Raw genomic sequence first — 128,790 nt, 5'->3', positions numbered from 1 at the left:
ACACACACGTGTACACACACACACACGTGTACACACACACACACACACACACGTGTACACACACACACACACGTGTACACACACACACACACACGTGTACACACACACACACGTGTACACACACACACACACACACGTGTACACACACACACACACACGTGTACACACACACACACACACACGTGTACACACACACACACACACGTGTACACACACACACGTGTACACACACACACACACGTGTACACACACACACGTGTACACACACACACCGTGTACACACACACACACGTGTACACACACACACGTGTACACACACACACACGTGTACACACACACACGTGTACACACACACACGTGTACACACACACGTGTACACACACACACACACGTGTACACACACACACACGTGTATACACACACACACACGTGTATACCACACACACACGTGTATACACACACAAATGTGTATACACACACACACACGTGTATACACACACACGTGTATACACACACGTGTATACACACACACGTGTACACACACACACACGTGTATACACACACACGTGTATACACACACACACGTGTATACACACACACACGTGTATACACACACACACACGTGTATACACACACACACACGTGTATACACACACACACACGTGTATACACACACACACGTGTATACACACACACACACGTGTATACACACACACACGTGTATACACACACACACGTGTATACACACACACACGTGTATACACACACACACGTGTATACACACACACACGTACACATACACAATGTATACAAACAAACATGTATACACACACACACACAAACATGTATACACACATGTATACACACACGTGTGTATATATACACACACACACGTATACACACACATACACTATCCCCAGCACCACCACATCAGCACACCGGTATCCATGCCCCCCCCCCCCCCCCCCCCAGCACACTGGCATTCTCGGCTCCCCACCATTCCCAGCCCCCATCAACACCATCAGCACCCACACATTGGCACCTTCGCACCTCCCCATCGGCACACCCACATCCGCACCCCCACATCAGCAACAAACCCTCCCAAATCAGCACACCGATACAATCACCATCAGTACAGCCACAGCAGCAGTACCACCGCACACTGCCATGGGCCGCGTGGACCACTCCCCACCCAAATGCCACCCCCACACCACAAACATCCCGGGCAACGCCGGGGCTCTCAGCTAGTGTATATATATATATATATATATATATATATATATATATATATATATATATATATTGCAATGTGTTAGGCTATGGAGCATACTACTGGAGCAGGGGTGCTCAACTCCACTCCTCAGCCCCACCCCCCCCCCACCTGCCCCCTCAACAGTCAGGTTTTTTGGATATACCTGCTTCAGCACAGGTGGCTCAATCAGTCCCAGCTTCAGTGGTTCAAACAGTCCCAACTTAAGCACAAGTGGCTCGATCAGTCCCTGCTTCCGCACAGGTGACTCAATTAGAGGCTCACGCTTTGACTGTGCCTCTGATTGTCCCACCTGTGCTGAAGCAGGGATATCCTGAAAACCTGACCTGTTGGGGGGGTCGGGGGGGGGGGGGGCTTGAGGACTGGAGTTGAGCACCCCTGCCCTAGAGTACAGTATGCATTTAGAGTGCTGAGTAAGCATTGACATTATTATTGACTCTCTTATACTTCCCATTGCTCCTGCAATGCAAGAACTCAGGTTAACCTGTCTCCCTCACTAAAATCTCCCAGGGTGCATTGCTCCTTTAAACATTTCACGCTGGTTAGAGGTAACACTTATGTAATTACTGCCTTGGTGTTATTTTCCTGATGTATCTCCCACAAAGAGAGAATGCATTTGTATCTACTTATAACAAGGCGTCTTTTCATCAAGCTCAGGTTTTCTATGCCTGCAAAGCATTTATAATGTCCTATTCTGTATATTAGCTTCCGTGTCACATTAAACAAACCTCTTAGTTGGTTGCTTACATTTCACGCAGATCTATAAAATTGATGCCAACTCAGACATGACTGATTCATTCTCTAATAAAAAAGGAACAAATGACAGAGACAAAGAATTTGATATATCTCATTATTATATGTGTGCCTTAACGCCTCTCTAACTAGGGTGACCAGATTTTGAAAATGAAAAACCGGGACACATTTTTTTTTTTTACATAACAGTTTATTTATTGTAGTACACTTATACTTTACTACCATTAGTCCTTGTTACATAGTTACGTGTGTGTGTGGTGTGTGTGTGGTGTGTGTGTGTGTGTGTGTGTGTGTGTGTGTGTGTGTGTGTGTGTGTGTGTGTGTGTGTGTGTGTGTGTGTGTGTGTGGTGTGTGATGACCTGACTAATCAACAAAACAAAAAAGCCAGATGTGAATGATTCTGAACCCATTAACCAGTGTTAGGATGCCCCCTCTTCATAATTTCTAAAGCAGCAATCCCACCTGGGATCTTACCTGATCCGCAGTCCCTCAAGGTACTATACTGGAGGGGAGGTGTTTCCTACCTGTCTTCCGATGTCTCCCGTGTGAAACTTGAGTCAGATCTGGAAGAAAGCAGGATAGGTTACTTCGGTGTAGGTATACGGCAGTTAAGATAAGACAGAGGGTGAGGGAGACAGGGAGGGTGAGGGAGACAGGGAGGGTGAGGGAGACAGGGAGGGTGAGGGAGACAGGGAGGGTGAGGGAGACAGGGAGGGTGAGGGAAACACACTCACAGATACACCCACTGATATACACCCACAGATACACCCACTGATATACACCCACAGATATACACACACAGATATACACACACACAGATATACACACACACAGATATACACACACACCCACAGATATACACCCACACCCACAGATATACACCCACACACACCCGCAGATACACACACACACCCACCCACAGATACACCCACACCTCCACCCACAGATACACACACACCCTCACCCACAGATACACACACACCCCCACCCACAGATACACACACACCCCCACCCACAGATACACACATACCCCCACACACAGATACACCCACACACCCACAGATACACCCACACCCACACCCACAGATACACCCACAGATACACCTACACACACACAGACACACACAGATACACACACCCCACAGATACACACACACTCACAGATACACACACACACACACACACACACACCGATACACACCCACAGATTCACACCCACACACCCACAGATACACACCCACCCACTGACACACACACACACCCACTGACACCCACACCCACTGACACACCCACACCCACTGACACACACACACACACACACACACTGACACCCACCCACCCACTGACACCCACACACACACCCACTGACACACACACCCACTGACACACACACCCACCCACTGACACACACACCCACCCACTGACACCCACACACCCACCCACTGACACACACACACACCCACTGACACCCACACCCACCCACTGACACACACACCCACCCACTGACACACACACACACACCCACTGACACACACACCCACCCACTGACGCACCCACACACCCACCCACTGACACACACAGCCACCCACTGACACACACACCCACCCACTGACACACACACCCACCCACTGACACACACACACTGATACACCCAGCCACTGATACACCACACACCCACTGACACCCACACACCCACTGACACCCACACACTGATACACCCACCCACCCACCAACTGATACACACCCACACGCTGATACAAACAAACACACACACTGATACAAACACACACACTGACACACACACACGCACACGCTGATACAAACACACACTGATACAAACACACACACACGCTGACTGACACACACTGATACACACACACACCTATACACACACACACACACAGATACACTCCGCCTCCCCCTGCACCGGCCGCCAGCGACGGAAGTCACTGCTCACCGAGCCCGTAGACAGGACGGGGGGAGAACCCGCGGACCGGACAGGGGGAGAACCCACCCGCCAGACCTGGCTCAGCTCTCTCCCACCTATCGGGGATAAGGCCGCGCGCCTGGGCAGAAGCAGGGAGTTCCCCAGCAGCAACCTCGCACTGTCCCCATGCGCACGCGAGGGAGGGAAAGTGCGCGCGCGAGGGAGGGAAAGTGCGCGTGCGAGGGAGGGAAAGTGCGCACGCCTCCAGCCATCCACGCTCCGCCATCCCTGCTCCCTCCCCCGCGCCTATCTCGGGCAGCAGCAGTCACAGGGAACGGAGGCAGAGGGGGGGAAAGCGCCAAACAGCCAACGGCTGTCCCTGCTCCCTGCCCACACGGGCTGCGGGGATCGTGGGAGGAAGCGGAGAAAGCCCCGCCCCCGGCATCCTCCATCCAATCACCTGCAGCCCAGCATATTAGAAGCCCAACCCCCTGAAATTCAAAAAAATACTCACCGGCCGGGCTACTGCATCCTTGCCGCCACCGCGCACCGCATCTACAGTACAAAACAAATGGGACCAGGGAGAAATACCGGGACATTGCCAGGACGGACTGGCAGCCGGGACAGCACAGAAAAAAACGGTACTGTCCCGGCAAAACCGGGATGCCTGGTCACCCTATCTCTAACTCATATAGTGTATCTCATTATTATATGTGTGCCTTTACGCCTCTCTAAGGCTGAGTCCATGGCCAGCGCTTAGGCGCTGACACGTGCCGAGGCGCGCTGATGCTTGTCAGTGAGAGCGGCTTTAGAAGGGGCTCGTGCACTCTTCCGCAGGCGTGCGGAGGCGTGCCACTTAAAATGTGTTTCGTTTTGGCGCTCACGGAAGCGCAGGGCCGGTCACGTGAGCGGTTCGCCCAATGAGGGCGAACCAGCTCCGTAACGTCACTGGCCCGCCCCCCAGACACGCCCCCGGATGGCGTGAGAACTAAGGCCAGGGAAAGCACCCGCTTTCCCTCAGCGCGCCTCCGCACGGCTGCAGTTACCATGGACTCAGCCTAACTCACACATCTCATTATTATATGTGTAACCCCCCATTACCCGGCTCTAAAGGCATTCACATCAGAGTGACTATACACATAGGCAGTTCTCGGGCGTTTGCAGGGTGCTGAGCAGGTGTAGGCTGGGCGTGGATGCATGGCTGCCCACAGGGGGGGGTCTGCCGGGGCTGGTGTCCCGGGCCCGCCGGCAGTTAAGTAAAAGTTGCGTGCCAAAATGTTTTTGTCCATGGTAGGTGTGCTATGGGTTGGCCCTGCTCTTTTCATTTGTCCTGGGCCCCATGATTTCTGTTGGCGGCCCTGCGTGGGTGCTTGAATACATCCGGAAACTGTTGTAAACAAAAAGGTGCTTTATTTCCGAGCTATTTTGGCAGCTCTCACTCCCACGCTGGGCAGGTGCTTAACTTGTTACCCATAGTAAAGGATACATTGGCAGTCTCTTGCATATGGTTTGCAATGCTCCACCACTTGCTGAGTGGGCCGTTAAGATATACACTTCGGTTCTCCTGAATTAGCAACCCGCTATTGTGTATGGCCTACTTCCTCCATACCTCATATGACCAGGAATACGCAGGGCACCTTCCGGTTGGGACGGTCCAAACATACTCTGGAGTTACTATGCCGAGAACATGTTGCTTCCTTGTCAATAGCGAAAACAGTTGAGGGTCTTTTCTACTGATACGTTTTCTAACTAAAAACAAACGGTAACAGGACATCGATTAAAGCTGCAGACCACGCGATATCCTACATGTGGGTTTCTTTTTTTAAATAAATCAGTTCTGTACTATGAGAAAATACTAATAGCATTTTTTTAAAAACACTTGTGACATTTGTAATGTATTATAATGCAACATGCATTTTTTTTGTTTCTACAGCAACCATTTACAAAGTCACATCCCCTTCCTCTTCTGAAACAGGCTCTGGCACACCCCCTTTTGAGCCCTGCCCTCTCTCTAGCAGTGCACCAATTGTATCTAGTGACCGCCTGGTCACATGATCTTCCCCGTAGAACTTTGCATCTTTGGCCCTCTTCTGCTGCACTGACGGCCATTTACTGAACCCCTGTGCCGAATCTTCGCTGATCGATCACAGGAGAACGGATCAATCAGCAACTTACTAATTACTTATAGTTGTGTGGATTGTATTCATGCACATATTAAAGAGATTTTTTTTAAACGACAGCTTGAACTGCTGCTTTAATACACTTGACTATACTATTTACAAGACTCGCAGTGAGGACCCCCAGTCAGAACTCTGAAGAATCTACTTCTAGAACGTAGGGTGGAGCTACTGTATATATACACCTTCTATACTCCCTACAGTAACATCACTGGTCATGACATACAGGGGAGGGGTAATACCAGAGTGAGCCCACCCAGTTTACCAGTTAAGGCTGTTAACCTCTTATATAACTAGTAGTCCCAGAAGAGGGGCTACATATGTGACTTAATGCCTCTCTAACTCATACATCTCATTATTATATATGTGCCTTAACTCCTCTCTAACTCATATATCCCCTTATTATATACTGTATATGTGACTTAACGCCTTTCTGACTCATACATCTCATGATTATATATGTGCCTTAACGCCTCTCTGACTCATACATCTCATGATTATATATATGTGCCTTAACGCCTCTCTGGCTCATACATCGCATGATTATATATGTGCCTGTATGCCTTTCTAACTCCTGTTGATATGTAACTCCCCAAATCGCAATCTAATGTAAATGGTACAAAATAGGTGCACAGTACTAATTGCAGCTAATAGGTGAAAATTGCTATTTGCACCCATTGATACATTGATCACATTAAATTAATTGTTCGATCTGTGCTTTATGGTGGATATATGGAGATATTCTGTTTCAAATAGAATTGTGATTCTCTGTTATGTTGTGTTATCTGTTGGAACAATGTCACGTGCCACATCTCCACATCAACCATTCAACTTTTTGGGATGCTCATTGGGTCTGTCATAAAGTACCGTCAATCACAGACAATGTGCTGTATTGAACAAGCTGAACAATGTATTAAAAGATTGCTTGGAATGTCATCAAAATGTATTTCACAAACTTGCTGATATAAATCGTGATGTTCTAATCCAGTAGTGGCCAACTCCAGTCTTCAAGGGCCACCAACAGGTCAGGTGTTCAGGGTATCCCTGCTTCAGCACAGGTGGCTCAATCAGTGGCTCAGTGAAAGACTGAGCTAGGGATACGCCTTAAAACCTGACCTGTTGGTGGCCCTTGAGGACTGGAGCTGGCCACTCCTGTTCTAAGCCACAGTGCAAATTGAACCATGCCTCCTCCTCTCTCCAGTACAGTACAGTATGTGCATTTGAGAAGAGATTGCGGTGCTGGCAATATAGTGTAAAGCACATGCCTAAGAAACACCAGGGGTTCTTCAATACAACACAGATTCCTTCTCTACAATAAGACAAAGTATATCAGATTCCCTTTCTGGGCTTAGTATAGTCATCTCTTTAATATTATGATCATTTTTGCCAACCCTCTGCAAGGAACAGTGAGCCTGCTGCTGTGATTGTTATAACATCCCACTTTCTGGGTATTGATTTCTCTTCTCCTGATTTATACTTCATGAAAAGAACTGGGAGCTGGTGGTCTCTATAGAGAAGCGTTTGGAAACCTTTCTCTTTAGCATGCAACAACCTTTGTTTTATTTCAAGAGAGCCAAGTTGGATTATAAATTCCTTTGTAAATGTGTATGGTGATATTTGCTCCGGTAAGTGACATGATCATATATAACTGTCCTTCCTTTGAGTTGTCAGAGAGAACACTTACATTCTGTCTGCGTCTGTGTTATTGTGTTCTTGTGTTATTGCAGTAAAATATCGCTCATTTTTTATTTTATTTTTATACTTCTCAGTAATTTAATTATTCTGGGTTTTTTTCCCCCTATAAATTTCCATTTAGGAAATGATTTGTTTAACCGGTCTTTGTGATTTATTGCTGAACAATTTTCCATTGTGATAGTCAATTGGAAAAACAAATGTTGTACAGATAGAAACAGTATCATCCTTCGTTGACCTTATTGCGAATGTGTAATGCAAGGATATCTAATAATTTGTCATTAGTTAACGTACTGATTTTCCATGTGTTTTAAAGTCAATATTAATGCTAATAGTCAAATGTGCAATACTTTTTTTTTTATCAAGCACAATTTCTCATTCTTTTATAAAGTTATTCCAAGATTACCTAAGGACGTTGTGGGGAAAATATAGGACTTTTATTTTTAATGGAACACACTTATTAATTAAAAATGATTTCCAACTCCCCCAAAATATTTTATAACTCGTCTACATATTTTGCTTTAAAAAAAAGACAAAAGAACTTGTATTTGAGAAAGTAGTACATTCTAGCGTTTTATTCTTTTTATAATGTTATGCATTGTGTCTAATACACAAAATGTCACTTAGGAATCAAATTGCTTTTGTTTCCAAAAGAAACAAAGATATTGGACTGTGGTATTTCTCAGTCAGGCTTCTTGCATACAGCAATATATTGTGTTATACAGGAGTAATCTATCTATACTGTATATAAAGATCTGCAGTCTCAGCATAAAAGTTTGATGTACTATTTAATGCAATAGTCCCAGGATTGCAGCAGCATAAACACCAATATTGTTTTTAATCTCAAAATACCTCATTCTAATAAATATCTTTATTAACTTCATCATAATCTAAGTGGTTATTTCAATTATTCCTCTGACAAGGAGCTGCAGTGTGGCTCACTGACTCTGATTCTGAAAAGGGCAAATCTTAAATAATGTTAATTTGCCTTACTGCACACAGCCTTCTTTTTGATTACAATACATTGCATTAAACCCACCAAACATCTGTCTTCAAATGTGTCCCCTTCAGAGATGATCTGTTGTGGGGAAGGGAAGAAATGCGTCAGACACATATGGAATGCACTATAAACTCTCGATATGACAACGGTGAGATTCCTGTATGTTGCAGTCTAGTAAATATACGCCTGCAGCTTCACTTCTTAATATCTGTCTGTGCTACCGCGTTTGTTGCTATCAAAGGTTTTCCAAGAGGACTGCAAATATGTACAAATACTGCAGGCATTTATTTGTTAACGTGCAATACAAAGCAGATTGTTGCTGCAAATTGTGGAATCAGTTTCATATATAATCAGATATTTAAGTGTTTTTGGCCCAGTTTTGCAAAGACATTTGGAATATTTATTTGATCGATCCTTAAAAAAGACCTGCTATATTGTTGTTTAATATCATTTGGGGTGTTTAATTATGGGGTGTATATTATCTGGTAGAAACGACATGTTCTGACAGTGCCAAAAAGCTCTGTTCCCAAACTTTGCAGTTAATAATAATAATAGCATGTTCTTGTATAGCGCTGCTAGTTTTACATAGTGCTTTACAGAGACATTTTTGCAGGCACAGGTCCCTGCCCTGTGGAGCTTACAATCTATGTTTTTGGTGCCTGAGGCACAGGGAGATAAAGTGACTTGCCCAAGGTAACAAGGAGCCAACACGGGAATTGAACCAGGTTCCTGCTTCAAACTCTCGGTGCCAGTCAGTGTCTTTATTCACTGAGCCACTCCCTCTCCAGTTCGTGGAAGCTGATCAAAGTTCCTTGTTGACATGTAAAGACTTTCTAAATGATATGATCTATTATTTACAATAGCTTAATTGTATACATTTATTGTTCAACCTTTTCGAGAGCATTAAAGGGCTTAATCTTACAGATAATATATTTATACTGGAAGCATTACTAATTCATACCCAGCAAGTTTCTTGGTAATCACCCGGAGACTCAGGGCCTGAGTATTACTAAATAATCCTCAGCATCTGAAAGGGATCTAAGAAGAATTCATTTGCTTTGAACATATTTTGAACTGAGAGATTTACATTGAGTCTTAATGCAGTAAAAAGAGATATATCACATCACCAGAGCCCCAAAAATGCCCGGAACACTTAAAAGACTGATGTTTATGTACAGTACTATTACTCAGGGGCATTTTGCAGCGACCAAATGACTGCCGCCACTTTGCCGCAGACTGACGCTCCGCGCAGCCGATCCGCCACTGGAACCTACGCTGCAGGCCACTTCTAAGGTAAGTTTTTATTACTGCTTAAGGTAGGGGGTTAATTTCAGGGTTTAAGCAGTTAGGGTAAGGAGTTAATTTAAGAGTTTTAGCAGTTAGGGTAGGGGGTAATTTAAGGGTTTTAGCAGTTAGGGCAGGGGGGTAATTTAAGGGTTTTAGTAGTTAGGGTAGGGGGTAATTTAAGGGTTTTAGCAGTTAGGGCAGGTGGGTAATTTAAGGGTTTTAGCAGTTAGGGTAAGGGGTTAATTTAAGGGTTTTAGCAGTTAGGGTAGGGGGGTAATTTAAGGGTTTTAGCAGTTAGGGCAGGGGGGTAATTTAAGGGTTTTAGCAGTTGGGGCAGGGGGGTAATTTAAGGGTTTTAGCAGTTGGAGTAGGGGGTTTTAGGGTAAGGGCGTTTTAGTTTAGGGGGTTTACTTACCATAGCAGCGGAGAGAGTTGCGTTGAAGCGCTGGCCGTCATTCAAATCACGGTGATACGGCCGTGACCAAATGTCCTACGTTGCTCAGGGGGGCTCAACTCCAGTCCTCAAGCCCCTCCCTCCCACCCCCCAACAGGTCAGGTTTTCAGGATATCCCAGGATCATCACAGGTGGCTCAATCAGTCACTGCTTCAGCACAGCTCAATCAGAGGCTCAGTCTTTGACTGTGCTTAAGCTTGGATATCCTGAAAACCTGACCTGTTGGGGGGTGGGGGAGGCTTGAGGACTGGATATTTTTTTTAGTGGGAATTTCAAAGAAAAAGAACAGGTTTTAATAAACTGGGTGAAATTTTGGGCTCATAAACTAAAAATGTGTGAATGTTTTAGAACCAATACCCAAACACCCAGTGAAAGTGCCCACCCTAAATATTAACTATGAAATATTATATATGTGCATTGGTAAAATATGGACTGACGTATTATTAAGATATTGCTGTGCTTTTTCGGGTATGATTCATTCGCAAACCAATTTAAATGCATGCTCTAGATGAGAGTATTTGAGCCTTGTCATTAAATAGAATTCATTAGTATCAGAAAATGATTAATCATTCTAAGGGATAAGGATCATTTCATTTTTTTCCCCCACACTGAAAAAGTGTCTCTGTGTAACAGTGAATATGTGAGTGAAGGATGGTGTTTCTTTTTAATTAGATGACAAATGTATACTTTGTACTTTTTGGAAGCCAAAAAAAAGATTAGTATCTTTAAAAAAAAAACGGCAAATTTGACATATTACTTAACTACATGAGTATAAAATCTAGTAATGTACAGAGCAGTTACAGTATATTATGCTGCACAGATACCGTCAGTGAACCAGAAGGGTATTGTGTTACTTCTTTGATTAAATGTTTTATAATATAATCTAGCACAAAACATGCACTTATCGATACACATCAATAGTCCATTAGTGTAATGCTGTTATTACCAGTTTATGGAGGGCAATATGCAGCTTCAAAACATAAGTATAGGATGATTCATAATGAGTTTCAGAATCCTTAACTGCTAGAACCTTTTTGTCCTGGAAAGGCCACAAAGACACGGCAGGGATGTCACTTTCTGTACCTTAGCGTGGGGGGGAGGGGTATCGCTGTCACTCACTGCAGGAGTTTCCAAAGTTGCTTCCCACAATGCTAGTAATCCACAGTAGCACGGCATTGTGGGGCGTGACTTTGGAAGCTCCCGCAGTGAGTGACAGCTATACCCCGCATGCTGTCTGCACACACTGAGGTGCAGTTTGGGGCCTTCTTAAGGGGTTGTTTCCTCCCCCATGTGCTCAGGACACTATGCTGCCTCGGATCAGTCAAACTCAGGCAATCAGATATTTTTAATGACGAGTTTGCAGAACTGATATTTTTTAGCAGCAGGAGTACAATCTATGAAAGGTTTGGATCTGCTGGTCTAAGAGAAGTGTAGGTTCATTGACAGTTTGGCGAACTTTGATAGTTCATCATACAAACAGGAGCTGCCAAAGATATCCACAAACTTTTTTTAAATGTATTTGTCTTTGAGCTTCTATTTTTGAAGGTCACAGGCCCGACCTTGGCTACACTTTTCTACCTATTACTTTTTCCATGTTTCCAATACACAAACACAGCGTATATTTTTTTTATACTTTATTGCCTGGTATGCAAGGCCATCAAAACGTCAACTCATTGTACTGAATTATAGAGCAATTTCAAATAGGATATTAAATATCACCATGCGGCTTGATATCACTCAGGAGGTCAAGATCTCGAAGCAGCTTCACACGTTGCTCCATGTTTTCCTACAAGTGGCAATTCATTGAATTGAGCCTCCTGTTCTGAAGCAGGGACTGATTGAGCCACCTGTGCTGAAGCTGAGGTTTGGAGTTGAGTACCCCTGGGTTAAGTCATAGCTGAATTTGGCATTACTCACATCCAGACCCTGAAATAGGGTTTTTACAGGGTTCTAACACCACAGTTGGGTATGATTTAACTAACAAAGCGTTACACTCCTTGCCTCCCTTGTTTAAGTTTAGTTAACCACCTATTCAGGGTCCAGGTGAGAGTGATACCTCCTTTCGGGAAGATATGCTTATCGCCATGTCATTTAAACTTACCGCTAAGCAGTGCTAACTTAACAGTCATTTTTGGTTGATAAACTACTTCCACCTGTAAAATGAGTCTATCCTCCCTGTAAGATCCTATCAGTCTGATAACATTAGGGTAAATACTATTTTATGATGTGGATCAATGTTGTTCATTAAAGTCCTGGACTCAATAAATGAGATCAGTTACAGATATGTCCATATTTGTATTCCACATACAAGCTCTCAGTGCACATCATTCTCACAGAGGCTATGGATCATGTTTAGTACTAGTCTAAAGTATGTATTCATTTAGTTCAACTTTAAAGGAGCAGTCCCGCCTATGACCCTTATGTTATCTTCACATGGGTGGGAAGCAGGGGGTCCGTAAACCTGGAGTGCTCTATTTCAGCTCCGGGACCCTCTGACTTTTGAGTTACGTATCACCAAAGGCGCATCTGGCTACTCCCTGATGTTTAAATCCCAGTGTCACGCGGGCAATAGGGAGCTACGGATGATGTTGCAGCTTCCTATTGGCCCGGGTACCATGGGAGATTTAAACCTCCATTTTGTTTCCCCTGCAGGGGATGCAACCTGCAGTCACTTCCCCGGTACGTATCTTGTGAAACAGTGGGTCCCTGGAGATAAAACGAATGGTGTTAAGCTCCAGAGACCATGCATGTAAAAATAAAACAAGCTAGGGGAACTGCTCCTTTAAAGTAGAAAAAGTCAGTAAGGTGTAGTGCAGGGGTGGCAAACACCAGGGGTGGCAAACACCAGGGGTGGCAAACACCAGCCCTCAAGGGCCAACAACAGGTCAGGTGTTAAGGATATCCCTGCTTCTGAAACAGGTGGTTCAATGAGCCACCTGTGCTGAAGAAGGGACATCCTGGTAATCTGACCAGTTGTGGCCCTTGAGGACTGGAGTTGACCACCATTGGTGTTGTGTGCCCTTCAGATCAATGTGTCTTGAGGTACACCACGTAATGGGGAAACATACAGCACTAATTATTTAAACGAGGCCTTTCAGCTGCTACAGAGGTTCATATAAAGTAGATGGAACATTTTCATCATGTGAAAATAGGTAGATACCCACCTATGCTGTATTTGAAGGCATGACATGAAGGCCGGACACTCGCATTATAATCAGTGGGGGGTAGATATTTTAAACCAGTGGCTACAAACAGATGTTGAATTTTACTTGAATCAGTGTTCAAGAAATAGGCAAAGAAGGATGGAGGGTCGTGTTAGTCCTTTCCTCCATGTAGTAACACAGGAGGGAGAGGGAGGAGGGGTATGATACCCTGTATTGGATCAACAAGTAGTTGATCTGTTACACACTTTCACACCGCACAAAGTCCTTGATCGGGTATATGTTCAATAAATAGGGGATCTGTCCAGATATTACAACCCAAAATAAAAAACTATTGGTAAAAGGCTTCCCGGTTTAGATTTCTGCGGCCATACTATCACCATCTTGGCATTATTAATGTCACGGGAGAAATAATCATCATCAGTGGTCCATGAAGTTCTTACCACACCGCTGTGTAAAGATCAAGCACTACCGACAGCTAAACCTTCATTAAATCAATAGGGAATCTCCACAGAATTTCCATCTCTGATCAGAAACAAACATTCTATATATCAGTTTGTGATTGAAAGATCTTAAAGGAGCAGTTCCGCTTTCTCGATTTATTTTTAACCCCTTCTTTGTTACATGTACTGTCTATGAAGCAGGGCGTCCCTGGAACAAAAAGTAGCGCTGGTTCCCGTCCGTTCAGGGGAAACAAAATGGAGGTTTATATCTCCTGCGTCACAGGGGCCAACAGGAAGTCGCAACATCATCTGTTGACCATGTGTCCCCCCCCCCCCCCGAGCTCAAATGAACCCAGTTGTCGGGTTTACCTGTTTCCCGTCAATTAAAAGAAAAGGGCAGAAGACGAACTGCGGCTTTCATTGTTCTAGCTTATGTTTACCTTGATCTCCTGCTCGTCCCCATGGCAGTGGTCACCAATGAGTTAAGTTCCACCCTCCTGCTGAGACGGGACAGAAATCTCTAGACGTGGGAGGACCAGAAATAGTCCCTCCTTTCTTCCCCAGGTAATCCCAGTTCAAAAGCTGAAATATAGAAGTAGAAACATTAATATAATTTTAGACATAACTTTGGGGGGGGGGGGGTTGGCGAGCACTGCCATGGATGGGCTCTCCAGGAAAAGATTATGGTAAATTGGGGGTATCAATTTTCAGGTAAAATAGATTTGAGTTGGCTTGTAAACGAGGCTATTCCAGGTCCGGGCTTAGCCTTGGCAGGGCCCAACCCTGCACCGTGGCAGCGGGCGACCCCCGGTAGAAATAGGTAAGGGTACTTCCCTGTCGGCCTGGGCGATTCCTTTCTGTGCGGTCCTCCCCCTGCAACGTCACGGCGGCATGTGATGTTCCGTCAAGTGATGTCACGTTGTCAGGGCAAAGTGTCATCATGAGGATTCATTTGCGTCGTGCTGCCCTGACATCGTGATGCTGCAGGAGGAGGGCCGTTTCCTCTCTCTCTTGCCTTGAGGTTCGTACCGGGTCCCAGTGCTCCCACCTCTGGTCGGGCAGAAGTTAGATCCTGGTGCAGACAGGAGGAGGAGGCGTGGGACCCCCCCCCCCCAAGGACGCGGGGGCCCCCCCCCCCCAAGGATGCGGGGGCCCAAGGCAGCGCCATGCTCACCTGCTGTAAGGCCGAACGCCTCAAACCTAGTGTGTTATCTGTCAGAAGAAAATCATTGCATTATCACAATATACAGGAAACAGTGTCACGTATGGATTTCTGGGGGCGGGGGAGGGAGAGGGGGTTAATTATTGTAGTTAGATTGGTGGTTGAATTTAGTTAAATGCTTAATGCAATATCCCTTTTCTAAGAAGGAAGAAATACTTTTTCCCGGAGCACTTACATGTTTTTTTCCAGTTTTCCGGTGTTTTCATTTCAAGTCACAATAGACGAGAGTGCCCAAAAATAGGAAATTAAACCCCATTGTTATGTACTGTTATCTTAGCACAGAATGACGAGGACGGTGATTATCTATCTCCTGAGGCTCTCAAGACATGAGCATTACAAAACCACTACTTTATCTCATTTTAAACAAAGGATTTATTTGTTGGTTTCAGTGCAATTGAATAACTGCTATATTTAAACACAGCTTGGTTTTCCACTACATACATACACGTGCACATAAATATATATACACACACATATATACAATTACATATATATACACACACACACATATATATATATATATATATATATATATATATATATATATATATATATATATATATATATATATACACATATACATACATACACATATATACATATACAGACACATATATACACATATACAAATGTAAGTCATACAACTGCATCTTTAGTAAAGCACTTGTTATATTTGCAAGTTCAATTTGTGCATCTCGTTGAGTCCACAGCATTTTACTCTACGGAAAACAAGGCTCTATAGAAGGGTGGGCAACTCCAGTCTTCAGGGGCCACCAGCATGTCCTGTTTTCAGGATATTCTTGCTTCAGCACAGGGGGCTCAATCAGTCGTGGAAACGGCATTTACTCGCAAGTGAGAATCTTCACAGACGCACCCGCGTTCCAATAAACCCGCCTCTATGTTAAAAAAATGTGTTTGCTTATAAAAGGTTCCATTACGCAAAATGTTACAATCGGGAAAAAAAAATTGGACATTCGTTTGAAAATGTGCAAATATTAGCGAATTATTTCTAATATTTTAACTTTGTCGAAAACACATACACAAAAAAAATTCCTGTGAAAAAGAGAAATGGTGGAATTCTACACTTTCGTGCTGATTTTGAATGGAAAAAAAAAACCACACTGGCGGATAATCAAGATTGACCAAACTTTGGCGAAATCTTTGCGGGCCGAACTTTGAGATGTTTGCCTATAACTACCGTTCACATAACCTGTCCTGTCTAATATATTTTCTTTTCAGACCTGTGGAAAATCCCTGATCACTTTGGACACTCCGCAGGCTAATTCACAAATTAATTTGGACAGATTCCAAGCTCATTATTTGTCAATTATACTAATCATGCTATTTTTATCACAGATTCTACTAACAATGTTGAACTTTTTTCACATTGGTAATCTTTATGTCACTGCATACGTTCTACCAGCGGCGAAATGTTAGATGACATTTAAATGTTTTAGACACAGCTTTTTCCAGAGACCCAATATCAAGTGTGTGGCAGATAATTATATTGCAAATGAATTTCTCCATGTCAACTCAAATTGCCCAAACTAATTTTGAGACAATGTTAGCAAATTAAGATTTTCAATGTACTCTACTGCTGATTTATCTATTAAATTCTAATTTGAAGGGCATGGGCAGTTAAACATATGCACACGTAACTTTTAGAGAGGATCTTCAAGTGATCTACAAGGTTTCCATCAGAGAAGGTCTTAAAGGAACAATTCCTCCTCCCTTACTTATTACCCCCTTTTTTACACAGGGTGGGAGTCTGGGGGTCCAATGGAGCGGAACCACGTTATTTCAACTCCAGGCACGCCGCCGTTCTCAAGATACATACTAAAGTTGTTACCGGTGTCTCTGCCCCTCCTGGGGAAACAAGATGGCCGTGTAAATCTTTGTCACGCAGGCCAATAGGAAGCCGCCATGTCATCCGTTGTGGCTTACTTTTGGACAGCCATTTAAACTCCCCGGTAGGAACTAGGAAGTGATACTGATAACTACACTGGTAAATAGCTGGGGTACTGGACGACCCCCTGGTTTCCATCCTGAAAGAAGGGTGGTTAGGCAGGGGAAACTGCTCATAGTGAACTATGAATTATTCAGGGATAATTTGTTGCATGTGTTTTATCAAACATCTTAACATCTCCTCTACTGAAGTTACTACGTTTCCATGAGATGGTCACATGATTTTGGGGGGATTACTCCCACTGTTCTGTAATCTATTTCAGTAAAAGGGTGCAATGGGAGAGACAACTTTGCAAAGATAAATTGCATCATATTTGTTTTGTCTCCACTACAGTCAGCATACTGAGGTGGGTTTTCATCAATTGTACCTGTTAAAAGTGACAAAATAATAAGATATATTACATGAAGCAGCATTCATTTCATTCTAACGTCTTTTTAATACAGAATATTAATATGACCAATTGTGGAGCCTTATATGTACTGCAATCACTCAGATAAGGACATGGAGAAATGACAGTTATTGTAGAATGCATTAAATCCAGAGCCTGCACTATTACAGAGGAATTTTCAGAAGAACTAGGATGGGATTATAGGAGCAAGTGTTTACATGTAATCTTTCTTGGTTGAGTCCTTGATATTCAAAAACACGAGGAGAATGAGGAGAATGAGTGGCCTGCTGAATTTAACATAGGTTGAACTTGATGGACATATGTCTTTTTTCATCTACTGTGTTACTATGTTACTCTGTAACTGTGTTACTGTGCAACTGTGTTAGTGTGTTACACTGTAACCGTGTAACTGTGTTACTGTATTAGTGTGTTACACTGTAACTGTGTTAGTGTGATACACTATAACTGTGTTACACTATAACTGTGTAACTGTGTTAGTGTGTTACACTGTAACTGTGTTAGTGTGTTACACTGTAACTGTTACACTGTAACTGTGTAACTGTGTAACTGTGTTACTATGTAACTCTGTAACTGTGTTAGTGTGATACACTATAACTGTGTTACACTATAACTGTGTTAGTGTGTTACACTGTAACTGTGTTACACTGTAACTGTGTAACTGTGTTACTGTGTAACTCTGTAACTATAACAGTTCTGTAGTTCAGTTCCTTCTGAATTTGGGCAAGTCACTGTGGCACATTGAGGGATGTAATTACTACTCTGTACTACTCCTCCTCCTGCTGCTGGCAGGCACTGCACAGTGTACACAGCTGTATTCACTTGAATGAGCCATAAAGTGTGTAACTGCACCAGAATGGGTCTTGTGCTTAGCAAATATTACCCACAATGCCAAAGCTGAAGGAGGGGAATCTGGTTTGGATCCAGGGTCAGCTCCTGGTGATCTTGGGCAACTTACTTTCCCAGTGCCTCAGATACAAACAATGAGATTGGAAGCTCCTGTAGGGCTTTGCGGGCAGTGACTCATTGTACCTGCAAAAACTATGTACAGCACTACATACACTGTCAGCGCTGCATCTGGAAAAAGCATAATATATTAAAGTGTAAACATAGGATGTAACTCTTCAGATCCGTGATCTTAGTATGTGTACAAAGCAGCACCATATAATAAGCCCCTTATCCTATAAACCTTACAATCTAATTTGGTGGGAGATGAAGTGATTTGGCCAGGCTCCCAAGGAGCTGACCTGCGGGATTTGAACCTGCTCCGTGGCATTTTCCCCCCGAGTCAGACGCTCCTAGGCTCACTAACTTGCTTACCTATTTATTTGCATTGCCAGCCTTGTTAAATAAAACTATTCTATGTTCCAACAGCTTTTTGCAATCTTTGCATTTGCAACATGTGGCGGTTACTCTGGAGATCTGAAAGTCAGCGTGAGCTGTGCCAACAAAACAGAAAGCGACCTCAGCATTGAAATTGCCATTGCTTACCCATTCAGGTAACACACTTACATTATTTCCATTGGTTTGGGGATGTGCAAACGGTGCAGGACCCGGTTCGCATTTTTTGAGGTGTCTGAAATTTCGGGAAAATTTGGCGGAGAAGCAGTGAATTAAAAAAGGGCGTGAAATGTCACAATTTTCTGCAAATATTTAGTTCATTTTATTCATATATTTTTTTTCAATAGATTACATGACACATGGTGGCAGTACATTGATGATGTAACCCTGCACATCAGGATCATGTAATTATTTTGCGGTGTACTCTGCCATTTTTATGTGAAAGGTAAAACTGCCAATTTTGCACAGCTTCGCAGACAGTTTGCACATCTCTCATTTCGATATTCTTGTCCTAAAATATTATGTGGAGGGCTGTAATTCTGTATGTGTCAATCCTTACACTATATCAGGGTTTCTCAGCCGTCTCAGGAACACGCCAAACGGGCCATGTTTAGGGGATTACCAACTAATTTCCATGCTCTATGATTAAGGACCACGCAGGTCCGAAACGCGTCAGAGTGTGTCCCCCATACCATATGTTTTTTCAATAAAATTTCATTTTTTAATCTACACCTTGCTGGTCTCTCATCTCTACAAGCTGTGCACCGCTGAAATCTTCGGATCTCTCCCACTGTTAATTTCCATATAAGAGACTTGCAAACATGTGCTTAGAGTTTAATTGATCCTACTATCTGGTCTAGCTGGGGTGTCCAGAGGAGATCGGTGAGAAACCCTAAATATTTCCTTCTTTATTGCAGCTGATGGTACATTGCATTGTAGGCTTGGACTATAGGGAAGTGGTTTGCGAATCTGGTTACTCCAGAAAGAACCTTTATCTGATGGTACCAGAGCTTGGGTAATAAATGTACACATTATGTATTCTGTATGTTCGGTTTGCATAAGGCTTTGGATATTCTAAGACACCCGGAATGCTTTTATTTAAGTGTATGTATGTATGTCTTTATTTATATAGCGCCATTAATGTACATAGCGCTTCACAGTAGTAATACACGTGACAATCATATAAATAAGAAATAATGCAAATAACAGATCAGGGGAAGAAGTGCTTCAGACATAAAAGTAATATTTAGGAAAAGGAGTCCCTGCTCCGAAGAGCTTATAATCTAATTCTATATTTCTAATTCTAATTCTGCAATCTATATGCAGAAAATGACTCATACGGTCAAATATTTTCTCAAACTATCCTCGAGTAGATAAGACAGGTGGTTGCAAATATGAACGGTTTTACTATTTTTGGAAATACGCTATGTACATTAATGGCGCTATATAAATAAAGACATACAATACAATACAAAATAGAAATATGGTGTATCTATTACTTTTGCTCCGTATGTGATTTTTTACTTTTTAACAAGACAAATACAACCTTGTAACAATTAGTAAGTACATAGGCAGCAAGGAAGGGCGGATGTAAATACAGAGTTTATGATTGGGTGCTTGATGAAGAATTTCTATAATTGGTGCATTTCTCATTTCATGAGCCTTTCAAAATCTTGCTCTAACAGGAACAGGCCGCCACGGACGTCCCAGGATTTATTTATTTGGAGTAAATATCATTAATTTAAAGGCAGTTTCAACACTTGTGTGATCAGTCAATTTCTAAACGTCAACTGCAAAGAATCCAGAATGGTTCTATTAATATGTTTTCCAGATCCATCAAATCTTATTTAATTAGGTCCTTTGGGGTTTAGCTTGTCTTAGGGTCGGCTAGAATAAAGGTGGCCTCCCTTAAGAGTTAAACTCTCCACTTACATTTACTGTACCAATAGATATTGCTCTATGCATTGTTGACGATAGCACCTAGCAGACAGAGATAATTTCTAGTTGTGGAGATAAAAAAACATATCTAGATCCCAACCAGCTTTATAGTAAAGAGTTACTGAACTGATTGTCTCAGACTGAGTGCTTGTGTACAGTAGCTACATTCTTAAATTGTTTCAGAGTATTCATTTTGTGTCTCTCCTCACCTGAATTTAAGAAAAGACCATTGACTTAAGAAACATGATAATGCCCTTACTTTACATGAATAAAATATTGAGTGGATATCCCTCCCACAAATGGTCTGGTTGGAGAGACTCAGAAAATAGGTTAAAACCACTGTATTAATGAGATCAATAAAATCATCAATACAGCTGAGAATAACTTTTGGAGAGGTACAGAGTGCTGGGAAATCTCACGTGAGAAAACCGAACAAGACAAGAATCTGCACACACTAAATTGTTTGCGACTGAGACATTTTCACCTAAACTGAATGACTATATTCTGCACTCAAATGTTACTTTGTAGTGGAAACTGTTCCCAAACAGGCATATATGACATCTGTGCAATTGCTCTCATGTGTAATATCTTTTTTGCTTCAATTTCTTTTTATGTATTGATAAGATGAGGTCTGAAAAATGAAGTGATCAGCAGTTATCATATAATTCATTTAAAATAAGTTGTATTTATTGAATGTCAGACCAGGAAGAACTTAAAAGTAAATGTAATTTTGACATATCATAGGAAAATGGTCATTCAACATGAGTGTCCTCCACTACATTTAAGCCTGCAAATTGCTGATAAAAAGAAAATTCTAATGTATTTTGTACAATGGAAAGAAAACATAAACCCATTATAAATGGCTGGGAAATTGAAGAGCGAGAACATTGTGTAACTTCTTGAGTGGCTAATATAAATGATGTGTTAAATTAGCTGCATTACTGCTTTTGCCACTATTTGAAAGCTAATGTATTACTAGGAAGCCACGATCCATTGACGAGCATTTGCATTATGCTTTTTATTGATAAAATAAATTAATTAATATAGACTTACCAGTCTCAGAAGAATGACGTTTAAATGTAAAGCACCCCCCCCCCCCCTGCTTGTTTGTCAATGCATAGATGGAGGTTACACTTACGCCCGTACTAACTTTTGGAAAATCATTTGAGAAGTGGCAAGAAATTAATTTACAGTAATGCTACCTCTTTGTAGATTATGTCAGGATATAGAGAGTTGCTGGCAGTACCCGAACCAACAGTTCTATTACTCAGGATGGGTACGTGAGGAACTGTAAGCATTATTTCTCTCCATTTCCTGTACAGGGTAGACCATGTTGATTCTGGAATGGGAAATGAGTACAGTTGTTTAAAGGAGCAATTCATGCACTTTAAAAAATATATATATTTAACATAGGTTTGAAGCAGGTGTTCTCTGGAGCTGAACTACATTAATTTCAGCTCTGGGGTTCCCCAACTTCTAGAGATTCTTACCTCCTAAGGGGGTGCCAGTACCTCGTCAACGTTTTACGCTCCCTCGTCACGTGGGCCAATAGGAAGCAGAACCTGATGATGTCACGGCGTCCTAGTGTCCTGCAGTGCGCGGGAACTTTGAAAAGCGGCCATTACAGGAACCCTGCTAGCCGAGCAGAGCGGCTACCAGCTCCCCCTGTGGAGGTAAGTATCTCTGGAAGCTGGGGGTCCCCGTAGCCCAAATTAATGGGGTTCAGCTCCGGAGACCCCCTGCATCAATACTATGTAAAAAAAAAGGTATTTTGAATACTTGCCACTGCAAGTACTTTTATTGCAAACACCTGTGACGAGACGTGCGTAATATACTGCTGCCATGATTATATTTATTAAAGCATACTGTATGTGAGCTTTTATCTCACAGCTACAGACGTAGCAGGCGTTATTGCGCCCGTTAGTGTGCGATTGTGCGTTACCGCGGTCGTGAGTTTTACCAGATGATTTGCATTATCAGGTGATTTTCAATGCAATTCAATGGAGCCATGAGTGGCCAAATCACGCAAGTGGCATTTCCCAAAAGCGCCAATTAACGACTTAACTTTATTTCATACACCGCTTTTCTCCCGATGGGAATCAATGTGCTTCACAATACAAGCAAGATAAGGACATCGCATCATTTATCCAAACACACAAATCAGAGAGCTGTGCAAAGAAATGATTATTAATGTGCAAATGGCTCACAGTTCATTTCATGAACATTTTGTGAATTTCTCAAGAAAATTGTATAGTTGTGAAAGTGTTCGCAAAGATTTACTTGCCAAAAAGTTTGCTATTTCACTGCCCAACTTTGCACTTTTTGCCCTATTTCTTTGAAGATGAGCATATACAATTGCTGCTAAAGCCAATTCTGTTGGCAGTGCTGGAGGAACCAAAGCGTTTTCTCTAACGCCCTATAACTGGTGGTTCCTGCCTGCCGGTTTAAGGAGCTCACAGTACTGTACAGAGGAGTGGGAGGAACAGTTGTGCAGTAATTAAAGCCCAGTTGTGGGCAAGTGCTAGGTGCCCTGGCATACTTAGAGGGGTAGATGCTATTCATCATGATTCTTCCCCTCACTGTCTCTGTGTGAAATTGGTCACTAATAATCATCACATCAGCCCCATGCTGATTGCTGAGGCAGGAACGGTGTAGTCATCGCTCATCACGTGTACTCCATACTGTGCACTTCCTTGCGCTTTATCTTGATGTATAGCTATGATTACAGACAGATACAGTTACATCGGGGATAATTGATGCCCACTTGCACAGCATGACACTTACACACACTTCTGTATCTGCCGGCAAACAGTTTCCTCTAGGCAATCCACTAGACTTCTATTCCAATCCATAGACACATCTGTATCACTCACTACCAACTCGATCTCTGAAAGGCTAATGGTGTATTTCTGTGTGTTTGTGCCCTAATTAGGAATACCCGTGTTGGTCCCTTTGCGATAGTGCAGAGTAAATGAGTACTTCAGTATTAGGTGACACCTTTTTTATTTGGACTAACAGTTGATATTATAAGACAAGCTTTGGAGAGCCCTCTCTCTTCCTCGGGTCAGTGATACTGATTTACAGAGATCCCAGGAGTTTAACAAAGATGAAAAAAAACCAAGATAACAATCTCCGGCAGATGATGTGGAGAAAGAATTGCAGAGGGAATAGTAACTAAACAGACTGTACTGGTTACTACTCCCCCTGCCATCCCTTCTCTACATCATTTGCCTTCGATTGTTATCTTGGTTTTTACATAACCTTGGAGCCTGCAATGGAGCTGCCATCGATCTCAGTGGGGGCAGAAGTGGCGGCGTATGCCCCCTCCCCCAGCCCATTTCAGTGGGGGCTCTGCTCAAGTAGAGGCTTCCTCCGCCCCCCATCCCAGTAAGGAGAAGGGGGGGGGCGAACCATCCATATTACACAGGGGGCAAGGCCCTCCACTTACCCCCCCAGCCGTGTGCGACCTGGCACCAGCGCTTCCAGGACCCAGAGGCATTGCAGCACCTCCGTCCGGCGGCAGCCAAGTCTCAAACTGCCTCCATCGCTCTTGCAGCCCTGGTGACAGCCGCGAGCTCTGCGCACGGGCCATTCCAGCACCTCCACTGCGTCAGTGCAGAGCTAGTCTGGCCCGTCAGCCCCCACGAACTGCTGAAGCTACAAACCCTGATAGCTCCAGACTGATAACTTTCCTGGTAGGGTGCAGACTGACTTGCTGCCCCTGCACAGGATCTACATATCCCACCCAAACACACAGGATGGAGAAGGTAGGGGGAGCCTGGCAGCCTGTTGCTGATGGGCTCGAGGCTTCTTCTGTATTAACCTCATGGAATCTCTGCAAGTCGGCATTGCTTGGCCTGAGGAATAGAGTAGAGCTCTCGAGAGCTTCTCCTTGTAATATCAACTATTAGTCCAAATTAAAAAGGTGTCACCTAATACTGAAGTACTCTTTACTCTGCCCTATATATGGTATTTACAACAAACATTTAAAAAAGGTTGCTAAAGAGGGCAATTTTCTCACAAGAATTTATGGGGCATAATTAGCTGCATGTAAAAATGTGATGCGAATCATGAGTGGCAGAAACACTGCAACAAAAGACAGGGGAGCCCAATGCTACGTCCAACTCACAAAACATATATGTTAGTAAGTATCAAGTTAAATATTTCAATAATAATATTTTCTTGGTCATTTAGTTAAACCCCTTGGCCAAAGCGTCATTAACCTGCATGCCAGTTTTGTAAATCTGTGTGAAAGTTTCACACATCTCCAGATATAATGAGCTGTAGTCTGGCACAAAAGGGACCTCGGAGATGTACAAAACCACTGGGTGGGAGCCACTGGCACAATTATCTTACCTTGTGCCGAGCTTTATTTCGTGTCGCCTGGAACTAAGCTGTCAAAACTACAAAGCGATTACATCAAACATATTTATTTATTTATAAAATGTGTTACCAGGAAGTGATACATTGAGAGTTACCTCTCGTTTTCAAGTGTGTCCTGGGCACAGAGTTATAACAATACTTGGTTACATTAAAAGAACAGGATTATACAGTCAGTTCACAGACATTTCATGGACAGATAGAGTTGGAAAATTGGGTACAAGGGATAAAAGGGCTGGAGAGTTTCATAAATGATCTCTGCCGGCTGTTTTTTAGATATTAGTCATGAGACCTGTTTTTCTGTTTATAACAGAAGCATGTAGAAGAAGTGGAGCATGGAAAACATTTACTGGACCACTGTTGATCATACAATGTGAAGAAGCTGCCATTGAACATTAGTTTCAAGTGGTAAATAGAGATGGGTGCATTTTGGGGGGCTAATTTGGATCGGCCCTGTCCCTTTGGGCCGCGGATTTCCGCGGATCAACTAAAAAAGGGCAATTCACGTTTTGTGGATTTTTTCATTATTATTACCAATACGCTCTGCGGATCCCGCAACTCGTGGGCGGGTTTGTAGAACCCAGTCCTCGAACTCAGCAATCCGTTGGCATTTTCTTAAGAATCCACCCACGGGTTGTATCCAAGGCGGTTTATGATGAATCCACGCGGATTAAAACCGTCCACGGATTTTACACAGCAGATTTTGGGAGGAAAACGCGAGAAAATCCAGAAAACTGATTGGTTCGCCCGTCTTTAGGGGTAAAGTACAAGTTGTTGATTCTTTTTCGCCTCATTTATCTCTCGGCAGCACATAAAGCAGGTTTACTATATAATGTTTAAAAACTTAATGATCAGATGACTCTTTATATAATCCAATTAAAAATAATGTACCAGAACATCTAAGTGGTCTGCTTAACAAGAGAGCTGTTTTGCAAGAAGCTGATAAATTGAGTTTTCACATTAATAATATATGCACACTCCCATTAGCATCTAGATACTGTATTTATTATTCCATTTATACTGCTATTATTATTCCTTTTATACTGCTGTTATTATTCCTTTTATACTGCTGTTATTATTCCTTTTATACCGCTGTTATTATTCCATTTATCTGGATTCTGACATTAAGAAAATGTTCATGAACTTTCACTTAAACTGTTGACATGCTATTCTCTATTTAAACATTATGCTTAAACAGGGCTTTTTTGGTCAAATAAATAAATGGTGTTGGTACTCAGAGCTGCAGAGAGTTTTCCTGGGGCCCCGGACTAGAATGTCCAATGGGCCGTGCCTCCACCCCCCCCCCCTCATGTTGTCAACCATGTGAGACCCCCCTCTATCTCTCACACCCCCACCTCTATTTCCCCTCCAACACCTCACCTCTCAAACCCCCCCACACCCGTCTATCTCCCGCCCCACACCCCCACCTCTCTCCCCCACTCACACCCCCAACTCTTTTTCTCGTCCCCCACCCACGCTCACAACACTCTCTCGACCCTCTTCTTTCCCGCTCATACCCCCATCTCTCTTTCCCCCCTCACACCCACACCTCTCAATACCCCACCCCTCTTCCCCCACCTATCTCTTCCCCTCACAAATCTCCCCCCACCTCTCTCCCACAACCCTAACTCTCTCTCCTCCACTTCTCTCTACCCCCTCACACCACCACCTCTCCACCCCCCACCCAAACTCCCACCCCTGTACTTTAAGAAAAACAGCAGTCTAATGCAAGGGTGCGCAAACTGGAGATTATCTGTGGGGGACCCGCGTGCTTCCCAAATGCACTTAAATTAAATGCCAGGGAAGCGGAGAAGGCCTCTGTAAACTTTACTTACCTTGGTTCAGGCGGCTTCTGGAGACGCATCGCCATGGCAAAGCGTGGGGTCATGTGAGGCTGCGTTGCCAAGTTATGGGGGCTGGGGGGCACGGAGAGGGGGACAGCTGGTTGGGGCGCCGGAGAAAAAGATTGCGCTCCCCTGGTCTAATGCATATTGTTTAGGAATTTTTAGGCACAATTTGTGTAATATTTACTGCAATCCATTGTGGATACTTCATATGTTGTGATGTATAATATTGGGCAAACATCCAAATTAAATATAAATAATAATCAGCTTTAAGGCAAAAAAAAAATGGCGTCTTTTTAATCCATGTACAAATATTACACTTTGTTGAAATGTTCTGCTTTCCAGTGTTTTGTATGAGAACCAGTTGAGTACCTTACAGTATATCCAAATCTCAGGAAGGATATTAAGATACTATACTTGAAAAAGCAACTGCATTATTTTCTTAATTGGGGTAATTGTCATTGGGTTAATAGCTGTTTATATACGTCCATCAATCGATGAACACATTGTTGGGGGGAAGTTTTTTGTGAAGCACCTTTGCTTTTAAATTTCTGAGCTTATTGAATTTCTACTAAAATAAATGCAAGAGGGTGATGCAGAACTCAGACTGATGCATGAAAAATTAATAACATCAATATTAAGAAGAACATTGTTCAAAGCAAGGTCTCCATTATCTGTTTATTTTTTATTTGTATTAAAAGCATCAATAAACCAAAGACAGAGAGGTCAGAGTCTGATATCAGATGAAGCAGCACAGAGCTGTTTTCTTCTCTATATTTTTCGATTGTAACTAATTGGAAGGGAGTTCAAGTATGTTTTAAAAGCAACTGCTGAAAATGCTCTGTACAGTATAAAGTATTTACAGTGGTGTAACTCATGTACAGATTTCCATGAGGGAGAAAAACTGATGTGTATAGTCAATGAATATCAGTCATTAGGGACTCCATGATATGGATATATCCTTTTTAGCCAATTTCCGTTTCTTATACCAGATAACGATTTGCACGAAAGTTACTGCCAGCTTAGATCTGATAGATTTCATCGATTTAAACCTGCCCCATTCACTGACGCAGACTTTGAGGCATCTTTTTTATAGTATTGCTCCAAGCTGATCCAAAATCCTCCCCCCAAAGTGACACAAACTGAAAATGTATTTAATTTTTGGTGAAATGCTACAATTTGTGACATACATCGCCCTTAGTTTCACAACTTCAGCAGTGAGTCCAAAGAAACAGCTCAGAATTCTCCGCAGGTGGTTTCACAAATATGCAATTTTCTTGAAAAATGCATAAAAATGCAGGCTTGAGCCCCTTAGGCGACGGGGTTTGAAGACGGCTTAAGCAGGTAAGTATGTCAGGAAGCCGGTCACTCCACTAGACAGGAGGGTCTGTTTCAGGCAATCGGCAGAGCTTGTTTATCCCAATTTGAGGCAAAGCTGTTTGATGCAACATTTACGTTGGCATTGTTTGGAGGCATTGCACGTAAGCGAATTAGTTTGTGCGACATAAAGAGGGGGGGGTGAGGCATGGCAGAAAGTGGGGTGCGAGGGCTGGGTCGGTTAGGCTCTTGGTGTGGCGGCCTAAAACTGATGAGCTAGGCTAGGGAGCTTTGGTTTCTCTAGGACGGTTGGGGGACTGTTCGATCTGCCTATCGCCCGGCTGTAACTCCCAGCATCGCCCGGCTGTAACTCCCAGCATCGCCCGGCTGTAACTCCCAGCATCGCCCGGCTGTAACTCCCAGCATCACCCGGCTGTAACTCCCAGCATCGCCCGGCTGTAACTCCCAGCATCGCCCGGCTGTAACTCCCAGCATCGCCCGGCAGTAACTCCCAGCATCGCCCGGCTGTAACTCCCAGCATCGCCCGGCTGTAACTCCCAGCATCGCCCGGCTGTAACTCCCAGCATCGCCCGGCTGTAACTCCCAGCATCGCCCGGCTGTAACTCCCAGCATCGCCCGGCTGTAACTCCCAGCATCGCCCGGCTGTAACTCCCAGCATCGCCCGGCTGTAACTCCCAGCATCGGCCGGCTGTAGCTCCCAGCATCGGCCGGCTGTAGCTCCCAGCATCGGCCGGCTGTAGCTCCCAGCATCGGCCGGCTGTAGCTCCCAGCATCGGCCGGCTGTAGCTCCCAGCATCGCCCGGCTGTAGCTCCCAGCATCGCCCGGCTGTAGCTCCCAGCATCGCCCGGCTGTAACTCCCAGCATCGCCCGGCTGTAACTCCCAGCATCGCCCGGCTGTAACTCCCAGCATCGCCCGGCTGTAACTCCCAGCATCGCCCGGCTGTAACTCCCAGCATCGCCCGGCTGTAACTCCCAGCATCGCCCGGCTGTAACTCCCAGCATCGCCCGGCTGTAACTCCCAGCATCGCCCGGCTGTAACTCCCAGCATCGCCCGGCTGTAACTCCCAGCATCGCCCGGCTGTAACTCCCAGCATCGCCCGGCTGTAACTCCCAGCATCGCCCGGCTGTAACTCCCAGCATCGCCCGGCTGTAACTCCCAGCATCGCCCGGCTGTAACTCCCAGCATCGCCCGGCTGTAACTCCTAGCAGCCCTATAATGGTCTCCTAGGGAATTATTGCTGAGCTTACAACTACTTTGTTCCAGATTGCAAGTTTTCTAACCCTGCAGCAAACTGCAAAGTGTTAGATGTGGACGCTACGGTACATATGTGCTCTCGTGACCACTTCTCTTTAACAATGAACCCATAATTGTGAAGATTTAAATATTCCCCGAGTACGAAAATGTCAATATCCTCCAATTAACAAGCCACCACGATGCAACCAACAGCACACGTGGCACAGAGCGCTGCTTTAGAAATCCTGATATTTTTTAAGGAGACGTGTTGGCTGTATACACTTTGGAATATTAGTTTTCATATACATACAGTTAGAATTACTATTAATAACAATGATTGCGCTATTATTGTTATTATACATTCTTTCCTCTAGTAATTAGACTGATCACAGTCCTAATCGACCTCACATTTCGATGTCAGGTTAAATAATGTACTTGTGTTTGGAAATGTGCAAATCTTCTGTGAATCAGGGGGAAATGTGTGGGGGGTTTTCCCCTGCGAAATACTTCACAAGCTGTCCCGTGCCTTCGTGTCCAATAAGAACATATGTAGTCATGAGGTTCGGCTTCCTATTGGCCAGCGTGACACGGGAGCTTTAAACTTTAAAGCCCAGCTAGCTCAGCCAGAGCAATGGGGGAGCATGGGATTAGAGAAGCATATATAATGACGATAAAATGTTGACAGTAGTTCCAAAGGTAAGGTGAGGTAGGGGGTAGGCTATATATACTAAGGTACTTACACGGCCATGTGTAAGCAGACACAATAAATGGTAGCTTTCTTAAGGCGAACTTCGCCTCTCCCAGCAATAGTGGATGAAGACTGGTAGGGTTATAGGGAATATATATATATCTGTACTCACACGGCCCAGTGTGAGCAGTTGCAGAGGGTTGGTTGCTTTGGGGTTAAATTTAACTCATCCACATCTGTTGGCCGCGCAATGGGGGCTGTCCTCAAACTTCAGGTCAGCATAGGAGTCAATCCCCAGTTCCAGGCGTCAGGCAGGGTCTCCCCCCAGGTGTTATGATGTGTGGGGGGGAGGGGGGTGGAAGCAAGTGAGGCACGATTTTAGTTGAGTGAATTCAGAAAATACATTTATTATTTAAAACAACAACGGGACTCACATACATAAAGGATGGACCCCTGGCCTCCTCACGCAGTCTAGGATCGGGTGTTAAGCAGCTGTTTGCGCCAGTCCCGCGTCCGGGATACAGGAAGAAAAAACTGTCCTGCTGGGCTGCAAAGGCTGCTCTGCGATCTGGCTACGGAAGCCTCCGTGGGTCAAATTCAGCTGATGATTAGAGCAACGCGTTTCGCCGACGCATCGGCTTCCTCAGGCTCAAATGATTCTTTGCAGCCCAGCAGGACAGTTTTTTCTTCCTGTATCCCGGACGCAGGACTGGCGCAAACAGCTGCTTAACACCCGATCCTGGACTGCGTGAGGAGGCCAGGGGTCCATCCTTTATGTATGTGAGTCCCGTTGTTGTTTTAAATAATAAATGTATTTTCTGAATTCACTCAACTAAAATCGTGCCTCACTTGCTTCCACCCCCCTCCCCCCCACACATCATAACACCTGGGGGGAGACCCTGCCTGACGCCTGGAACTGGGGATTGAGTCCTACGCTGACCTGAAGTTTGAGGACAGCCCCCATTGCGCGGCCAACAGATGTGGATGGGTTAAATTTAACCCCAAAGCAACCAACCCTCTGCAACTGCTCACACTGGGCCGTGTGAGTACAGATATATATATATATTCCCTATAACCCTACCAGTCTTCATCCACTATTGCTGGGAGAGGCGAAGTTCGCCTTAAGAAAGCTACCATTTATTGTGTCTGCTTACACATGGCCGTGTAAGTACCTTAGTATATATAGCCTACCCCCTACCTCACCTTACCTTTGGAACTACTGTCAACATTTTATCGTCATTATATATGCTTCTCTAATCCCATGCTCCCCCATTGCTTGTTTGTTTTCATGTCTCTTTAAGGGCTCTGGATTAACCCTTTTTTCTGGGGTTGAAGCAGAAGGGATTCTATAGTTGGCTCAGAGCATCTGCTAGAGAGCCATTGTTGATTTGACCGCTTCACTGTAAGCACACTTTTGTTTATAACTCGAGGTAAGCGCCTAGTTTTTTCTATACCGTTAGCTCAGCCAGAGCGGCTACCGGAACCTACTACAGAGCTAAGTATCTCCAGAAATGCTTCTCATGCTGAGCCTGTCCAATAGAGAGGGGCACATTTTATTTTTGGTAAATTTGGGTCCACCGCGGATTGGCTGGTTCCTTTGGTCCACAGATTTCAACCGATCAATCTCAAAAAGGGTGATTCGCATTTTGCGGCTTTTGTATTATTATTACCAATAAACGTCGCGGATTCTGCAACCTGTGGGCGGTTTTGTAGCATCCAATCCACGGATCCATTGGTGGACTCTTAAGAATCCGCCAAAGGATTGTATTCTACAAATCTGTCCGCGGATTCTATCCAATGGCGGTTTTTGATGAATCCGCCCAAATCTGTTTGCGGATGGATTTTTTGGGGGGGGGGGTGCCAAAAAAACCTGTGTAAACAGATTTGTGCGGATTCGCGCATCTCTACTGTATGACCCGTCTAAATATGGTCAAGACTCTTGCTAATTAGTGTATTTGTGGGCAAGTCATCAATTAACTCTTCATAAACAACTTTTCATGACGTGGGAGTCTTCTGTTGTAAAACAAAATGAACCATTATCTTTTGGATCTATTTCAGGTTGCACCAGGTAAATTTCGATGCGCCCACATGTGACGGAGGGAAGCGGCGAGAATCGCTCTCATTAATAGGAGACTTCTCATCGCCGGCTGAGTTCTTTGTCACAGTTGCTGTCTTCGCCTTCCTGTATTCCCTGGCAGCAACCGTTGTCTACATTTTCTTCCAGAATAAGTATCGGGAAAACAACAGGGGTCCTCTAATTGTAAGTCTTTTCTTTCAGTTGTATTAAACATTGATTTCGCGGAAATAATGTGGTAGTTGGGGTAGTTCAGTCCAGATATATACTGTATAAGAAAACATTTCTGTTGTATTTGATACCTTTATATCTGGGGTGGCCAACTCCAGTCCTCAAGGGCCACCAACAGGTCAGGTTGTCAGGATATCCCTGCTTCAGCACAGGGGGCTCAATCAATGGGTCAGTTGTTGACTGTGGCCAACTCCAGATCTCAAGGGCCATCAACAGGTCAGGGTTTACGGATATCCCTGCTTTAAAGTGGCAGTCCGTGCTGATTGCCGTTCTTTTTGCATTTTCCTTTTTTTTAACTTGCTTTAAGAGATTACTTCTTGCCTTTTCCAACGCTGTTTTAATCTTTAAAATCCGATTCTCTGTTCGGGAGATACAGTGTAAGCGTTGGAATTATTAAGTGTATTGGGGGTTAAAGGTTACCATATACGAAGCAAAGAAGTGTGGGGGGCTGTGTTGTTCCTTTCTTCCATGGAGTAACAAAGGAGGGAAAGGAAGTAGGGGGTATGATACCTTGTATTGTATCAAGAAGTCGTTGAAATGTTACAGGCTTTCCAACCTCATTCATCGATGAAGAACTCTGAGAGTTTCGAAACATTTCAACTACTTGTTGGTTCAATAAAAGGTACCATACCCCCTACTCCCTCTCCCTCCTTTCTTACCACATATAGATAATACAAATGTAGGACAATTGTGATTTTCCATCACTAAAAAACTTAACAAAACAAAAAATCCAGGGCCAAGAGACAGACGAGCCAACGAGTATTCTAAAACTTGCCTTAAACTTGCCAGGTACACGCTGGGTACATGCTGGGTACATTTCAGTGACATTTCTGCAGAGGCTAATGGCCCATCGGATTAACACAGCAGGGGTTCCTGGCAGTTTGAATGGGACTGCCAGGGTCCCCTGCTGTTAATCCGATGGGCCATTAATCTGTCTGCAGAAATGTGTGAAATGTTGCAGCATGTACCAAGCATGTACCTGGGTCTTTTTGGAGATTGCCCCAGGTTTGTTTTAGAATAATCGTTGGCACTACAGTACTAACATTGTATGAGTTAAACTCAAGTAGGCTTTCTGAGTGAATTGCTGCTTTAGACTCAATCCAGTGAAGGTTGCAGCAGTTTTTTGGAGTTTGTCATTGCAATGTCCTCTGTCCCTAGGCATATTTTTCTGTATCTTAATATGCAGAATATTGCATTCAAGTTATAAACAAACCGATGCCAATACTTTTCGAAGGAATTATAAAGTTGCAGACATGGGTCTCCCCTGGGCAAAATATATAGTGGTTACCAAGGGAACAGCCAGTTGATGTGACATTGGAATAAATCCTCTTTAGACATGACCTTTTCAAATTCACTTCCTCTTATTCTTTTTTTCTCTCTCTCATTTTAAAACCCAACAGTGAGAAAGACAAGATGTAGGTCACACACTTGGACACGTACCATAAAATCAGAGGCTGTTTATGTTAACTCATACAGCGAATGTGGGTCCCACAACTCTGTTGTTGAAGAGCCAAATATGAATTAAAATAATGGTAATATTAAAATGAAATCCACTCTACAGGAGGGCGGAACTGTCAAAATGTGTTCTCTGGAATATCCCGGGATTTCCCTTCAAAATCCGTTTCATTGGGTAAAATCCATCTGTTGATTGCGTATTAAACAATCCATGCAGATTCATCTGAATCCCCCATTGGATACAGCCCAGGTAGATTTTTAAGAATCCGCCCTCAGATTCCATATTGAATCCGAAAACCGAACTAGGATTGTTAAAAATATTCTCTCTCTTTCCCTCGATCTATCATTCGCTCTCTCCCTCGCGCTCTCTCATTCGCGCTCTCTCCCTTGCACTCTCTCTATCTCTCTCCTTGGATTTAATCTGAGTGCAGATTAATAACAATCTGACCGCAGATTATTAATCTGCCATGTGGATTGTCAGTGATAGAAAAAACAAAATCCGGAAAAGCAGATCCAAATCCGCAACAAAAAAATGCTACCCATCTCTAATCAACTCTCCATAAAATAGCATGTTATCAATTAAAACATTCTTTATTCAAAATAGATGTTCTTCCATATTTCTCCGCTTTTCTAAAGCATGAGTCAATAACATGTAAGTGACGCTCTCTAGTTATGGATTGCCTTGGCAGCATGTAAGGTGTAGAGGAGGGATTCTACTTTGGCTGGGAGTCCAGTACCTGACTGACTGTCAGAATCAGACATTTAAGTGGTAGAAGTCATACATCGGATAACCAGATACAATAAGGTGATGTTGGGTACGAAGTCAAAACTACCTGCATAAAGAATACTGTAAAAGCAAAAAAGCAACAACACCCAAGGGCTCATCTAGAGATCACTGTGGTTCCTCAAGTTTTTTCTTATGTCATTAACATCATTCGGTGACATCCCACTTATGATCACAATGAACTAATGACAGTGTCATGTATTGATTTAGCCCCTTGAGCGCCCGGTGAAGTAGCTACCATGTCACGAGGCCTGGCCCTCCAGGGGCCCCATCACACAGTACTTACTCCGTGGGCTGTTCGCTCGTTTCCCGTGGAGCGCTGAGCGCGTTCTCATCGGAACAGAACAGAAGAGGAGATTCCTCCACTTCCGTTCCCATCATCAGCCAGGTCGCAGTAATCATGTGATCACTCACGGTGATCGATTGCATGGACGCAACTGGCCAGAGGAGCGGTGGCACACTGGTGCCGCGACCCCTACAGTTCTCAAAGGGTTAAATCGGGGTTATTGATTCCATTGAAAAAGACATCAATGAGTATTTTAAAATATTTTTCTATGTAAACTTAAACCTGGGAACAGTTTGGTTTCCTCTAGCTTCGTCCTTTTGTGTAATGGTGTGTGTGCTGAGAAGTCCCTACCCACTATTACAGGAGTGGCCAACACCAGTCCTCAAGGGCCACCAACAGGTCAGGTTTTGAGGATATCCCTGCTTGAGCCACTTCTGCTGAAGAAGGGATATCCTCAACCCCTGACCTGTTGGTGGCCCTTGAGCACTGGAGTTGGCCACCACTGATCTAACCAGTCACTGTGGTTAAATCCATAGACATAAATTAAGACAGAAAGGTAGGTCAGCCAGATTTTTTACTTCTTGTCAAGACAACAGTGCCCCATTGTCCAGATACATGGTCATTCTTCTTACTTCTGAGCCTCATTGTCCAGGAGTGGCTATCTGTACATTATGTGAAAGCACAGTATATTGCCAATAGGGGTGAATGAACTATAAAATAAACCAATAACAATTCTACCTATTTTTTCGAATTGCAAGGGAACAATGATTTGCCTGTAATGTACAGTGGAATTAGGTCAGAAAGAGAAAGGTTAGTTGTATCTTGTAAAATGTGATGTTTTTCTGTACATATATCTGTCCATTAATCCAAAGTCACATTCATGTTGCCACTTTCACCGATCTGGAAACTGTAATTATAGCCCTTTATAATGAGACTTTATATGATAACATTCAAGTAAAATGTCCTTGTTCAAAATGTTAAGGAGATATTAAATGTTCAAAGGGAAAATGTATTTAAGAAGTCTGGAACACAGACTTTAATTAGCAAAAAGAAATCCCTACGGTAAGTATTATTCTATTGAGCAGTTACATTTGGTTTTGTGCTCTACTGCGCGTGTGTTATTTGCTTGGCTGATTGCTACAGTTAGTTATATCTATCATGTTTCTTGCAGCAAGTATCCTGTACTGTGCTGTATATGGCACCATATTAAAATGATAGCCAATAGAAAATCTTGGCTTGTGATGGCACAGGAGATTATACATTGTCACTTTTTCCATGTTTCATCTTCCTTTAACAGACATACATACTGTACATGTCAGCTTCCTACCATATGCAACGAATACGCAACAAGTATATACAGTACTGTATAGGACAACTTGCCCACGTTCCAATTCTAATATTTCTTTTAGACATTTTTCAAAATTTGAAAAAGCTCAAACTTTTAAGCCCAAAGAATTTGTGCAAAGATGTTTAGTTTGGGCTGAACATTGTGGAGAGAAAGAGGCAGAGACAGAGACAGACAGGCACAGAGACAGAGAGACAGAGAGAGAGAGAGACAGAGAGAAAGACAGAGAGAGAGAGAGACAGAGAGGGAGACTGTGAGAGATAGAGACAGAGAGGGAGACTGTGAGAGACAGAGACAGAGAGTGAGACTGTGAGAGACAGAGAGGGAGACTGTGAGAGACAGAGAGAGACAGAGAGGGAGACTGTGAGAGACAGAGACAGAGAGTGAGACTGTGAGAGACAGAGAGGGAGACTGTGAGAGACTGTGAGAGACAGAGAGGGAGACTGTGAGAGACTGTGAGAGACAGAGAGGGAGACTGTGAGAGACAGAGAGGGAGACTGTGAGAGACAGAGACAGAGAGGGAGACCGTGAGAGACAGAGAGGGAGACTGTGAGAGAGTGAGAAAGAGCGAGAGACAGAGAGAGAGTTTGCGAGAGAGAGAGACAGAGAGGGAGACTGTGAGAGAGTGAGAGAGCGAGAGACAGAGAGAGAGTTTGCGAGAGAGAGAGAGAGAGAGAGAGAGAGAACACTTGAGATACTGTACATAAGATATAAGCTAATTTGAAAATATCTTTGATATTTAAGTATCTCAGGTGTATTCACAGGTCTCCCACCATGTGGAGTATAGGTATCTCTATTTCTAGGTATATAAGTAAATGGGCCTCTACTAAATAGTGTAGATGGGTGAATGTGTTGAAATTCGATTTGCTGTTTTATTTTTTATGCAAAATGTTCTAATATTTTGAAACAATGTTAATTCAAATGTTCAAATATTCTCTAATTTTCCATATTTTTGAGCAATTTTTAAATACTCTCGAAGTTTCAATTACTTTTATTTCACACATTTTCAAATATTCTCTCATTTTCATTTTATTTGTCACATTTTAGAATATTTGCTATTTTTTGCATATTCTTATTAAAAAAAAAACTAAACTCCAAAAAATTGGCAAATATTAAAAAAAGTTATATAAAAAAACAAAAAAAATCCGTTTTCACAACGAATTTGAATGTTTACCCCGAAATGTTGCTTCACTCTACTAATTAGGTCTTACTCTCCCTTTCTCATTATTTTCCCGGAGTTAACAGAGCGTAGTGAATCTGGACCTTTGTATCCTGTATGATACACAGCTCTGTGCCGCCTGGTGAATTGTAACAAGTGAGAATAAATGTGTAAACTTTCCTGCAGGTTTTGTGTCTTTTTAAATAAAAAGTCAAATTAAAAAAAAAAACAGAAAAATAAAAATGACTTTAAAGTGGCAATCCAAGTGGCGATTGTTGTTATTTTTTTAACATAGGATTGAAGCAGAAGTTCTCCGGAGCTGAACCCCGTTCATTTCAGCTCCGTTGATCCCCTGCTTCCTGAGATACTTATGTAGCCCTGTGTGGTTTGGGCTATAGGTCTGCCCTCCTCCTGGCATAATACCTGGGTAAGGGCAGGTTTGCCAGGAGCAATCATGGGATTTCCCCACTTCATGCAGTGCAGTGAGTCAGTGAAGGCAGTGTCATCAGGCTCTGTGTCCAATTAGAGACACAGGGGCGGTGCCTGCTGGAGCTGCTTATTGTACTGCAACTTCCTATTTAGTCAGTCTGTCCCTACCGTGAGAGAGGCAAGGTTACCCAGACCAAGCTGTCAGGGCTCTGGCAGGCTTGAGGCCTCCCCCCAGGGAGTGTGGGTATACCCATACCTCCTATCCTACCAGAGGATAGGGGCAGAGCTAGAAGCCCTCTCGGTGCCCTTGGCTGGGAGTTGGGTTCAGGGACATCCTAAGAGAGAAGACCTGCTGTAATCTGTGCTGCTGAATAAGGAGACCAAATAAAGAGCTGCTGCATTTTACCTATACCTCCTGCCTGATATTGAAGTATATTGGGAGGAGGGGGAAGAGTTCTTTTGCAGATACTTAACCCCATACAACTGGGGGCTGCACAAGATGGAGGCAGGCGCTGCACCTGTAAGTAGAATTTGGGCACAACCCCAGAAGCCTGTCTTGTTCGTCCCCTATACCATCATGCGGTAGACTCAGGGCCCCTGTTACCAGACATGTAGCCAGAACAGTATTTCCCCTAGGAGACCCTATGTGAGATATGGGGGGGGTGGAAATGAGGTTTACACTTACCTCCGTAGGGGGCACCGGTGGATGGATTAGCAGGGTTCATGTAATGGCGGCGTTTAGTCGCACCCGCGCCCCGCGGGCCAATAGGGAGCCATGACATCATCAGATTCGACTTCCTATTAACCCACGTGACACAGGAGTTTTAAACTTGCAGGAGATACCGACACCCCCTACGGAGGTCTGAATCTCGGAAAGCAGGGGATCCCCGGAACCGAAATTAACGGGGTTCAGGTCCTGAGACCCCCTGCTTCAACTCCAATGTTAAAAATTTTTTTAAATTAAAGTCGCAAAAGAAATCGCCCGCTTGGATTACGCCTTTCAAAGGTATCGCAAGGAGCTCACTTTCAAAGTAGATCCTATTGGAACTGCACCTTTTTAAAGAAGTGAATAGCTTATCATCTGCCGTCTTTGTGTTCCGCATCACGCCGTGAAACAGAATTCATTGTGCCACTAATAAGGTGATTACAAAGGAACTCACTCCTGCATTGTCTTCACCCCAGTCAACGGAGGGTCTCATTTCATTACAGACACATGATGTCAGTAGCTTATAAAGAGCCCTGTACAGTCATTATGTGTGACGTCCAGTAGAAAGGTAATCAGTTTAATCATATGGTGAGAACAAACAATAAACAGTAGCCTGCTGAAACTTATAAATATATCATTGTTTGTTACATAAAAAATGTTAAAAAGAGTGTAGTTAAGAAGTCATCTCAATTGTATTTTACCAGTCCTATTACCCCAGTGAAAATAATATTGATACATCAGGTGATTCAATGTGTGCTGGTCTTTTTGCTAACACATGAATATTTCTGTACCCAATCTCCATAAATACGGAAGAAATAAATGTCCCAACTGCGCCTGGGATCCAGGCCCCCCACTGCATTTCTAAAAATAGACACTTAAAAATTCTCTTTTCTCGCGTTCCCAGCTGCGCACTCAGGAGCACATTACTATTTCAATATAAAACGGCAACAGAGACCATTTATCAAAACCGCCCCAAAAAGTGCTACAGGCACCAAATAACTGAATTACAGAAAGTGGTCGTGTTTAGGTAAAACACTGTGATATAACTGTTACAAGTGCAGCACTTCAGGACATGTAGATTGCTGTATGTTCAATGTGGGAGAACAGCCGAGCCCTTTTTGCCTTTGTTCTAGTTTCCAGGCAGATCTCCATTCTGGTTTTGTTTTTTTGGATGTTGCATATAATCGGCGTACTGTAGTTACCGGACAAGCGTGGCAGCATTTGAGTGTGAATGAAAAACCTGGATACAACTTTGATTCATCATTACCTTACGAACATCCACGAGTAGAGGCGGACGAATGTTTTTAAAATCACGGGTTTAGCTTTCGAATTTTCAAAAGAATGCAAAACAAAAAATGGTGAATATTTTGAAGGAACTGTCCGGGTCAAACGTTTAAGCAACATTGTCCAAATTTGATGTACAAACTATATTTGCTATGTTTTTTTTTTCACAGCAAAATTGACACTGTTTTTTTTTGTTTTTTTTTCTAAAAAAAAATCATTTTTTTTCAAATTTTTCAAATATTCTCTAATTATATTTTTTTTACATTTTTGAAATATTCTAATTTGGGAGGAAATGTTACATTTTTCTAATATGGATTAATTAAAAAAAACAAAACACTATGGCTGTTTTTTTAGAAATGTGCTGGTTTCATGAGTACTCAAAAAATGTGAAAATGATTTGTTTGTGCTTCTCTCCAGGATTTTATTGTGACCGTGGTCTTTTCGTTTATGTGGCTGGTAAGTTCTTCTTCGTGGGCAAAAGGACTTTCCGATGTGAAGATTGCCACTGATCCTGAAGAAGTGCTGCTGCTAATATCCGCGTGCAAACAGCGCGCGAATAAGTGTTTGCCTGTGCGAGGTCCGGTGATGTCAAGTCTTAATACCTCAGTGGTAAGTGGTTTTCAAACAGCAGATCTGGCTTGGGTACTGCAGGCTAGCTAAACTGATGTAATAGTGATTGCATAACAAATAAGACAAAGAGCACCACCTAAAATCGATAGTTACACCCAATTGGGCTAATATAGATAAGGTGCAGGGAAACAAGGAGTCCCCACCAACTCCAAAAGGGTAATATATTAGAAAAAATGGCAACCCCGCACTCAAAAAACACTTTCGGCAAAAATACTTCAAATAGTATATTTAACTAAAGCTCATGGAAATGAGTATAATAGTGAAATACTGTGCAATTAAAGCATACAGGTGACAGAGCAAAGACGCATGGTGTGATCATAAAAGACAAACGAACAGGGAAAGATAAGGGGGCAAATCTAAATGCAGTAGTCAAGCCAGACGTGCGGGGAACGCCATTGTTCTTGATATCTTCTGCCTGCAGCACTAGAGCTAAAGTATCAGCACAAACTCTTTTGATACAACAGGGGGGGGGGGGGGGGACTTTGTTTGATTGTTTTGTTGTTAGATCAATTTGATCTGATTGAGGGAAGTTCTACATGCTGTGCATGTGGGACTGGGCCAGAAGAAAGGGTTCATCACCCTGAACCGTTAACGTTACCCCACTTGACATGTTATTGAATATTTTTGTGTTATTTTTTCTTGAGATTTTTGTCTTCCCCCCCCCCCTATTTTTCCCTGTATATTTGTCCTTTATGATCACACCATGCTTGTTTGCTTTATCATCTGTATGCTTTAATTGCACAGTATTTAGCTTTTATACTCATTTCTTTGAGCATTAGTAAAATATACTATTTTAAGTATTTCTGACTAAATTGTTTTTTGAGTGCGGGGTTGCCATTTCTTCTGATGTAATAGTAATCCCATATACAGTCTTGGCCAGATCCATCAAAGACCCTGATGAGATGTTTAATTTAAGTTAAAACAGAGAAGACAGGAGAGGAAAAGAACCCTGTATATAAAAATATGATCGTTAAATCATACCTAACTATGGTCTTGCACTCATCCAGACCCTGTAACAGCCCAATATCGGGGTCTGGATGTGAGTAACGCCATCTTTAGCGCTGACCTAACTAACGTAACAATAAATCCCTGCGGTAACTATAACGGAGCGCTGTGGATATGCGCTGTTATAGGGAACGCCTCTTTGCATAACATTAGCACTAACGTTCTTTATAGTAACACAAGGGCTTATTATGGCTAAAAACTGCACTTAATGCAGCGTTATTGAGCTTTGAAGATCCGCGTTAGCATGAATCGAGACGTTAATTTAAGTTAATAACGGAGCTTTGTGGATGAAGATAGGACGATTTCAAGCCTGAATAATAATTACACTATATTGTCTATATACATATATATTCAGCATGTAACTAGTTAAAATAAGGAATATAGTATTGTTAGAAACAGTTAGTTAGTAAAACAATACAATAGAGATGGGTCTTAAAGATTAGGTAACAGACACAGAACAAGGGAGTTTTGTAAATCAAAGTGAATATTGCTAAATGATGAAACCTTGTTCTATCGTTGATGATTAACTAAGGAGATTTGGCTGACTGAGAAAAACAGGTGGTTGCTATGTTAAGGCTGGTTAAGATAAGTGTATAAAAGATTGTGCCTGGATGTATGGAATCCAGAATCATTTAACCAAGCTGCAGATTCTCCACTGTACAACCTCTATATGTATCCCTGAAAAACTGAACTGACGCTGTAAAGATGTGTTCTATTGGTCTCTAAATAAATTGAGAAAAGAACTAGATCGTGGACTATTTGATATATCCCTGAAAGGTGGGACATGTATTTGTACCCATCTAATGAAGCAAATGTTCAGTGGATCTGGGACTTAGAGCGGGTTTCACATGGGGACCGGGGTCTTAGACAATCAAAAAATGGTGATGTTAAGTAGACAACCATATATTATAATTCTTTTTTTAATATATACAGATCATTGGATTCTTGTAATTGATGATGGCAACAAATCCACAAGATAAAGATAGAGTAATACAAAGATAGAAGGAGTGGATATGGAAAAAGCAAATGAAGAAGCTCTCAAGATGTGTGTTTTTTAAATTCAAACAATACTTTATCATGGTTCAATTGCAGCAACACTGAACCTAGTCGAATAGTAGATTTGAGTCACAATATAATCCCAGCATAACAGATCTAGTGTTTGTTACCAAGACATATAAAGATAACAGGACTGGCCCAAGGGCGCAACCAGCTAACATTGGGATTCAGATTGGTTTCTCTTCATTAAGGCAATGAAATTACTGCATTATATGGAAAAACCCTGATGTTTTAGCCCATGTTTGGATGCTTAAATAAAAACTTCTGAAACTCAATAATGGGGTTCAAAGATGCATAAAAGAATGTACATGTTACACACAGGGCCGGATTAAGGGGCAGCCTGGCTGGTCACTCTCCCGGGGGCGCCAACTAAAAAGGGACATCGCAGGTCACCTCGCAGCCCTCTACCATCCTCAACCGCCCACACTGCTCGGATCTCCCCAGCCGCAGGGCACCGACGATCCGACACCTCCCGCGAGCGCACGCACAGGACACCCAGCTCGGCCGCCAGCAGCCAGGACACACCTCCAAACCCCCCGTGCATGGGCACGCTTACAAACGGCTTCGGAGTGGCAGACGCGCGGAGTGCCCCGCGGCTGGGGAGACCCGAGCAGCGAGAACGTTCAAAGATGACGGAAAGCGAGTTGTCCTGGTGGGCGAGCCCAAATTCCGGCACGCGGGCAAACAACATAAAATTGTTATACGGGGGGCGCCAAATTTGGCGTCCGCCCCGGGGTGCATTGTCCCAGCCCTTGTTACACATGGGTTGAGGCAGTTACAAACCAAAAGAATATATTTCCCTGACCTAGAAAATAAATACCTTTTGTGTTAGAGGAGCAGTACTAGTGTTACATGCAGATACGTCATATATTGTTGAGGTTCACTAATCAGAATCCCCACAGCAGTCATACCAGTATTGGAGTTTAATCTGCAAAGCATTTAAGATTACAGTCACAATTATTTGAATATAAATGCCAACCGTGTGACAGATGTCCCAAAGAGATGAATAATATATGAAGAAGTCATTGACATCTTCATTTGTCACTAAATTCAATTTGAACTTAAAAGTCGACACCCTGCTACCGTTCTCCATTGGAGGCAACTAAGCGCCAGGAAATTATTTAATTTTGAAGGGGATGTCATCTCATTAAGATGAAATAGTAGCAGAGTTTATGTGGGGGCTGATCTTGCCATGGGAGTGTGATTGTTATACAATACACATAAGTCAATGTTAGTGCAAATTACATCTGTACTAACCCCTAAAATTAAAAATAGCATTTCTGCAGTGAAAATCTACACTCCTTAAGAGTCAGTTAAAGGGACAGTCCCACATAGTAAAAAAGTTGAATTTATTTAACCTCATCCCACCCTGTCCTTATCAGAGCCAATAACGTTAAGGGGGCTCTGTCTGTACAAGCTGTACAGGCACAGTGACATTACACAAAAGGAAGCAGCCAGATGAAATCAAACCTCTCCCAAGTCTCACTTTTAAAATAAACAAAAAATACTTGTAGCTGTCAGATTTGGGGGGAAAGGGTACAAATTACCCAGATGAAACCCCTTGAACATGTCACTGGAATTAGTTCACTTTGGTCCCAGGAGGGATTGACCCTTTAAGTTGTCTATCTAAGAGTCACAAAGCCATTAGGACATTGATTTAAAGCTAGATTCGTGGCTGGATTCACTATCCGGTTAACTACAAAATAGGGGTTTGAACGGCCTTAGTGAATCTAGATATGAGTTGGATTTATTAAATACGATTTTTTTCAAGGATTCGATCATCTATATTGAATTTATAATAAGTAACTGTTGTTATACAAGCCTTATATTATAGATCACCTTGATCTCTGCTTCAAATGTGAGGAAGAAATAATTACAGTCTGTAGATTCTATTTCTGTTTTGTAAATGAAACTAATAAAGGGCTCTAATTATCTGCAGGGAATTCCGCTTTCTTCGGGTTCTAAATTAACTTTAACACACCTAAAAAAACAAACTTTAAAGCTGCAACCCCTCCCCCCACTCCCTGAATAAATTTGGCAATATATAGAAGATCAAGATATTTGTTCAACTATTCAACTTTTTCCTTATTAAAATCTAATATCACAAACGAAACAGAGTTCTCGCCCATCATTCCTGTCAAAGGGCGTTATTCTGAAGCGACTGTTTCACAGACACACATCCCCACTGAAATCAATGGGAATTTTCAGGTTCCAATATAGAATTAACCCCGAAACATCTGTGTTAAACTCATGCAATCTTTGTAAGCCAGAATTGCTGACCTGAGGAAGAGAGGACAACTCTCGAAAAGCTTGTCCTATGACATAAATTGTTAGTTCAAATAAAAAAAGGTATCGCCTAATACCGAAGTACTCATTTACTCTGCACTTTCACAACTGGACTAACGCGGCTATTTCTACTTAACCCCAAAATAGTCAAAAGCCTGAACGTTTATTTACTAGCAGATACAGTATCTCGGAAGTGCTACAACCTCACAAACATAGGACAGGATCACGCTAGAATGCCCAAGAGGGCTGAATAAAAGATTCCTTGTGAGTGTTGTAAGAGTGAATGCAGAGAGGTGCTTCATTAGGCCTCGGACATAGTCAGCGCTTATGCGCTGACCCGTGCTGAGGCGTGCTTATGCTCGGCACTGAGCCCCTGCAGCCGCAAAGAGAGCGGCTTTAGCAGGGGCTCGCTTACGCTTACGCAAGTGTGCGGAAGCGTAAGTCTTAGCAAAATTTAATATTTTCGCGCTCATGGGAGCGCAGGGCTGATCACGTGAGCGGTTCGCCCAATGAGGGCGAACCAGCTCCGTGACGTCGCTGGCCCACCCCCCGACACGCCCCCGGACGCCGCGCGGTCTAAGGCCAGGGAAAGCACCCGCTTTCCCTCAGCCTCCGCGCGCCTCAGCACGGCATCACTAACCATGGACGTAGCCTTATTCTTGTATGTTCCAAAAGGACAGGAAAGTGCCACGTACCTTCACCAAAAACAAGAACCTCAGACATATATTCATATTGTCATTTTATTTTGCCCGGTATCTTAAAGCCTAGTTCCTTCCTCCTGTGACCTGTCACACCAACTTCAACATCGTTTGATATGCAAATGGTGCCCCAGGTCAAACTGGACCGGATAAAGTGGCACAGCGCCTTCTTAAATGTCATGTTCCTCTCCCCAGAGGCCGACATACATGTCATAAATCCAAAGCTAAATAACAATCAGCATTCTTCATCCTACGCTATGTTCATCAGTGATTGATTTGTTTTTTCTTCTTCAGATTTCCCCAAATAGTCTATGTTAGCTGCTGTTCTTATTAGAATTATTACTGATTTCCTTATGTGCCCAGATACTCTGCAGAACAGTACACAGGGGGAGAGGACTGGAATATTGTAGCAATGTAACATCCAAAAGTACTACAATAACATTAATACAAACTGGTACAAGAGGTGCAGGAGTGTGTGCTTCAAACAGCAGGCAGTCAAACAGAAAGGTGTGGAAACACAATGGGAGTTATTCATTAATGTGCAACAGTGCCAAATATATAAATACAGGCATACCCCACATTAACGTACGCAATGGGACCAGAGCATGTATGTAAAGCGAAAATGTACTTAAAGTGAAGCACTCCCTTTTTTCCACTTATCCATGCATGTACTGTACTGCAATCATAATATATGTGGCATAACTGATGTAAATAATGCATTTGTAACAGGCTTGGTAGTCTCCCTGCTTGCGCACAGCTTCGGTGCAGGTAGGGAGTTCAACTTTGCTGTTCAGGACGTGCTGACAGGCGCATGCGTGAGCTGCTGTTTGACTATTGGGCGATATGTACTTACTCGCGAGTGTACTTAAAGTGAGTGTCCTTAAAGCGGGGTATGCCTGTATATATCATATACTGTACATATTACCTGCGCTCCTCCCTTTGTGGAGTATGCAGCTGGTATAACGATTGGCCTTACATTTATGAAAAACAAATTACAATTCCTGCGCTCCTACTAATTGGGCTACAATACACTAGTGACATGTTTACGTTTAGAACCTAAGTCTGTGTAACAGAGGAGTTATTCGGTTGCATCTTTTGATCAAAACATGATTCAAGCCGCCAACCTCGTCAAGGTAGATTCAGTTTAGCAGCTACCTACACGGAACATATGCAACTTCTTATTGTGCTGTGGAGACTAAACTTTGTGAAGTATGTGACAGTGCCCTGAAGGGGTTAAATAAATGAAGCATATGCTTATTTGTGATTTAGTGCAGTTAAAAGCCAAAGCCAGTAATAAAGTGTCCTTATTATAAAGGTAAATAGTGGATGTACAAATACCCCCACAGCCAGCGGGCCCGGGAAACTTGTCCCGGGTGGGTCCCCCTGTCGGCGGCCCTGAGCATCAGGCTCAGTGTCAGTGCTGTATGCACTTCTACTCCTCTCCTTTTAACCCAGGGGTGCACAACTCCAGTCCTCCATCCCCCCCAACAGGGCAGAGTTTCAGGATATCCCTGCTTCAGCACAGGTGGATGAATCAGAGGCTCAGTCTTTGGGATATTCTGAAAACCTAACCTGTGGGGGGCAGGGGGGGGGCTTGCAAACTGGAGTTGAGAACTCCTGTTCTAACATATTTCCTTTTGTGTAAATTTGCATGAAGGTTGGGTGACTGGTGTGCAAACCAATCTTGGGGTGTGTTAGGGGTCACACAATTGAACATCCTACAATGAACCGTGATTCTCAGTTTTCCAGAGGTACTGTGCCACCGAGGCTGACCTAGAAATACATTTTTTTAGTAGATAATATTGTCTGAGCAGGGTCTCTTTCTGTGCATTATGACATACTCTTTGTTCCCTTAAATACATTCTTAAGTAATTGTATTTATTTTGTCCCTAGGTCTTTGGATTCCTGAACTTTATTCTCTGGGCCGGAAATATTTGGTTTGTTTTTAAGGAGACAGGTTGGCATGCCTCTGGGCAGAGGTATCCTCCAGAGACAATGGAAAAGCAATCCAGCAGTGGTGCCCAGTCTTTAAATCAAGCCGGGTACAATCAAGACAACTACGGGCCTACTGCTGGATATAACCAACAGCCGGGAGGGTTTGGCCAGCAACCCAGCTTTGGCCAAACAGGTGGACTTGTCCAGCAACCCAGCTTTGGCCAAGCAGGTGGACTTGGCCAGCAAGCCAGCTTTGGCCAAGCAGGTGGACTTGCCCCGCAAAGCTATAACCAGGCTAGATTTAATCAAACTGGCCCAACATCTTTTGCCAATCAAATTTAACATGTAGAAAACCATGTTACATTCAATTGACTGCAGACAGCTTAACAGAGAGTTGTAGAGGCATAAATGTTTTTAATAAAAATGGTATTAAGAAAAGGAGTTAACAGGAGCCTGCTAAAATGATGGCACTTTTAAATATTGCTGAAAGATTAAGATTTACTGATAAGTAAAGTACACACGATCAAGGATAAAAAAAAATGTCGTAATTTAATTGTTTCTTGTGTGTTGAAATTGTAACCGCATTTTGTAATCCTAGAGATTTTAATGTACTGTACGATGACACAATGGATAGTACACATTTACAGGTGTTTTTCATGTGCAGAAAAGTGTTTTCTCTCTCTTTTCTTGAATTTTTCTGCATGCCTTGGCTATCACTGCAGGTGTGTGTTTGCTGTTGACCTTTCAGTTTAAATGCAGTTTTGTGCATGATCACACATCATAGCTAGTCGGTTATACACATCATAGTCTACAATGTTATACTAGATGGATTCGAGAATACACCGTTTCAATTGTATTGTACAGCATGTATGTTTCTAATCAAGTTCAAGTGTCTGTATCGGTCCTGGATATTTGGATTTGTGTAGGTTGCAATACAATGTATTAGTTTGCATTTAAAATGATTATGATATTGGTAACATAACCTTAAAATGATTTGTCAAAACCAGCACTGGGCAGAAAATATAATAAAATGTATTTCTTAATTAACTTAAAACATACGCTGTGTAGTATCCCAATGTTTAGATTGCCAGGGTACCTTCCTCAGAGGTCACATGGAGATGAACAAGAAATGCTGTGTGTGGGTTTTTGACACAACAAAGTCCCTCCATTTAAGAGGTTTTGAATCTTCAAAAATTGTAACAGTAATATCAATGAATAATTTCCATGTTGGTCCAGTAAAATGTATTTCCACCTTTCAAAGCTCCAATTTTAACCAATGTAAAATAATTTTGTATACTTTTTCTGAAATGTTGGGCAGAAACACAATTTATTGTGTCATGTTTTAGGGGCATTAATAGCTTGTACTTCAAATACTCAATTGCTACCTATTTATCACGCAATTTATAGTAATGATTTACGTATTTCGGGACGTGTGTATGTGAAATGAGGACCAAGTTACTGTGTTAGATGTTTACAACCTATATCTTATTTTACAGGGGACAAATACAGGTATAAATAGTGCAAAGCACGTAACCCTTTCAGTGTTGGTTAGATAGAAACTGTACAGATTTGTTCATTTCAATACTGTGCTGAGTATTCATATTTATGTTTAGTTAACTGATGTGACTAAATATTGTTGCCCAATTCCTGAATCAGTGTTGGCAGAATATACATACTTTCTATAGTACATATTATAATGTGTATGAGGAGCTGAAACATTACAATTGTAATGCTGTCACTTGAGGTAGACTAAAGATTTTAATTAGTCTAATTTTCTCAGCTACAGATCTGACTAAATACACATATCTCAAGTACAGTAGGTACTCAAGATTATAGAGAATTTAAGAAACTCAAGTTTTAAAAAGTCAAGTCAAAGGGATCTTATAATGGCTGTAATATAGTATCTTAACTTCTTTATTATAGTGAATTTACTATGTTGTATTATTGTATCCACTGAAATATTGAGATCATACAGTACAAGCACAAGAAGTGTATCCCTTGTATAATATAAATATTGTAAACAACTTCTGGCTACTAAGTGGAAAATCTCTATTGTGATTGCTATTAGATCCAAATAAAGTTATTACATATAATGCACAATTGCCTCTGCCCCTTTCTTTATTCTCCTGTTACTCACTGTTTAAAAGCTGATTGAATGTTAAGCAGCTATGTGTTCAGGTGTGTGTTATGCTATTCATCAAGTAACATCACACTGATCAAATTGGGATCATTTCAGTATAGAAAGAGAAAGCAAAAAGTACCAACTCAATCCTAAAAACTGAAGTCATGTTAATATGCAGTAGTTTTTAAATAATGATGTTTACTTCTAGATCTGGCTAAATAATACCAATAATCTTTAGTTGATTCTTTAAAATAGATGCTATTTAAGGCCGTGATTATACCAAAATCGTCCGGTGGCATTACATGGCGCGATGCCGCACGGCTCAAAAAGCAAAATGCAGTAATCCAATGGAAGCGAACATGCTGCTCGCGATGCGCACGCAGCGCCAAACTGCAAATCGGCAGACTGGAGAGCAGACAGGCGATTGTGTTTTCCAGGAGCGACGGACGCAGTCTTCACCAAGTGCCACTCCAACCCATGACACCTTCAATGCAGGAAGTTCCAAATGGCCCCATTAAGTAAAGGGCCATATTACCAAGCCATACTCGACAGTGTCTCATAGAGTAACATGGCTAGCTAAATTTGGCTCCAAATGGAAACACTCATATTACACCGCAGTTGATCTTGTTAATGTTCAGCACTTCCATGATGCTCCGTTACATAAGATTGTCTGTGTGCATCATTGAGAGGATCTCACCCTCCTCTACCTAATCAACAAATGCAGTTCTCTTTTGATCATTGCCTTTAGTACAATTTTAGCAACTAGCCAAACTGTGGGGCTATTTATAAAACCGGTCACAGGAAATATGGAGCTCCTGTGGAAGGTCAATGGGAGTTGATGGAGAGACATGTTGGGGTTACTCCTCTCCAAGCCTCCCATTATGGCAAGTAACAAGGTTTGGAGACACTTGAGAAATAGAATGGGATAGGACCGGTAACTCAGGAAGCAAGGGTTCCCCGAGGCTGAAATTAATGCGGTTCAGCTCCGGAGACCCCCTGCTTCAATAATGTATTATTAAAACAAATTAAAAGCTGTGTGATCTGGTGCTTCCGGAGATACCTCCATTGGGGGTGCCAGTAGCCACTCAGATAGCAGGGATCAACTAATGGCCGCTTTTCACAGCTCCCGCGCCCTGCTAGCCAATAGGAAGCCGTGACATCATCCAGTGCGGTTTCCTATTGGCCCACGTGAGGCAGGGGCTTTAAAAAGCAGAGATTTACCAGTACCCCCTTTGGAGGTCTGTATCTCAGGAAGCAGGGGGTCCCTGGAGCTGAAGTTAATGGGGTTCAGCTTCCGAGACTCCGTGCTTCAATCCTATTTGTAAAAAAAGACAAATTTGTCCCCCAAAAAATCACCCACTTGGATTACTGCTTTAATGTTGTTTTTGTAGGGGAGATTGTGGTTTGTGCTCCTGTGGAGTGCTGAATGCGATATGGCCAGAGCAGGAATGGAGGAGGAGGACTCTAAGGCAGAGGTGCGCAAACTAAGGTGCACACCCCCCCAAGGGGGGCGTGAGTTTTTCTGGTGGTGGAGAGAGCCGGCTACAGTGACCCTGCGGTTCCCCAAAGGCATTTAAATTAAATGCCGGGTGTGACGGTAGGGGCAGCCAGCCTCACATAATAAAGGTGAAGCCTTGTGTAATGGCCGCCTCTGTGAGGCTAATTTTGACCTGTACGCTATGTGTTTTGTGTAACCTCTTCCAGAAGAGAGCTATATCAGTATTTGATATCTGGAAGGGGGAAACTGTGTGTCTTTGGGAACTGGGATTGTAAAAAAGTACATTTATTCCCTGTGTTAGTGTTTTCCCCGCACAGTTAGTAAGCCAGCAATGTCCTTTGTGTTTCTAGTATTTCTCTGTGTGCAGAGACAGTAATTCACTTAGCTGGGCTGCATACGGACAATACTGGTTAGTGGCAGAGCTCAGGAGCACCTTGAGAACCGGGATAATGGTGAGTGGGGAAGGGCTATAACTCAGGTCTGGGAACTGGTTCTCGGCGGTGCAGATCCTCTGTTCGCCGAAACTCTGGGGTGCCTACCCTGCAGGGGGTATGGGGCTGGCCAGAGGAACAGTTGCCAGGTCTCAGCCTGGTTGGCACGATTCCCATTGGCCAGTTCGAATTTCCCGCTCGCCAGTTGCTCACTCCCCGATAGGGTGGTCCAGGGTCCTAGGCCATCCTCCGATTGGCTGCTCGGTAACGAACTGTGCTCTGATTGGTCGTGGCCTCTGCTCCAGCGAAAAGATAGGAGACCAAGGCCTATGTAAGGGGCAAGGCCGATCAGAGTACGAGTTGGTCCTGAAGCATGGACCGGAGACTGTGACGTCACAACTAGTGGGCTATTCAAAAGTGCTATTTGTCAAATAGCATGGAGAAGAAGCTGTTCAGAGCAAGCCTGCCGAAGCAGGCTCCTGCACCTGTTTGAGGCTATATCTTTCCCCCTCAGGCCCCAGTTGGTGAGTGTTACACTGTGATTGTGTTATTTGTGTTTGCTGGCGATAGTGATCCCGGTGTGAAAAGTTCTGGTCTCCCGTGATACCGGGGATCGCGCGAGGCCTCTGTAACTTTACTTACCTTAACTCTCCAGTGACGCTGTGGGGTCACGGGACATCACATTGCCATGGCAACATGACGTCACATGACCCTGCTGCGTCATTAGACGCCGGAGCCGAGCAGGGGAGGGGGTGGGGGGGAGGTGCAAGCAGGGGGGCGCAGGGAGAAGAGTTTTCGCACCCTTGTGCTAAAAAACAGTCACGGTGTCGCAATGTGTACGAGTGGCTACGCACGCAAAAGTTTAAAGAACATTTATTACTTTAAAAAAAAAAAAATACTATGTTACATTTTTACATAGGAACCAAAACTAAAAATATATATTCATGTAGTTAGCGAAAGATATATAATTGTTATGAGAAAGCGGTGTATAGTACTTTTGTGTGATATTTTGGGATATGAAGCATTGCTTATAATTTGCATGAGAAATAGAAGCAGGGATAAAACCTGCTTGATAAAAAATAAAAGATAAATCATTTTGACAGGAAATTGTATGCAGTGTTTCCTTTCAGTCCAGTTGCTAAAGTATAATTTTCGGATCCAGATGCACCATTGTGAAAATTAATTTACAAAGTACCGATGATACCGTATCAGGCTTCATATTTGAAATAAACAGGCGAAATTATTTTTAGCAACATTTTATGCTTTTGTTTGAGCTGTTTTAGCAAGTGGAGAAATTCTAAAATAGAAAATTATTTTATCTCTTTATGTTGCACGATATCCGCAATCTTTATTTTCTGAATGGATATTTTTAAACTACATTTCCACGACGCTTCCTTTTAAGCCACAACAACAAATAGTTATTTTCTGGTCAACAAATGTAACCGAAGGTATTGCTCCCGCGGGTAAAATACTGCGGAAGCCCCGCCCCCTTCTCGCACGCGGCTTATTGGAAACAATGTTAGCTTCTCCTACAGGTGCGTTCTGTATGTCCCACTGCAGTGCGCTAGAGCGGCTCAACTCCAGTCCTCAAGCCCCCACAACAGGTCAGGTATCCAGGATATCCCTGCTTCAGCACAGGTGGCTCAATAAGTCCCTGCTTCAGCACAGGAGGCTCCGTCGACTGACCCTCTGAGCCACCTGTTGTTGGCGGTATCTGTAAGTTGTTACATGATTGTGGACACAGAGCAAGCAAATTTGATTTTGCCGTCCGCAAGCGCGTCACGTGAGCGGTTCGCCCACATATCCTACATGTTTTTTTAATGATTATTAAATCAATTCTGTAATATGAGAAACTACTTGTAGCATTTTTTTAAACAACTCTGAATTACATTTTTTATGTATTATAATGTAACAAACATTTTTTGTTTCTATAGCAACCATTTACAAAGTGACATTCCATTCCTCTTCTGAAACAAGCTCTGGCACACCCCTTTTGAGCCCTACCCTCTCTCTAGCAGTGCACCAATTGTATCTAGTGACTGCCTGGTCACATGATCTTCCTAACAGAACTTTGCATCTTTGGTCCTCTTCTGCCGCACAGAGCAATTTAGTGAACCCCCGAGCCGAATCTTTGCCGATCGATCACAGGAGAACGGATCGGTTGGCAACCTAGCAAATTACTTATCATTGAGGTGATGATATTGATGCACATATTAAAAGGGGGAGTGGGGGGGCAGCTTGCACTGCTGATTTAAGGCCCACCTTAAAACACACCTCATTAAACAAAGCAGTTGAGTAACTCTTTTGACTCATACAGTACTATACATCTCGTATGCACCTACCATGACCCTTTGCATAGACACTTACTGCACCATAACGCCCTCCTACTGTCTCTGTAAGTTCTCTGTATTTACCACATAGATTGTAAGCTTTTCAGGGCAGGAACTCCTTTTTCCTGATGTGTAGCACTTGTTCCCATTATGTTATATTCTTATGTCGGGTGTATTACTGCTGTGAAGCGCAATGTACATGGATGGCACTATATAAATAAACATATACATACATTTTCTAGTGGATATGTTTTACACTCGGGATTAAATATTAAGAAAGGACATATGTGTCCTACTTGAATTATAGCCTCTCAAAAGTTGTGTTGGAAAATGTTATGCCAGGCAGAAGAAAACTGACAGATGTATCACCTGGGTTTTGGAATGTCTACAAGGCCATCAGCCCACAGCCCACAGCCCACAGCCCAGCAGCCCACAGCCCACAACCCACAGCCCAGCAGCGTACACAAGAGGTTTAGGCACAAGCTTTTCTCTTTGAAAATAAAAAGACGTATTGTTGATTTGAAAGCAGACCGGCACATACAGATACAACGCTCATTAAACTGCTGTCCTATTATAAACTGTTGTAAAAAGCTTGGAAATCTACTTCAAACAGATCTCAAATGATGGAAATTGAACCCGAATCTCTCTCATTGCTTCTGAAGGAATGACAGCACGAGCTTCGCAAGGAATGGGCGTTATGAGCCTTCTGTTTTAGTAAACAGATTTCGTTCTAAAAACGTACCACACTTACAATGATGATGAATTGTGTTCAAGGCTAGTGGTTGCCAATAACACTTGCGTTCCTGCTACAGGAGCAAATAAGTCTCTGTGTTTATTACTTTGCAGTAAAAGTTGTGTAATCATGTCAGCTTTTCATTATAAATTAATCTAAGTAAACAGAGGGAGTAACTATTTAATCCTTGCTACCTTTGCTTACTTTAAGTTGTTAGAAGCTACTGTCGTTGCCTAGCAAAAGTACACTACCAAGTCAACAGAAATACTATTAAAAAAAAAAGATGTGGATGTAAGTCTATTATGAAATACTTATTTACTACATCCAGGAACATACATTCCAACTAAAGAAGCTGCAGTCCTGTGTGCTGAAAATGCCTAAAAGGTAATGTAACAGTAACTTGTTATTGCTTTGAAAATATCTGGTTGAGGATTTGCCCTTACAAAACATTGTTAGAAACATTCTCTATCTTCTTGTGTTATTTTTTCGTCACGTGCATGGATAATTCAATGCTGTTTTCCCAACTGGAAACTCAGGAAGACTAATTTGACTTTGAATTAGCTATCCATAACATTGCAGTGCTTTATTTGATCTTACAGCAAACACGATCAAGATAGAAGATATATTCACTATCAAATTAAGATAAAGTCATCATTTGGGTCACTGTCACAGAATCAAAAGTTATAACATGTCCAGTAATGAGCAATTGTACTTAGTGTTATACTTATAATGTTCTTGCCTGCCTTTATCCACAAGGATCTACATTATACTTTGCTTTGTCTTATATATCTGAGATTTAAAACTTGATGAGCTGTACTTGGGAATCAAGTACAGGTCAGTAAGTGCACATCTTACTGTTGAATAAATTGAAAAGCGATGTACTTTTAAGACTCAGTAATCCAGGACAGGTACAATGATGTCTATATCATGGACTATTGAAGTACATGCATTTCATTTTAATTAAATGCGTCCTAAAAGTTATATTTGATTTGAGGAGTGATATAAAAGCTGCAGTTCCAAAATGCTTGTACCTTGCCTGCTATTCTACTATTCTTTTATTATCAGTCATATTTATGCTGCTGGTTTTCAAACAGCATACAGAGCAGTCTCAAAGCAATATCTTACATTTTTCTAAATATTTTCTGCTAATATTGTGTAATGAATCTAAAAAACTGAAATTTCACCCAATATGGAAAACAAATGGAATCCAGGATGACTGCAAACATTACAGGTTTTATCTATTCATAGTTTGTTCCAAAAGGGAAGACTCTAATATTAAATTATTATCAGAGCCACATGTATGTACAGTATAGTACAGTTATGACTAAAGAACCAGTTCAAATCCGTTTCCTGGAATTCCCCAGATTTTTTTAGACCAAATCCGCCCTTCCCACCAAAATCCGTTTGTGGATTAAGCACTAAAAAACCAGTCCAGATCAATCCTAATCCGCCATTGAATAAGAAGAAAGAGGAGAGAGAGGAGAGAGAGAGAGGAGAGAGAGAGAGAGGAGAGAGAGGAGAGAGAGAGAGGAGAGAGAGGAGAGAGAGATCCCCATATCCCCTCCCCTGCAGATGAATCCATGTCTTGATTCTTACAATCCAGCCACGGATTTCGGGTTGTTCTCTAAAATAAATAATATATCAGTTACGGCAGATTTGTCTTTTTGAGACAGATATGCGGGAATACGCGGACCAATGGAACCTGGCGTTCTGAGGTGGATCCAAATCCGCCCCCCAAAAATCAGCCATCTCCAACTATGGCGATACAGAGCAAGTGGATCTCCAGGCCAGGAATGGTCATTCTGAAATATATCTCAACAGCACAAGTCTCTTTACCAATGTATCACATGATATTTGTTAACATCTGAACATAAAATATATTGTAATGTTGTGAATATAGTTCAATTTTAATAACACAGTAATGTAGTAGGGGTCTCCGGAGCAGAACCGCATTAATTTCAGGTCCGCGGGGTGCCGGTATCTCCTATGCATTTAAATGTCCCAGTCACGTGACATCGGTCATTTAAATAAAGCATGGAGGATACTGGCACCCCATACCGGGGTCTGTAATTCGGTAACCATGGGGTCCCCGGACCTGAAATTAATGCGGTTCTGCTCCGGAGACACTTTGCTTCAATACTATGTGATTAAAATAAAATAAAAACAGCTTCATGCCATAGTGGCTATCCGCTAAGGGAATGAAGGGGGTTAACCCTGAGTACCTGGTTTGTTGGGGGTACAGGGAGTGGATAAAGGGAGTAGTTGCCCCAGGGTGGGTGATTAGGCTTGCCGGGAAGGTTGCGGGAGGAGTTAACCCCCTTCACTACCATAACGGTGGGAACAGAATGAATAGCCATATATGAGAAAGATAATTATACGCAAACACAACTTCCAAGCTACTTCTCATTTACACTGGGGTTTAACATCACGTTATTGTAAAATAATGTTGAGTTATCTTCCAATAAGGCTGCGGCCAGGCAGGAATGGGCGTGCTGGCGCTCGTGCGCTGCGCCCTGCTCATTGGGTGAACCACTCACGTGACGCGCTTGCGAGTAGCAAAATCAAATTTGCTTGCGCCCCGCTCGGCGCTTGCTCATGCTGGCCACACACATTGCCGCAATGTGTTTTCATCGCGGCCAGCATGAGCGTGAGCGCCGGCTCAGCGTCACCCTGGCCGAGGGCTTACATGACGGTTAAGTAGGTCTTGGAATTACTTAGATCCAGAGACCAAAATAGGGATTTTACTGGGGAGGAGATGGAAATAATGGCAGGAAATTCTGCTGGTATTTAAATCATGCCTAACTGTGGTATTACACCCATCCGGGCAGGGCCAAAGCCCTTCTTCAGGGTCGGAGAGGAGGAACGCCCAGTTTAGCTGTGACTTAAATAATATAACGTCAAATCCACGTATTAAGTAAAACAGACTATAGTGGATTGGCAATTTGCACCTTATTATCAGTAACGCCCGTTATAATATGCTTTATGCATGGAGGAGACATGACCTAACGTAATGTTATCTTCCTTTGTGGATACAGCATTATTACTAATATGAGATTAAGTGAGGGTAACGCCATGTTAAGTGGCTTAACGAAGATTCGAGCATCTGGCCCATTCTACACATTTTGCTATGAGCTACAAACAGCAGATCTCTCCCTTTATCTTTTTGCAGTGGCGCGATACCAATTTCGAAACAACTGTCTTCTATTAAAGGTAGACAATTATTTTAATAACCATTAGGGCAATGTGTAATAAGGTTTAGTTACATTTTTAGCGCATAGGTTCTACGGTGCATCTGAAAAAGAGACTTGTAAGGTCTCGGACCCTGGGTAGCTCTATCTCTCCAGAGAACTTTCATTACAAGGCAGCAGGAAGAGGGAGAGCTGTTGACATGTAAATCTGTAGGTTTTGTCCCTTTGGGCAGGTGGGGGGGGGGGGGTCCCAGTTACAAGTAGCGGCTATTTGCACAGGTACTGTAATTGCACTGTATTTAGCTTAGCAAACCTATTTAATGCGACAGGACGAGGGCAGATGGGTACGGGGGGGGGGGGGGAAGGAGGGATGGGAGAGGACAAGGGGAGGGGGAAGGGGGAGGGGTGAAGACCAATTTAGGAGAGGGTCATCCAATACTTGTATACCTCCAAACAGATTAACCCCTTACTCCACTCCAAGTGGTGAGATACTTGTAAACATACATGAACATACCTAAGATACCTCTCTCTATTTTACTCTCCCCTCCTCTCTCTGCCCCTCCTACTCCCTTTTAATTCTTCCCCTCTCACTCCCTTTTTTACCTCCCTTTCTCCCACCAAGTTTCTCCCTTCTCCCCCCCCACCTCCACTCTCCCCTCCTTCCCCCCCAACCACTCATCTTTTCTCTCTGCCCTCTTATTCCATTTTCTGTCTTCCCTCTCACTCTCTTTTCTCCCTCCCCTTCTCCCCCCCCCAGTCTCTCCCCCTTCTCCCCCTCCCCCCACACCACCCTCACCTTCTCTCTCTCTCTCTGACCCTCTTACTCCATTTTCTTTCTTCCCCTCCCACTCCTTTTCTCCCTCCCCTTCTTCTCTCCCACCTTCTCCCTCCCCACCAGTCTCTCCCCCCTTCCTCCCTCCCCACCAGTCTCTCCCCTTCTTCTCCCCTCCCCCCTCTGTCATCCTCTTCCCCCTTCCCCCACACTCTCCCCTTCTTAATTTCTTTCCCACACTCCCTGTCTACCCCTCTTCTTAGTAAAAGCACTAATTTAGTGTTAAGATGGAAGTGACTTACATTTCATTGCGTTATTTGACGATAATGCAGTGTTATCCTGAAATAACGCGATGTTAACCCTATTCTAATGCGCTCAATTTCCGGCCATTATTTTTACATATGATTGTTTTAGTGAATAAGTAACCGAGGGAAAATAATGCCCATTCCTGTTTTATGTAAAGTCACGTTATTTGCCCTAATTTACCAGCAATTAGTGAATCTTAGGCGTTAGTAGACACAACACAGCTAATTTATTGATGTTGGTGAATATTCCATGGGAAGCCTATCTTATTGTAAGAAAGAAATTTAGCATGAAAAGGTCAATTTGAAACTAGGCTATTTTGAAGATAAGATAAATTTACTTCATAAGAGAATCTTTGCGAAATATAATGAATTACTTCTACACTGTGCACAGAGCCCATAGGGATTCATAACACTGAGGCCTTTTCTCACACGAGAGATTCATTTCTGACACTTGCACACGTTCTTTTAAATAATTATTAGTTAAACTACAACTAGATTAATAACTTTATGAAACTGTCATTTGACATTGTCTTGAATCCAGCTCTGGGGAAAGGCTCCGAACTAGAGAAAGCTCTTGCCACGACGGTCCCTTGTTTATAATTCATATTCAGACAGTGATGGAAGAATTAGCAAAGCCGAAGCCAAAGATTTGCTGCAAACTCAGTTTCAGAACTTTATACAGGTACATAAAGCACATGACCTATATGTGACATGTCCAGGAGGATGATATTCAGGTGACTGTGTTTTTGCTCTTTAAAACACCAACGTGATCCTGTTTTCAAACTAGTATTTAATATGATAAGGAGTACGGATTGGAGCTAGACTTGTTACTGGTTTGGGTTCACACGTAGATCTTGATGGAATGAGCTGACATGACTCACTCCAGGGTTACAACCTAGCACAAATAAGACAAGTGTTTTGTTTTTTTTTGCACATGGATTAGTCATTTTAAGAGTGGAGTTAATAACGATCCCTTCAGGTATTATGTATAAGACGTGGGTAAAAGACTCTTCACCTTTAAAGTAGCAAAATGTGAAATCAAATGTCTTTAAAAAAAAAAAATGATTAGTAGTATTAAATAATAGTGACTGTTTTTTTGCTTTTGCTTTTTTTTATTCCACTTAATGCCATTTTGAATAAGTTTTAAAGCATCCTTTGATTTCTATAGCTTGTTTAAGCCCACCTCCCCCAGCAGTGCAAGATTTTTGCAACACTTTACTGTTTGTGATAATTTGTTGCAAATGTTCCCAGCAGTTTGAGCTGGAAACTGTAACAATAGAGCATGTTACTTTAGTAATATAAGGATACATTGTAGCTGCTGAGTTACACTGACGGAAGCAGCCATTATGTTAGGCACACAATCAGGATTTTGACAGGAGCACCAAACGATTGCCATCTTAGTTAAGAATGTAGAATTTATTGTACATTGTCACATGCTTTACATATACAAATAATTAATAAAGAGAAAAAATAGGTGGAAAGTAGTATTGCTGCTTTAAGAAATGTTCTATTCTAGCACTTTTGATTAAGTTTTTGATTAAGTTATATCATGTGCAATGACAAATACAAAACAAAGGTCAGACTGACCCATATACTTCCTTGGTCTTTTTCTAATATATCTTAATTTTTTGCACCACAGCATTATTGGGAGATGTACTATTATGTTCGATAAAGAAGTAGGTCAAAGTAACAAATGATATCCAGTGAATGGTCCAATCTCTTGTTGATAAGTACAGTAACTTCCCACAAAAAGGATTAGTTAATTAAACCTTGTCTTGATTTTGTAATGAAACATATGGTTTTTTTCTTGGCAGGGGACAAGAGACAAAACCCAAGTACAAGGAGTTAATTTCCGACCTTGACGGAGACAAAGATGGAAAAATAGATTTTGAAGATTTCATGATCCTTTTGCTCAGTCTGTGTCTAATGTCTGACCTCTTCCATGAAATACGGAAAGTAAAGAACACCAAATAATAGGGGGGGGAGAGAGAGGAGAGGAGAGGAGAGGAGAGGAGAGGAGAGGAGAGGAGAGGAGAGGAGAGAGAGAGAGAGAGAGAGAGAGAGAGAGAGAGAGAGAGAGAGAGAGAGAGAGAGAGAGAGAGAGAGAGAGAGAGAGAGAGAGAGAGAGAGAGAGAGAGAGAGAGAGAGAGAGAGAGAGAGAGAGAGAGAGAGAGAGAGAGAGAGAGAGAGAGAGAGAGAGAGAGAGAGAGAGAGAGGAGAGAGAGAGAGAGAGAGAGAGAGAGAGAGAGAGAGAGAGAGAGAGAGAGAGAGAGAGAGAGAGAGAGAGAGAGAGAGAGAGAGAGAGAGAGAGAGAGAGAGAGAGAGAGAGAGAGAGAGAGAGATGAGAGAGAGAGAGAGAGAGAGAATAGTGCACTATTTTTAACCAGGGTTCCTCAGAACCCTAGGGTTCCCTGGGCCTCCCTAAAGGGTTCCCTGCAATTTTCTGGTCATTTGAAAATTGTATCAAATACAGAAGAATTTACCATGCATCTGGTCACAGAATTGCTATTAGAGATGGTTGGGGGTTCCTCAGAATTTCACTTGGGGTTCCTGAAGCAAAAAGAAGTTGGAAACCACTGGTTTAGTGTAACAGCAAATATAATAAGAGGCAACACCAGACATGGGAAAAAGCAAAACGATGTCACATTCCCACTGCACCCATTATTGCCCACTGTGTTGTTTGCATGCTTAAAATAATGTTCATGTCTGGTCTGAAAACAAAGTTTTAACCGCATTTGGTTTTACTATATACACATCTTTATTATACAAGTAACTTTCGTACCTGACATTTCAATGAATAAAACTGTCCTCTCATTACCTGCCACTGTCCTGTGCATTATATAGTAGCCAAGAAGCATAGAGGATTGTGTTAAAACAAATATGGAAGAACTAATTTGGGATTAAAATCCATCATGAGGATATTTTTGGCCTTTTAACATTTATAGGACTATGACAATATAGTTTTAGTTTGGCTACAGGTGATTGATGCTATCAAGTACATAAACTGGTACTGCAACTCAAATGGTGAACCATAAGAACAGGTCCTCTGTGTTCATTTTATAACTGTTTGTAGAAAGGGTGTGTCCTAGTGCAGGGGTGCTGAACTCCAGTGCTCAAGCCCCCCAACATGTCAGGTTTTCAGGATATCCCGGGTGGCTCAATCAGAGATTCAGTCATCGAGTCACCTGTGCTGAAGCAGGAATATCCTGAAAACCTGACCTGTTGGGGGGGGGGGCTTGAGAACTGGAGTTGAGCACTGCTACCTTTTCTGGAGCAGCCATCTTCCTGCAGTGTCACGTTGTCATGGTGACCCGACGTCAATCGACGGCACGATGTGACAACAACGCAACGTCACATGATGCCACAACGTCATGATGCCACGAAGCTGCAGGAGGACCGCCTCGAGGAAAATCCCCCCAAATCTCTTGGTGCCTAGTGGTCCCAGAGGGTCTTCATCCTCCACTGCATAAATTATACCGCTTCTCTGGAGTGGGGGGTTCCCCAATTGTACAACCGCTGAAGTCCTGCTTCAGGTTCTAAAGTACGGGTTCAGACCCATTAAACAATTGGGTAAATAAAAAGGAGACTTGCTGTAACCTCTACCTGAAGATTAAATAAGCTCAGTAATTGTCTATGGAAGTCTTGTGATGTCCTAATAAAGCTATACTTAAAATCATGTTTTATTTATACTGTTGACGCGTTCCAAACTTTCCCACTACAAAGTGGTTCACTAAAAGTTTAAACCCTTATCTGGATCCCATGCAATACTTACACTGCTGAGCGAATGTGCTACAGTGAAACAATCTTAATTTAAACCCTACTAGAAAACATATTAAAGAGAAATAAATATTGGGAAGGTTATTTATAGAAGATACTTAAAAACAACAATATTCAGCTGACAATGTCCCCAGCAATTTGCACTTTAAATTAGCAACACCCATACATTAATTAGCAAGGGCGCTTGTCTCTGCAGCTTCACATTACTTGGCTCAGAAAGGCACACAACAAACTGTAGCAGAAGACAGTCGTTTTGTTAGCCGGTCAGTAAACAATACATTAAGCGCTTCCATTACCATTACAGTCAGTAAAGTGATCCACATGAAGAACGGTTGAGCCATGGCAGCTGTAGAGTTTGCAGTCTACAATCTCCTGGGTGTTTTTCACAAATACTCAGCCAAGGAAGGAGATGCCCTGACACTGAACAAAACGGAATTGTCTACATTTCTTCTGCAGGAACTCCCTTGTTGCTACAGGGTAAGAAAGCTAAATCTATGAATAGCTTTATTTATATAGCGCCCACAGTGTTCTCAGCGCTTTACAAAGACAGCACAGTACAGGGATTTATAATACAAGAAACGCAACAAAATCAGACAATAGGAAAGGAAATACTTGCCCCGGAGAGCTTACAATCTAAGTGGTGTGTTGGGAGACTCACAGAGACAGCAGGTGAGGGAATAAGTGCCGTAGTTGGATGTGCTTGGCCACAATGGTTGGTGGGAGTGACTGTGGGTGTGGGACAGTCGCCACGAGTCTAGGCTGTTGAAATGCTTCATTTAATAAAACATCCAGAGATGTTGACTCCAATGTAACTCTACAGACACTTCACATGTACAGTAGCACTTAACTTGGAGCACAGCCAAATAAGTAGTATGGAATATGCCATTATTAAGGATCTCTTGCATCCTTTAATTGATGCACCATCTTACACTGTTTAAAGTACTACATGATGGTGTATAATTACATTTGGGAGTGGTGTTATTTAATAATTATTTTGCTTTACTGTTATTATTCCTATGCCTGTGCATATTATGCAAAGTTTCTTGTAGGTGATTGATGGCTGGTCAAGCTGTGCAATATTTAGATATTACATCATTGATTATGAAAGATGAAGAATTCAGGTGAATTAACACAAATTATACAATCTACAACTACTTAATTTCATCAACAAAACCTAATTAAATAAACAAGGAAATTAATAAAAACCAATATATGTATCTAATAATATTATATGTAATAAATATTTACAGTATAATAATAATATAAAAATGTATCATATATATAAGAAAAGAGAGAGAGCGCACGCCCCATAGCATAAAACTGTGTGTTTAATAGTAAAAGGGAAGGGAAGGGGGGGGGGAAGGAAACGCACTCACAAGATAAAAATGATAATTAGGCAATTTGTGATAATATCACCACCATCCGGTATCTTTGCTGCAAACGTCCGCACGTACAGGCTCCCTCAGGGCTGCGTGAAGGAATTGTAGCTCACCGGATACCAGGGGTGTTGTTTGCCGGCTAAGTACAGTCCACAGGATATCGGAAAATCGCCTCTCCACTCTCAATGGCCGCCGAATGTATCCCACGCTTGATGCGGCCTCGTGCGCGTGCGCAGCGTCGTAGTGACGTAATTGCGTAGTGACGTCAGAGTCCCTGACGCGTTTCGTCACCAACGGGCGACTTTCTCAAAGGGCTGAGAAATATATATAACGTTTGTAAAGGAATTTTTGATATTTGATTTAAAAAGGGACTTTTTACTGATTGCTGCTAAGCAATAAATTACCTTACAGGTTACAGCGCATTTAGATTAAAGAAACTACTAGAACTAAATATGGCAAGTTTATGCAGGCTAAATATAGTATATAACGCATTGAAAACCGAAGAGCAAAGATATAGTAAAACAGCTTTCCTTTATTGGTGAAAAGAAATCGCATTATCAAGATGGAGTAAATCCCTTAAAAAGCTAGAACTGGAATACTGTGTAATTACATTAAATGTCTTCACGTTTACTTATTTGTCAATCTTTTCCAAGCTGATGAGATGATTCAATGAATCACAACTGAACCATGAAGATTATTGTAAGGTATAAAACATCAATATAGTGCGTGTAATTATATTAGATGTCTGCATTTTCACTTATTTCTCAATCCTTTGCAAGATGACAAGATGAGTCAATGCATCACAATTGAAGGGTTCAGATTATTGTAAGGTATAAAACATCATCAATATAACCAATGTCACATGGTGCTGACACTAATTTAAACCTGGTTCATCTGCTTAAGTGACAGCTACATTACTGTAAATCACTTAGCACTCAGGGCAAAAATCTTCAGCATGAAACAATACAAAGACTAAATATGGCTAATTGCTGACAATATTTGGATTGACAAAGACAGACTATTAAAACAAGAATATAATTAAAGCGACTATGTCAAAAGGGTAGATTCGGAGAGCTCTATTAAATCTGGGCTACTGGCGTGATGTTACATAATTAGGTAATGTCCATTCGTTTTCCTCAGTTTAACGGGTATCCACAAAGCTAAGTATATACAAAAACAACTGTCGTTGGGAATCTCATTAGCATAGGGTTAGCGCCATGGGAAGTTAGCACTGCCTTGCGTTAGCTTCAAATAACATGGCGTTACCCAAAGGTGGCATTACTCACATCAAGAAGACCCTGAATAGGTGAATTAAAGTAAAAGAAAGAGAAGACAGGAGAGAAAAAGAACTCGGTAAATAACAACACGATTACCCTTATATAGACTCTGTAAAAGACCTATGTAAATAACGCCAAGTTTAGCGCTGACCTAACTAACGCATCGTAAAATCCCTGCGGTAACTGTAACGGAGCTGTGTGGATATGCACTGTTAGAGGGAACGCCTCTTTTGCATATCATTAAGATTAATGTCAATTATAGTAACGCAAGGACTCGTTACGGCTGAAAAAAGCAATTAATGCATCGTTAGTGAGCTTTGAAGATCCCCGTTCGCACTTAACGAGACGTTAACTGAAGTTTACGTGTTCTTAAGTCAATAACAGGGCTTTGAGGATCTACCCCAGAAATGTATCTTTTGACAGAGATGTGCATACAAGTTTTAGCAATGATGAACTTCCAAGCTCTCTACGTGTAGGTTTCTTGTAACATAAGGCACATAAATACAATTGGATTTTGATGTATCAATTGAATATGTTTCATTCCAGGATGATGCAATGGTATTACTAGATTTGGATGGTGATGGTGAAGTTGACTTTCTGGAATTCATTGAATTTATCACTGAAATCACTACTGAATTACAGGACATGTACATTCATACTATACTGAATTATAAGAGGTAAATTGACTAGTTTATAGTATTTTGTGTAATGTAATGTTTTGCTGACTTTCCAGTTTTTTGTAGCACATGGGAATATAATAATTATGAATAAGCTACGTTAACTCATAAGGCTATCAGAATTACGCTATTACGCAGATAATATATCAAATATTGATATAAGGAAGCTAAATGGGGCATAGTATAGTATTCAAATGTGAATATATATATATTCCTATATGTACTAAACAGTGCTATGCTATAAGACACCTCCTAGCATCGAAAGATGCCTTACAGCTCACTATTTGCTAGAAGGTGTCTTATGCCATAGCACCACTTATTAAATATGGCCCTAAGTGATATATAATTGACTCAATAAAGTATGTGAATGACTGAAACTGCATTAACACTATACTTACCATCAATTAAATAATATTTCATCCTATAGCTTGTATTAAATGTAACATTTGTTTTCAGATTGAAACCTTATGAAGCAGGATTGTGGGATAGGCCTGGTTAAGGCGTCAAACCATTGTTTTTTGTTGACCTTAACTAAACCAGTGGTTACTGGTTCACGAGCTGAAAACATGGGCACTATCCACAACGACCAGTCAATATGAGGAACCACAGAACACATTGGCATTCCCCTCATTCATTGGTAGCCATAATAAGTCAGGGCCTTATTTACTAAGTGATGAAATGCAGCACAACCGTCTTGTGGAATACTGCTTAGAAAATACGGGCTTTAGTCCCATTATTATGCAAAATATAAAAACAGGTCTTAATAGCAGCCCAAGTTAAAAAAGAAAACGCAGTACCACTGTGGTTAGACATTTTCAGGTTGATGTATCAACCTCTGCTAGCTGCAAAAGTGGAGCAAAAACACTACATCAGATTTAACAAGATTTCCAATGGTATTTTATTCTATGATAAATGTGGTGCAGTTTTTTTGCACCCGAATTGCCCCAATTTTGCAGCTGAGAGACTTTGATACATCAGCACCTCAATGTTAATATCCTGAGGTGCAGAGTAATTATTCCAGGACGATTAAAGTTTCCACAAGGAGAACATCCACAGCAATATACCCAATGTACAGTGTGTCAACCGAATGTTTGACACGCTGTACCTACTAACCCTAACCCTAACGAACTCCTTTTGACTTGCATTGAAATTCTATCCCCTTAGTTAATGATTTGAAGCACCGGACTGATTAGCTAAATGTTCCCCAGAGAAACAACTGTGATTTTAAAAAAAATTAGCATTCCTGGAGAATGAATATACACATTCTATGCTTGGATGTTTCACAATTAAATGTTGTATTATTAGTAATATATACACAGGCTTTGGGTACCTGAAACACATTACTACAACTGTTTACAAAACGATGAATGTATTGCTACTCAAAAAATCTTATATTAAATCTTATATTAAATCCCACTTAGAAAAATATATAGTAGCCATGTTAAATGTAATCAACCCAGCCATGCAACTTCCCTTCTGTTTATAAAGATTGTTTCAAAATGCCAGGTACCGTATGTTGTTAATCTGGAACTACATGGGGGTTTTAAAACTTCATTTTAAACAGCATGGATTATTTGGTCTTTAGAATTAGTCTCTAGATTTACATTAGACTATTTTTCAATGTAAACATCCTAGAACTATTTGGAGGCTTTTCAGTTAACTTTGAGCACAATTTAATATACTGTATTAATACAAGCCATGCACACATGAATACATTGATGTATCATATTCTACAGCACATAGTAATTAAATAACGGCAAACCTATTTAAATAATTATGCAGTTCACTAGGTGGTTCTTTTTTTGTTTGTTTTTTAATTAGTGTGCCGTACCTTTGCAAGTTGTTGTTTGAGTTTGTATAAGAGGTGTGTAGATTCTGTTACATTACTTATCAGCTTTTGAAAAGCAATGTCATTTGATATCCCCAGAGATCTAGCATTTGGCAAGCTGGCTCGGTTGTCATGTAAATAAAAAAGTAATTTACATCAACTAGCCAATCATGCCCGTCCGGTGCCATCGTGCCAACGAGTGTTATGGAATACAACTGGGTAGAACATTCTGTAAGAGCTTTAAAACAAAATGTTTTTCGATCATGTTATAAATGATGCAGATGACTTGGTAACGGCTATGATGTCTATGAAATTAGGCATCATATTTTAACTATGGACAATGCTATATCCCTACCTATTCTGTAAAACATCATGAGATCCTTGTGTACTGCTACTACAGACTACTCCGGTTTAAGTTCTTTCAAGACTTCCGCTCTCACATTTTAATCTTGTCTGTAACTGTTACATTCGCCCATTACATATATTGTCCCCTAACTGCCCATGAAATGTCTGTAAATATAAGAGGGAGGAGCATATGGAGTCGGCTGTTGGGTGAGTAGAGACTTCCTTAACAAAAGGTCCCGTTCCCCTGATATGACTGAACAAAGTTTCTGCAAAGTCCGGGAGGTGCTGTGTTACACAGAGTGTTTGGTGATGTCGTATAATTCGTTAGCACGTGCATTAAGTATACTAAACATTTTGTTAGGATGCATTAAATTGGTACACACAGACGTGCCTGCATATATTTACATGCAGTGGAAAAAATAATGACAAAATGATTGATACTAATAGGCTACAAGTCTGCAATTGTGACTGTCTTGCTTAACCAAAGCTAATTGATCACAGCAATGATTCTCTCTCTTTAACAATACTAAAGCTTTTGTGTCGTATTTTGCTGCCCGTACACAGAGTTCGTCATGTGGCATCTTCTTCCCTCTCTGGTAATCCTCCCATCTCAGCAAGGGCCAGTTATAGCTAACCCTGCGCTCGTAGTGAGAATAGTTACATGTATCACAATCAATAAATTTGTAATGCATCTTTCCTCATTGTATGCTTATGAAAAGACACGGAAAACACACGTAATATATATGTGCTAGGTGTCTCCTCTCCTAAATCTTTATCCTCCTGTATGATCCATTAAAGCGTAGTCCTGAAGCAAGTTTAATGTCAAGAGGACATTCTTACAATTGTTTTAAAACTAGTTTGTAGGATCCCTTAATATCATTCAGAAAGAGACATCCTTCATTAGGATTCCTATTGAACACTATCTGATCAGTAACACAAATTATTTGATGAATACTCTTGCTCTTAGAGTTGTCACTGGGTGACTTTGCCCACTGGAGGTTAAGATGATATTATACGCCTTAAAGCATAATTTCTAGCAGTATTTGCGATGCCCTCTGTGCTAGATCATTAAATAAAATACAACATGACAACATTTACACACCACCTCATGTGGAATTGTTAATAGTGGAATTGTTAATAGTGGAATTAGTACATTTTGAAAACTTTTGAACGTCAACATTCACATGCTCTCCAAGCGCTACTATCTGACTCAACATTAATAAAAAAAATCACACTTTGGGGGTATGATAAGGTCACAGCCTATCCCCTTATGAATCATCTGATTAGTCATTAGTCCTGTGCTGTGAAAACCTTTGTTAAGATGTCTGTAACAGTAAATTAGACAGTGTGGCATTCTAAACATTCGTTAGTATGATCTTTTCTTGGCCTCTCAGTGAAGGCGGGACCTCTGACATTTCACAAGCAGTAACTCTGAATTTTCATTATAATTGTATTTGATAGAGTGTTGCACAAAATGTATCTTGCGTTCTTGGATGGATTTCAAACTTGTCTGTTTAAGGGATAATTGATTAGCCTTGGGCAATATGTTTTTATCTGCAAATGCTTCTTCTTGGTGTATTAATATTTGTTCCAAGAAACAATTGTATATTCCATTTGTATAGAACTATTCTATGCAGAACGCCATATTCAGTATTTAAAAAAATACTGTGTTCCACATACTAACCACTTCACATTTATTTAAACCATCTGCTTTAAGAGCGAATGTTACATTTCTTCTCTATATACAGTATTTATGACAGTGACAGATATTTTGTTTCAATTATTCCAGAAAATATCAGTGGTTTACGCTTTTTTTTTTATGCCTGAACGCCTCTAAAGTTTTCTTCTAAATGTTATAGAAAATAAATCTTAAACAATGTGTTTGGAATATTATATTTCCCTCTTCCTTACCTTCAAGCCTTTATTTTCCCTTTTTACTGACGCCTTATTTTCTTTAGTTTCTGTACAGTTGTTAAAAATAAGGTATGAATAGAAACACGTAGGACATTGTTATTATTATTCAGTTTCTATATACTCCACTTATCTGCTATATCTGAACCTTATTTCTAAGGTTCGTGCTTGTCAGTTCTAAAGCAATTCGAAAGGAACACCCGAACCTCCCCAATGTTCTCCCAGGCTTTTAACTTTTAATTCAACTAAATGTCTGGAGTGTTTTAATTAGATATTCAAAAGTGTACTTACAGTATCTCTTCCACATTGCAGTAATTACTGAACTATAATGATAGGAGCTTAGCAATAAGAAGAACAAACTTTTCTGAACAGATGATAGTTTTGTATGGTTTTACTACAGAGAAATGAGGCCAGATGTGATCTTCAGAACTTGCGAAACAAGATGATTCACTGTAATTATGAAACTATAGACATTTTAGTTGAATGAAGCAGGAATTTAAACTGGTAGCTGCCCTTAAAACGTAGGCGCAGATTCACTAGAGGGCGCTACCCTTTAGCACGCCCTAACTCCCATTCAAAAGAATATGAATTAATTTGTCTAAAATGCACATGTTTCTCTGACTCCAGTTCAACCTGTTCTCCAATACCACAGCACCCACAGACATCTTGCCCATGCAATCCTTTGCACCCTTATTGTCACTGCTGCACCTATCAGGATTACCTTTCTGAATATGCACATGTACCTTTGTGACAAGTGATGTTCTACATGTTATGTCTAACATATAGAGGCGGGTCCCATGACTACCATTTAGGTTTAGATAGACTAGGGTCAAATTCCATTGCACAATAGTAGCCAGGGTTTTTTTTCCTACCTCTGTCGTGTTATGGGGGGATATCATGTGATATTCTGCGTTATTACTGCCATTGATACCTATGGAAACTCTGTGATGTTTTGCATTATCAGTAAGTGAGCAACAACTGGCTGCATTTATATATATATATATATATATATATATATATATATATATATATATATATATATATATATATATATATATATATATATATATATATATATATATATATATATATATATATATATATATATATATATATATATATATATATATATATCCGTAAGTGTTCCATGGATCATACATTAAGGGATTACATTAGACCATGTGACTTACTATCTCTTACCTTTACTGAAGCCAAAGTTCAAACCAAATATCCCAGGCACAAAATGAAAACACTTCTACTCATGGGGTCCTCAGCACAAGTCTTCCCTCAATCCCTATTCCTGGATTATTAACAGCTATTCTTAAAAAAGAAAGAAAAAATTAGCTCAACACTACAGGCTGCATACAAACGCTAGCTGTTACCCAAAATGCTATTAGAATTAATATTAGTTGGTGGCGATGCAATTCACGGACCAAAATTTCTATTCAACACAAATCCAAAAAACATTGTGGGAAAAAAATCGCCCTGAGGAAGCCGGTGCGAAACGAGCGTCGAAGCTTCCGTTTATGTGATCGATAACGCAGTGGGCAGCAGCAAAGACCATGTGGGACGCTGGAGAATGCTTAATCTGTGCCACGTGGATGAAATGAAAAGTATCGGTGGAGATGTCATTTCCGAAACCCGTTTTATGGTATCGCAAGTATAATACTACATTAGAAAAGGATCACAATGAAGCCCGCCCATTACTTTGCTTACTTAAAGTATACAATCAATATTGTAAGGAACCGCGCTGCGGGTACACCAGCTTCCAGCGCCTCCTTACCTTGTCTCCGTGCCGCCCAGGCTCCCCGGCGGTGTGCCTCACTCCTCGCGCTCCCCCCCCCCCCCCACAGCTGCTCCCGCACTTCCGGGTCGCGCGCGTCACCCTTACGGGCGCGCGCAGACCCAGGCTTCCATTTACTGGCGATGTGCACCTGACTCCGCCTCCACAGGTGCTGCGGGTGCATCACACGCTTCCCTGCCCCTGCTCCATCAGGTCCGCCCCCCAGGCCCTTCTCCCCTATCAGGTCCTCCCTCGGGCCGCTCCTCCATTCCTCCCCTTCCTCTGATAGGTCCCAGCCCCCTATTTAGTCTCCCCTCACCATTACCACATTGCTCTGTATAGCTTCTGTACCTTGGTACTGTCTGCTGTTGCCTGGCCTCTTTTGTCTTTCCTTGTGTTTCTGTCCCTGGATATTCTGCTGACCTCCCTGGATCTGACCTTTGGCTTTGGACTTGGTTTACGCTGCTCTCTGGAACTCCTTGGATTTGGCTTTGGACATTACTACCCTGCAGACTTCTATATCCCCTGGACACGGCTTACGGACACTCTACTACACTGCTCTCTCCATCCCACGACCATTGGCTTACGGACTTTACCTTTCTACGCTGGAGTTGTCAAGTACGGTACCCTTTTCTATTTTTGTTACCTGGACCACCTACGCTACTTCCACACTCCGGCCGTGCCCCCATTTACTGCTAGGTGTGTGGTATTTCTCCTTTCCACCTCAGTCCCGGGGTCTCGTCTGGCTTGTGGGCAGGCCGAGCGTTACAAATATAGAGCAGATGGCTAAAGTATACACGTGATTTACTGGGCTGTGACGCGCTTTCTGTCATCTTTTTAAAATAATTTATATATATTTTTTCGATTGTTTATTATAACAACTGCTATTCTTCCACTTTGCCACCAGCAACAAAAAGATCAATGGAGGGTGAAGAAGATAACTGCATAAAACTGCAGAGAGCAAAATATAAAACATCAAACTGCTAAGGGGGAATAATCTGTATACATTGCAAAATATATAATGGTCTGTTGCACTTTACACCAAACTGGATTATTGCCCTCTCCCTATCACAGCCATGTGTACAAGTAGGAATCTCCTAGTATAGCAACAGATATTGAACTTTTAGTTGCCTCCAATGTACAAATGTTCCTAGTTACAGAACAGAATTGTCAGTTTGCAATGAATAAATCATGTATTCTCTATTCTAAATTTCGTTACAACTGCACAAAGATGAATCACAGTGTAAATATACAAATGTAAGATATATTTCCTTCTTATGCTTCTGATGTGTTTCTTCATGTTTTATTCACAATTGAAGCAGCAAGTCTGTCTCTCTGTACATAGTAAAATATGTATATAGAGACTGCCACTCTTTCATGAAGACCCTTTCAATGATTTGTGGCATTTATAATACTCATGGGATGAATACCATAATAGCCAGATAATCATAAAAAAACATTGTACACATACCCACAATTTAACCAGGACGTATTATAATATAGTCAGTGATGTGTTACTTTTAACATGACATTTGTCTCTTTATTTTACAGGATTCCCAAGTTTGGTGCCCAAACTCTGACAGAAAAGGCCATTGTTACTTTGATAAAGGTATTTTATAAGTATGCAGGTAAAGGTGGAATCCCTCTCAGCCTTGAGACCAGGGAGCTAAGGAAACTTCTGAGAAAAGAAATGCCGACACTACACTCTGTGAGCTTATTTTGTTTTTCTTTTATTGGCAAATCCAAAAGTACCGTTTAATTAGCTCTGGATTATCGAATTTACTGCTACCTTAAAGAAGCCAGACTTGATATTCTCCCTCTTACGGGAGCCTGAAGTTTCAAATAATGTAATGGGCATTTTTTTCGCCACTTTTCGAACATGATTTTTTTCAGGAAGAAACAAAGGGGTCACTCGATAATCTTACTCTAAATTACTCTAACTGTCAATATAAAGTTAAAATGAATGATATTTGAAAACGTGACTCTTAGGGGGGTATTTCTATATTGTATACAACAATAGACAGGAGAGCCCAATGCTACATCCAATTGACAAAACATATATGGTAATAAGTATAAAGTTAAATACTTCAATAGTAATATTATCTTGGTATATGATGTGGTGGGTGTTGGGGTTTGAGCTTGCTGGGAATGTGTGTGGTAATTCTATATTGTCCAAAGCAGCCGTTAGGACCATTTTCATCCAAAATTCCCCATTGAAGTCAATGGGAAACTTAGTCCGGAAATCGTTTTGATCGGCCACTTTGCCGGATATAGGATACAACCAATAACCTAAACGCATTGCTGATGATATATTTTATAGCATATTTTCCATCTATGTGGTAGAAGAGATGGTACACTGCTTTCTATTGAAAGCTTGCAATTTATGCTTATTTTCTAAAAGCCATTTGTTGACACCTGCTGCTGTGAAACGTTTGAGTTGTTTAACCTTTTGTCAATGTCCATCTGATAATTCTACTAGTTTAACATAGTGCTCTTTTTGTCCCTGCAAGTGCTTGGAAGACAAGAACAATGTCCCAGAGGTACTCCGCAGTTTGGACAGTAACAGAAAAGCTGGAATTGACTTCAAAGAATTCATGGCGTTTGTTGCAAATTTTGCAGTTGCTGTTGAGTTCACATTTGTTAACCTTCCCAAACCAGAGGAAGGGGATTAATCATCACTAATTGCAAATCAGATCCGTGTAAAAAGGGATAATACAGATAATTTATTATGCCAGATTTCTTCTTTTTTAGAATGGGAAGTTTTCCTGTACTATTGATTAAAGAATTCAGTTGCTGTTGAGTTCACATTTGTTAACCTTCCCAAACCAGAGGAAGGGGATTAATCATCACTAATTGCAAATCAGATCCGTGTAAAAAGGGATAATACAGATAATTTATTATGCCAGATTTCTTATTTTTTAGAATGGGAAGTTTTCCTGTACTATTGATTAAAGAAGATGAATTACAATGTATCATGTTTCACCCTTTGATATATAATTTATATTTAGAAGTACAGGCATACCCCGGTTTAAGGACACTCACTTTAAGTACACCCGCGAGTAAGTACATATCGCCCAATAGGCAAACGGCAGCTCACGCATGCGCCTGTCAGCACGTCCTGAACAGTAATACTGGCTCCCTACCTGTACCGAAGCTGTGCGCAAGCGGGGAGACTATAGAGCCTGTTACAAATGCGTTATTTCCATCAGTTATGCACATATATGACGATTGCTGTACAGTACATGCATCTATAAGTGGGAAAAAGGTAGTGCTTCACTTTAAGTACATTTTCGCTTTACATACATGCTCTGGTCCCATTGCGTACGTTAATGCGGGGTATGCCTGTATTCTCAAACCCAAGAATAATCAGGTATTTTGCATTGGAGCTTGGAGTCAGTGTGATAAGTGAATGCATTTTCCTGAAATCGGGAATCAAAGCAAAGCTACAATTGTTTTCCTTTACCTGTAAAGTGTCAAATTATTTCCCTGCTAAAAAAACTGAGACATGGAAGTCGATGAGATACAGAAATATTACGTAGGCTTAACCAAACAGGGTCATTTTAGGAGCAACACAGAATGTTGGACGACTAAGGTTAGCATAGTTAGGAAAAAGGTATTCCAATGATTTGGCAATGTCTTTAAATGTGAGTGTATAGACAAAGGTGTAGCCAAGTCCAGTCCTCAAGGGCCACCAACAGGTCAAGTTTTAATGTCCTGCCCTTTAAACTTAGAATAAAGGGCCTCATGCAGAGAGCAGCGAATTTTAAAATTGGAGAGTTTAATAAAAAGTAGTTTTTTTGGAGAGTTTTATTCTCCATATGCAGAAATGTGCGAATTCTGCAATGTTTGTCATTAATGCGTGTGGCGAGTTAGAATTGGAGAGATGCGCGCTGTAGAAATGTGTTAAAAAAAATAGCGCATTTTTTTTTCCCTTTCCTATAGGCGGCGAGCTCCATGTAATTGCCAACTTTTCTTGGCGAGGCAAATACTAGCAAATCGCGCCATTTTCTTGGCGCGAACAGCCGCTAGATGCCGTTCGCGGCTCTCTGCATTAGGAGAGTTTTAAAACTGGCGAGATGTAGGTTCTCGCCAGCCGCACGGCGAGATTTTGAAAACGAATAAAAAAAAATGGCGCGTTTTCCGTAACTCGCCATTTTCGGCAGTTTTGTGCGCAAATTTCCCCCAAAAATGGCGAGATTTGAAATAGCGCTGCTCTCTGCATGAGGCCCAAATAATGAGACTAGGCAGTAGTATACGGAAATGGTGGTAAAAGGCACAGCTTTGTTAATTTAACATTCATCTTTAATAATCAAACATAAACCAAACATAGCCTTCCAGCCATAAGGTAGCCAATAATATACAGTATGAATATCATACCAAATATTTCTCTGCCTTCCAGCCAAGAGCTTAAACTTATCATATCAAAACGTTATTATACCACCATACAATGAAATAAAGCTGTGACAACCAACTAAGGAATATATATATATATAATATTTTTTATAAATATGTAAAATATAACAGATTTTATTATCACAATTAAACATTTGTTCAGTCTTAAATGCAAATTTATAAAAAAAAAAAGCTTTAATATTAACAAAATACTCCTAAATAAAATAAAGGGAGAGGGCGATGAAGGTAAATTTAAATAATAACTCCCCAGCTGCCGCTAGAACCCTTATATGTGCTGCCAACTGCCACCCACAAGCTTCTCGACCGCTTGCGCACCCGGCACTTCCACAACTGACCAACCCAACTGCCCAAACTGCCCAAACAGCAAGATCAGAGAAGGCGTCCCCAGCAACCAACCGACGGCAGCTCGTGACCACCTAGAAATGTCCCTGTTTAAAGAAAGGCAAGCAACAATTGGGGAAAAGGCAGAGCACGGCCAAAAACTAGGAGGAGGCCAACGTAGAAAAATATTGAATTTATTCCATTGGGCAGATCTAGCACGTCATTCGGAACCCGCATTCTGGACTTCACCGAGAGAACCATGGAACTTACTGAGGGAGTCATTCCAAATGGAGTTTTCTTTAAGTTTTATGTCAGCTTAAAATGGTACACAGTATGTACTTATAGACATGTGCTAGTTAGCACTAGGTTAGCACTAGTTCCTTAATGCTTGCTGGGATGCTGATAAACTATATTACTCATTGAAGTTGTCCCGCGGAGTGTTTTAATAAGTCATAAGGATACAATTAACCCTTGAAACGCAGTGACTGGGGCCCAGCCTAAATGTATATAAAAAAAAAAGCAGCAATACAGAAAAGTTCAGCACAACAGGGAAAGGAGAACTGTTATATGTGCATGATAGAGCAACGCTTCCCGTTTTAGCCACTGATTCAGCCACCTGTGCTGAAGCAGGGATATCCCTAATACCTGGCCTGTTTGTGGCGCGTGAGGACTGGAGTTGGCCGCCCCTGGTGTAGAATAAGGGTCTTATTTTATATCACCCGAAGCGTCCGATTCGGACAGTTTTGGCTGAAACAGCCCATTGAATCAATGGGGAGTTTCGGGCACATACAGCCGGATTGGCCACTTTAGCTGATTTAGAATATATATGTGATCATTTCAAGCACATGGGAAGTTTCTGCGTATAAGGGTAGATATGCTTTTAATATGAGGATCAGGAGAATAGTGGTGGATTGGTGATGTGAGACTGGGTGGGAAGTAGGGGGACGCCAGACTGAGCTACGTTTAGTTAAACTCCGGGGACCCCCGTGCCTCCCGACATACTTACAACTGCAGGCCATGTTGGTACCGCCTCCCCCAGCTGGGTGGGCAATATGGCAGTTTAAAGGTCCCGCGTTTCACACACTTACTATGCACAAGAAAAACCACAATGGTATTAACAGGAGAGATAGCTAGGACAAGATACGCAACAATATTTCAGGCTATTAACAAATAAGGTTTCATTAGACGACCAAATTAGGTCTGTGAGATCAATTAAAAAGGATTATAAAAGAGATGGCTGGAACTGACAGCACATATAGGGAATGTGGAAACGTTCTGCGCACTCTGCTAGTCTCATTCTGCATTTTCTACGAGCAGTCTAGATTTTCTAGATAGTATAAGTACCCTAATAATCACACATGGGCTTTCCGGCTGCTTTAAAGCAGCGATACTACTTTTCCATTATTTTTCTTCTTTCTATATAGTATCTATAGAAATCTGTCACAATCCAGATTGGGTGTCTGACGAAATGGCCGCCTCTCAAATTCAATCAATCCTTCAGTCAGTGCAACTCAGCAGCTACAATGTATCCTGATATTACTAAGGTAACATTATCTATTGCTACAGTTTACAGTTCAAACTGGTGGGAACATTGGCAACAAATTATCACAAACAGGAGAGTGTTGCACTGGGGAGATGGACTAAAACCTGCTATAGAATGCAAAGGATGCTTTAAAACGCAGAAAAAATGCCATTAAGAATTATATAAAAAAAGATTTGACATTTTACTGCTTTAAGACTTAGCTTCTCTGGTAAATCTGGAACAGCACGATCACTTGATGTGGGTGTAAAATTATTTTTTATGGGTAACAGTCAGTTTCTCTGCGCTGTAAATTAGGAAAGAAAGCACTCCAGTTTGATATTTAATATGCTGAAGGGAGTAATATATGGTAGTATTACTGACTTATAAGCAGTTTGAGTTTATACATTACAAATCAGCTACAGTACATTGAAAAGACAACAACAATTACTCTGTATTACAAAGCAATTTCAAACAGGTTTTAATACTTGAAAGTGGCCGCAGCCTGGAAATTCCTTAAAATCCCCTGAGGGTTTAATAATGGGATATAGCTGTTCAGTTTCCCCCAATATAAATGTACATTATAATATATGTGTATATATTTTTTTCACACATAATAATAATAGTCATTGAGAGTGAAAAATATGTTTCAGCTTTTATCCATTATTAGAGATACATTGTTACTCTTCCATATATAGCCAAACAAACACTACAATATTTAATATCATGCGCCAAGGACAAAAAAAACATCCATATGTACTTATTAACCAAACAACCCAACATGTTTTTTTTTAATAGAAAGCGTTTGAAACATTACAAGTTTATGAAACAAATGTATTGCGATACGTTTCCCAATTTTGTGTTTTCGTAACCATTTTTCCAAAAGATTAAACAGACGGAGCAGCATTTTCGTCATATTACTGCCCCATTTGTCAGACGTTTGTGAGAATGGTACTTCATACTGCGCCATGTTACTGGATGGGTGTGTATTGGAATTTGGATTGCAGAGTTACTTTTTTTTTCATTTTTGCAAAGGTTGCTGTTTTTGCCAACATTTATAGCGGGAATAAAAAAAAAGGCAAATTTAACCTGATTAAGGCAATTCGGCAACAAAAACCCCATCTCTCCTTACAATGTGCAAATGTATTCGCTCCCCTGGTGCAAAAGTAGTGCAGTTTGATGTAGTGAAATAGAACATTTATTGGAATTGACACAGATGCACAGTATCATATTATGGAGAAAAGAACAATAAGCAAATGCAGTCTGAGCCTTCTGGCAGGGAAATGTGGGTGAAGTAATCCTTATCTGCCGTCAGATAACCTGAATCACTGGAAGAAAAAGGTTTAACCTGTTCTTTGCCGCGATGGATACATGCGTGTTAAAATACTGGAAAATGGGAGTTCAATTCCTACATGAAATCACCCGCCACATTCCTATGGAAGATACAATATTGCACCATCTTTTCTCTCTGTACCTGTGCTCCCCAAGTTTTTGGAAGATTTCGACATATGGAAGGATTTGGGAATAAAATCAGAAAAAGTGGTCCAGCACTGCATGTTTTTTTTTTTATTTGTATCACTCCTTTCACAATTGTTTATCACATTGTAATAATTTAAATTGACTTATAAATAATCACTTATTACTGTATAACTTACATCACGATTTAATTTAGAAGTGCCGATAAAACCACTTTATTTTGGAAAGTAAACAGTTAGATTTGTTTTACATTATTATGATGTATTGCTATTCTGTTCACATATCAGGCACAGCTGTTCTGACCAATTTTTCCTTACATTCTCTTGTTAGACTTTACCTTTTCTGCTCAAATAACCATACTTCTCAGGCAGAGTTTTTTTCTCATTCACTGCATTAATTTCCAACTAGCTCAGTTGCCTCCCTGTGGGATGAATATTCCTGCATGGATGTTGGAAGCCAAGCACTGTTAAATTAGTGATAAAAGCATTCAAAGTGCATACTACAGCAGGGAGCTCAACACCAGTCCTCAAGCCCTCCCAACAGATCAGGTTTTCAGGATATCCCAGCTTCAGCACAGGAGGCTCAATCAGTGGCTCAGTCAAAGATTGAGCCAGCTGTGCCGAAGCAGGGACTGATTGAGCCACCTGTGCTGAAGCTGGGATATCCTTAAAACCTGATCTGCTGGGAGGGCTTGGGGATTGGAGTTGAGCACCCCTGCACACCAGTACAAGCACTTAAAAATAGGGCTGAAAAAACTAAAACCTGGCAATCCACTCTAGTTGTTAACACTGCAGTCTTTCAGCCATTATTGATTACAAATCTGTCCAGTCACGTCTCTTGAATAATTGCTCATTTCTTTGCAGACTGTTCTCTTATTTAAAAAATAAATGTCCATTGTGAATATTCCAATGTGGCAAACTCAATGAGAGAAATATGTACTAAGTGGCTCTAATGTCTTATGGACTAGCAACACAGTACATATGAGCCATAATGTGTATTTTAATGCACTGTATAAGGTGAGCATGTTGCCAAATCTTGTGCTTCGGGTGTAGTACACTGCCAAGGCATCACAAGGCAATTTGTGAGTGTCCAATCTGAATAGATTTCGTTAATTTTCTTCTGCATTATACAATGCGCTTCATTACTGCTATTTAAGACATTCATACCCAGATGGGTGAATGTGCCAAAAATTCCCATTGCGGGTCAATTTTCAAATTGTTGACAACATTTTTTTAAATCTGAATATTTGATTAAAATGTTCCAAATTGGCAGCACAAACTATATTTGACAGTTTTGTTCACAGAAAATCCCTGTCCCATGGTTTTAATAATATTCTACACTTTGTTAACATTTTTCAAATATTCGATAATTTTTTCATTTTGTGAACTGCTAAAAATGTGCCAAACAAGAATTCTGGGGGGGAAAAAAATTGCACATCTCTATTCATACATAGGCGTGATATGTAATAAAAACACCTGACAGCTTTTTAATAGCATAATACATATTTTTTTATTGGAAGACACGAACCCAACCAACATTTTAGTCTTCATGGGAAACCTTCATCAGACTTCTTGGACATTACTGAAGATCCCAATAAAACTCACCACATTTCTTGAAACATTAGTTACAGTAAGAACATGCAAAGTGAAATCTACCCAAACATTTATCCTCAAAGGAACAACGACTACAATTTTTGTGTGAATATATATATATATATATATATATATATATATAGGTAACAGAGCAGATGGCACACAAATACAGATGAAGACAGGTGCTTAGTCCCATATGAATGAATATAATCAAAGGCTCCTTACCAGGCAGACCAGAGAATCCAGGGAAACCAAAGTAGGCACAGCAAGGAAGAGACAGCACACTTATTAGCAAAAAGAATTGTATTAGTAAAGCAGGCACAAAACACCAACGTTTCGGTCCTAAAAGCAGGACCTTTATCAAGGGAGTGCTTGATAAAGGTCCTGTTTTTAGGACCGAAACGTTGGTGTTTTGTGCCTGCTTTACTAATACAATTCTTTTTGCTAATAAGTGTGCTGTCTCTTCCTTGCTGTGCCTACTTTGGATTCCCTGGATTTTCTGGTCTGCCTGGTAAGGAGCCTTTGATTTTATATATATATATATATATATATATATATATATATATATATATATATATATATATATATATATATATATATATATATATATGTGTCACAACAAAAGAAGAAATATATTAGCGCCAACCTATCACTATATAAAATCTCTATAGAGTAAAAATATAAATAAAAGTGAAATGGAAAATGTTATTACAAATAAAAGTAAAAAACCTATGCTAAGCACAGTGGATGTAGTAAAAAAATTTAAAATAATGAACCAATAAAATACATAATAAAATATCAAAAAAGAAAATGTCCAGAAAAATATATGTAAAAGATATACAAATCCCAAAATGTTCCAATTGCTATCCAAAAGAGTCTCTGCAGCCCGAATGAAGGGAACACCACTTCCTTAGGATATCTACAAAAACACAGAAAAAACAGGCGCACTCATAGCGTAAAATTGTATAACAATACATTTATGGAGTAAGGGATAAAAATGCACACTCACAAACAAAGCTGAAAAAAATGCGTTTTTGAGTACAACTCAGCCCGTTCAGACGCAGGAACCCAAGGAGGAGGACTTCGGTGTGATGTCCGCGGTGTGTCTTGCCACAATAGCCCCTCTAGGTCCTGGCAGGGACCGAAAGCCACGAGGGACGCCGCCTTCCCCTCTCTCCGGTGCTACACAGAGCATACACTGAATAGAGTCTCGCGTGAACTCGATGATGTCAGCGAGGTTTCAGCCGGGGAGAGTTCACAGTGTAAACAGGAACTTGAATGTCTGAATGGCTGGTAGCAAAATGCTAGCAAAGCAGCAAATAAGATATATAACCTGGACAGTAGGCTCCACAGTCTCGCTTCAGTGATGAAGTCTCGCTTGAGACGAAACGCGTAGAGATTGCTGTGGAGCCTACTGTCCAGGTTATATATCTTATTTGCACTCATCTACATTATTGCACTCCTGCTGCTTTGCTAGCATTTTGCTACCAGCCATTCAGACATTCAAGTTCCTGTTTACACTGTGAACTCTCCCCGGCTGAAACCTCGCTGACATCATCGAGTTCACGCGAGACTCTATTCAGTGTATGCTCTGTGTAGCACCGGAGAGAGGGGAAGGCGGCGTTCCTCGTGGCTTTCGGTCCCTGCCAGGACCTAGAGGGGCTATTGTGGCAAGACACACCGCGGACATCACACCGAAGTCCTCCTCCTTGGGTTCCTGCGTCTGAACGGGCTGAGTTGTACTCAAAAACGCATTTTTTTCAGCTTTGTTTGTGAGTGTGCATTTTTATCCCTTACTCCATAAATTTATTGTTATACAATTTTACGCTATGAGTGCGCCTGTTTTTTCTGTGTTTTTGTAGATATATATATGTGTGCAAATACAGCTGTATGCTCATCTGCATGTCTTAGGCAGGTCTGCAACCCCGCCTTTCCCCATTATCACCCAGCATACAGCACTTCCACTGCAGCAAGGGATTCTGGGCAGTGCCCTGAGGAAGGTCCCGTTGGGAGGACCGAAACGTTGGCGGCCCTGTGTCACGTAATACACTTTTTTGATATCAACATTGCAGTGTGCTGTCTTCTTTTGGCTATCAGGATCCCCTGGTCACATACATACATATATCTGTATAGGTACATAAACAATAGCATTTAACTGGTAATCTTCATTAACAACACACTGTTTCTATTAACATTTTTTGCTTTAAGATTTAAAAAAAATACATTTTGAAAACATTCTAGATTGTCACACAGCTACACTCTAAAAATGTGCATGCCTTAAACAAATCAACACAGTTACACACAGTTTAGATCCAGTAATAGCCTTGAATACAATCTCCAATATTCCATGATGTAATCAACTATGAAATAACTCAATGTACCATAACATAGCATGCAGATCATTATTGATTTCATTTTCATTACGTTATAGAAAACCCCCCCGACACCAGCAAAAAATATCAATTTAGATTAACTGTGGAACTAAATCAGATGTGTGTAACAGGGAATTTAAAGAAATCCTATTTTCCTTTCCCATGGCGCACAGTGCCTTAGAAATTGCCTGAAACATTATTTTCCATAGCAGACATTAATGGGGTGGTTGGAGGCTTAGGGATCAGGGTCTCTGATACAGTACAAATATCAGAAAGTTGTATGTTCTCCTCTTTCCCTTCTGGTACATTCTTCCACCTTCTTGCACCCGATTTGCTGTTGTACTCATATGTTTTTCCCGTGACTATCACAGAAAAGAGAGAATGCAATAAACCGAGCTGTAAGATCTGATTAACTTCGTAAGTCAGGGGCTCTCAATACCCCCAACAGGTCAGGTTTTCAGGATATCCCTGCTTCAGCACAGGTGACAATCAATCAGTCTCTGCTCCAGCACAGGTGGCACAATCTCAAGTCTCTGATTGAGCCACCTGTGCTGAATCTGGGATATCCTTAAAACCTGACCTGTTGGGGGGTCTTAAGAACCCCGCCTTAAGTGCCGGAAGCCCAGCGGTACAGGAACACATCGCAGTGTTCTCCTAGGTTTAATTAAAAAAAACACAATCCTTGGTATTTATGTAGAATTTCTTGGTCAGCAGTCAAGTGTCAAATCAGGTTGTTTAAATACAAACAAAAAGAAAAGCAGATTAGAAAAAGCCCATTAGATAGCATGTACTACTGCACATATTATATTCCATCATTCCACTAAAAGTGAGAACGGAAATTGGGTTGTGGTTTGACATAATGAAACCTTATTGTTCTTCTTACATACCCATATACATAATATTATCATAGCATATATATACACAGTTACAGGGTAACTGAATTATTCAAGTTTGCTTTCAGTGCTGAAGGTGCATTTTAGTTGCAATATATAAAAATGTCTTTGACAATATTGGTTAAACCAAAGATAAGTAAAATGGTTCGAGATTGAAGCATTTTCCGAGAAAGCCGAGTGCTAGAACAAGAAAGCACACGCTGAGCAGAGGGCGTGAGGCTCAGAGGATGTTGGGAAGTGCTTGTGCTTTGAAAGGTTAGCAGATCCATGGGTAGGTGGCCAGAGCTAACACTGTACAGGAATACACAACTGTTTGGGATTTGAGGTGTACGAACCCCCCCCCCCCCCCCCCTAGGTTCAACGTTAAAAATAAATGCAAGGTCACATGACCAATGTGCTGGTGACATGTGACATTTGACTGTGATCTTGATATTTTTGATGCAACATTTGAGAGAGGAAAAGTGGCGCAATTTGCATCTCAAAGTTTGAACAGAAATGTTATTAAAATTACAAAAGCCCCATTCTGAATAAAAATTGCTAAAAAAAAATTGTAAAAAAAAAAAAAAATGACATGAAAATTTCACTAAATTGCTAACGTTTTTAAAAATGAACATGACAAATTAACAAACTGGACAAGTTCACATATCGCTACATAGGAAAGACGCAAGGGGTGGGCACCATGTAAAAAAAGCACATTATCAGGCAGATTCTAAACTTTACAGCAGGAGGAATATTGGGAGACTACGTGGCCAAGTGAGTCAAAAACAATCAATAGCCGTTATCAGCAGCTATCAAACGTGGTACGATCGCTCATATTGAAGTTACATGAATATAACCCTAAAAACAAATATGTGTTACCTGGATCCACTGCTTCTCCATCAAACACGGTTTCAAATGTGGTAGTTTCCTAAAGGATGAAAACTTAAATAAATAAATCCCGTCTGTGAGCAGGTTTACTGGCTCTGCACTTCTGTAACCCAGGCTGTGCTAAAAAAAGCTGTGTAATATGGCAGGCATACGCTTACAGGGATTCGTGTTTAAATGGATCAGAAGCAAAAGATGACACTGTGTCCCCATTTGCATATCATTTACCCAGAACCCCTGGCTGCAGTGGAAGCATTGTATGCTAAGAGATACTGGGGAAAGACAGCGCTGCAGACCTGTGAATGTGCACACAAGTGATATTTTTATTTCCCATTCCAACTGAAACTTTGCTTAATGCGCAGCCTTTTTAAATAAGACGATTAACATGTCACAAAGCAGTACAGTTTGCAGGAAAAAATACATTAACATACAGTATTATTATAGTACATGTATTGGGCCATCCAAGAAACCTCCCTTATCTTTACATTGTGATGTTTCTTATTGGGCATTTTAGTATAAATGGGGGCATATGTTTAATATACACCATTTCAATATAAAAACTCGGTGGAGGTTCGCAACGTATTTAGATGTTCGAACAAATGGGAAAAATGGGAAGGGCTAGTGTTGTATACAATGTTACGTGGAGAAAAAGTCATTTGTCCCCTGCTCCAAACAACTGATTATACCTTTAACACAACCAGTGAGTGCAGAAGCAAATCTCCAGCTACTTTATGCTTCAATAATTCACACCAGCAGCCTAAAGATCCAGATCAATCAATTCTAATCTTATTGACCTCGGCAACAAAAATGTGGGTGGATTCTGGAATTGGCTCCCAGCAAAGGTGGCAGAGGCTACAGCAGTAAGGGAATTCAAACACGCGTGGGATAGACATGAGAGTATTCTAAATAGAAAGAAAAGGATCAAAGGGGGTCTCAGGTTTTGCAACAGACGGGAACATGGGCCGACTTGGGCCACGGGAGTCTTACCTGCTGTGAAATTCAACACTGTGTGGCGAAGCTTGTAAATTGTATTGTATGTCTTTATTTATATAGCGCCATAAATATACATAGCGCTTCACAGTAGTAATACATGTTGTAATCATATAAATAACAAATAATATAAATAACAGGTCATGGGAATAAGTGCAGTAAATAGAATAAGAAAATGACTTACTGTTATCACTTCTACTTTTTCCTTTTTGGTTCCTGTTTTAAGAATCAAGGAAAAGTGGTGAAATAAATGAGTCATTCTAAGGTTTTTGTTTATTTGTTTTTTAAAGAAAAATAGCGTTTAGAATAGAAACGAATACGTACCTGCTGCGTACGTTCTTACTCTGCAATCAAGAAATGAAAGTATTAGGTTCAGGCAGATATGGAAAAGTAAAGTGTGTTATTACGACAGATAAATACAGTATAACATTCTTAAACAGGTTTAAATCAAAACATAAAACTCTTACAGGATGTATACATATTGAGGCATAATTACTAAGCAGTGCTATGCTATAAAGTGGTGCTATGCAGCGGTGCACAAAGTGGGGGGCGCGAGATTTTATGGGGGGGAGGCGCGGCTGTTACAGAGGCCCTGCACTTTCCTGACGGCATTTAAAATAAATGCCGGGGATCGCGCGAGGCCTCTGCAACTGTTCACTTACCGGGAGTTCCAGCATCGCGTCTCCATGACAACCGGCATCAAATGACGTCACATGACCCCGCTGTGTCATTTGACGCCGGAGCCATGCAGGGAGGGGGGCCCCGAGCCGGAGGGGAGAGGAGACAGGTGGGCGCATGTTGGTACGTTTGCGCTATACGCACCCTGCTATAACGCACCTTTTGCTGTTGGAAGACACCTCATGGCCCATACACTTGAATGTGCTGTAAGTAGTTATTTGGATTACTGTTTATTTTCCTCCATAGAGAAAGTCAAAGCAGTCACAACATCGGTAATGTAGAACATTGAACTCTATGTCGTACAGAACAGAGATGTGCACGTTTTCCCCACAGGCCGAAGAGAACTTGCCGAATTTCGCCCTTTTTTATTCGCAACAAAGTTTATTTCAATTCAAAAGTCCACAACAAATTGACTTAACGCTAAAAAGTCACTGGGTCCTTTTGAATGACGTTTTAAATTCCAGAGGGTCTGGCATCCTTGGCTATCGCACACAGCATGCCCGGGCCTCACCCCTCGCCGTCTCTCTATGAAATACTTGGAGACGGAGATGCAAACCTCTAACCTGAAGGTCTCTGATAAAGACAAGATGAAAGTCTAAGCCAGGGGTCTCAAACTCAGTCCTCAAGGACCACCAACATGCCAGCTTTTATGGATATCCCTGCTTCAGCACAGGAGGCTCAAATCAGTGGCTCAGTCAAATTGAGCCTCCTGTGCTGAAGCAGGGATATCCATAAAAGCTGGCCTGTTGGTGGTCCTTGAGGACTGAGTTTGAGACCCCAGGTCTAAGCATTTCTTGTGTTGACCAGTTCTAGAAACGATATAACACTATATTACCTGGAATGCTATTATATTCTCAACTGTACTGATTATATGACTGGAATCCCACCCCCCCCCCACATTTCCCTCCTCTTCCCTTCCCCCCTACCCTACCCATATTATTTCTGTATAACACCTAATTGTATTTTCTTCCTACCTTGTAAAAAACATTAATACATTTTGAGTTAAAACAATTTAAAAAAATTCAACAGACAATGAATTTTTGATTACTTTTGCTTTCAAAATGCACTTAAAACATTATTTTTTTAAGTTACAGGTTCGCTATTTTGCCACTTTAAATAAGTGAAATAGCAAATTTGGAACCATTTAGGCCGTTTCGCTAGAACTTTTGGCTCCGAAAGTTCTCACAAAATATTCTGCAGACTTTTCCCTTGAACCTTTAGAGAAGCGAATCGCGTCGAATTCGCGCATCCCTAGTACAGAAGCCAGTGCCATGAACAAGTGGACTATACGTCTGAATATTTGCACTCACCTTTTCTTTGGCATCTTGGTCCGTGCCTTCTGACAGAGCGCCTTTAGGTTGGTATATTTCCAAAACAGGTGGCATGCCCAGGCCACCAGCGCAACAAGGAAGACTGACATGAGTGTCAGCACCACAGGTACATACCACGCTGTGGGATTATAGGTATTGACTGCTTTATATACTATTGTCAGCCCTTTTCTTTCCTGTTTATAAAAAGAATGAAAAACATTAGGGGTCGCATTAATTCCTGGTAGTTTTTAGCAGCAATTAATCTAAGTCACATTTACTGCATTAGATAAAGACTAGCGCTATATATAAATCTGTAGTGGTGAATAAGAGGTAAGAATATAGCCATATAAACAAAGGTAAAACTTACAATAACATTTGAAAAGCTCAATCGCAGTCACTCCGAGCCACCGGACAAGGAGCTCCAGAATTGGTCTCTTAGGCACCCTGGACATTTTTAGTGTTTCCCCCTTTTGCCTCATCACGCCCTCGCAAGGCGGAAGCATCAGAGGGATCTACAGGAACATCTTGTCCGGTGACTGGGAGTGACTGCGATTGTGCTTTTCCAAAATGTTATTGTAAGTTGTATCTTTGTTTATATGGTTATAAAATGGTTTATATGTGAGACTGATTCTGCCTTACTTCTGCGCTCCTCTTTGTTTTGTTTTTCTGTATCTCTAGTTTTCTCCCATTTGATCATGGGAGAGTTGTGAGCTGCAGGATCGGCATCAATTTGGGACATCTTTGGAGATCCTAGGATCAGCGCTGACCCATAACCCCCTGCCCCTTGATATCACTTGGTTTCCAGAGTTATCTCACCAGATACAGCATACTAATCACCTGTTGTGTAATGTAACCAAGTGTTCACTAGATATAGTCTTTCCACAAATCCTTCTTCATACCACTTTTCTGGCCTCCCTCTCTTTCTCATCCCCTTTTCCCATCCCAGTCTTACCCTCCATCCCTGATACTACCAACCCATCACAATCGTACCCTCCATCATACTACCAGCCTATTCCATCTCAGTCTTGCCCTCCACTCCTCATACTACCATCCCATCCCAGTCTTGCCCTCCACTCCTCATACTACCAACCCATTCCATCCCAGTCTTGCCCTCCACTCCTCATACTACCATCCCATCCCAATCTTGCCCTCCATGCCTCATAATACCAGCCCATCCCATCCCAGTCTTTCCCTCCATGCCTCATAATACCAGCCCATCCCATCCCAGTCTTGCTCTTCATGACTCATAATTCCAGCCCATCCATGTCTTGTCCTTTGTCTCCCACTCCCCCAGCTCCAGTGAGTAACAGTAAAACATTAATAAATCCTCACAGAATTCATTTAATGTATGCAGGGGCAGATTACAGACAATTATCGTCCAGCGCGATTTGTCTCATACCGGCCCTCCTCCTCCTCTTCCGATGACACGGCGTCAAGAAGTTGCGGCACGTGAGGATGCATTGTCATGGCGACAGATCGCCATGTGATTTCACATTCTCATGGCAACACGTCACCATGTGATGTCGGGTCGACATGACAACGCGACTCTGCAAGGAGTGATGCCGTTCTGGAGAAGGTAAGAGACACCTACAGACAGTTGCGGATGAAAATATTTGCAGCCCATTGGTCCGTACCCCGGGTCGACACTTCCTGTAGCGCCACTGCGTCACGTGACGACACATTTCCATGACAATGCGATGCAATGTGACGTCACGTTGTTATGGCAATGCATCACCGTGTGACTTCTATGCTGCAGAAGGAGGAAGGTAAGAGACCTTAATTGAGGCCTCACGCTCTCCCCCGGCAATTATTTTGTAAGAGAGCGGGGCCTTTGTATGCCACTCCCAAATGTTGCCGCCCTAGGCCCGGGCTTTTCGGATCTAATGGGACATGCTGCTTACAGAGGCCTAGCGCTCTCTCTCGGCAACCAGTTTAATTGTTCTGGGGAAGAGCGCATGGCCTCTGTAATCAAGCCCCCCTTACACGCCCCCATCTCTCTTCCCCCTTACACTCCCCCCTATCTTCCCACCTTCCCCCTGTTCACCCCTTACACTCTCCCCTCTCTCTTCCCCCCCTCTCCATCACTCTACCACACACTCACTCAATCTTACCTTGGGGTGAAGTCTCCTCTAAGCTACTCCGGTGCTGTGCCAGTCCGGGGACTCGGCAGCTCCCTCCTCCAGCTCTCTCCTCCGATCAGTTGGAACCAACTTCCAGCGCTGACAGGAGGAGGGAGAGGATCGCAGTGACCGCCGGGCTTCTGCACAGGAAGCTGGGGAGCCGCCCGCCACCACAGCACCGGCCCACCAGGTCAAGCCCGATCACAGGATAGGTCAATCCGCCCCTCAATGTATGTAATATTAAGGAAGACCTAAACATCACTACTCAGGTGCTGGATCAGGCACTTACGTAAAAGTTAGTTGTGGGGGGAGCAGGCGTGTTCGTCCGAATGACTCTGACGGCTATCAAAACCGTTCCTGTCCTCGGCTCCTCAACGCTACCATTTTTAACATTGTCATCGATAATATTAACCACGAGACTGTATCTCTGCTGCATGTCGGCGCCATTGTCAAAATCAAAGGGAGCTTTCACAATAAGTTTAGGACCGTGCGAGCCATGAGTGGGGTCAAAAGCAAAGTGGTTATTGATGTTTCCTGAAAAATAGAATTGAAGACAAAAAGGTACAACTCCGTGCATCATTCAGTAATATATTAGATGCAGTTCCGGAAGGGATTGGGGTTATGTGGGACTTTAAGTGATAAATGTCAGGCTCCTGGAATGATGCAGTTCATTTACTCAAGTTTGTCTTTTAACATGCAGTATACTCAATGTAATTTAATGCACACCCAAATAAAATACCAGGTCCAATCCGGAAGCGTGAGCCCCCTCCCCCAGCAGCGGGACCGCGGCATGGCTATCTCCGGAGCCGTGGCTTTAAGCTTTTTCAGCGGCGGCTCCGGAGACAGGAAGTCTCACTACACCTGTATGGTAAGGGAGGCCCCAGGTGCAGGTGCCCTGAGAAGCCATTGTGTGGTGCACGCATTGTTTGGCACGTGCAGATGTAGCGCTGTGTCAGGGATTGTATCCCACCAGTGCTGACATCATGATTTTAATACATGAATTTGCTGAATTTACCACAATAGTGTAACTTCAGAACATGAAAATCCCACCCCCCCCCAAAAAAAGGGTCAGCCCGCATGATTATCAACCAAACAAGGTATTAATTTACGCATTAGAAGGAAGTGCAGGGAAATCCCAATAAAATGAAGCACCTGAAACTATTTCAAACCGCATTGAAGTGTCGCCGGAGTCTTTGTCTTTGCAGCTGAGCTTAAAGTTGTTAATATTGCTCCCCGATGTGACATTGTCAAAAATGACAGCTGTGTACCTTGATGGTTTACATGCAGGGGCTTCGTCATTCTCTTCTATGATATTAATGGTAACCTAGCAAAAATCAGGCATAGAAATCAGCAGTGTAGCATTTAGACACATTTAGAAAGTATCTAAATTACATAGATAACACAGGTACAAAATAAAAACAGTGAAGCATTTTGTAACTACAGGCCACAGGTAAGCTACTGTATGTAGGCTGCAGGTATGCTACTGTATGTAGGTTTGCAGGTAAACTACAGTATGTAGGCCACAGGTAAACTACTGTATGTAGGGCACAGGTAAGCTACTCTATGTAGGCCCACAGGTAAGCTACTGTTGTAGGTCCGCAGGTAAGCTACTGTATATAGGCCCCCAGGTAAGCTACTGTTCATACTGTAGGTCCACAGATAAGATACTGTATGTAGTTCTGCAGGTAAACTACTATATGTAATGTAGGCCTGCAGGTAAGCTACTGTACATAGGCCCCGCAGGTAAGCTACTGTATGTAATGTAGGCCTGCAGGTAAGCTACTGTACATGGGCCTGCAGGTAAGCTACTGTACATAGGCCTACAGGTAAGCTACTGTATGTAATGTAGGCCCGCAGGTAAGCTACTGTACATAGGTCTGCAGGTAAGCTACTGTATGTAGGCCCGCAGGTAAGCTACTGTACATAGGCCCGCAGGTAAGCTACTGTATGTAGGCCCGCAGGTAAGCTACTGTATGTAGGCCCGCAGGTAAGCTACTGTATGTAGGCCCGCAGGTAAGCTACTGTATGTAGGCCCGCAGGTAAGCTACTGTACATAGGCCCGCAGGTAAGCTACTGTATGTAGGCCCACAGGTAAGCTACTGTATGTAGGCCCACAGGTAAGTTGTAGTTTGTTTTAGAAAGAAAAATCTACTTTACATTACAATGTATAATACTTCACACCGCTGGAATGTTCCCAAGGAACACTTGAAGAGGGGTCCCCCCTCTCCCCTTTTTTTCGTGTATAGGAAGCAGGGCGTCTCTGGAGCTGAACCACATTAGTTTGATTTCCAGGGACTCCCTGCTTCCTGAGATAACTTACCTCCAAAGGTGCCCCCAGTACTGTCCCCTCCAGGGGACACAAAATGGAGGTTTAAATCTCCAACATAACGCGGGCCAGTAGGAAGCTGCAATGTCGTCCCTCACGGCTTCCTATTGTCCCACGTGATGTGGACGATTTACACACGTATGAAGAACCGGAGGCACCTTGACTCCCCCTCCCCCACCCCCCCATGAAATGCTAATAAACTCATTATTCACCTGTTTTGCTATATAATTAAAATAAAAGATGAGCCACTGAACGAGCCACCAGTGCTATAGCAGGAACTGATTGGGCTACCTTTGCTGAAGCTGGAACTGATTGAGCCACCTGTGCTGAAGCAGGGACTAATTGAACCACCTGTGCTGAAATTGGGATATCCTCAAAACCTGACCAGTTGGGGGGGGGGGGGAGGGGAGAGATCTTGAGGCTGGAGTTGATCCCCCTGGTACAGATGAGCGTTGGTGCTGGATTTCATTTCCCATTGAACAAACATATACAAATGACGACCTTGTTTTGCACATGCTTCCATTACAGAATTGTTATGGGATCAGAAAACGCAATAAGTTAATAAAACAATAATATTATCTGAAGATGCTCTTCATGACAAGTTGCGCGCTCAGTGCCAGCTATCACGAAACCAGCGAAGCACAATATATATGCAACTATACAGAAATAATGCTCAATGACGTTATTATTCCTGCAAGTCTGCATACTTCTAGGAAATAGCTAGAAATTCCTCCCACAAAAATGGTATAATAGTGCAAATAACTGTTATTATTCTAATGCCTTTCAATAGCATACGGAGGGGGGGGGGGGAGATCTATGAATTGAAATCCAGACTCCAATTGCTACCCAGAAAGTATTTCCCTAGCAATCTAAGATAAGTACAGTATTGACTAGTTGAACAAATAAAGCAGAATTACACAGCATCTTATAATCAGAAACTGACACTAACATCCTAGAAGGTGATTTGTGATATAAGAATAGCATGTGGAATACAATACGTTTGACATCTTCCCATTGAAAACGATGCGTGTCTGACAATCCCGTGTTTGCTCTTCTGACCCGTCAACTAACCCGCCGCTAATTTTGAAATGATAATAAATGAGGTGCGCTGTAATTGGCATTCACATCGCTCCCCCTCCTCCTGAAGGTATTATTTTCCATTTACTCTGCAAATGGATTTCAACTGTTTGGAAAAGACAGTCACAAACTGGAACAGCTGAAGGGGTTTGCTAAGGAAATATTTCAGAAAACAAGTCCACTGCATGAAGAGCGATGCATTATTTTTGAAGCACCTGCTTAAAGCATCAATAATACAGGCGCATATTTACTAAGCAATGCTTTACCATAGGACAGGGGTCTCCAAACTCAGTTCCCAAGGGCCGTCGACAGGCCGGCTTTTATGAATATCCCTGCTTCAGCACAGGTGGCTCAATCAGTGAAGACCGAGCCACTGATTGAGCCACCTATGCTGAAGCAGGGATATCCATAAAAGCCGGCCTGTTGACTGAGGACTGAGTTTGGAGACCCCTGCCATAGGAGACCTCTAAGCACGGGAAGATACTTTATGGCACATTCACATGAACTGGCTCTAATGTGCCGTGTGGTTATGGCACCGTTCAGTAAATACATCAACCCTATTGTGCACAGTATGGCTATTGTAAATCCCTAATATAAACATCCCTGTGGAAACCTCTAATTGGGGTGAAGCCCTCTTTTAACACCTAGCCAGTAGACACATCTATTTTAGGTAGAATATACTTGACATTGGTGCCTCTTGTGTTCCTTTCTGCTCTAATCACCCCAAAAAATTCAAAATCCTGGAAAAATGAGAGATAAATGCTAAAGTATCCATGCCAGACACCTAGATCTGAGATACAGAAAGCACAATGATATTTCGAGCTGGTGTATCCCAGACCCAAGCAAATCATGAAACCCACAAGGTTATCCGTAGGCCGTCCACCAAGCGTTATCTTCCATAGCCAACCCTAATATATTAAGCTTGTACAGTATGATATAGATGTGTTTATGTCCATTTTACTTACTATTGCTTGTGCTTTTCGAGGATTGATTGGGTCACAGTCCACAGCCTCGATGGTCAGTGTGTAGGATGGGACCATTTCAAAATCCGGGCGAGTTATTAATTGTATGACTCCATATGCTGGATCTATCCAAAATCTATTAATAGCGCCCATGTTGCCACTGAGTATTTTGTACCTTACACAGGTTGGGCGATCTTTGTCTGTAGCAGTCACTTTTCCAACAGTGGTGTGAGCTATGTATAAAAGAACGCTACTGTATTTATATGGCAGGGGAATTGGCTGTATATTATTTCGCTCAGAAAGGCAAAGTAGAGAAGTGCAACATTTTCGTTGAAGTTCACCAAGCAGGAGAAATTGGGGTGGGCAGGGGTTGTAACAAATGTCATGGAAATTTCCAAAATTCCCTCCATTTCCCCCCCCCCCCAAGCATTAAAAGTCAATGTGCTGGTCACATGACCCTAAATGCAGGTCACATGACCCTTTCAAAACTGTGACAAAAAGTGGTAACATTCTGGTTAAAATGCCGAAATTTTGACCGACACAAATATTGCACAAAAAAAAAAAAAAAAAATGTAGAGAAGTACGCAAAAAAAATAATGCACATTTGTAAAAGACGTTAACGGGTGACGCTATCTAAACATGATAAAGCTCAACCCCCTTATAACGCTGTGCTTGGGGTCCAAAGAATCACATCGCGTTATAAGCGGATCGCGTTAGAAATAATGTGCAATTGTATGTATGGTACAATAAAGTATTTAAGATCCCAACAATCGTGTTGTAAAGTATTCATAAATACGGAAATTGGGAGCCACGCTTGCATCGCGTTATAAGCGGATTCGCGTTGTAACGGATCGCGTTATAACGGGGTTTAGCTGTACATACATGCATCATACATACATACACCATAAATCTCTACTAAGCAGTAACATGCAATATGTGAGAGCACTCAATAAACACGGGAAAGTCTGTGAGATTTACAGACCCCACTTATTGCAATTACAGCTACAGCCCCAACCGGAGCCTTTTCTAACCACTGCACTCAATGTTGTCAAACAAGACATGACATGACTAACTAATACTATAATTCTATACTTAGCGCCAGCCGTGTGTGCAGTGCCTTCCTGTATAGGGATACAAACAATATACTGTAATATATATGGATGCTTATGCAATGCAGAGAATATACCACCAGACATAGTGTCATTAATTTAAAACTGGATTGACAATTCAAAACTTTTCAATTATAATCCAGGAATCTGTAATGCAGCAAATTTCAATATCCTACATTAAAAAAAGCATCTAAAAAAGTGTAGAGATACAAATGTCGATGAAACATTAAAAAGTGGCACAAATAGAGACTAGATAGATCGATTTACAGTAAGCACTTAATGAATACGTACCTCCAGAGGTTTCTCGAACTGTAAAAGTATATGTAGTTGGATTAAATACAGGATCAAAATTATTTACTGAAGTAACAGACACTATGATTGTAGCAGTCACTGCAAGAGAAATCATAATAACAGATATTCAAATGAAACAGAAATACTGAATATAGAAGTGTATGTGCGTGTCTGTGAGTGCGTGTGTGTGTGTGTGTGTGTGTGTGTGAGTGTGCATGCGTGTGTGAGTGTGAGTGTGTGTGTGTGTGTGTGCGTGTGCGTGTGTCCAATTAACATATTTCCCAGGTATCTCAGGGGTGCCCATTTCTTGGGCACAGGAATATTTAATAATCATCAATGTTTGTGGTACTGTATGTTATCTGAATGAGCAAGAGGAAAAAGATAATATTTGTGATAAAAAAACAAAGACAATGAAACAATTTCAGTCTTCCCAAATCAGCATCATTCATATTTACAAGTTAGCATTCTCACACATGTCTTTTGTATTACCTGTATGTGATGGGTCAGTTGAATCAGACACTGATATCATCATCTCATAAGATGTAGCTGGATCCTTGTCATAGTCTAACACAATTTTTACCTGTTAAAAATACATTGCCCCAAGCAGAATATAAAACTGCAGTTAATATAGCTATTAGAAATTAAAATATTACTAAAAGGAGTTATGAATATACAACAAATACAATCAGACGTAACATACATGTTGTTTAAGATGACTTAAACCCGCTGAGCGCGCTTGGCGCGTTTACATCTGTAAATGTGGATCTGCATGGCCACGCTGACGTGATGCGCTCGTGCAGGGCACGTGTGCTCTCCCAAGCTCGGTGCTTGGGGAGACAAAGAAAATTGATTTTGAAGTGCGCTCAGCAGCAGTCAATGCACACAGCACACACACAGCCTCACACCCACAAACACACAAATAGCCCAGATCCACGCACCCTTGCAGGCACTTGCAAAATTATGCAGGACAGCCTGCGCTCATGCTTGGAGAGTTGGTGATGTCACCGCTCTCAGCGGCAGCGTGGTCGCAGCCTTATATTTATACCCGATAGAAAATGATTGCCAAAAAAGATACAGATTTTACAGTTCTATTAAGATACCTTCTGCTTCTGTCATTAATAACATAATTTTCCAGATGAATGGAGCTCAGCATCAAATCATGCAACAATATATACAGTATATATGCAGTTGCTATAATATATGGGCCACACAATAAACGCACCTGTATAATTTGCGGTGTGCTTGCTCCTTGCTGAAATAATTGTCCAACACCAAGTGGGCCACTGCTGGGGGTGTATGCCAGGGTATTCGGTGGGACGTCGGCATCGTGGCACTTTAAAGTAGCAACAACTGTATCTATTGCAATGGCTTCTGGTTTGGCAAAACTAGTTAAAAATGATTTATTATCACTCAGCTAAGATCCATTAATCAACACTATTTATTGATACATGTTTACCTTGTGCTAAACAAAAACAAAGTACGGTAGATAGTTTGAGTAGGAAGCAAAGTTTACAGTGTCCTGGCTGGTTGAGTGGTCCAGAATTCACTGAGAGATACAGAATTCACTGAGAGATACAGAATTCACTGAGAGATACAGAATTCACTGAGAGATACAGAATTCACTGAGAGATACAGAATTCACTGAGAGATACAGAATACACTGAGAGATACAGAATTCACTGAGAGATACAGAATACACTGAGAGATACAGAATTCACCGAGAGATACAGAATTCACTGAGAGATACAGAATTCACCGAGAGATACAGAATTCACCGAGAGATACAGAATTCACTGAGAGATACAGAATTCACTGAGAGATACAGAATTCACTGAGAGATACAGAATTCACTGAGAGATACAGAATACACTGAGAGATACAGAATTCACTGAGAGATACAGAATACACTGAGAGATACAGAATTCACTGAGAGATACAGAATTCACTGAGAGATACACAATTCATCGAGAGATACACAATTCATCGAGAGATACAGAATTCACAGAGAGATACAGAATTCACTGAGAGATACAGAATTCACTGAGAGATACAGAATTCACTGAGAGATACAGAATTCACTGAGAGATACAGAATTCACTGAGAGATACAGAATTCACTGAGAGATACAGAATTCACTGAGAGATACAGAATACACTGAGAGATACAGAATTCACTGAGAGATACAGAATTCACTGAGAGATACAGAATTCACTGAGAGATACAGAATTCTCTGAGAGAGATACAGAATTCGCTGAGAGATACAGAATTCGCTGAGAGATACAGAATTCGCTGAGAGATACAGAATTCGCTGAGAGATACAGAATTCACTGAGAGATACAGAATTCGCTGAGAGATACAGAATTCACTGAGAGATACAGAATACACTGAGAGATACAGAATTCACTGAGAGATATAGAATTCACTGAGAGATAAAGAATTCACTGAGAGATACAGAATTCACTGAGAGATACAGAATTCACTGAGAGATACAGAATTCACTGAGAGATACAGAATTCACTGAGAGATTCAGAATTCACTGAGAGATACAGAATTCACTGAGAGATACAGAATTCGCTGAGAGATACAGAATTCGCTGAGAGATACAGAATTCGCTGAGAGATACAGAATTCGCTGAGAGATACAGAATTCACTGAGAGATACAGAATACACTGAGAGATACAGAATTCACTGAGAGATATAGAATTCACTAAGAGATACAGAATTCACTGAGAGATACAGAATTCACTGAGAGATACAGAATTCACTGAGAGATACAGAATTCACTGAGAGATACAGAATTCACTGAGAGATACAGAATTCACTGAAAGATACAGAATTCACTGGGCTGGTAAGACTGTGTTCCAACACATTTCTGTCCATCATATAGATTGTAAGTAAAAACAGGAAAGATTAAAGAGAACTAGTCACCCCACTAAACAGAAGTTGGCAATTACAAGTAAGTCATTTTCATTGTGCTCCCTGTATCAAAGCATTTTGCTCTGATTTTGCACCTGTCTTCTCCAGCTTGCACCTTAGGGAGAGTCAGTAGGACGCATTGGGGAGGAGTTACATGGTGCTTAGATTATAATGAGATGTATCACATTCTGCGTCTCTGCTCCAGCTTGCACCTTGGGGAGAGTCAGTAGGAGGAGTTGGGGGGAGTTACACGGTGCACAGATTATAATGAGATGTATCACATTCTGCGTCTCTGCTCCAGCTTGCACCTTGGGGAGAGTCAGTAGGAGGAGTTGGGGGGAGTTACATGGTGCACAGATTTTAATGAGATGTATCACATTCTGCGTCTCTCTGTGCCACTCTCCCTTTTATTTGCCCACCAAAATCTGCCATATATCAATGTAAGAAACTGTTCTTACATATGCCGCAACAGAGCATCTAAACACACGTTTCTTTACATTGACACATAGACCCCTTAGCTGTTATAGTCGATTACTGTACTATTAGTGGAAGTATTTGATGACTGAAGTAATTCATGACTTGATTCTAGACTCCATTCATTCAGAGAAGTTTTTCAATGAGAATGAATGGCATTGCTTTCTTACTATAAATGTACATAGGTAGAGTGGAGATCAAGTTGTCATTATCTACTCTGAATTCATATATGTCCGGTATTAAACAACACTCACGGCTGCTCACCTGTATAAGTACTGATCACAGAATGGGGGATTATCATTAATTGGAAGAACATGTGCCGTAGCTGAAATTGAAGCACATTTAGCGTCTCTGTCGCACACTTTGACCACGTACGACTGGACATTCACAAACCCGGTCTCTTCACTGTCCATTCTGGAAATAATGATGACAGTTCCACTTTCTGTGGGATTGAAAACATTTTATGAACGTCAGAAAGGGGGTTTCCTGCACAGGAAAGTCACATATTTCACGTATCTGATCCTATTTGTGACTTTTATAAAGGTAATTAAGAAGTATTTTCATTGTTTACATTCTAGGGTAACTCACATTAGCTACTATTGATGCCTCTTCATTAAGGCATTTCAAATATATTAAAAGAGGAATCTCTAATAATGAGTTTAGTAAATGGTGGTCATTACTTTATGGAATTGGGACACATCTCCTTAACAACTCTGAGCTCTTCTGGTGTTTCAGATATTATAAATATGCATGACATCAACATTTGCTATTAGACAGTATTATACATCATGAGCAGGTTAGCATCTAATGACATTTTAAATGTAGTTAAGAGAGAATAATCCATTGTCTTGCTAGCAAAATTACAATTCAGAGAGTAATGTTATTTCTAAATAATCTAGGATTATTACTCCCCAGGTGTTAATCTTGTAGAATCTACCCACACATCCTATCCATCCTTATACATAGTTATATAGTTACAGTATATCCATCGAGTTCAACCTATGTTAAATTTAGTCGACAGATACTTATCCTATATTTGTACTTAGAGTATTTTGATTCAGAGGAAGGCAAACAAAACCCCAGTGAAACATCCAATAAATTCTTATAGGAGGGGAAAATAAATTCCTTCCTGACTCCAATATTGGCAATCAGATTTTCCCCTGGAACCACATCCTTCCCATGTTTACTTATTTGGTGTATCCCTGTACAGTACATCAAATACAGTAACATGAGAACATATCTCTAAGACTACAGACCGAGGCGGATGTTTACTTCTAAGCATCAGGCACCTTTATCAGTGGTGAAGTAAGTATTTCCTGGATCCAAAAGAAAAGTGAGATCATTCATTTGGTCATCATCAGAAGCAGTGCATGTGGTCACAGTTGTGCCTATAGGAAGCTCCTCGTCCAGTTTAATAGTCACTCTGCTTCCCGATGTTTTCGCCTCTGTAGTAATTATCCCATTTGTGATACTGGAAAAGCTAGTTTAAGCAAAAGTTATAATGACAAAGTTACAACAAGCTGCCAGTACTGGCATGGGTTCAAGTGTATGTTAGAGCAAAACATAATCCTGATAAGGCTGTATAACCAATATTTTGATATACCTCAAATTCTTTAATAAGGTACAGGATGGCAGCATCTTTCAGAGAAAAGGAGACATTGGGGACAAGAAGTGAAGGTTTGAAGGATGATAGGCTCAAGGGACATGTGAGGAACAGAACTCCAGCGACAGGGTAAGAATGGGGAGTAGAGATGTGGGAACTACGGGCATTTTAGTTCACAAATTTGTTGGGTGAGTTTTATGTTAAAAAAAAAAAAAAGCACAAAATGTTACCCTTTTCCTCCATTATTTTGCAACCTGATCAAAGTAGTTTTACTTATACTGGTGTACTATCTAAATGCATCGAATACGGAACCGTCGGAAGTCATATTGCATACAGATCGTGTGTGAGAAAGGGCTAGCGGCTGACATTTGGTACTTGTGATTCTACGGTTGCTCTTGCTGACAAGTTGCTTGTGCCTGAAAGATTGAAAATACATTGAATTCACTGGACATCTCATGCTTATCCTTGGGTGACCCTGCCACATAACTGCACACTTTGTTTCTTTAGAAAATAAGCAGAAATAACTGGATCGCAAACTTAAAGATGGCAGCAGAAGTTTCTTTAGAAGAAAGCTGCCGTGTGGATTTTGTACTGCACAAATATATATATTTTTATATATTTATTTTTTTTACACACTTTTTTCATATTAATTACATCCCTTATAATATTCATTACATCTCTTATTATTATATTAATTACATCTCTTATTATTATTATATTAATTACATCTCTTATTATTTTATTCATTACATCTCTTATTATTATTATATTAATTACATCTCTTATTATATTCATTACATCTCTTATTATTATTATATTCATTACATCTCTTATTATTATATTCTGTACATCTCTTATTTTATTACTCTGAATACTTTTTGCTGAAATGTTTGTACACTTTGTACAAGTCGGAAACGTTGCAGCTTCAGAATGACGTCCCTTTCTTCCCGCACAATTTGTTGCGAGTCCCCCACATGTCTCGGAGTACTTGGCCCTCTCCGAATGATACTCCCGTGAGCAGACATTTATAAAGCAAAGTATACGAGTATTCCACTAGTAAATACTTACACGCACGTCAGTGTCGGAGCGTTATCATTCCTATTAGTGACATAGATCTTTATGTTCGCAGTACATGCAAGAGCAGTGTCACTTATGGTTACAGTTATTGTGTAGCTGAAAGAAAATGTAAAAATATTGATACACAAAGACAGTTCAACCCCACACAACAACCCCGTAAGCTCAAAATCCAGACCCACCACACCATATACTGTATATCAAAAAGGAGTGCACTTTGACGTGTGTGTGTGTGTAGAATTTAATTGGTACAATTGTTTGGACGTCTGTGACCCCCTCCTCCCTGTTTCCAAGCTCACCCTGCCCAAATTTAAGTGGGAATGTCCTGTGCATTAAGGCTAAGGCCCCGCTGCATGCGCCCGCACGGCCGCCTTGCTTGCTGGCGGCGAGTGCAATTCACTGCACCGCGATCTGCGGTCTGCAGTGAATTTTTTTGCGGCACGGGCCATGTGACCAAAACGGGTGGGGGGCGCGGCCATGACGTGAGGGGGCGGGACCGCCCCACAGCGCAGCACTGCAGCCGCCCCTCAGCCCCCTCGGCCCCATGGCACCCTCGGCCCCCTCAGCCCCTCACACACACACAGGCACCCTCACACACACACAGGCACCCTCACACACTCACAGGCACTCACACACACACAGGCACCCTCACACACACACAGGCTCACAGGCACTCACACACACACAGGCACTCACATACACACAAATACACACAAATACACACGGGGGGGTGAATCGGAAAGGGGATCAGAGCAGGAGGGGAATCGGAAGTGGGATCGGAGCAGAGGGGGGAAATCGGAGCAGGGGGTGAGTGGAACGGGGGGGATCGGAGCAGGGGGGGAATCAGAGGGGGGAATTCGGAATGGGAGGGTGAATATCACGGGGGGGATCGGAGCAGGGGGGGGAAATCGGATTGGCTGCTGGGATCCAATCCGTGATTGGTTCCCTTGCATGCCACGTGATGCGGCACTCGCCGAAATCACAAGCTCCTTGTAGCTCCTGCTGGCTGACGCGTCACAGCACGCAGTCAGCCATGGCGGAAGGAGCCAGCGGGGACCTCAACAACAGAGGCAAGCAGTTGGTGGTCCGCGGCCGCGCGCGCTGCTGGCCGCCGCAGGACCAAAGCCTAAGACTTCTTCCTCATATTAGAGGTAAAGAGAATGTTTGCAGAGATAGTGTTAGGAGTTGCAGAAAGAGGGCACACCTTGATGTGGTCTGCGAGCTTACAACGCTTTGGCCAAAGAATTTAACTAAGTGACTCACACTTACGAGAAAAGAACAGATAAGTATTTAACTATGAGTTGTCACATTGGATGTAGCATTGGGGTTCTCTGTCTTTTGTTAAGAAGGACAGTTCAGCAACATAAAAGCATTAAAGCAGCAGTTCCTCCCGCCATGCACCCACTTTTTTCCATAGGTGGGAGGCAGGGGGTCTCCTGCATTTATTTCAGCTGCAGGTAGCCCCTGGTTCCTGAGATACATACTGCGAACGCTAGCACTGGTACTTCCTGGGTTTAATACCCCCCACGCACCCCCCTGGACGACTTCGTGGCTTCCTTTTGACCCATATAAGCGAGAGCTTTAAACCGCCATTTTGTTTTTGTTTCTCCTGGAGGGGACCATATTGGCTCTGCCTTTACAGTTATGTAACTCAGGAACCAGTGGGTCCTCGGAGCTGAAAGGAACGCGGTTCAGCTTTGGAGACCCCCTGCTTTTAACCCAATGTTAAAACAAAATGAGTGAGAACTACTGCTTTAAAGCCAATGGACAAAAGACCGAGACTATGTAGGAATTACCTTTTTGTAGTACTCTCATAATCGAAAGTCTTGGTGGTTGAAATTGCTCCTGAGTTATCAATCTCAAATCCAGTGCTCCCAGGTACAATTGTGATGGAATACTGTGAGCAAAACAAATAATAATGAGCTAAAAATCAATGTTAAAATGAAGTAACATACAGTACAAACGTATACTTTACTGACCTGTCTTATAAAAGCAAAACAGCCACAATCAGTTTGCATAATGAAACAAGAGACTGTTATTTGACAGGGTTGACGCATGGATTTTTGTCAGGCTATGAATCCATATCATTAGAGGACAATTATTCATGAATATGATGGCTGTGTCTGCTTGTTATAAAGGGTGGCTACTTTTCAAAAGCTAAAAGTGTCACATGTTAAGGGCCTTAAAGATCACATATACTGTATTTGACACACAGGATAATCTACTCTCAGCCCCTCCAATACAAACACTTAATTTTCTTGGGTAGAAACTTCCATCCATCATTATGCCGGCAATGATCATTAAAAATGTATTATTACCACAGTATTGCGAATCAGACTTCATGTCATCGTGAGATCTTGGTCCAGTCCTTAAGTCTAAACCTAAAGCATCCTTGTTACCCAAAATTTAACTTTTCCATGGACAATTGCTAATTTGAATAGAATCTCAAAGACATGGAGCTAGGTTGGCTTACAGTTCTGAACAAAACATTGAATAGCATAACTTATAAATCTTATATACAAATAATGATCATAAAAACAACTAATGTAACAATAGTGTATTAAATAAAACTTTCCTCTCTTTCCCGGCGGCCTTGGTTTAGTGCTCTCCCCTGACGAAAGTCCAGGCGAATCGCGTAGGGTGTTTGTAAGACACGAGGCGGAGGACAGAGCCAGGCCGCAGTACCACGAGACGGGAGTTCGGAAGTCACATGATGCAGAAGTGGCAATCGGATGTCACGGTGGTGGTGTCTTGCAGAAATCTCAAATGTACTTGTCGGACCAAAATGTAGCAGCGTCGACGCGCGCATCGCCGCGGGCACTTGAGGAACCACAGTAGGAAATCTGGAAAGAGTCCCGGAAGTGCACACGCACGTAGCAACGCCGCCACCTTGAGTGTAGCCTAATGCAGCTCACATGCTACATCAGGGTTGCGCCAACTTTTAAGTCTGTAGCCCCCTGCCTGCTCTCCCCCTCTGCTTTTGTCCGGCGTCGTCTGGCGTCACAATGTCATGTGACGTTGCTTTACCATGGCAACGTGCCATCCTGTGATGCTGCTGCATCATTTGACGTTGCGTTGCCATGGCGACGCATCACCAGAAGCCACGGAAGGCAAGGTCAGTGAAGCATACAGAGGCTTGGCGCGCTCCTCATGGGCATTACATTGAAATGCTTTGGGGAAGAGCGCGGGGCCTCTGTAAGCGCCGCGCCCCCCAGTTTGTGCACCCCTGTGCCACATCATTATTGTGTGATGATCTGCAAACTGCGCATAAATCAAAGTCAGAAGCGAATAGGAATTTGGGCGATTGAATGGAATGAACAGTACTGGCTTTCCTAGCAGTTTTGCAAAATGATACAATGCTCAGAAATAAAAGGCTCTTTTTAAATCACTTCAGCAAACATTCACAGTATTGACACTGTAATTAAAGAAGGGTGGGGGGCCGTGTTGGTCCTTTCTTGCATATAGTAGCATATAAACTACTTGTTGGTCCAATATAAAGTCTCATCCCCCCACTCCCTTTCCCTCCTGTGTTACTACGCAGTATTTCGAGAGTATTAGTTGCAATCTGCACTAAGAATGAAGGAGTGTAATAAAGAGTCGTTCCTAGTCCTTAGCAACTCGGTAATGAGGGCAAGAGTGTTTGTGATGTACTCAGGATAAACAAAGGGTGAAACAAAACTATCACAGAGGAGAGAACTCCATGGAAATTAATTACACAACATTGGTGTGCGATTGTGCCCTGACATTGTGCCAGCTGTACCACAGCTAGAGACATACTGCTCCTTCCATTATATAATTATAGAACACATTAAAGCATTCCATTGCATTATTTCAGTGCTGGAATTACCAGTAACCCATTCAACGAGAGGGGTTGGGCATAGCTTAGAACAGGGCAGTGTCCAGTCCTCAAAGGCCACTAACAGGGCAGGTTTTCAGGATATCCCAGCTTCAGCACAGCTGGCTCAGAAGCTTAACATGCTCTTTCATTAAAACAGTGGCCTCTCGTGTCAGTCATTGTATTGACGGCCTGGGTTACTCAAATAGATAGTAAGCTCTGTGGGTCAGAGAATCATAAAACCCTGTGTGGCTCGGAACATGTACTAAAATGAATATGTGATCATATTGTACAGATTGCATTAGTAAATGCTTTGGAAAAGCTGAAAACGTTGATATTAACATTATACTGATGTGGATGACCATGGATTTGCAACGACGGATGTAATTCTCATTTCTAATGTGAGCTTTAACAAAACGAAATACTTCTCAAAGGATCACAATCCCTATGATACTGTTGTATCATAATTGCAACAAAACACCCTAACATTTGACAATTTCCTGTAAACCAGGAAAAACTGCAATATTCCCAAGACTTGGGCCCAGGTTTACTAAGCTCAGTTAAGTCACTTAATGTGGCGTTACCCTATTTTAACATCATGTTAACACTAACGGTGTATCTTTAAAGCACAATAGTGTAATATTTGGCCACGTTTTCTCCCATACAGAATGTGGAGTTAGTTATAATGACATGAAAATGAGACGTTCTCATAACATCAAATAACCACAAAACTCCCCTAAGGTTAACTTTGTGACTTGATGTTACGTTACTTATGTTATATCGAAACCTGGCGTTACTCCTATCCAGACTATAAAATAGGGCGTGTGCAGGATCTGGGTGAGTGCAACGCCACGGTTAGGCGTTATTTGACATAATGTGTCCTCTCGTGATGGGGAGCGCAGAATCCTAACAGATGGTCCAATATTGCAATATGCTAGAGTGATAAATCTGTCTATTCAATGTTAAGGTGTCACAGCTCACATGGCCCCAAAATATAAACAGGCAGTGGTGGGAATCCAAGACTCAATCCGATATGTTGTCTGATGTGGATCCCTTCTGTTACTTGTTGCGAACGAGTTCTTCCCGGCCCTCCCGAGACATCAGTAGCACACACAGAGTATGAGATAAGTTTTATGTAGCAAAACCAAAAACATAAAAACGTGAACACGCCAAATCATAAAATGGTTAAAATCGGCATCTAAGGTGAAAAGCTCGCGCCCCGACCGACGCCGCGTCTCTAGGAATGGAGCCCCTGCCTCTGCACTCGGTTCCGATGCCGGCTCTCACTCTGTCTCATTCCGGAGATCGCGCTGGCAACCCCCTCCCCCTGTGCTGCGGTACCGATCACCGGCCCTACGCGTTTCGCTTCCACTTCGTCAGAAGCCGTGTAACTTAACTTGTCATCTGTTATGATTCTGCGCTCCCCTTCACGAGAGGACAAAATTCAAGAACTACAAGGACGGTTCAACTGCGATCTGAGTAGCATATCTTCTATATATTTAATTATTCACTTACAGTATACAGCATTTTATTGATCTTTATTACAAGTTTATTTTTGGTTATTTTTGGGGATTATTAAGAGCGCCCCCTTTTTGTACTTACAGTATCATTTTAAATAACATAGTGTTATTTCCCTCCCTCTCCACTTCTGCAAAAGTCCTATTTCGGTGAGTGGATTGGAGAAACCCCAAGACTAAAGACTAGCATAATGTCCTATTATTGGAAAGTAAAGCAAACTTATGCTACAATACTGTGATGTTACGCCTATGCTAATGAGATGTAGTTCAGACATTGTGCATATAGTTAGCTTTGCACATTCTATGATAACTCTGGAAACGCAACATCCATGCCTGTTTTAGACTTTTATGTAATTTCACGTTACAAATCCTGATTTAACAGAGCTTTGCCTTCGAGAGCAGAGTGCAAAGAGAGTATTTTGTAAGGAGATGTTAAAAAGTCTAAAAGTAGAACATAACTATACTTGAAACATGAAGCTATTATGTGTATACATGCTCGTTCACAATAAGCAATAATAGATATTATTTTCCCGGGACTTTAACTTCATTATTGCTAACATGGTTTTCAAGTAAATCAATGGAAGTTGTGTTATGCTCCATCTATCTCCAACTCTTTAAAAACAGTCAAATTACCTGCAAGACATCATTATCTGGATCCTTGGCTGCCACTTTGTAAATTACGGTGGAAACTGCCGTGTTTTCAGCAATATACACCTCCGCATCTGATGTGAAAGAGATTAGAATATCAGGGGACAGCCAAAGGCATTATTCACTACACACTTTGAGAATCGCTTGATGCCATGGAGATGTGCTGATTAAAAAAATGGAAATGGCATTGTTGCAATCAATTACACAGACAGGCAGCGTGAGAACATCAAAGGCAAGCCTTTTTTTAAAGAATATTGCAGTAAGTACAGGGATAGGAAAGCTTTGCTCTGTCTTCACTGTACAAAGCTAATGAGGAGATGGGTATACACATAAAAGTGTATACGCAGAGATACATATAGAGATTTTACTCATCTCGTACATTCATGGAAGGAGCTTGTGTATCAGAGCCAGCACTGTACCCACCTCAGCACTGCGTCTCTACACTGCGAGGCCACGCACACGCACACACTCTCGCTCATTGTGTACATTTATTTATACAATGTGTTAACAGGAAGTAATACATTGAGAGTTACCGCTCGTTTTCAAGTATGTCCTGGGCACAGAGTTAAGACAAATAATACATGGTTACAAGTACAGTTACATAAGTGAAGAGGGTATACATTATATACAATAATAATAATAATAAATAAATAATGTGTTTAAAAAATGCCTCAGTATGAGGGAAGCAGTACAAACAGGACATGCTCATTAAACCTGAGAGATATAGTTAGCATCCGCAAAGATTTTTGTTGTATTGTATGGGGTAGGCCAGGGGCGTGCAAAGTGGTGGGTGCGAAATTTTCTGGGGGGGGGGGGGCAGTGGTTACAGAGGCCCCGCCCTCTTTCCCAAGGCATTTAAATTCAATGCTGGGGGAGGCGCCAGGCCTCTGTAAATCTCTCTTACCTGATCTCAGCTGCCTCTTCAGCGTCACCATGACAACGCAGCGGCAAATGACGCCGCAGGGCCATGCCGACGCGACGTGACGTCATGACATCATATGACGCTGCAAAGCTCAGAGTAGGTAAGGGAAGGGGGGCGCGAGCAGGGGGAAGAGCTGACAGGGGGGGGCGCAAACAGAACATTTTGCTCACCCCTGGGGTAGACCCATAGAAGTCTGTTAAATACTTAACGATATGTTAACTTCAGTTAAAGTCTCGTTAAGTGCTAACGCGGATCTTCAATGCTGAGTATGCGCTAAGTGCAGTTTTCAGCCATAACGAGCTCTTGTGTTACTATAACGGACGTTAGAGCTAATGATATGCAAAAGGTGCGTTCCATCTACCAGCGCATATCCGCAGCGCTCCGTTATAGTTACAACAGGGATCTGGCGAAACGCACACAGGTGGCGTTACTCACATATTTTACAGGGTCTGGATGAGTTTAAACAAACAAAAATAGGAACAAGGCAGAGCACTGCCAAAAATGTAAGGAGGAGGCTCACATTGGTAAAATTAGGTAGATTTTATTGGATCACATAGGAAACTAGATTAAAAAAAAACAACGCACCTACGCGTTTCGGGCCAGCACGCCCTTTATCAAGGTGTGATAACTGTAGTTTATAACCTGCATTTTATATGCACAATCTGGTGCCAGTGGGTGACGTAACGCATCAACAACCAATGACCTTCGCGCTGCTACGAGAATAGAAACAGCAGCAGCTCCAATTGGTGCTTCACACGTTTGAGCATAATGAACTTTATTAAACTAATGAACATCAACAAACACATGAGTAAAGCACTGAAGACGCAGAATTAGCCCCATAATAACAACCATACAAAGTGTGCACAGAGGAATACGAGCCATAGCTAAACCTTTGGGAGCACTTAAACGAATGCTAACATACTTTCCACACTGGGTCAGAGTGAGGCCGCGGTTATGTATGATTTAACTATCATATTCTTATTTACCGGGGTCTTTTCCTCTCTGTTATTTTTAAACTTTAATTAAACAACTATTCAGTGACCTGGTAGAAGTAACACCAGCCCTGGGTATGACAGGCTTAACGCCATGTTATTTGAAGCTGTCGCAAGGCAGCACTAACTTAACATGGCGTTAAGCCTATTCCTAATGAGATAACGGACGCTGTTTTTGCATATATTTAGCTTTGTGGAAACCCGTTGAACCCACGGAAACTAACGGACGTTACCTATTTAGGTAACATCCCGTCAGTAGTCCAGATTTAACGGACGTCTGAGGCGCTACCCCCAAGTTGGTTGCATTCTGCCGTATTGCTGATGTGTTTCTAAGAACTAACATTCTCGGTTCAGTTTTTAATTTGCTATTTTTTTTTTAATGCTAACTGGTGAAAATATAACCATTTTATCCAAAACAGAAAGATAGCTTCAAGAGTTTTCCAACCAGTGAAACGCGTCGTCACATTCATACCTTTATTAGCCAATGTTCCAGTGAATACAGGGGCCTTGTTGACTTTGGAAATCTGGATAATAATGGTCTGTGTAGCTGAAGTTCCTTTGGTATCTTCCACGAGAAATTGAAGAGTATACAGTGGAACTTTTTCAAAGTCCAGTTTAGGAACATTTGTTGTTATTAACTAAACAAGAACATTGGGGAATGTTAGTTAATGCACACAACAACTTCAAGGCAATGGGCATTAGAAATCAGGTCATTTGAAAAAGTTCAGATAAATACGCATTTTGTTTCCAGGATGGGTATTGGTGCATTAGAAAATATATTATTTCGGTTCAGAAAGTTGAAGTCAAATGCCTGCTATGTATGGCTGTGCGTCTAGTTCAAAACAAATATCTTCCTTTTCCGCGTGCAATGGCAATGAATCACCTACAGCAGGGGTGGCCGACTCCAGTCCTCCAGGGCCACCAACAGGTTTCAGGATATCCCTACTTCAGCTGAGGTGGCTCAGTTGTTGACTGGCCAACTACAGTCCTGAAGTGGCACCAACAGATCAGGGTTTACAGATATCCCTGCTCCAGCACAGGTGGCTCAATCAGTAGCTCAGTCTAGCTACTGATTGAGCCACCTGTGCTGAAGCAAGGATATCCTGAAAACCTGTCCTGTTGGTGGCCCTTGAGTAGACCCACCCCTGAGATCCATCTTCCCTGTGATGTTATCCCCTGTATATAATGTGATGTGTATGCATTGGCGGGATCAGCAATGTGTGTATATTTGAAAATGGAATGCGCAGGGCTTGGTGTTTCAGAAAAAAAGTGTGAGTAACACAAAGTGGTCTAACACCTGCCTGCAGGCCCCTACGTGAGCTGCTGTCAGATACCCTCAGTGATATTTCATTTGCTGGTTTAAAACTCAGAAGTGCTATTTGACTAGAGCAAGTTTTTCTTGTCTCTGTTACAAATTGATAGTTTCACTTTTCCCCTGGGCACGTTTCATATTTTTTTCTAACTTGTCTCCTAAATATCAGTTAAAATAAAAATACTGTATTTGCCCGATTACAGGGCGACCCTGAATATAAGGCAACCCCCTAATTTCAGCAATAGCTGTAAGGGAAAAAAATACACACACAACACACAACACACAGTGTCTCTGTCTCTGCGTCTCTCGGGTTGAGCTTCCTGCCACAAGCAACATGGCTGCTTCAGGCCCCCAAGGCGGAGCTTCCTCCGTTTTACCCTCCTACCTCATTCATCCGACTGCTGATTGGCTCGCAAAGTGGGCGGGCCCCGATTAAAAGGCGAGTATGTACTTTTCAACTTAACTTTATTGAAGAGAAAAAAAACGTTGCCTTATAATCGGGCAACAGCTGTAACTAACCCTGTTTTAACCCCTTCACTGTAGCTATGGTCAAATAGTTTGAACATCCAGAAAAGAGGTTGTCACGCTGTACATCAAGGCCCCGCTTCTCGGCCTCGATCGGCGGCACAGAGAAGGGGGCTGCCATATCTGTGCATGCGCAGAACGGGCCAGTCCGATGTCGCGCATGCTCAGAACGCGCCGGTCCAAGGTCACGCATGCGCAGAACGGGCCGGGGTCACACATGCGCAGAATGGAGGGGCTTGCCGAGGTTGCGCATGCGTAGAACGGTGCATTGCCGGTCTGCGCATGCGCACATACCGAAAATCGGCGGTTCCGCTTTCCGGGGATTTTCGCTTTGTGGCGGGCCCTTAGAACGGAACCCGTCGCAGCCCGGGGCCCACCTGTAATACGCTTATGACAATGACATCGTTTGCTACTTTCTCCATACCTCCCAGTTATTTGCTGCTTTTGGGATAATGATGAATGGATGCACCACGGGATTCGCATTAATTATAAATGGAGATCCAACTATTGAATCAAATTCAGCAGCAGTTGCAGACATTTTGGCGACCAAGGTGTTCGGCGGCGTGCTTTCTGCCAGGGTCACATTGTTGGGTATTGTTAGAGTCGGTGCAGCAGAAAGACCTGGTAGGCAGAACAAATACACTCGTTAGAATTTATGTTTTTTCCCCCTCTATCTCTAGAGCAGGGGTTCTCAACTCCAATCCTCAGGTATCCCCCCCCACCCCCCACCACCCCCCAAACAGGTCAGGTTTTCAGGATATCCCTGCTTCAGCACATATGGCTCAATCAGTCCCTGCTTCAGCACAGGTGGCTTAGGCCAGGTCCCCACTGGCTACTGCAGCGCCCGCTGTTGGGGACGCTGCAGGGACAATAGCCACTGCACAATGGGACCAAGCCCGCTGCGAGGGGGGGGGGCGCTGCGCTCTGCCGACAGGGACTCCTGCTCACAAGAGAATTGTGATCAGGAGTCACGACGGAGCGCTAAGCCACGCCCCCTGGCGGTTCAGCCAATGAGGGCGAACCTGCCGGGTGACGTCACGGCCACGCCCCGTCCCTCCCCGTCTCACGGGCGCGCGTGCAGCGGAGGTACTGGGGCCTCAGCCTTAATCAGAGGCACAGTCAAAGACTGTAAAGCCACCTGTGCTGAAGCTGGGATATCCTGAAAACCTAAGCTGTTGGGGAGGCTTGAGGACCCCTGCTCTAGAGTATGTCTCTTTGTGACGTGGTATGAGTATTTCAAAATTGAACAAACAATAACATAGCAAACTGCAGGTCAGATGCTGATAAAAAGATGGTATTTACCCAAACTGGATGGTAGTTGCGCTGATCTAACTTTTTTGTTTCTCTTTTCCGGAAGCATTCTTCTCTCTGATTTTAAGGGTATGGCAAAACCCCAAAATGCAGAAATACTGCCTTGTCTATATGTATAGCAGAGCATTCATACACTACTTCTACGACATTTAAAGGTACAGCGTTTCAGTCCCCTGCAGAAGCACCAAAGAGTGGGTTGGACTAGCCTAAATCTCCGCAGTGCCAGAGGGGCAGAGGAAGATCTGGATGCATCAAAGTTTCCCTGTTGGTTAATGTTTCCATAAATCCCCAGATATAATGGAAGAAAAAATATTTTGCTTTCAATAAGATTTTTACTTTGATTCTATTTTTTTTGGGGGGGGGGTGGCCTTTTTGCTCGGGTTTTGCAGCTGGGAGACCGTGGCACATTTGTAATAGTGCCGATCATGTCTCTGTCACATAGAAGCCACGTGGACGTCAGTAGTATCCCGATCGTCATTATCAGAATAAATAACCTGCATTGTGCAGCGATGCCGGACAGGCCCCTCCAACCCGAAAAGCATTACGTACTCAAAATAGTGCTACCAACTTGTATTGTATTACTTGTTACGCTTTTCTTTCCTTTTCATATAACATTATTTCATATACAAATATGGTGCTGATAAGTGTATACAATACAATTAGTAACTAATTAAAATGTAATATGTTAAAAAGTATGTCTTACATACTAACCTGGAAAAATGCCCACTATTAAGGCTGTCAGGAAGAGGTTCATGCTGATGTCTCAGAATCAAACTTCTGATTTCTGAACTTGTTGCACGCAAATGTATAACCAAGTAACGAGGAATGCAGAAATCCCGCTGCAATGTCTGTGTTCTTCCTGTGATTCTCAGGCAATATTTCGTAGCAAATCAATTGTGCGTTTCCAAATCAATTGTCCCCATTGCTTGTTATGTGAAGTCTGACACTCCTTGTTCCCGTGAAGTACAGTACATCAGAATAGGCTTTGCTCTCATTACTGGCACACACTGTGACAATACTCAGCAAAATACTTGGCTGTTGTGACACCTATCGCTAGAATGACACTGTTTTTATTTTGTACATTTATTTATTTATAAAATGTTTTACAAGGAAGTAATACATTGAGAGTTACCTCTCGTTTTCAAGTATGTCCTAGGCACAGAGTTATGATGACAACACATGGTTACAAATACATAGTTACATTAAGTGAACAGGGTTAAATATTATATACAAGACATTGCGGGCACAGTTAAAGATAATATATATTATAGGCGTATGTAACAGTTACAGACCAGATTAAAATTTGAGACAGCTTTAGTTTTGAAAGAACTTAGACTGGTGGTGGATGTGAGAGTCTCCGGTAGGTTGTTCCAGTTTTGGGGTGCACGGTAAGAGGAGGAGTGCCCGGATACTTTGTTGAACCTTAGGACCATGAACAGTCTTTGGAGTCTGATCTCACATGATATGTGCTGCGTGTGGTAGGGGTGAGGAGCTTGTTCAGATAGACGGGTACCTTGCCCAGAAAGTATTTGAAGGCAGGACAGGAAAGATTACTTTTGCGCCTAGACTCAAGTTATAACCAATCTAGTTCTTTGAGCATTTCGCAGTGATGTGTGTTGTAGTTGCATTGGAGGACCAAGCGGCATATTGAGTTGTAGAGGGTATAAAGTTTGCTAAGGTGAGTTTGGGGTGCCATGCCATATACTATGTCCCCATAGTATATAATTGGCATCAGTATCTGCTGTGCGATACGCTTTCTGACCAGCAGACTTAGGGAGGATTTGTTCCTATATAGTACACCTAGTTTGGCATATGTTTTGGATATCAGGGTATCAATGTGCAACCCAAATGTTAAATGGGCGTAAGACCATATGCCAAAATATTTGAAACTAGTAACAGGGTCTAGGATAGTATTAGAATTGGTTCTGATCTATGATCAGAATGATGACTTTGGGTTTATGCATACAGCACCATGCCCTTAGTTCATACAGTTTGGGCAGCAGGCACCGGATATTTATATGGACAACAGGTAGACCTCTTTCGAAATTGAAAGGGGTATTCTCAGGGGTATGGGACAGAGTTGAAAACGGGGGGTGGGGGGGGGGGGGCTGGGTTACGTTCAATATCACCTGCTAAAGAGAGTAACAGAAATTTGAGTAGTTGTTTGCAAGTTGTAAATGTGTGGTGTTTGCCATTAGAATGAGCGGTGGTTGGTGTGCTGGTTTTCAGAGTCCACCAACAGTCAGTAGATAATGCAAGGCTTTTGAGTGATCCAGGGTGTATGATGATATTGGGTGTGGGCCAGGAGGGAGAGGTTTGTAGTGTATAGATAAAGTAACATTTCCATGAGGTTACAATAAAGGACAGGGTTGAAATAAGTAGCAAGTTCAGGATCACAAAGGTAGGTAACTTTGCATGAAGCTGTTGTGAGCCAAGTGAGTGTGTGCAGAGTAAACAGCAGAGGTTTGCCTTTTCCTTGCCAAAAGGGTTTGCTGCAGTTGCAATGCTAGGGTCTGTTCAAGGTTTGCAGAGGGATTTGGAGGGAAAGGGGGGGGGGAGATGGGAGAGGCAGTTGTGTGCAGACAAGTGTTGGGAGAGGCTGCAGTAAATAAAGTGTATGGGGGGCTTTATTGTGCAGGCTAACAAGCATGGGATAATAGTGTGGTCAGATAAGCTCACCGTTTGTTGTCTTTTGCAGAAAGTTCCAGCTTCCAGTCCAACTGCTGTCTAACTACATAGTCACTTTAAAATCCAACATTCTTAAAATGCAATGCTGTCCCTTAAGTGATTTCAGATTTATACATCTAACAGTCACATGACCCCCCGGCCCCCTCCCCCAATAAGTCTGCCTGATTAATAAACTTTTTTCAATGTGATTTGGTTTACATCAGACAGGTGGGGCCCGACTAATATCACGGCTGAAAAGGGGGGCACGACGTATGTTTTCTGGCCAGCTATGTGGAATTGCACCTGTAATGGCTAAGGAATGGATCAGAACTGCTGTTGGTGAAAAAGCAAACTAATATAAGTATATATATATATATATATATATATATATATATATATATATATATATATATCTACTATATATTTGTGAAAGCGTCTTATGTGTCTATGTCTGTATGTGTCTCCCTGTGTCCCTCCCTGTGTCCCAAGCGGCAATCCCATTGGACCTTGGGCCAGGCCAATGAGATTGCTCCCTTGGCCCACCCGCCTCCGCACAGCTCTCATTGGCCTGAGGCGGAGTGACGGGCCAAAGGAGAGACGGAGACACACACACACACACACTCCCCCCCCCCCCATCACGTGCGCCGCCCTGCACCGGCTCCCGGATGGAGGGGAAGCGCGGCCCTCCTGCCCCTGCCGCCAACTGCAGGTTCCTCCCCCCTCGCTCTCAACCGGCTCCCGGAAACACGGAGGGTAAGCGCGGCATGGCCCTCCTACCCCAGCCGCCAATGCTCCCTTACCTCCCCGGCGCTACCTTAACTCCCTGGCGCTACCTTAACTCCCCGGCGCTACCTTAACTCCCCGGCGCTACCTTAACTCCCCGCCGCTCCCTTAACTCCCTGGCGCTCCCTTAACTCCCCGGTGCTCCCTTAACTCCCCGGCGCTCCCTTAACTCCCCGGCGCTACCTTAACTCCCCGGCGCTACCTTAACCCCCGGCCGCTGGGGGGGCCAAGCAGCCTCCTCGGATGTGTGTGTGTGTGTGTGTGTGTGTGCGTGTGTGGACATTTTACTCCTGCCAACAATTTGTGCCTCACTTTCACCCCTACCCCTGCCCTTCCCCACCCCCTCTACCCTTGCCCTTCACCCCCCCTGCCCTTCACCCCCCTACCCTTCACCCCCCCAACCCCTGCCCTTCACCCCCCCTGCCCTTCACCCCCCCTGCCCTTCACCCCCCCCCTGCCCTTCACCCCCCCCCTGCCCTTCACCCCCCCCTGCCCTTCACCCCTGCCCCCGCCCTTCAGCCCCTGCCCTTCAGCCCCTGCCCTTCACCTCCTGCCCTTCATCCCCTGCCCTTCAACCCCTTCCCCTCACACCCTGCCCCTGCCCTTCACCCCCTGCCCCTGCCCTTCACCCCCCCCCTGCCCCTGCCCTTCACCCCCCCTACCCCTGCCCTTCATCCCCCTACCCCTGCCCTTCACCCCCCTATCCCTCCCCTTTACACCCCCTACCCCTGCTCTTCACCCCCCCTACCCCTGCCCTTCACCCCCTACCCCTGCCCTTCACCCCCCCTACCCCTGCCCTTCACCCCCCTACCCCTGCCCTTCACCACCCCTACGCCTGCCCTTCACCCCCCACCCCTACCCCTGCCCTTCACCCCCCACCAATACCCCTGCCCTTCACCCCTCCCTACCCCTGCCTTTCACCCCCCCTACCCCTGCCCTTCACCCCCCCAACCCTGCCCTTCACCCCCCCCCCACCCCTGCCCTTCACCCCCCCACCCCTGCCCTTCACCCCTGCCCCCACCCCTGCCCTTCACCCCCCCCACCCCTGCCCTTCACCCCTGCCCTTCACCCCCCCCACCCTTGCCCTTCACCCCTGCCCTTCACCGCCCCACCCCTGCCCTTCACTCCTGCCCTTCACCCCCCCCCCACCCCTGCCCTTCACCCCCGCCCCCACTTCTGCCCTTCACCCCCACCCCCTGCCCTTCACCCCCGCCCCTGCCCTTCACCCCCTCTACCCATGCCCTTCACCCCCCCCTACCCCTGCCCTTCACCCCCCTACCCTGCCCTTCTCCCCCCCTACCCCTGCCCTTCACTTCCCCTACCCTTGCCCTTCACCCCCCCGCCTGCCCTTCACCCCCCCGCCTTTCCTTCACACACCCCCCCCCCCACGCCTGCCCTTCACCCCCCCCCCCCGCGTCTGCCCTTTGACTGACTGACGCACGCACACAAACCCTGAGAGGCGCACGCAGACACACCCTGACTGACTGGTGTGGATGTGTTTTATGGCTAGAGGTGTCAAAGGGTTACTGAAAGCAAGTGAAGAAAGAGTGTGTATGTGTATCAGTGTGAATAAGAATGAATGGAGAGCCCACAGTATAAACAGTATAAACCCTTTGACACCTCTAGCCATAAAACACATCCACATCGGGGAAGGACCAGCACAGATAACATTCCAAGAGACACTGTTTTTAAGTAATCCTTGCTTCATTCATTGTAACATCGCCGGAAGAAGAGATCAGTGTATCTCGAAAGCTCGCACAAATAAAAGCATTTCGTTAGCCACAGAACGGTATCATCTATTTATTTTTTTATTATATATATATAATCAGATAAGGCAGTTGGCACTCCAATAGGTGCTGGTAAGCCACAGGTGCACGTCCCATATAGAGAATGTAGTTATACGTTACCGTTCCAAGGATTGGTAAACAAGAGACAGCACTCAATGTTGAAAATCAAAGTGTATTAGAGATAGCAAAAATACATCCAGAAACCCTGGATGTATTTTTGCTATCTCTAATACACTTTGATTTTCAACATTGAGTGCTGTCTCTTGTTTACCAATCCTTGGAACGGTAACGTGTATATATATATATATAATCAAAAAATAAATAGATGATACCGTTCTTTGGCTAACGAAATGCTTTTATTTGTGCGAGCTTTCGAGATACACTGATCTCTGATACAGTGTATCTCGAAAGCTCGCACAAATAAAAGCATTTCGTTAGCCAAAGAACGGTATCATCTATTTATTTTTTGATTATTGAAGCTCGGCTAATACGGTACTGATACCTCTATATATATATATATATTATTATTTTTTTTTTTTTTTTAGAGGAACTCAAGTGGAGTATCTATTGTATTTTGTTAACAAAAGCCATGTATGCAAATTATTGTAGATATATTTATTCACACAACAAAGCACGCATTATAACCTTGACATGAAAGAACAAAAACATTGTAAAGGGAAATTGCGCTGTTTGTCTTGTACATTGCCTCTGATTTGATTTCTCATTAGTACAAGTATTATATCAATATTGTACGTTACAGAGTGGCAGGGAACTCTACATATTTCTTTCTCGTACAGATACTCCAGGGGATATTGCTCCAGCTGGCGTGTTATTGTGGGACATTCTGCGTTATCACTGCCATTCTACGGAAACTGTGATATTCTGCGTTATCACTGCCAATCTACGGAAACGCTGTGATATTCTGCGTTATCACTGCCATTCTACGGAAACGCTGTGATATTCTGCGTTATCACTGCCATTCTACAGAAACGCTGTGATATTCTGCGTTATCACTGCCATTCTACGGAAACGCTGTGATATTCTGCGTTATCACTGCCATTCTACGGAAACGCTGTGATATTCTGCGTTATCACTGCCATTCTACGGAAACGCTGTGATATTCTGCGTTATCACTGCCATTCTACGGAAACTCTGTGATATTCTGCGTTATCACTGCCATTCTACAGAAACTCTGTGATATTCTGCGTTATCACTGCCATTCTACGGAAACGCTGTGATATTCTGCGTTATCACTGCCATTCTACAGAAACTCTGTGATATTCTGCGTTATCACTGCCATTCTACGGAAACTCTGTGATATTCTGCGTTATCACTGCCATTCTACAGAAACTCTGTGATATTCTGCGTTATCACTGCCATTCTACGGAAACGCTGTGATATTCTGCGTTATCACTGCCATTCTACGGAAACGCTGTGATATTCTGCGTTATCACTGCCATTCTACGGAAACGCTGTGATATTCTGCGTTATCACTGCCATTCTACGGAAACTCTGTGATATTCTGCGTTATCACTGCCATTCTACGGAAACTCTGTGATATTCTGCGTTATCACTGCCATTCTACAGAAACGCTGTGATATTCTGCGTTATCACTGCCATTCTACAGAAACTCTGTGATATTCTGCGTTATCACTGCCATTCTACGGAAACGCTGTGATATTCTGCGTTATCACTGCCATTCTACGGAAACTCTGTGATATTCTGCGTTATCACTGCCATTCTACAGAAACGCTGTGATATTCTGCGTTATCACTGCCATTCTACAGAAACGCTGTGATATTCTGCGTTATCACTGCCATTCTACAGAAACGCTGTGATATTCTGCGTTATCACTGCCATTCTACGGAAACGCTGTGATATTCTGCGTTATCACTGTATCACTGCCATTCTACGGAAACGCTGTGATATTCTGCGTTATCACTGCCATTCTACGGAAACTCTGTGATATTCTGCGTTATCACTGCCATTCTACGGAAACGCTGTGATATTCTGCGTTATCACTGCCATTCTACGGAAACGCTGTGATATTCTGCGTTATCACTGCCATTCTACGGAAACGCTGTGATATTCTGCGTTATCACTGCCATTCTACGGAAACGCTGTGATATTCTGCGTTATCACTGCCATTCTACGGAAACTCTGTGATATTCTGCGTTATCACTGCCATTCTACAGAAACGCTGTGATATTCTGCGTTATCACTGCCATTCTACGGAAACGCTGTGATATCTGCGTTATCACTGCCATTCTACAGAAACGCTGTGATATTCTGCGTTATCACTGCCATTCTACGGAAACGCTGTGATATTCTGCGTTATCACTGCCATTCTACAGAAACGCTGTGATATTCTGCGTTATCACTGCCATTCTACGGAAACTCTGTGATATTCTGCGTTATCACTGCCATTCTACGGAAACGCTGTGATATTCTGCGTTATCACTGCCATTCTACGGAAACGCTGTGATATTCTGCGTTATCACTGCCATTCTACGGAAACTCTGTGATATTCTGCGTTATCACTGCCATTCTACAGAAACGCTGTGATATTCTGCGTTATCACTGCCATTCTACGGAAACTCTGTGATATTCTGCGTTATCACTGCCATTCTACGGAAACGCTGTGATATTCTGCGTTATCACTGCCATTCTACGGAAACGCTGTGATATTCTGCGTTATCACTGCCATTCTACGGAAACGCTGTGATATTCTGCGTTATCACTGCCATTCTACGAAACGCTGTGATATTCTGCGTTATCACTGCCATTCTACAGAAACGCTGTGATATTCTGCGTTATCACTGCCATTCTACGGAAACGCTGTGATATTCTGCGTTATCACTGCCATTCTACGGAAACGCTGTGATATTCTGCGTTATCACTGCCATTCTACGGAAACTCTGTGATATTCTGCGTTATCACTGCCATTCTACGGAAACGCTGTGATATTCTGCGTTATCACTGCCATTCTACGGAAACGCTGTGATATTCTGCGTTATCACTGCCATTCTACGGAAACGCTGTGATATTCTGCGTTATCACTGCCATTCTACAGAAACGCTGTGATATTCTGCGTTATCACTGCCATTCTACGGAAACTCTGTGATATTCTGCGTTATCACTGCCATTCTACGGAAACGCTGTGATATTCTGCGTTATCACTGCCATTCTACAGAAACGCTGTGATATTCTGCGTTATCACTGCCATTCTACAGAAACGCTGTGATATTCTGCGTTATCACTGCCATTCTACAGAAACGCTGTGATATTCTGCGTTATCACTGCCATTCTACGGAAACTCTGTGATATTCTGCGTTATCACTGCCATTCTACGGAAACGCTGTGATATTCTGCGTTATCACTGCCATTCTACGGAAACGCTGTGATATTCTGCGTTATCACTGCCATTCTACGGAAACTCTGTGATATTCTGCGTTATCACTGCCATTCTACAGAAACGCTGTGATATTCTGCGTTATCACTGCCATTCTACGGAAACTCTGTGATATTCTGCGTTATCACTGCCATTCTACGGAAACGCTGTGATATTCTGCGTTATCACTGCCATTCTACAGAAACGCTGTGATATTCTGCGTTATCACTGCCATTCTACGGAAACGCTGTGATATTCTGCGTTATCACTGCCATTCTACGGAAACGCTGTGATATTCTGCGTTATCACTGCCATTCTACAGAAACGCTGTGATATTCTGCGTTATCACTGCCATTCTACGGAAACGCTGTGATATTCTGCGTTATCACTGCCATTCTACGAAACGCTGTGATATTCTGCGTTATCACTGCCATTCTACAGAAACGCTGTGATATTCTGCGTTATCACTGCCATTCTACGGAAACGCTGTGATATTCTGCGTTATCACTGCCATTCTACAGAAACGCTGTGATATTCTGCGTTATCACTGCCATTCTACGGAAACTCTGTGATATTCTGCGTTATCACTGCCATTCTACGAAACGCTGTGATATTCTGCGTTATCACTGCCATTCTACGGAAACGCTGTGATATTCTGCGTTATCACTGCCATTCTACAGAAACGCTGTGATATTCTGCGTTATCACTGCCATTCTACGGAAACTCTGTGATATTCTGCGTTATCACTGCCATTCTACGGAAACGCTGTGATATTCTGCGTTATCACTGCCATTCTACAGAAACGCTGTGATATTCTGCGTTATCACTGCCATTCTACAGAAACGCTGTGATATTCTGCGTTATCACTGCCATTCTACGGAAACGCTGTGATATTCTGCGTTATCACTGCCATTCTACAGAAACGCTGTGATATTCTGCGTTATCACTGCCATTCTACGGAAACGCTGTGATATTCTGCGTTATCACTGCCATTCTACGGAAACGCTGTGATATTCTGCGTTATCACTGCCATTCTACAGAAACGCTGTGATATTCTGCGTTATCACTGCCATTCTACGGAAACGCTGTGATATTCTGCGTTATCACTGCCATTCTACGGAAACTCTGTGATATTCTGCGTTATCACTGCCATTCTACAGAAACGCTGTGATATTCTGCGTTATCACTGCCATTCTACGGAAACTCTGTGATATTCTGCGTTATCACTGCCATTCTACGGAAACGCTGTGATATTCTGCGTTATCACTGCCATTCTACAGAAACGCTGTGATATTCTGCGTTATCACTGCCATTCTACGAAACGCTGTGATATTCTGCGTTATCACTGCCATTCTACGGAAACGCTGTGATATTCTGCGTTATCACTGCCATTCTACGAAACGCTGTGATATTCTGCGTTATCACTGCCATTCTACGGAAACGCTGTGATATTCTGCGTTATCACTGCCATTCTACGGAAACTCTGTGATATTCTGCGTTATCACTGCCATTCTACAGAAACGCTGTGATATTCTGCGTTATCACTGCCATTCTACGGAAACGCTGTGATATTCTGCGTTATCACTGCCATTCTACGGAAACGCTGTGATATTCTGCGTTATCACTGCCATTCTACGGAAACTCTGTGATATTCTGCGTTATCACTGCCATTCTACAGAAACGCTGTGATATTCTGCGTTATCACTGCCATTCTACGGAAACTCTGTGATATTCTGCGTTATCACTGCCATTCTACGGAAACGCTGTGATATTCTGCGTTATCACTGCCATTCTACAGAAACGCTGTGATATTCTGCGTTATCACTGCCATTCTACGGAAACGCTGTGATATTCTGCGTTATCACTGCCATTCTACGGAAACGCTGTGATATTCTGCGTTATCACTGCCATTCTACAGAAACGCTGTGATATTCTGCGTTATCACTGCCATTCTACAGAAACGCTGTGATATTCTGCGTTATCACTGCCATTCTACGGAAACTCTGTGATATTCTGCGTTATCACTGCCATTCTACGGAAACGCTGTGATATTCTGCGTTATCACTGCCATTCTACAGAAACGCTGTGATATTCTGCGTTATCACTGCCATTCTACAGAAACGCTGTGATATTCTGCGTTATCACTGCCATTCTACGGAAACGCTGTGATATTCTGCGTTATCACTGCCATTCTACGGAAACGCTGTGATATTCTGCGTTATCACTGCCATTCTACGGAAACGCTGTGATATTCTGCGTTATCACTGCCATTCTACAGAAACGCTGTGATATTCTGCGTTATCACTGCCATTCTACGGAAACTCTGTGATATTCTGCGTTATCACTGCCATTCTACGGAAACGCTGTGATATTCTGCGTTATCACTGCCATTCTACAGAAACGCTGTGATATTCTGCGTTATCACTGCCATTCTACGGAAACGCTGTGATATTCTGCGTTATCACTGCCATTCTACGGAAACGCTGTGATATTCTGCGTTATCACTGCCATTCTACGGAAACGCTGTGATATTCTGCGTTATCACTGCCATTCTACGGAAACGCTGTGATATTCTGCGTTATCACTGCCATTCTACGGAAACTCTGTGATATTCTGCGTTATCACTGCCATTCTACGAAACGCTGTGATATTCTGCGTTATCACTGCCATTCTACAGAAACGCTGTGATATTCTGCGTTATCACTGCCATTCTACGGAACGCTGTGATATTCTGCGTTATCACTGCCATTCTACGGAAACTCTGTGATATTCTGCGTTATCACTGCCATTCTACGAAACGCTGTGATATTCTGCGTTATCACTGCCATTCTACGAAACTCTGTGATATTCTGCGTTATCACTGCCATTCTACGGAAACGCTGTGATATTCTGCGTTATCACTGCCATTCTACGGAAACTCTGTGATATTCTGCGTTATCACTGCCATTCTACGGAAACGCTGTGATATTCTGCGTTATCACTGCCATTCTACAGAAACGCTGTGATATTCTGCGTTATCACTGCCATTCTACAGAAACGCTGTGATATTCTGCGTTATCACTGCCATTCTACAGAAACGCTGTGATATTCTGCGTTATCACTGCCATTCTACGGAAACGCTGTGATATTCTGCGTTATCACTGCCATTCTACGGAAACGCTGTGATATTCTGCGTTATCACTGCCATTCTACAGAAACGCTGTGATATTCTGCGTTATCACTGCCATTCTACGGAAACGCTGTGATATCTGCGTTATCACTGCCATTCTACGGAAACGCTGTGATATTCTGCGTTATCACTGCCATTCTACGGAAACGCTGTGATATTCTGCGTTATCACTGCCATTCTACGGAAACGCTGTGATATTCTGCGTTATCACTGCCATTCTACGGAAACGCTGTGATATTCTGCGTTATCACTGCCATTCTACGGAACGCTGTGATATTCTGCGTTATCACTGCCATTCTACGGAAACTCTGTGATATTCTGCGTTATCACTGCCATTCTACGGAAACGCTGTGATATTCTGCGTTATCACTGCCATTCTACAGAAACGCTGTGATATTCTGCGTTATCACTGCCATTCTACGGAAACGCTGTGATATTCTGCGTTATCACTGCCATTCTACGGAAACGCTGTGATATTCTGCGTTATCACTGCCATTCTACGGAAACGCTGTGATATTCTGCGTTATCACTGCCATTCTACAGAAACGCTGTGATATTCTGCGTTATCACTGCCATTCTACGGAAACGCTGTGATATTCTGCGTTATCACTGCCATTCTACGGAAACGCTGTGATATTCTGCGTTATCACTGCCATTCTACGGAAACTCTGTGATATTCTGCGTTATCACTGCCATTCTACGGAAACGCTGTGATATTCTGCGTTATCACTGCCATTCTACGGAAACGCTGTGATATTCTGCGTTATCACTGCCATTCTACGGAAACGCTGTGATATTCTGCGTTATCACTGCCATTCTACAGAAACGCTGTGATATTCTGCGTTATCACTGCCATTCTACGAAACGCTGTGATATTCTGCGTTATCACTGCCATTCTACGGAAACGCTGTGATATTCTGCGTTATCACTGCCATTCTACAGAAACGCTGTGATATTCTGCGTTATCACTGCCATTCTACGGAAACGCTGTGATATTCTGCGTTATCACTGCCATTCTACGGAAACTCTGTGATATTCTGCGTTATCACTGCCATTCTACGAAACGCTGTGATATTCTGCGTTATCACTGCCATTCTACGGAAACGCTGTGATATTCTGCGTTATCACTGCCATTCTACGGAAACGCTGTGATATTCTGCGTTATCACTGCCATTCTACGGAAACGCTGTGATATTCTGCGTTATCACTGCCATTCTACGGAAACTCTGTGATATTCTGCGTTATCACTGCCATTCTACGGAAACGCTGTGATATTCTGCGTTATCACTGCCATTCTACAGAAACGCTGTGATATTCTGCGTTATCACTGCCATTCTACGGAAACGCTGTGATATTCTGCGTTATCACTGCCATTCTACGAAACGCTGTGATATTCTGCGTTATCACTGCCATTCTACAGAAACGCTGTGATATTCTGCGTTATCACTGCCATTCTACGGAAACGCTGTGATATTCTGCGTTATCACTGCCATTCTACGGAAACGCTGTGATATTCTGCGTTATCACTGCCATTCTACGAAACGCTGTGATATTCTGCGTTATCACTGCCATTCTACGGAAACGCTGTGATATTCTGCGTTATCACTGCCATTCTACGAAACGCTGTGATATTCTGCGTTATCACTGCCATTCTACGGAAACGCTGTGATATTCTGCGTTATCACTGCCATTCTACAGAAACGCTGTGATATTCTGCGTTATCACTGCCATTCTACAGAAACGCTGTGATATTCTGCGTTATCACTGCCATTCTACAGAAACGCTGTGATATTCTGCGTTATCACTGCCATTCTACGGAAACGCTGTGATATTCTGCGTTATCACTGCCATTCTACGGAAACTCTGTGATATTCTGCGTTATCACTGCCATTCTACGGAAACGCTGTGATATTCTGCGTTATCACTGCCATTCTACGGAAACGCTGTGATATTCTGCGTTATCACTGCCATTCTACGGAAACGCTGTGATATTCTGCGTTATCACTGCCATTCTACAGAAACGCTGTGATATTCTGCGTTATCACTGCCATTCTACGAAACGCTGTGATATTCTGCGTTATCACTGCCATTCTACGGAAACGCTGTGATATTCTGCGTTATCACTGCCATTCTACGGAAACGCTGTGATATTCTGCGTTATCACTGCCATTCTACGGAAACGCTGTGATATTCTGCGTTATCACTGCCATTCTACGGAAACGCTGTGATATTCTGCGTTATCACTGCCATTCTACGGAAACTCTGTGATATTCTGCGTTATCACTGCCATTCTACGGAAACGCTGTGATATTCTGCGTTATCACTGCCATTCTACAGGAAACGCTGTGATATTCTGCGTTATCACTGCCATTCTACGGAAACGCTGTGATATTCTGCGTTATCACTGCCATTCTACGGAAACGCTGTGATATTCTGCGTTATCACTGCCATTCTACGGAAACGCTGTGATATTCTGCGTTATCACTGCCATTCTACAGAAACGCTGTGATATTCTGCGTTATCACTGCCATTCTACGGAAACGCTGTGATATTCTGCGTTATCACTGCCATTCTACGGAAACGCTGTGATATTCTGCGTTATCACTGCCATTCTACAGAAACGCTGTGATATTCTGCGTTATCACTGCCATTCTACGGAAACGCTGTGATATTCTGCGTTATCACTGCCATTCTACGGAAACGCTGTGATATTCTGCGTTATCACTGCCATTCTACGGAAACGCTGTGATATTCTGCGTTATCACTGCCATTCTACGGAAACGCTGTGATATTCTGCGTTATCACTGCCATTCTACGGAAACGCTGTGATATTCTGCGTTATCACTGCCATTCTACGGAAACGCTGTGATATTCTGCGTTATCACTGCCATTCTACGGAAACGCTGTGATATTCTGCGTTATCACTGCCATTCTACGGAAACGCTGTGATATTCTGCGTTATCACTGCCATTCTACGGAAACTCTGTGATATTCTGCGTTATCACTGCCATTCTACGGAAACGCTGTGATATTCTGCGTTATCACTGCCATTCTACAGAAACTCTGTGATATTCTGCGTTATCACTGCCATTCTACGGAAACGCTGTGATATTCTGCGTTATCACTGCCATTCTACGGAAACTCTGTGATATTCTGCGTTATCACTGCCATTCTACGAAACGCTGTGATATTCTGCGTTATCACTGCCATTCTACGGAAACGCTGTGATATTCTGCGTTATCACTGCCATTCTACAGAAACGCTGTGATATTCTGCGTTATCACTGCCATTCTACGGAAACTCTGTGATA

The 128,790-nt window shown here is 42.4% G+C and overlaps 4 protein-coding genes and 1 long non-coding RNA gene across 7 annotated transcripts; 4 read left to right on the top strand and 1 right to left on the bottom strand.

Moving 5' to 3' along the window:
• Positions 1 to 7,336: 7,336 nt before the first annotated feature.
• SYNPR (synaptoporin) lies at positions 7,337 to 49,979 on the top strand. 2 transcript variants are annotated; one of them, XM_075585116.1, is made up of 5 exons: positions 7,337 to 7,752; positions 19,133 to 19,257; positions 32,581 to 32,782; positions 40,693 to 40,884; positions 47,844 to 49,979. In XM_075585116.1, exons 1-5 carry the CDS (start codon positions 7,729 to 7,731, stop codon positions 48,225 to 48,227), a joined length of 927 nt encoding a protein of 308 aa, XP_075441231.1. In that variant the 5' UTR covers positions 7,337 to 7,728; the 3' UTR covers positions 48,228 to 49,979. The 2 variants fall into 2 exon arrangements, with proteins under 2 accessions (XP_075441231.1, XP_075441232.1); XM_075585117.1 differs by lacking the exon at positions 7,337 to 7,752 and adding an exon at positions 8,944 to 8,967.
• Positions 49,980 to 55,204: 5,225 nt separating this feature from the next.
• On the top strand, positions 55,205 to 61,308 carry SNTN (sentan, cilia apical structure protein). The gene is given in 5 exon segments (XM_075585113.1): positions 55,205 to 55,383; positions 58,169 to 58,209; positions 59,806 to 59,852; positions 59,854 to 59,942; positions 61,076 to 61,308. Coding segments are annotated over 5 exon segments (351 nt in total). The 5' UTR covers positions 55,205 to 55,372; the 3' UTR covers positions 61,239 to 61,308.
• Positions 61,309 to 61,613: 305 nt separating this feature from the next.
• Positions 61,614 to 75,213, top strand: LOC142486533 (protein S100-B-like). Of its 2 annotated transcripts, none has more exons than XM_075585115.1 (4): positions 61,614 to 63,518; positions 66,244 to 66,374; positions 73,793 to 73,850; positions 74,752 to 75,213. In XM_075585115.1, the coding sequence occupies exons 1-4, from the start codon at positions 63,381 to 63,383 to the stop codon at positions 74,911 to 74,913; spliced, it is 489 nt and encodes a 162-aa protein (XP_075441230.1). In that variant the 5' UTR covers positions 61,614 to 63,380; the 3' UTR covers positions 74,914 to 75,213. The 2 variants fall into 2 exon arrangements, with proteins under 2 accessions (XP_075441230.1, XP_075441229.1); XM_075585114.1 differs by having other exon boundaries at positions 73,793 to 73,949.
• Positions 75,214 to 83,399: 8,186 nt separating this feature from the next.
• On the bottom strand, positions 83,400 to 114,718 carry LOC142486536 (cadherin-related family member 3-like). The gene is made up of 19 exons (XM_075585118.1): positions 114,395 to 114,718; positions 112,797 to 112,993; positions 111,008 to 111,173; positions 108,607 to 108,695; positions 104,418 to 104,518; positions 102,616 to 102,720; positions 101,234 to 101,424; positions 100,209 to 100,386; positions 97,777 to 97,939; positions 97,044 to 97,134; positions 96,555 to 96,653; positions 95,158 to 95,387; positions 91,942 to 92,113; positions 91,079 to 91,323; positions 88,670 to 88,863; positions 87,006 to 87,025; positions 86,866 to 86,897; positions 85,686 to 85,734; positions 83,400 to 84,296 (listed from the first exon to the last, which is right to left on the bottom strand). Exons 1-19 carry the CDS (start codon positions 114,435 to 114,437, stop codon positions 84,112 to 84,114), a joined length of 2,550 nt encoding a protein of 849 aa, XP_075441233.1. The 5' UTR covers positions 114,438 to 114,718; the 3' UTR covers positions 83,400 to 84,111.
• On the top strand, positions 103,735 to 106,009 carry LOC142486537 (uncharacterized). The gene is made up of 2 exons (XR_012799016.1): positions 103,735 to 103,772; positions 105,224 to 106,009. It is a non-coding gene; the product is annotated as an uncharacterized LOC142486537 (long non-coding RNA).
• Positions 114,719 to 128,790: the final 14,072 nt, after the last annotated feature.

Source organism: Ascaphus truei, unplaced genomic scaffold (genome assembly GCF_040206685.1).
Source record: "Ascaphus truei isolate aAscTru1 unplaced genomic scaffold, aAscTru1.hap1 HAP1_SCAFFOLD_938, whole genome shotgun sequence".
Lineage (NCBI taxonomy): Eukaryota > Metazoa > Chordata > Amphibia > Anura > Ascaphidae > Ascaphus > Ascaphus truei.
The sequence above is the reverse complement of the archived record's forward strand: the minus strand, read 5'-3'. Positions and strand labels throughout refer to the sequence as shown.

Excerpts from the sequence above, each read along its gene's own strand:
- SYNPR (XM_075585116.1), top strand. The coding sequence starts at position 7,729 with ATGTGTATGGTGATATTTGCTCCG. Across the intron at positions 32,783-40,692 it reads ACAACAGGGGTCCTCTAATT|GATTTTATTGTGACCGTGGT; the intron begins GTAAGTCTTTTC and ends GCTTCTCTCCAG. Across the intron at positions 40,885-47,843 it reads CAAGTCTTAATACCTCAGTG|GTCTTTGGATTCCTGAACTT; the intron begins GTAAGTGGTTTT and ends TTTTGTCCCTAG.
- LOC142486533 (XM_075585114.1), top strand. The coding sequence starts at position 63,381 with ATGGCAGCTGTAGAGTTTGCAGTCTACAATCTCCTGGGTGTTTTTCAC. Across the intron at positions 66,375-73,792 it reads ACTATACTGAATTATAAGAG|GATTCCCAAGTTTGGTGCCC; the intron begins GTAAATTGACTA and ends TTTATTTTACAG. Across the intron at positions 73,950-74,751 it reads AAATGCCGACACTACACTCT|TGCTTGGAAGACAAGAACAA; the intron begins GTGAGCTTATTT and ends TGTCCCTGCAAG.
- LOC142486536 (XM_075585118.1), bottom strand. The coding sequence starts at position 114,437 with ATGAACCTCTTCCTGACAGCCTTAATAGTGGGCATTTTTCCAG. Across the intron at positions 112,994-114,394 it reads AATAGTGGGCATTTTTCCAG|GTCTTTCTGCTGCACCGACT; the intron begins GTTAGTATGTAA and ends TCTGCCTACCAG. Across the intron at positions 108,696-111,007 it reads TGGAACATTGGCTAATAAAG|ATGCGGAGGTGTATATTGCT; the intron begins GTATGAATGTGA and ends CTTTCACATCAG.